Source organism: Macrotis lagotis, chromosome X (genome assembly GCF_037893015.1).
Source record: "Macrotis lagotis isolate mMagLag1 chromosome X, bilby.v1.9.chrom.fasta, whole genome shotgun sequence".
Lineage (NCBI taxonomy): Eukaryota > Metazoa > Chordata > Mammalia > Peramelemorphia > Peramelidae > Macrotis > Macrotis lagotis.
In genome coordinates, this window is record NC_133666.1 from 488,640,230 (window position 1) to 488,784,408 (window position 144,179).

General features: G+C 33.9%; 1 protein-coding gene across 1 annotated transcript; it reads right to left on the reverse strand.

The window, feature by feature from the left end:
* Window positions 1–20,107: 20,107 nt before the first annotated feature.
* LOC141499298 (large ribosomal subunit protein eL6-like) lies at window positions 20,108–20,641 on the reverse strand. Its single transcript, XM_074202088.1, has one exon. It carries the CDS (start codon window positions 20,639–20,641, stop codon window positions 20,108–20,110), a length of 534 nt encoding a protein of 177 aa, XP_074058189.1.
* Between the last annotated feature and the right edge of the window lie 123,538 nt (window positions 20,642–144,179).

Sequence of the window (144,179 nt, forward strand, 5' to 3'; positions counted from 1 at the left end):
TCACTGAAACTGTCAGGAAAGTATTATATAGATTAATCATTTCTCTTTTGCCACCTAAGGTAAAAATACCATTGTGCAACACTCATTTTCTTTCAACAATGAATATAACAAATATATTGGGCCAAAACAATCCCTCAAACTGTGTGAAAATGAATCAAGATAAATGTTTGACAGATTTAAATATTTTTATCATATATCATAATTTTACAGAAAATATTAATTTCTACTGAAAACCTTTGGTCAAAATCCATATTCTACTTAAAGTTAGAAAACTGTAGATTAGATTACAAATTCATCTTTCTTAGTCCCTTATACCTTTTGAAAATTATTTTATAATTATGCCATATTGGCTTAGCCAAAATGATGACAAATTCCGGAATTCCATAACTTTCAAGCAAAAGTTTCAGAAATTTGTAAATAAAAGAATGTTAAATGCTATTTCAGTAAGAATTATGATTCTTTTTTCCTATTTATTCAAAATTATATCATGTCTTTCTTACTTTACCTTATAGATTCATCTATAAATTTGTTCTTTGCTAGGCATTTTGTTGGTCTTCAGAACTGAGATCATGATTAAGAGATTGATTGGGATCATTAATAATGTGTCAGAAGTGAAGTATTTGGATCATCACGAGATGAATCAGAGAGAAAGAATTTACATAAGTTGTTTTCCTTAATCAAAACTAAAAGTTCTGGGGGGGTGGTGCAGAGACAAGATGGCAACAGAAGAAGAACCTCTCTTAGCTGCTCTCTCTTAAAATTTATAAAATAAGGACTCTAAATTTTCGAGAGACAGAACCCACAGAGGGATCCAGTGAGGCAATTCTCCACCCCAAGGTAACCTGGAAAATAGAGGAAAGGCTTGGCTCACGGGGTTAGAGGGCAGGACCTCCAGAGTGAAGGAACTTCAGCGTATCAGAGGTAGCCCCAGAGTGCCTGGGAAACACAGCTCATGGCAATGGGGGCAGTTTCCTAATCTACACCCCAGGGGAGCATTGGGGACAAATTGGAAGATCAATGGGGGTACCTCTGCCAGTGCAAGCATGTGAAACCTAGGCCTCAGGGCACTCAGCGAACAGCTTGGCCTTGGCAACCCAGATCCAGGAACTGGTAGCAGGTGGAGCTGGTAAGCAAGAGCCCCCAGTCAATGGAGCCTTGAGTACTCAGCCTAGGTAGGGGAGTAGACAGAGACTTCCCGAGGTCTGTCCTCTGAACCTGGAACAGGACCCTAGGCTCTGGCCACATTCAGATCCTGATCACCATGTAGACCCCCCATAGAATAGCAGGACTCTCTCCCCAACTCAGCCCCATGGCAGAGGGGTGTGCTGGTGTTCATTCACACACCAGGAGGGAAGACAGAGCTTCACACACTGAGATACTTGTGGGGGAGGGTGAGCCAATAATACTCAAAAGCTCAGGAAACACCCCCAAACCAGGCACAGACTGGGGAAATGAGTAAACAGAGAAAAAAAGAGGAACACTATTGAGAAATACATTGTCTATGATCCCAACATGTATCAAAATACTCAGTCTGAAGATGAGGGATTCCAAGCTACTGCAACTAAAGCCTCCAAGGGAAATGAAAATTGGGCTCAGAATATGACAGAGATCAAAAAAGACTTTGAAAATCAAGTTAGGGAGATAGAAGAAAAATTGAGAAAAGAAATGAGAGAGATTCAGGAAAAACGTGAAAATGAAGTCAGCAGTTTAGTCAAGGAGAGCCAAAAAAATGCTGCTGAAGAAAAAAATGTTAACAAACCAGCATAGACCAAATGGATAAATCAGTTAAAAAAGTTATGGAGGAGAAGAATGCTTTAACAAGCAGAATTCGCTAGATGGAAAAAGAGGTAAGAAAGCTCTCTGAGGAAAACAAATCCTTCAGATCTACAATGGGGCTGCAAAAAGCTGATGGCTTTATGAGAAGTCAGGACATAATACTTCAAAATCATAAGAATGAAAAATTAGAAGAAAATGTGAAACATTTCAGTGAAAAAACAACTGATCTGGAAAACAGATTCAGGAAAGATAATTTAAAAATTATTGGGATACCTGAAAGTCATGATCAGGAAAAGAGCTGTGACATCATTTTTAAAGATCTACTACAGGAAAATTGTCCAGTTATCCCAGAAGCAGAGGGCAAAATAGAAATGGAGAGAATTCACTGATCTCCCCCAAAAAAGAGATAAAAAAACAACCCCCAGGAATATTATAGTCAAGTTCCAGAACTCCCAAGTCAAAGAGAAAATATCACAAGCAGCCAGAAGGACACAATTCAAATATCATGGAGCTGCAGTCAGAATCACACAGGACTTAACAGAAACTACATTAAAGGCTCGTAGAGATTGGAATATCATAATCTGGAAGACAAAAGAGCTTGGAATGCACCCTAGAATCAAGTACCCAGCAAAACTGAACATCATTTTCCAGGGAAAAAGATGAACTTTCAATGAACCAGAGGACTTAAAAATGGCCAGAGCTGAACAAAATGTTTAATCTTCAAATACAGGATTCAGGTGAAACAGACAGTGGAGAAGGGTAAAATATAAGGGACTTAATGATGATGAACTATATGTATTCCTGCATAGAAAATGATACTGATATTACTCATATAAACCTTCTCATTTAATAGAGCAGGTAGAAGGAGCTTTTATAGATGAAGAACAGGAGAAACCTGAATTTGAAGATATAATATATTGTAAAAATGGAGTCAATGGCTAAAAGGGAAATGTAATGGGGCTAAGAGACAGGAGAGTTGGAATAGGTTAAGATATTTCATATAATATGATTTTTTTATTACAATGAGCTATTGCAATGATATGGAAGGGGAAGGTTAGGTTGAATGGGGGAACTTGCACTCTCATCAGAGGTTACTTGGAGGGGAAACAGTATATATATACATATATATATATATATATATATATATATATATATGTATATATATACTCAAAAGGGTATAGATACCTAGAGTAAGAAGGAAAGAAGGTGGACAGGGGGCAGGAGGGGGGATTGGAGTGATGGAGGAGAGGGTGGTTGGGGAGAGAGGTCAGATATAAAACATTTTCTTTTTTACTTCTTGCCAGGGGCTGGGATTGGATGGCTTGTCTGGGGCCACAGGGCTGGGTGGTTTCTCGGCCTTAGGGGTGGTATGTGGACTTGGGGCCCCTTGGCCCCAGGGCCAGTAATCAGCCTGCTGTGCCACTCAGCTATGCTACAGCACATTTAAGAAGAGGGACAGAGTGAAAGGAGAGAGAAAATATATTGTATGGTAGTGGGAAAGTATGAATGGAGGGAGTTCTGATCAGCAGTGGCAACAGTGAAAAATTATGGAAGTGGCTTTTGTGATGGACTTATCCTAAAGAATGTGATCCACCCACAACAGAGCTGGGGGTTTTGGGACACTGACTGAATCACATTTATTATTATTATTATTTTTTCGGGTGTTGGTGTTGGGTGGCATACCCAGTGCTGCACAGGTGGGTGATTGTTGGATGTCTGATGCTGGATTTGGACCTAGGAGCTCTTGACTCTAGGGCTGGTGCTTTGTCCACTGCACTACCTGGCTGCCCCTCTTATTGTTGTTATTATCATTATTTCATTTTATTTATTTATTTATTTTTTTGGTTTTTGCAGGGTAGTGGGTTTGGGGTGGCTGGTCCAGGGTTACACAGCTGATTCCAGGGCCAGTGCTCTGTCTACTGCGCCACCTAAATTCCCCTATTATTATTATTTTTTATTTTAATTTTAATTTTTTCCTTTTTCCTTTACTTTATTGCTCATGAGGGTCTATATTTTTTGGGGGATGGGATATTATGTTACTATTAAACAAGAATATTTTAGTAATGTATAAAATACATAATTTGAACAAAAAGAAAATAAATATAATTAACAAAATAATAAAAAGTCCTAAATTCAAAGATGATCAGAAACCATCATATCTCTGTCCATGAATGATGCCGACTAGTGGATTTGATGAGATCATTCCTATGAAACCATAGAGAGCTTCTGGGAAATTCATTCTTTCTGTCTAAGGGGAAAATGGTCTCAATGCAGAATAAAATATACCATTGCAAAACACATTAGAATAATTTTCCACAAATTGAATGTACCTATTGACAAAGGCTCCCAGTTGTATATTTGTGACAGAATGTTATTAAGTTCAAACTGCTAAGCCTAATAATAGCATAATGTCATGATACCTTGGTCATATGGGAAAGAGCCAAGATCTCCTACATTATTCAGAGCAATACCAGAAGTCCTGTTTTCTATTTAATCAGGGCACTGTTTAATGATGCTTCTGGAAGCAATCATGATAAAGGAGTCTATACTACATTACCTCATTTCAAACAAGATAAATTGCATGTTACATCATTATTCACTTGATGTCATCATTTTATTTGATTATAAAGAACAACAATCACTCAATCAAAGGACAGCATTGAATCTCATGGAAACTCTTTTGTTTTTCCTAGGGAAATTATTTTATTTTTAAATAATATATTAGACTTATTTTTATCATTCTTCATATGCCATTTATTAAGGAGCACTAGAATGAAAGTAAAAAAAGACAGTTAATTCTTTTTTATTTTTTTTGTTAGGTAGGTAATGGGATTAAGTAACTTCTCACACAGCTGGCTAATTATTAAATGTCTGAACTCATCTCCTCCTCTCACTCAAGACTGGTGCTCTATCCACTACACTACTTAGCTGCCACAAGATAACTTAGCAGATTGATCATTTCATATTCCTGGCACTCACTTTATAAGTGGTAAATTGAAGTCCTTGGACATTAGATGACATCTTTCATTATTAAGAGGTTATAATAAAGGAAAAAGAAAAAAGATATTAGGTGAAAATTTGTACTCCATCACACTCTCCCCACATATCCCTCCAAACATTTCTCAAATTGACTTCTGGTGTGACAAAGTCAACAAAAGTTCAGGATGATACATTTTTCTAGCCTGATACAACTGAGTAGTTCAACAGTTTAAGTCTGTGATGGCAGCATGTAGTTGAGCCCAAAGTGCATATTACAGCTACATTTCAAATGGAACTTGAAGGTGGAGGCAATGACAGCAGTAACAATAATTTTAGGACATATCTATCCAGAGTCAATAATGAAATTAGATAATTGATAAGAAAGATATTAAACAGAATCATGAACTGACCCTGAGTACAAGACTGGGTGCTATTTGAAAACTGTATTGAAATATGCTCTTCTTGCTCACAGTGCTAGGTAGAGAGAAACATTGGTGCTTGCAGTTATGACAACAAGATCTTCTCACATTTCTGAGTCTGAGGAATGTTGTTTCTTGTTGGCACATGTGAGTAAGGAGTTTTCCTGGGTAACAATGAGGGAGGCAAACAGCAGAACCTTTACCATATCTCTTCCCAGATCATGCCAACTCAGAAAACTGAAAATATTCAGATCTTTAATACTAGTTTTTGAAAGAATTACAATAAAATATCTGAACTTGAGATAATTTATCTATCCCTTTGTGAGCAGAGCACAACTTTGACAAAACTGTCAAAGTCAAGAAATAGACTGAAAAATGAGTACAAAAACACAAAACAAAATAACAGCAGCCACAATAATTAAAAAAAAAAGATCAAATAAAGTTAAAATAGGAGGTGACAAGATCATGAAAAGAAACTAGTTTGTTACCTGAGTTCTCCCTAGTTTTCTTTGTAAGTAATAGTAAATCAAGTCTACAAAACAATCATTGAGTGGTAGAACTCATAAGGAGACATATTGAAATAATTTTCCTGTCCAGAAGAATTTGAAGGGACTATGGGAAAAAAATCTGTCTCAATGGAGTAAAAGAAGCAATAAAGCTATATATGTTACTTTGGAAAAAAAAAATGAAAACCAAAATAAATAACTAAAGACTATTAGCCACTTGATAAAGTATTAATTAGGGCCCCTAGCTCCTAAGGCAGTAACCCAAAGACACAGCAGGAAATCTTTAAGATGTCCAACCCTGGTACAGCAAACAAGGTGCCAGCTCCAGAACCCTAGGCATAAAAGATGGGACAAGTTCAGTTTCCCTCAACATAATGGGCAAGCCAACAGCACTTCAGATACTAGAGCAGAAAGTCAATAACCAAGTCCCTGGAACCAAGCAAAAGATATTGGTAAAGTATCTTCTGTAACTCAGAAGCATTGTTCAACTCTAAAAATGGAAGAAAAAACATAAAAAATAAATTCCTGACAATAAAATACTACTATGGTGGCAGGGAAGATTTAAAAACAAACTCTGAAGAAGGCAATATCTCAAAAGGTTAACATGTAAAATCTTAAAGGGAAATATGAATTAATCTCGAGCAAAGATAACTTTAAAAATCAATGATTGTAAAAATTCTAATAAGAGAGTCAGTAAAATATTTGGAAAAATAAATGAAAAGAATGCACAAGAAAGGAAAGCCAGGAAAAAGAACATCTACCACAGGATTTGTTTTCCCGGGTCCTGGGTGAGTTTGATGAGCTTGATTAGTGGGTAGGTTGGAGGCCGGAGAGCCTGAGGTTCTGGGAACCTGAGGGTCTGAGGGCTGGACCTCCTTGATCACTGGTGCAGCTAGAGCCTGGTGGACCACAGGGCTTGGGTCAGTTAGGGTGCAGAGGTATTGGTGTTGACGCTGACCTTTGGGAGCTTGTTGAAAATGCTGGGGCGGGGGTATTTGGTGCAGGAGAGCTGTGGATATCATCCCTGGGTCCCTCTTGTCTGAGGAACTCTGAGTAGACACTAGCATTGTGGCTGAGGCCTCTTCCCAGACCGAGCACAATTACAGACTACTTCTGCCCCATGCAGGTGTATGAGCAGAAGATCCACCTCAGCTGACAATAGGGAGGGCAAAGGGATGATCTCATATCAGGGATCAGAGACAAAATTATATAACAGCTTCAATCACTCCCTCCAGGATAAGGAAGAAGGCCTCAAGCAAGGTCATAGACACTCCAAAGAAATCAACTGGCACCTCCTACTGGCCATCCAGGGAAATTACACACAGTGAGCTTATCCTCTAGCACCCCATACTGGCCAGCTGGAGATATTGTACTCAGTGAATAAGGCTTCTAGGGATCCCAACACCAAACCACTGTGAACCAGCCCCTCCCTAAAACAAAGCCTTAGCAAAACAAAGAAAGGTCAGTGGAAATGTGGATCCATAGAAAATTTCCATGGAAAGAAAAGATCCTAACTCAGAGAGACCTAAAACTCTGAGGAGAATATGATCTAGTTTCCAACACAGAAAGATTTCCTTGAAGAATAAGGAAGGAGTTAAAAATCAATTTGAAAATTTGGGAGAGTAAATTAACACTTGCAACTAGAAAAAAATCATTGGAAAATACAATTGGAGAAATATAGAATGAGAATAATTCTCTCAAATCATCAATTGGACAAAATGCAAAATGAGAATAAGTCTCTCAGATGATCAATTGGGAAAATGGAAAGCTCTTTCAAAAATAGAATTGACCAACTGAAAAAAGGAGTTGCAAAAGGTAAATGAAGAAAACTCCTCTCTAAAAAAAAATGAATGGAGTCTGTGGAAACTAATGACTTTATGATACAGCAAGAGTCTGTTAAACAAAATTAAAAAATAGAAAAAAATAGATGAAAATGTAAAATACCTCATCAGCAAAAATACTGACCTTGAGAATATATTGAGGATGGGCAAACTGCAAATTATTGGACTTCCTGAAAACATTGAAGAGAAAAAAGTATGGACTTAATATTACAGGATCTACTGAAGGAAAATTGCCGTGATATCATGGAACCAGAAGACAAAGTAGTTATTGAAAGAATAAATTGATACCCTTTGGAAAGAGATCCTAAAATGAAAATACCAAGGAATGTCGTGGCCATATTTCTGAACTATCAGATAAAAGAGAAAATCCTGCAAGCAGCCAGAAAGAAACAATTTAAATACCAAGGAGCCACAGTAAGGATTATGCAGGACTTGGCTGTATCAACTCTAAGGGATCAAAGGTTCTGGAACTAGACATTCTGAAGAGCAAGGAAAATTGGAATGGAGACAGGAATCCACTATCTGAGAAAGCAGAGTCTTATTTTCACCAGAAAAGATGGACATTTTAGGAAATGAAACATTTCCAAAAATTCTTGATGAAAAGACCAGAGCTAAATAGAATATTTGGACATCAAACAGGATGGTCAAAGAACACATGAAAAGGTGAAAAAAAGGGGGGGGGTTAAAAATAAAAAGAAACACAAACAAATAATTTAAAACTGACTATATCCCAGCATGGAGAAAATGATTCTCATAACTCTTGAGGATTGTAAATCTAACAGAGAAAATATACCTAGCCAGAAGTGATATACACTCATTATTTATCCATGAGATGGCTCTTCAATGGGATGAAACTGGCCATAACCCTACTTGGGAGAAAGACTCCAATAACTCTCAAGAATTGTAACTATTAGATAGAATGTACTATGCTAGAAGTGATGGATACTCAGAATTTTCTATGACTCAGAATGATTTAAAAATACCTCTTCATTAAAAAGGGGGACAGGAAGGAGACAGGAAGAGGGAGGGGATTGAATGGGGTAAATTATATTAAATTAAGAGGTACAAAAGACCTATGGTAATAGAGGGGAAGAAGGGAGGAGATGAGAAACAACTGAATCTTCTTCTCATCAGATTTTGCTTAAAGTTAATTTATACACATCCTCAGTTAACTTAAAAAAACTTCTAACCTTTCAAGTATTAAAAGGGGAAAAGGGGAGGGAAGATGGAGAAAGGGAAGGGGAGAAAAATGGAAAACTAACAGAATGAAGGGAAGGGAAAAGGGGCAAAGGGAAAGGGGTAATAAAGCAGAGGGAGGTGTATATAGGAGGGCAAATATACCGAAGGGAGTGGTATTAAGAAACAAAATACTGGGGAATACACATAAGCGGGGGAAGGGAAAATACAAATAGAAGGAAGATACTATGGAGGGCAATAAAGAGTTAGTAATTTTAACTTTTAATGTGAATGGGATGAACTCTCCCTTAAAATGTAAGTTAATACCAGAGTGGATTAAAACCAGTATCCTGCAATATGCTGCTTACAAGAAACTCATTTGAAGCAGAGAGATATATATAGAGTAAATGTAAAAGCTTGGAGCCAAATATATTTTGCTTTAATTGAAGTGAAAATAAAACAGGGGTTGCAATCCATATCTCACACAAAGCAGCTGCAAAAATAGAGTTAAAAGAGATAAGGAAAGAAAGTATATGCATCTAAAAGGGACCATAGCCAATAAATTGATTTCAATACTGAATATTTATCCACCCAATGGCATAGCATCCAAACTTGTAGAGGAGAAGCTGGAAGAACTACAGGAAGACATAGACTGCAAAACTCTTCTAGTGGCAGACCTCAACAGCCTGGTCTCAGCTCTAGATAAATTAAATCATAAAATAAGCTAGAAAGCAGTTAAGGAGGGTAATAGATTTCTAGAAAAACTAGATATGATAGAATTATGGAGGACATTGAATGGGGATGGAAAGAACTATGCCTTTTTCTATGCAGTGCATGGCAGTAACACAAAAACTGACCATGTACTAGGAAATAAAATCCTAATGAACAACTGGAGAAAGGAAGAAATAGCAAACACATCTATCTCAGATCACAATGCAATAAAAGTCTTATGCAATATTGGGCCATGGATATATAGACTCAGAACTAATTGGAAACTGAATAACCCCATTTTAAAGAATGAATGGATCAAACAACAAATTAGAGAAAGAATTAATTATTTTATCCTAGATGACAATAATGAAAGAACATACCAAAAACTATGGGATTCACTCAAAGCAGCTGTCAGGGGATATATTATATTTTTATATACTTAAATGAATAAGTTAAAGAAAGAGGAAATAAATGAACTTAATATGGAACTAAAAAAATTAGAGAAAGAACAAATTAAAAATCCCCAATTAAATACCAAATTAGAAATTGTAAAAATTAAAGGAGAAATTAATAGAATTGAAGGCAAATAAACATTGAAATAATAAATTAAACCAAAGTTGGTTTTATGTTAAAAACCAATAAAATTTGAAAAACTTCTGGTCAATTTGATTAAAAAAAGAAGCAAACCAAATTGCTAGTATCATAAATGAAAAAGGTGAACTCACCACCATTGAGGAGGAAATTAAAGTAATGAATCAGAATTATTTTGATCAACTTTACATCAATAAATTTGGCAATCTAAGTGAAATGAATAAATATTTCAAAATATTTGGTGCCCAGGTTAAATGAAGAGGATATTAAATGCCTCAATAAATCTATCTCAGAAAAAAGAAATTCAAAAAGCCATCATTGAAATCCCTAAGGAAAAAATTTCTAGGCCTGATGGATTCACAAGTGAATTCTAACAACATTTAAGGGACAATTGGCTCCAGTTCTAAATAGACTCTTTGGAAAAATAAGGGAAGTTGGAACTCTGCCTAAGTCTTTTTTATGAAACCAATATGGTGCTGATACCTAAACCAGGAAGAGCTAAAACAGAGAAAGAAAAATTATAGACTCATTATCACCACTACTATTCAGTATCATATTAGCAATTTTTGATTCAGCAATTAGAGAAGAAAAAGAAATGGAAGAACTTAGCATTGGGAAGGAAGAAACAAGAATCTCACTCTTTGCAGATGACATGATGTTATACTGACAGAATTCCAAGAAATCATTCCAAGAACTACTGGAAACAATTAGCAACTTCAGCAAAGTTGCAGGATATATAAGAAACCTTCAAAAATCTTAATCATATACATATATACATATATATATATATATGTATATATATATATGTATATATATATATGTATATATATATATACATATATATATACACATATATATATATACATATATATATATATATGTATATATATATATATATGACTAGCAAGATACAGCAGGAAGAGCTAGAAAAAGAAATCCCATTAAAGTAACCTCATACAATCTAAAAGATCTGGTACTCTATTTGCCAAAGCAGACTCAGAAACTTTTTGAAAACAATTACAAAACACTTCTCACATGAATTAAATCAGATTTAAATAACTGGGTATACATCAACTGCTCATGGATATGTAGAACAAATATAATAAAAATTACAATTCTAACAAAACTAAACTGCCAATCAAAATTCCAAAAAATTGCTTAAATGAGTTATAATAAGTTTTAAGGAAATTCATATGGAGTAACAAAAAAGTCAAGAATTTCCAGGGTTTTAATGAAAAAAAGTGCAAAAGAAGGGGGCTTAGTGTTATATGATCTAAAATTTAATTATAAAGCAATAGCCAACAAAATTGTCTGGTATTAGCTAAGAAATAGAGTGCTGGATGAGTGGAATAGACTAGGGACAATAGCAGGGAATGATTATAGTAATCTGCTGTTTGATAAATCCAAAGAGTCCAGCTATTCAGATAAAAATTTTCTCTTTGATAGAAACTGCTGGGAAAATTGGAAGTTACCAAGAAAGAAAATGAGATTAGACTAACACCTCAGAAGAGAATATCCAAATGGATACAGGATTTAGATATAATAAACAATACTATAAACAAATTAGAAAATCAAGGACTAATTTAACTGTCAGATCCATAGAAATGGAAGCAGTTTATAACTAAGGAATAGGTGGAGAATATTACTAAAAACAAACTCAATGATTTTGAATACATTGAATTAAAAAGCTTTTGCACAGACAAAACCAGTGTAACCAAGATCAAAAGAAATGTAGTAAACTGGGAAACAATCTTTACAACTAATGTTGCTGACAAAGGACTCATTTCTAAAATATACAGAGAACTGATTTATATTTTAAAACAAAAGTCATCACCCAATTGACAAATGGTCAAAGGATATGCACAGGCAATTTATAGATGAGGAGATCAATACAAAGTCATATGAAAAATTGCTCTAAATCAATACTTATTAGAGAAATTGAAATTAAAGTTCCTCTGAGGTACCATCTCACACCTCTCAGACTGGCCAATATGGCCAGAAAGAATAATGATCATGATTGGAAGGGTTGTGAAAAATCTGGGACAGTATTACATCGTTGCTGGAGCTGTGAACTCATCCAAACTTTCTGCAGAAAAATTTGGAACTATGACCAAAGGGAAACAAAAATGTGCAAACCCTTTGATCCAGCAATACCATTCCTGTGTCTATACCCTGAAGAGATTATGAAAAAGGGTAAAAACATCACTTGTACAAAACTATTGATAGCAGCCCTGTTTGTGGTGGCAATAAAATGGAAATTAAATAAATGTCCTTCAATTGAGGAATGGCTTAGCAAACTGTGGTATATGTATGTCATGGAACACTATTGTTCAATTAGAAGGCATGGGAATTCAGGGAAGCATGGAAGGATTTGCATTTGCATGAACTAATGCTGAGTGAGATAAGCAGAACCAGATAAACACTGTGTACCCTAAAAGCAAAATGGGGGCAAGGATCAACCTTGATGGACTTGCTCATTCCATCAGTGCAACAATCAGGGTCAATTTGAGACCCTCTACAATAGTGAATGCCATCTGTATCCAGAGAAACAGCTGTGGAGTTTGAACAAAGACTAATGTCTATTACCTTAAAGTTAGGAAAAAAACCTAATATCTTATTGTCTGATCTTGCTATCTCTTATACTTTATGTTTGTTCCTTAAGTATATGATTTCTCTCTCATTATACTCAGATTGGATCAATGTATACCATGGAAACAATGTAAAGACTGACAAATTGCCTTTAGCAGGGAGTGGTGGAAGGGAAGTAAAATTAGGAGAAAAATTTTAAAACTCAAAATAAATAAAATCTATAATAAAATTTATTAAAAATATTATTGGGCTTCCTAAAATTTATAATCCCAAAAGGGCCTAGATAGCATCTTTTAAAATGTCATGAGGATAAGATATAAAATGATCATAATTTAATGTCACTCAGAAGTCTTGAGGATGTATTTCTAATGAGACTGAAGAGTGGAGGATACTTAGTGACTTTGAGGCAATGCTGCTTATCAATCAATCTGTCATTGTACTTTGATTGATACAACTTTCAACTTATAAAGAATAAAAGCAGTAAATTAATCTTTAATTGATGATACCTGATTAAAAGTACTTGATTGATAAATAATACCAGAGGAAGATTACAAAGTTATATAGTATGAGAGAGATAGAAGGGAAAGTATGGACACTGAGTAAATATTCTTCAGTAGATTTGTTCCAGAAAGGAAATAAGATACATTGTGACTCAGGTTTAAAATTCTATCTTACTCAACAGGGAAGTGTGGATGGGGAAGGGAAAGAAAAGGGAAGAAGGGAATGAAAAGGGTGCAGATATAAGTGAAAATCAACTGAAAGTTAAAATTTTAAATTTAAAAATTTAAATTTAAAAAAGAAAAGATAAAAGGAAAAAGGGAGCAAAACTTTGGTGAGGAGGAATAAGAAGAAAAAAGTAAAACTAAGAGTTGTTTCATAAAAAAAATAGATCAACACTTGGTTAATCTGATTTTAAAAAAGAAATAAGAAACCTAATTGTTAGTATCAAAAATGAAAAGGGTGAACTAACTATCAATGAGGAGGAAATTAAAATGATAATTTTAAGCTACTTTGCCCCATTGTATATGAGTGAATTTGATAACTTCAGTGAAATGGATGAATATTTACAGAAATAAAAACTGTCCAGATTAACAGAAGAGGAAATAAAATATTTAAACCACCCCCCTTTAATAATGCCCTAAGTAAAAGTCTCCAGGTCCAAATGAACTTTCAAGTGAATTCTACCAAAAATTGAAGGGAAAAATTGATTCCTATTCTACAAAAACTATTTTTAAATCTTGGAGTTCTGCCAATTGCTTTTATGACATAACTTGATGCTGATGCTGGTACCTAAACCAGGAAGTACCAAAACAGACAAAGAAAATTATAGATCAATCTCCCTAATGAACATTGATGGAAAAAATCTTAGATGAATTTTAGAATAGAGATTGCAGCAAATTTTTACTAGGATAATATCCAGTGATTAGGTATGATTTATACCAAGTAGGCAGGGATGGTTCAACACTAGGAAAATACTCAGCATAATTGAAAATATCAATAGAAAATCAAAAGAAACGATATGATTGTCTCGATGGTGGGAAAAACATTTGATAAAATACAACATCCATTACTATTAAAAAGTCTGGAAAGTATAGCAATAAATGAAGTTTTCCTTAAAATAATAAGTAATATCTTTCTAAAACATCAACAAATATTATATGTAATAGGAATAAACTGGGATATTTCCAATAAGATCAGGGTGAAACAAGAATGCTCATTATCAGCATTGAGATTCAATACAGTATTAGAAATGTTAGCTTTAGCAATAAGATAATAAATATTAATTGATGAAAGCAAAGTTTTCATTCTTTGCAGATAATATGCTGATATAATTAGAGAAGCTGAAAAAATCATCTAAAAACTATTTGAAATTTGAATCAATTAACAAATTCAGCAAAGTAGCAGAATATAGAATAAACCCACACAAATCATCAGCATTTGTATATATGAACAACAAAGCCCAAGAGCAAGAGACAGAAAGAATAATACCATTTTAAGTAATTGCATACCACATTACATACTTGGGAATCTATGTCTCAAGACAAAGTAAAAAAAAAAAGCTATGAACAAAATTACACAGCACTTTTCATACAAATATAGACAGATCTAAACAAATGAAGAAAATTCTAATTGCTCATGTTTAGGTAGATCCAATATAATAAAAATGACAATTCTATCCAAATTAAATTATTAATTCAGTGCCAGACCAATCAAACTAGCTAATAATTATTTTAGTGAGCAAGATAAAATAGTAAAAGAATTCACCTGGAGCAACAAAATGTCAAGAATATCAAGGTAACTAATCAGAAAATGTAAATGAAGGTTGCCTAGTTCTACCATATCTAAAACTTTACTAAAAAGTGAGTCATCAAAACTGCCTGATACTGGTTAAGAAATATAGTAATGGATAAGTAAATTAAAATGGATTCAAAAGAAATAGAAGTAAATGACCATAGTAATCTTCATTTTGCCAAAGACATTAGCTTCCTTGAGTAAAAACTCACAATTTGCCAAAAATTGAAGGAAGAACAGGACAATAGCATGGCAAAAAATGAGGAATAGACCCTCATCCCATACCCAATAATAAAATAAAGTCAAAATGTGTATAGGAGTTAGAAATAAATTTAAATAGCATAGAAAAATCAATAGACCAAAATATTCTCTTTCAGATCTAAGGAAAGGGGTGATATTATGGATAAGAAAGAAGTAGAATACATGATAAATTACAAAATAAATGATTTCAACTTCATTAAATTGAAAAGGTTTTGTGCTAATAAAATTAGTGCTGCCAAAATTAGAAGGAAAATAGAAATCTAGGGAACAATTCTTACAACTAGTAGTTCTGATAAAGGATTCATTCTTTTTTTGCACATATTAAAATTTTTATACATTTCTAAAATATTCTTGTTTAAGAGTAAATATAATACCCCTGCCCTCCAAAAGTATAGACCCTCATGAACAATAAAGTAAAAAAAATTAAAGTTAAAAAATAATAATAATAATAAATAATAATGGGGCAGCTAGGTGGTGCAGTGGACAGAGTACCAGCGAGCCAGAAGAACACCACCCCTTAGGCCCAACAACCACCCAGCTCTGTGGTCCCAGACAGACTATCCAATTCCAGACCCTTGCAAGAAGTAAAAAAGAAAATGTGTTATATCTGACCACTCTCCACCACGATCCACCCTCTCTTCCATCACTCACATCCTCACCCTTCCCCCGTCACCTTTCTCTCCTTCTTATTCTAGATGGCTATACCCCATTGAGTATATATGCTGTCTCCTCTCTGAGGCACCTCTGATAAGAGCGAAGTTTTCCTCATTCCCCCGCGCCTTCCCCCCTTTCATATTGCAATAGCCCATTGTAATAAAAGAAAATCTTATATGAAATATTTTAGCCTAACCCACCTCTCCTTTTTCTTACTCCCAGTACATTTCCCTTTTAGCCATTGACTCCATTTTTACAATATATATCTTCAAATTAGTTCTCTCCTGTGCTTCATCTATAAAAGCTCCTTCTACCTGTGCTGTTAAATGAGAAGTTTATTATAAGAATTATCAGTATCATTTTTCTCTATAGGAATATATGTAGTTCATCATCATTAAGTCCCTCATATTTTACCCTTCTCTTTCACTCTCTATGCTTCAATTGAGTCCTGTATTTGAAGATCAAACTTTCTGTTCAGCTCTAGCCATTTTAACAGAATGTTTGAAATTCCCCTGGGTCATTGAAAGTCCATCTTTTTCCCTGGAAGAGGACATTCAGTTTTGCTGGGTAGTTGATTCTCGGTTGCATTCCAAGCTCTTTTGCCTTCCAGAATATTATATTCCCAGTCCTACGAGCCTCTAATGTAGTTGCTGATAAGACCTGTGTGATACTTACTGCAGCTCCATGATATTTGAATTGAGTCCTTCTGGCTGTTTGTAATATTTCCTCATTTACTTGGGAGTTCTGGAACTTGGCTATTTCTGGGGGTTGGTTTTTTTTATTTCTTTCTGGGGAGATCAGTGGATTCTTTCAATTTCTATTTTGCCCTCTGCTCCCAGGATATCTAGGCAATTTTCCTGTAGGAATTCTTTAAAAATGATGTCAAAGCTCCTTTCCCCAATCATTATTTTCAGGTATCCCAATAACTTTAAATTATCTTTTCTCAATCTGTATTCCAGATCATTTGATTTTCAAATGAGATGTTTCACATTTTCTTCTAATTTTTCATTCTTTTGGTTTTGAAGTATTGTGTCTTGACTTCTTATAAAGTCAGCAGATTCCTTTAGTTCTATTCTACTTTTGTAGGATTTGTTTTCCTCAGAGAGCTTTCTTATTTCTTTTTCCATCTGGCTAATGCTCCTTTTTAAAGCAATCTTCTCCTCAATAACTTTTTCTAACTGTTTTATACATTTGACCTATACTGGTTTTTAACATGTTATTTTCTTCAGCATTTTTTGAATCTCCTTGACTAAGCTGCTAATTTCCTTTCCCAATTTTTCTTCTATCTCCCTCACTTGATTTTCAAAATCTTTTTTGAGCTCTGTCATAGCCTGAGCCCAATTTCCATTTTTCTTGCAGTCTTTAGATGCAAGAGCTTGGACTTCCTCATCTTCAGATTGAGTATTTTGATCCTTCTTGGGATCATAGGCAATACATTTCTCAATGATGTTCTTCTTTTTTCTCAGTTTACTCATTTCACTAGCTAGTGCCTAGTTTTGGAGTGCTTCCTGAACTTTTGAGTATTATTGGGGTCCTGTTGTTCTATAGGGGGGTCTAGACTGTGGTCAGGATCTGAAGGTGGTCATAGCCCCAGAATCCTGTTCTAGAAACAGAGGACAGATATAGGAAATCTCTCTCCACTCCCCTACCTTTGGTAGACTGAGCAGTCAATGCTCAGTTGACTGGGGGCTCCTGTTTACCAGCTCTGCCTGCTTCCATTTCCTGGATCTGGGCTGCTGTAGCCAACACTGCTCTCTGAGTGCCCTGAGGACTTGGTTTCACACTCTCACTCTGACAGGCACCCCCCCCCCCCCAGCCCAGTTGATCTTCCAATTTGTGCCTGGTGCTCCCTGGGGTCTAGGTCAGGAAACTGACCCTGCTGCCATATGTTGTGGCTCCCAGGTGCTCTGGGGCTGCCTCAGGGATGCTGAAGTTTCTTCACTCTAGCCAGCTGCTCCTCTAACCCTGTGGAGTGCAGCCATTCCACTATTTTCCAGGTTAACTTAGGCTGGAGAATTGCCTCGCTGGATCCCTCTGTGGGTTCTGTCTCTCAAAAATTAGCTATTTTATGAGTTTTGAGAGAGAGCACCTAAAAGAGGCTCTTCTCTTGTCAACATCTTGACTCTGTCCCCTTCATTTTTTAAAAATGTAGAGAATTGCATGAAATTTATAAGTTTACAAAAAAATTCCTTAATTGTTAAATTCTCAAAGGATATTAATGAAGAGATTTCAAATGAAATTAAAGTTAGAAAAACCATATAACAACCATATAAAAATGCTCCAAATCATTTTTTATATTTGATATTTGTTTATTTATTCTCATTTTGTACAAATGTTTTTTATACATTAATAAAATATTCTTGTTTAAGAGTAAACAAAATACCCCATCCCCACCAAAAAATATAGACTCACTTGAGGGATAAAGTAAAGGGGAGAGAAAAAAATTAAAAAATTAAAAATTTAAAAAATTAATTAAATTAATTAAAAAATTAAATTAATTTAAAAAATTAAAATTAAAAGAATAATAGCAATAATTATAGGTATGGCCAGGTGGCTCAATGGATAGAGCAGCAGCCCTGGAGCCAGGGACACTCGAGCCCATATCCAGCCCCATACACCCAAAAAATCACCCAGCCATGTGACATGCAAGCCACCCCAACCCCACTGCCCTGCAAAAACCAAAAAAAGAAAAATAGACCCCCCCAAAATAGAATAGTAATAATACTAGGGGTGGGTGGGTGACTGACAGAGCATTGGCCTTTGAGCCAGGAGCTCCCGGGTCCAAATTTGGCTTCAGACATCCAACGGTCACCCTGCTATGTGGCCCCAGGCAGGCCACCCAGCCCCATTTGCCCTGCACCCCCCAAATAATAATAATAATAAATATGCTTGAGTCTTTGTTCCAACACCAACAACTCTGTCCTGGGTGGATCACAAAAGTTACTTCCATATTTTTCCAACTTTGCCATTGCTGATAGCAACTCCCTCCTTTTGTATTTCTCCACTACCATGTACTATTTTTTCTCTCCTTTCACTCTGACTCTGCTGTAGGGTAGCTGAGTGGCACAGCAGACAAATCCATGGCCCTGGGGCCAAGAGGCCCTGAGGCGCCTTACCACCCCTTAGGCCCAGCATCCACCTGGCCCTATGGTCCCTGAGAGGCCATCCAATCCCAGCCCCTTGCAAGAAATAAAAAAGAAAATGTGTCATATCTGACCACTCTCCACCCATGCTCCATCCTCTCCTCCATCATTCACATCCCCACCCCTTCCCCCTGTCCACCACTTTTACCTTCTTACTGCAGATGTCTATACCCCATTGAGTATATATGTGCTGTTTACTCTCCTAGCCACCTCTGATGAGAGTGAAGATTCCCTCATTCCCCCTTGCCTTCCTCCCTTCCATATCATTGCAATAGCTCATTGTATTTAAGAAAAATTTTATTATATGAAATATCTTGGCCTATTCCCCCTCTCCTTTTTATTTCTCCCATTACATTTCCCTTTTTTCTATTGACTCCATTTTTTACACCATATTTTATCTTCAAATTCAGCTTTTTCCTATGCTTCAACTAAAAGCTCCCTATACCTGCTCTATCAACTGAGACGGTTCATATGAGTTTTATCAGTGTCATTTTTCTATGCAAGAATACATGCAGTTCATCATCATTAAGTCCCTCATATTTCCCCCTTCTCCTCCAATCTCTATGCTTCACCTGAGTCCTGTATTTGAAGAGCAAACCTTGTGTTCAGCTCTGGCCATTCAAAGAGTAACATTTGAAATACCCCTGGTTCATTAAAAGTTCATCTTTTTTCCCAGGAAGAGGACATTCAGTTTTTCTGGGTAGTCAATTCTTGCTTGCATTCTAAGCTCTTTTGCCTTCTGGTTTAATATATTCCAAGGCCTACAAGCTTTTAATGTAGTTAATGCTAAGTCCTGTGTGATCCTGACTGCTGCTCCATGATATTTGAATTGTGACCTTCTGGCTGCTTGTAATATTTTCTCTTTGACTTGGGAGTTCTGGATCTTGGCTATAATATTCCTAGGAGTTTGTTTTTTGGGATCTCTTTCTCAAGGGGATAGGTGGATTCTCTCCATTTCTATTTTTCCCTCTACTTCTAGGATATCAGGGCAATTTTCCTATATTAATTCTTTGAAAATGATATCAAGGGTCTTTTCCTGATTATGACTTTCAGGTATTCCAATAATTTTTAAATTATCTTTCCTAAATCTGTTTTCCATATCAGTTGTTTTTTCTTTTTCTTTTTTTTCACTATTCCAAATATTTTAATAAGAGTTCTCTGCAAGGCTTTTAAAACACCAATTTGTGAGGATAAACTCCATTGGAGAGAGGGAATACAGAAGGCAGGTAATCGCGTAGCTGAGGAATTTTCTTGACTTTGGGCAGGAGCTGAGAGTTCACTGCTTTCTGATCAGCCTTGTGTTGCGCTGTAATCTCATATTTCTCTTTCTCTGTGTGAAAAATCTCTCCTTCTTGGTGTCTGGGTTTACAGACCCTCTTGTTCTTAAAGTGAGCATCAATAAGATGTTTTGGAATTTTTACACCAGAAAGGTTAACCCTAGTAGAGGTGGCAATGACAAATTTCTGATGGGTCCTTCTTAGCGGAACCCAGTTGATGGTCAGAGGTCCAGTCACCAGTATCAAACCACTAGCCAGCTGCTTCAGGAAAACCACACACTTGCCCCGGTGGTGGCCAGTGAGCATAATCAGAACTGAGCCTGGGGTGATGCTAGAGAGAAGTTTCCTCACATGCTGGCTGAAGGGTTTTTTGCCATGACTTAGGAGTTTTCTCGGCACATCTTCAGTAGGGTAACACCTGGGCATTTTGTGAATCTTTACCACTCAGTTTCCTCCATTTTTATCAACACCAATTGGATTTGAGGTAGTAGCAGGCACCCTGTCTTTCTTTTTCCTTTCAATCTGGGTTTTTGGTGCAGCATATTTTCGCTTGTACTTGGTTCTGTGGGAATACATTACAGATCTGGAGTATTTGCCGATGCCTCGGGCCAAGACTGAGTTTCGACTGCAATGCTTTCTATGTTTTTTCACCACCTTTTCAGCCCCATCTTCCTTTTTGGGCTTCCTTTCCTTTCTGACCTTGTTTTCATTTTTGGAGGCTTTGGGGGGGGGTTGTCCATCATCTTGAGAGAAGGGGAAAGATCAGTTGTTTTTTCAATGAGATGTTTCACATTTTCTTCTAATTTTTCATTTTTTGGGTTTTGAAGTATTGAGTCCTGATTTTTAGTAAATTCATCAATCTCCCTGAGTTCTATACTTTGTCTGAAGGATTTTTTTTCCTCAGAGAGAGCTTTCTTATCTCTTTTTCCATCTGGCCCATTCTGCTTTTTAAAGCATTCTTCTCCTCAATAACTTTTTGAACTGTTTTATCCATTTGATCTAAGCTGATTTTTAACATGCTATTTTCTTCAGCATTTTTTGGATTTCCTTGAATAAGCTGCTGACTTCATTTTCATGTTTTTCCTGCATCTCTCTCCTTTCTTTTCCCAGTTTTTCTTCTAACTCCCTCACTTGATTTTCAAAGTCTCTTTTGAGCTCTGTAATACCCTGAGCCCAATTTCTGTTTTTCTTGGAGTCTTTGGATGCAGGAGCTTATGCTTCCTCATCATGAGACTGAGTATTTTGATCCTTCTTGAGATCATAGATAATGCATTTCTTAATGGTATTCCTCCTTTTTCTCTGCTTGCTCATTTTCCCAGCCTAAGCCGGCTTTTGGGGTGCTCCCTTAGCTTTTGGGACACTCCCACAAGGGTCCCAGTGTGTGAGGCTCTGTACTCCCTCCTGGTCTGTGAATGACCATATGCCCCCCAACCATGGGGCTGAGGTGGGGGGCCCCTGCTCTTCTATGGAGGAGCCTAGGCTGCGATCAGGATCTGAATGTGTTCAGAGCCCCAGAGCCCTGTTCCAGGGACAGAGCTCTGCAGTATCCCTCTTCACTCCCCTCACTAGGTTCAACAGGCTCATGCCCTGGGGGCTCCTGCTTAATGGCTCCACCTGCTTCTGAATCTGGGCTTCAGTGGCCATGTTGCTTGCTGCATGCCCTGAGGGCTGGGCTTCACCTGCTCACTCTGGCAGAGGTCCCACCCTTTCCCCCAATTTGTGCCTGGTGCTCCTTGGGGCATAGCTTAGGAAACTCCCCTGCTGCTGTGAGCCATGGCTCCCATCACCCTGGGGCTGCCTCTGGGAGGCTGAAGTTCTTTTGCTCTGGCTGGTCACCCCTCTGGTGAGCGGCCCTTCCAACCTCTGGGAGCAGAGCCTTTCTGATCTTTTCAAAGTTACCTTGAGTAGGAGAACTGCCTCACTGTGTCCCTCTGTGGGTTCTGTCTCTCAAAAATTTAGTTAGTTAGTTTCGAAGATTTATGATAGAGTGGCTAAGACATGATCCACTTTTGTTATCATCTTGCTCTGGCTCCCCTCCAAATCATTTTTGAGTAGAGAACTGCAAATTAAAACAATTAGGTGGAATTATCTCATCCCATAAGAATGCTTAAAACAACAAACAGGGAAAAGAATCAATATTTGGGACTTTGTGCTATGATTGAGATATTATAACATTTTTGGTGGAGTTGTGAACTAAGCCAGTCATTCTGGAGAGCATTATGGAACTAACCCAAAAGAATAATGAAACTGATCATATCCTTTGACATAGCAATTTCAACAAAAAGCCTATACCTATAAGAAGCTATAAAAAATGGGCAAAGTCCCAAATGTTCCAAAATATTCATATTAGCTCTTTTAAGTGGCAAAAATTGTAAATTGAGTGGATGCTCATCAATTGGGGAATCTTTTAGCAATTTATAGTATATGAATGCTATGGAATCTATTGTTCTACCAGAAACCTTAAATGGTTGGACTCTGGGAAGCATGGCATGAATATCATGATCTAATATTGAGTATTTGACCAATTTGACTGACTAAAGACAATGCTATCCCTATCTATAGGTAGAAAAAGAAAAGAAAAACAAACAAAATTAAAAAAAAAACCTTCAGAATCTGATGAACAGTACATTCACTTTAAAAAATCCTTATAAAAATCACTATCTCATGATTTCTTCTCTTTACCCTTAATCCTAATTCCTCATACTGAAAATGATTAGCTTAAAAACATGTTCAACACAAATGTATATGTACAATATTCACCTGACTGTTTGCCACTGAAGAGAAGTGGATGGGAATGGTGTGTGGAAGGAAATTATTTAACTTTAAAACATGCATTTGCATGTGAAAGAATACTGGAAAACTTTCATAACATCTAGTTAAAAATATAAAATCTTGGGGCAGCCAGGTGGCACAGTGGATAGAGCAACGGCCCTGGAGCCAGGAGTGCCTGTGTTCAAATCTGGGTGCAGACACTTAATAATTACCTAGCTGTGTGGTCTTGGGCAAGCTACTTAACCCCATTTGCCTTGTATAAAAATATAACAATTATAAAGAAGATTTCAGAAAATAGGAATAGTCAGTATTGGAAAGACTGGGATGATAGGCACATGCACACTAATGCACTGTTTGAGGAGTTGTGAATTAGTTTAACTTTTAGATAGTAATTTGGAAGTATGTGAGCAAAATGATTACACTATCATTATTCTTTGATCCATTTATCACATTACTGGACACATCCTCAAAAGAAAACAAATAGAGAAACAAAGGTTCTTTTATAGCAAAATATTCACACTAGTCTACATAATGATAGCAAAGAAATGTAAACAGAGCTCATTAAATGGATATTGGCTGAAAAAATTATGGTACTTGAATGTAAGGGAATATATGCAATGAGACATGGTATAAGCACAGCACGGCATGATACAAGTGATATAGGAAGAACCCAAAGATCAGCATGTACCCTAATAATGACATTATAAATGTAAGATTAACTAACATAAATAGACTTTCAGTAACTGAAAAACCAATGAAGGACCCGAGGTTCAGAAAACTAAGATGACTATCTCTTAAACAGTAGAGAGAAGAATTAAATAGAATTTTGTATGTCTGTATTGTTGTAATTACAATTTGATTTTTTTTTTGCTTAATTTTTTTTCTTTTGTCATAAGAGAAATTTCAAGCAGGAAGAGAAGAAAAATTTAAAAAATGGTAAATGGGATGGAAAAATAACTACCTATACAAGTAAACAAATTTTGGTGTTGGGATATGGATCAGGCAAATTTGGTCATGGGGAGAAGAGGGTTGATCAGAGAAAGACTAGATAAAAAACTAGACATGTTGACATAGAAAATAAACCTTAGTCTCTAGGAGATTTCCTAGCTCCAGTATGAAATAATGGATTGTAGGATATATCTTTGATAGTTTGTATGAGATTAATATGGACTTCAGGATTTTTGGAAAGGACTATACTGACTTAAGTGTTATTGATGATTGTTACAAAGTCAATAAAACTTTAACTTTTCAATGTCTTTCATTAAAAATGAAACAACTAAAAAAAGATGTTAGCATAGGAACAAATGGAGTTTTCTTTAAATGAAAAGCTGTATTAAAAACCCCAAAAGCATAATATGTAATAGATACAAGCTAGAAATATTACCAGAGGGCTTAGAGATGAAATAAAGATGCTAATTACCATAATTATTATTCAAAATTGTACTAGAAATTATTAACTTTATCAATAAGAGAAGAAAAAGAGATTGAAGGAATTCGACTAAGCATGGAGGAAATTAAACTATCATTTGTTGCAATATGGTAGACATCAAAGAATCAACTGAAAAATTATGTAAAGCAAATAACAACTTTAGCAAATTGCAATATATAAAAATGAAACCATATAAATCATCAGGACTTTAATATGTTTCCATGAAAATCTATCATGGGAACCAAAAGAGCACTTCTATTTAAAATAATTATATACAATATGAGTTATTTGAGGGTCTTCTTTCCAAGACAAACCTTGTCATTACATAAAAAATCACAAAACAACTTCCACACTAATAAAAATAGAGATAAATAATTAAAAATATCAATTTCCCCTGGGTAGACTGCAATATATAAAGACATTAGCAATTCTAAGTGATGTCATATATTTGTTCACTGCCATAAAAATCAAACTCTCAAAATATTAATAGAAGTTTAAAAATAATAATAAAATATATCTGGGATGCCTAAAAGATAAAGAATATCAAGATTATTACTGAAAAAAAATCAAAAGGAAAATGACCAATCAAACCAGAAATAAAATTATGTTACAAAGTGACAGTCATCAAAACAGTTTCATTTTAAGAAATAAGAGTGGTAGATCAGTCAAATAGAGTAATTGAACAAGACTCAATAGTAAATAACTATAGTAACCTACTAGTTGATAAATAACAAGACTCCAATTTTTGTATTAAGATTTCCCTGCTAGAAAAAGAAGAAAATAATAAGGCAGTAACTAAGCATAGACACTATCTCACAATATATACAAAGATAAAGTTGAAATGCTTACATGATTTAGAATAAAAGGGTGATAGCATTTTCCAAATAGAAAAAAATGGAATGATTTTCCTGTGAGATATATTGAGACTAAATGAATTCAACACCAAAGAAGAAATAGGGAACATTTATGATATTTAAAATGGATTATTTCAATTATATAAAATTTTAAAAAAATTTCTGCACATAAAGAACTAAGAAAGCAGAAAGGAAGGTTGTTTTTTCTTCTTTTTTTTTGCAATCAGTGATTCTGCTAAAAATCCTCACTTCCCAGCTTGATAGAATACTGAGTCAATTTTATAAGCATACAATGCATCCTTCAATTGATAAATGAACAAAGATTAAGAACAGGCAGTCTTTAGATGGAGAAATTTAAATTACATATAGTGATATGAAAAAAATACTCTCCAAAAAAAGATCAAGAATTGCAAGTGAAGTGATGGAAAAATATAAAGGAAAGTGACCTAGCTCCATCGGATCTATACAATAAAGCAGCATTCATCAAAACTGCCAGGTATGGGTTAAGAAATAGAATAATGGATCAGTGGATTAGGAGAGGATCAAAAGAAACTTTAGCAAATGACTACAACAATCTACTATTTGACAAATCCAAAACCATTGGTTTCTGGGATAAAAACTCATTATTTGACAAAACTTTTGGGAAACCTGGAAAATAGAATGGCAAAGATTACGCATAGATCTACATCTCACACCCAATACCAAAATAATGTCAAAATGGTACAAGATATAGACATAAAGGGCATAACCATAGATACATTAATAGACCAAGAAATACTCAGATATATGGAAAGGGGATAAATTTATGACCAAACAAGAATTATAGTAAATTGCAAAATGAATGATTTTGGTTAAATAAAATTAAAAATATTTTGCACTAATAAAATTAATGCTGCCCAAATTAGAAGGAAAGCAGAAGGCTGAGAAACACTCTTCACAACTAGGAGTTCTGATAAAAGTCTCATTTCTAAAATTTATAGAGAATTGTATCAAATTCATAAGGTTGCAAGTTATTATCCAAAGATAAATGGTTAAAGGGTATGAATAGAGAAATTTCAAATGAAGAAATGAAAGCTATATGTAATCATGTGAAAAAATGCTCCAAATTATTATTGATTAGGGAAATGTAAATTAAAACAAGAGTGAGGTTTTTACCTCATACTTATCAGATTGGTCAAGATGAGAAAAAAGGGAAAATTACTAATGTTGGAGAGATTTGCGAGAATTGGGACATTGATGCATTGCTGGTGGTGTTATAGACAGATTCAACCATTCTGTACAACAATATGGAACTAAGTCCAAAGAGCAATAAAACTGTCGTGACCTTTGGACCAGTAATTCCAAATCTAGGTCTAAATCCAGAAGAATTTAAAAAATTATTAAAAATCCTATATGTTCCATTATTTTCACAGCAACTTTTTGTAATGGCAAATAATTTGAAATTGAGGGGCTGCCCATCTTTTGCGTAATGGTTAAATGAGTTATGGTACATGAATACTCTGGAGTATTATTTTTCTATAAAAAACCATAAATGGTCGAACTCTAGAGAACCATGGAATGATGAATCTCCTCTCAGCAGTTCTGAAAGTTAGGAAAACTGTATTAGACTGGATATGGACAACATTATCCCCATCGAGAGGAAGAAAACCAAAATAAAGCAAACCAAAAACTAAAAAAAAGTCCAAGTGTTTGGAATCTGATGAACACTTTCTAAAAATTATCTCTTATGTATCTCCTTATCCTAATTCTTATTCCTTTTATTGAAAATGACTAATATGTGGACATGTTTATCAAAGAAATGTATGTACAATGCTAAACTGCCTGTTTGCCACTGAAAGGAGTGGTGTGAGAATTGAGGGTGGAAGGAAATTTTGTAAATTAAAAATATTCATGTGCATATAGATGAAAACAAATTAATAAAGAAATAAAAGAAACATACTCCCAATCACCATTGATTAGTGAAATACAATTATTAAATGCAAATTACAACCCTAAAATATCACCTCACACCTCTCAGATAGACTAGTATTATAGAAAAGTGAAATAATAAATATTGAAAGGGATATGCAAAAATTGAAACACATGAAATATTTTTTAAAGTTGTGCAGTGATTTTTGAGTTCTGGGGACGAATTTGCAACTATGTCCAAATGGTCAATATAGTGTGCATAAATTTTAGTTCAGCAATTCCACTTTTAGTTCTGTATCATGGGTAGGTAATAGAAAAGGGGAAAACATAAGTATTTCAAAAAATATTTAAAGGGGCTCTTTCTGTTTGTAAAGAGTTGAAATTCGAAGGCATGTTTAATACTTGGGAAATGAATGTAATTTCATAATATGCAGGCATGTTTTAGGAAAGTCTGGAAAGACTTAGATGAACTAATTCTCATTTAAGTAGAGAGAACCAGAAGAACATTCCATTCTGTAACAGCAATTCTGTATGATAACCAAATTATGATAGACTTAGCTCTTGAATCCTAATGGAAAATTTCATTCACACCAAAAGAAAGAACTAGGAAGTCTCACTTATTTTTCCATTACTTTTTTCCATTGTGATTCTTTTCATCACATGCCTTCTATGAAAAGTTTACATTTAATACTTTTGCATTGTTTCTGTATTTAGATGTAAAAGTTATATTGCCTAGTGCATACCTGATTTTAATTTAGTTGCAATGTACAGCTATGTGAAAAAGTCATACTCCTTTTTATTCCCATTCTGTTTTCTACAGTGATCTATCATATATAATTTTCTAAAAAACAACTCATCTTCTTAACTACTTCATTATATTCTAATGAGATTTATCTAAGTGAGAGGCATAAGTTGAAGTCCCCCACAAGTGCAGGTTTACTATTTTCTTATATAATTGAGTTTTCCTTTAAAAATCTGGATGCCTGACATTTGGCACATATACATTTGATTTTTACATTATTTAACTGCCTTTAATTTACTTTAACATGATAAATTTTTCCCTTATCTTTTTAAATTATAATTTTTTTTTCTGAGAACATGATTCCTTTGTTGTTTTTTTTTTTTAATATCAACGCACATATACAAGATTCTCCAATAATCTTAACATTCTGGTTGTTTTTCCATTCCATTCCATTTCATTTCAGGTGTGTTTTTCTGAACAACAAATTTTTGGATTCTTGCTTCTAATCTGTTTTTCTAAATACTTCTTTGGGAGTGAGTTCATTTTATTCACATTTTACAGTTATGTTGCACACTACATTTCCCTCCATCCTATTTTCTTTTGTTCAATTTTCTCTTGAGTTTAATCTGATCCTCCTCTAAGGTCATTTATTGCTGCTTCATTTGCACCCAATCTGATGAACCTACTCTATTTCTTACTTAAAGTGAAACAGTTTTGATACTTTTTAATATAATTTTATATCTGGTAGGGCTAGGTAAGCTTCCTTTGCATTTTTCCATTAATTCCTTTGATATTCTTGACATTTTTTATTCCTTCATATGAATTTAGTTGCTTTTTTCTAAATTATTGAAGAAAGTTTTGGGGAGTTTGGTATGGCATTGAATAAGTAATTTAATTTAGGTAGAATTATCATTTTTATGACATTTTCACACTTATTTAGATCTGATTTTATTTGTGTGAAAAGTGTTTTATAGTTGTTTTCATACAGTTTCTGAGTCTGCCTTTGCCACATATACTCCTGAGTATTTTGTGATGTCTACAGTTATTTTGATTGGGATTTCTCTTTTTATCTCTTACTGCTGTATAATGTGAGTAATATATAGAAGTTCTGAGAATTTAATGTGGATTTATTTTATATCATCAGACTTTGCAGGTTCTTAGACGATTTTCTAGAATTCTCTCTGCATCATCTCCATCTTATCAACTCCAAAGAGTGAGAACTTGTTTCTTTGGAAGTGATTCTAATTCCCTCAATTTCTTTTTCTTCTCTTATTGCTAAAGCAAATATTTCTAATACAATATTGTATAATAGTGGCGATAATGTGCAATCTTGTTTCATTCCTGTTCATGGTGATAATACTTCTAGCTTATCCCCTTTACATATAATTCTGATGATTTCAGATAGTGGCTGCTTATTATTTAAGGAAAATTTCCTTTATTCCTGTAACCTCTGGTGTTTTTTCAGAGGACTGGGGGTAGTTGGGTGGTACAGTGGATAGTTCACTGGCTCTAATGTCAGGACGACCTGAGTTCAAGTCCAACCTCAGACATTTAGCAATTACCTACCAAGTCAGTCTTCACCCCATTGGCTTAAATAAAGATATTTTTTAAAAAGAGTAATGAATGGTTTATTTTGTGTATAGTTGTTTCAGCATCTGTTGAAAGTATTATATGATGCTGATTAGGACTGATATTGATAGGAGCAAATATGCTAATAGTTTTCCTATTATTGAACCAACCCTGTATTCCTGATAGGAACCCTGCTTGATCACAGTGTATTATCCTAGTGACAACTTTCTGTAATCACTTTGCTAACATTTCATTTAAAATTTTCGCAACTGTATTCTTTAGAGAAATTGTTCTATAATACTCTTTCTCTGTTTATTTCCTGGCTTTGATATTAGTACTTATTGGTGTCATAGAATTTGGAAGAACTCCTTCTTACCTATTTTTTCAAATAGTTTAATTTAAGTTGGACTTCATTTTTCCTTCAGTGTTTGGTAGAATTTACTTGTGAATACATTTGGTCCTGGAGAATTTTTCTTAGGGAGTTCATTGATGGCTTGTTCAATTTATTTTTCTGAAGTGAGCTTCTTTAAGTATTTAATTTTCTCTACTTCTTTTCTAAATGTTCAATGATTTCACTTAAATAGCCAAATTTATTGGCATATGGTTGGACAAAATAACTCCAAATTATTACTTTAATTTCTTCTTCATTGGTGGTGAATTCACCATTCTCATTTTTGTTATTTGTAATTTGGTTTTCTTTTTTTTAATAAAACTACCAAATTAACCAAAAAGTTATCTATTGCATTGTTCTTTTTCATAAAATCAACACTTGTAAAATATTTTATTAGTCTTCCAATTATATACAGTAGTAGTTTCTAGCTATCAACTTTGTAAGATTTTGAATTTTACAATTTTATCCCACCCTCCCTTCCCTCCCCCCACAGAAGGCAGTCTGATAATAAGTACATTGTTTCTCTGATATACATTGATCAAAGTTGAGAAAGAAATTATATCCTTGAGGAGAAAATAAAATATTAGAGATAACAAAATTATGTTGTAAATAAGATGCTTTAAAAAAAATTGAAGGTAATAGACTTTGGACTTTTTTTAAACTCCACAGTTCTTTTTATGGAAACAGGTGGTTTTCTCCATAACAGGTACACTAAAATTGTCCCTTATTAATGCATTGATGGAATGAGCAATACCATTAAGATTAATCATCATCCCCATGTTGCTGTTAGGCTGTACAATGCTATTCTGATTCTGCTCATCTCACTTGGCACCAGTTCATGCAGTTCTTCCCAGACTTCTCTGAAATCCCATCCCTTTTGGTTTCTTTTTTTCTTTAGGTTTTTTCAAGGTAAATGGGGTTAAGTGGCTTGCCCAAGGACACATAGCTAGATAATTATTAAGTGTCTGAGATCGGATTTGAACCTGGGTACTCCTGACTCCAGGGCCGATGCTTTATCCACTGTACCACCTAGCCGCCCCCATCTTGGTTTCTAACAGAACAATAGTTTTCCATAACATAGATATAGCACAATTTGTTCAGCCATTCCCAAAGGATGGAAATTCATTCAATTTGCAATTCTTTGCTACCACAAACAGGGCTGCTATGAATATTTTTGGTGGAACAAAATGCATGCACATTTTTATTGCTCTTTAGGCGTAATTTCAGATTAATCTCCAGAAATGTTGGATGAATTCACAGCTCCACCAATAACATATTAGTGTCCCAGATTTCCAACATCTCTTTCAGCATTGAACATTGTCCTTTTTGATTATATTAGCCAATCTTCAGGTCTGAGATGGTACAGAGCTACTTTAATTTGCATTTCTCTAATCAGTAAAGATTAATACAATTTTTCGAAAAACTATGGATCACTTTGATTTACTAATGTATATATTGCCTTCAAATACCCTTTCACTATTTGTCAGTTGTGGAATTATTTTTTTTATAAATTTGACTCAGTTCTCTATATATTTTAGAAATGAGTCTTTTGTCAGAAATATTAGTTGTAAAAATTGTGTCTCAATTTACGATATTTCTTTTGATCTTGGTTAGAGTGGTTTTGTTTGTGCAAAAGCTTTTTAATTTAATGTGATCAAAATTATCTAATTTGTCTTTAATAATGTTCTCCATCTCTTCCTTGGTCATAAACTACTTCCCATTCCATAGATCTGACAGATAAACTATTCCTTCTTCTCCTAGTTTGCTTATAGTATTGTCTTTTATGTCGAAATCCTGCGGCCATTTTGAAATTATCTTGATATCAGGTGTGAGATGTTGTTCCAATCCAAGTTTCTGCCATATTAACTTACAGTTTTTCCTAATAATTTTTAATGAAGAGAGACTTCTTATCCCAGAAGTTGGATTCTATGGGTTTATCAAACAGCAGATTACCATAATCATTTTCTGCTCTCTCATTTGCATTTAATCTATTCCACTGCTCCATCACTCTTTTTCTTAGTAATCCCAGGCAGTTTTGATGACTGATATTTTATAATTTTACATCTTTTAAAGCAAAGCTACCTTTTTCACAATTACTTCATTAAATCCCTGAATATTCTTAACTTTTTATTTCTCCATATGAATTTAGTTACACTTTTTTAAAGCTCATTAAAGTAATTTCTTATTGATTCTGAGGCATTAAATAGTTTAATTTAGGTAGAAATGGCATTTATATTAGTTCAGTTTGTCCATGAGAAGTTGATATTTGCCCAGTTATATAAATCTGATTTTACTTGTGTAAAAAAGTGTTTTATAGTTGATTTCATAGAGTTTCTTAGTGTGACTTTGCAGCTAGACTCCCAAGTCTTTTTTCCTGTCTGAAGTTACTTTAAACAGAATTTCTCTTTCTGACTCTTGTTGTTATATCTTTCTAGCAATGTATAGAAATGCTGAGGATTTATGTGGGTTTATTTTATATCCTGCAACTTTGCTAATTTTTTAAATTGTTTCTAGTTGGTTTTTACATGATTTTATAGCATCCTGTAAGTATACCATCATGTCATAGGCAAAGAATGAGAGTTTGGTTTCTTCCTTCCCATTTTTTTTAATTCCTTCAATTACATTTTCGTCTCTTATAGATGAATCTAACTTTTTTTTTGCAAGGCAGTGGGGTTAAGTGGCTTGCCCAAGTCCACACAGCTAGGTAATTATTAAGTGTCTTAGACTGGATTTGAACTCATGTACTCCTGACTCCAGAGCCAGTGCTCTATCCACTGCATCACCAAGCTGCCAGGAAGCTAACATTTCTAGTATGATATTTAATAGTAGATGATAATGGGCATACTTGTTTCAGCCCTGATCTTACTGGGGAAGTTGCCAGTTAATCCACATATTGCATATAATGCTTGCTGATGGTTTCAGATAGATACTGATAGTCATTCTCAGGAGTGATACATTTATTCATGTGCATTCTAAAGTTTTTTGTAGGAATGGATGCTGTACTTGGTCAAAGCCTTTTCCACATCTACTGAGATAATCATATGATTTCTGATAGGTTTGTTATTAATGAAGTCAATATTGCTATTAGTTTTCTTAATACTGAACCAACTCTGCATTCCTTGGATAAATCCTACTTGGTCATAGTGTATTATCCTAGTGATAGCTTGCTGGAAATGCTTTGTTAAAATTTTATTTTTAATATTTTTACATCCATATTCATTAGGAAATTGGTCTATAATTTTATTTATCTGTTTTGACTTTTCCTGGGTTAAAGTATTAGAACCATAATGGTGTTTTAGAATAGAAGGATTTAGGCAGAATTCCATCTTTACCTATTTTACCAAAGAGTTTATATAGAATAGGAATTAATTGTTCCTTAAATGCTTGATAGAATTAAATGGGGAATTGCTCTGTCCTTGGAGAGTTTTCCTTATGGAGTTCAATGATGACTTGTTGAATTTATTTTCTGAGATAAGGTCAATTAGGCATTTAATTTCTTTCACTTATGTTATTATAATTTATTGGCATACAATAGGGCAAAATAATTCTGAATTATGATTTGAATTTCCTTGTTATTGGTGGTAAGTTCACCTTTTGTCAGTTATGATGCTATTAATTTCATTTTCTTCTCCCTTTTTTAAAAAATCAAATTTTCCAGTGATTTTTCAATTTTACTTTTTTTATAAAACCAACTATTACTTTTATTTATTTCTCCATTGATTTTTAGAATTTCTAATTTGGTGTTTAATTGGGTTTTTTATTTGTTTTTTCTCTATTATTTTATTTGCATGCTTAGTTCATTGATTTCCTACTTATTTTATTCATACAAGCAGTTAATGATATAATATATCCCCTAATAACTGTCTTGACTGTATCCCATAAGTTTTGGTATGCTATTTCATTATTGTCATTGTCTAGGATGAAATCATTAATTCTATCAATAATTTCTTGTCTGATTCATTCATTCTTTAAAAAGAGGTTATTAAATTTCCATTAAGTTTTAGGTCTTTCCATGGCCCATTATTGCACATGATTTTTAGTGCATTGTGATCTGAGAAGGAGGAATTCATTATTTCAGCCTTTATGCATTTGATTATAAGGATTTTTTATGCCCTGGTACATGGTCAATTGTTGTGTATATGCCATGCATTGCAGAATAAAAGAAGTATATTCTTTTCTATTTCCATTCAATTTTCATCAAAGGTCTATCAAATCTAGATTTTCTAAAATTCTGTTTACCTCCTCAAATTCCTTCTTTTTTATTCTATGGTTAGATTTATTTAAATCTGAGAGAGGGAGTTTGAGATCTCCCAACAGTAGAATTTTGCTCTTTATGTCTTCCCGTAACTCATTCAGATTCTCCTTGGATGTAATACCACTTAGTACATACATATTTGGTATTGAAATTTCTTCATTATCAATGGTACATTTTAAGAGAATATAGTTTCCTTTCTTATCTCTTTTTTATGTTATTTGGGGGGGGCAGGGCAATGGAGTTAAGTGACTTGCACAAGGTCACACATCTAGGCAACCACTAAGTGTCTGAATGCAGATTTGAACTCAGGTCCTCCTGACTCCAGGGCTGGTGCTCTATCCATTGTGCCACCTTGATGCCCATCTTGTCTATTTTAATGAGATCTCTGTTTTTTTAATAAAAGATTTTATTTATTTTAAGTATCCAGTTTTTCCCTAATCTTGCTTCTCTTCCCCCCCACCCCACAGAAGGCAGTCTTTACATTTTAGTAAATGTCTTTACATTTTAGTAAATGTCTTTATATTTTAGTAAATGTAGTAAATTGGGAACTACAATGATCTAAGTTAAATGTGATGAGAGAGAAATCATATCCTTAAGGAGGATATGCCTTGGCAGGCAGACTCCCAAGTATTTTATATTGTCAGTGGTTACTTTGAATGGGATTTCCCTTTCTAGCTCTTTATGCTGTATCATGCTAGTCATATATATATAAATATTGAGGAAATATGAGGGTTTATTTAATATCCTGTGACTTTCCTTAATTTGCTAATTATTTCAGTAGCTTTTTAGATAATTTTTTGGAATTCTCTAGGTATACAATCATGTCATCTGCAAAGAGTCAGAGTTTTGTCTCTTCCTTCCCAATTCAAATTTATTCATTTCCTTTTTCTTCTCTCATTGCTGAAGCTGACATTTCTAATATAATATTGAATAGTAGTAGTTATAATGGGCATCCTTGTTTCACCCCTAATCTTACTGGGAATGCATTTAGCCTATCTCCCCTGAATATGATGCTTGTTGATGATTTCAGACAAATTATTATTCTAAAGAACAATACATTTATTCCTATACTCTCTAATGTTTTTATTAGCATTAGGTGCTGTATTTGGTCTAAAGCTTTTTCAGCATCTATTGAAATAATCATATGATTTCTAATAGGATTGCTATTTATATAATTAATTATACAAAGTTTTCCTAATATTGAACCAACCCTGCATTCCTGAGATAAATCCTATTTGGTCATAGTATATCATCCTATTGATAACTTGCTGTAATCCATTTGCAAAAAATAATTTAAGCTTTTGGAATCTATATTCATCAGGGAGATAAGTATATAATTTTCTTTCTCTGCTTTGACTGTTCCTGGTTTAGGTATCAGCATCATATTGGTGTCATAGAAAGAGTTAGGCATTATGTTCTATCTTCACCTTTTTTTCTAAAGAGTTTTTATACAATTGGAGCCAATTGTTCCCTAAATGTCTGATAGAATTCACTTGTGAATCCATCTGGCCCTGGAGATTTTTCATTAGGGAATTCAATAATAGCTTGTTGAATTTATTTTTCTGAGATAGGGTTATTTAAGTTTTTCGTTTCCTCTTAGTTTAATCTGGGCAACTCATATTTTTGCAAATATTCATCCTTTTCACTTAGCTTGTCAAATTTATTGGCATAGAGTTGACAAAATAATTATGTATTATTACTTTAATTTTCTCCTCATTGATGGTAAGTTCACCTTTTTCATTTATGATGCTAATAATTTGGTTTTCTTCTTTCATTTTTAATCACATTGACCAGAGGTTTATCAATTTTATTGTTTTTTAATAAAACCAGCTGTTAGTTGAATTTATCATTCCAATAGTTTTCTTGCTTTCAATTTTATTAATTTCTCCCTTTACTTTTAGAATTTGTAAATTAGTATTTAATTTTAGATTTTTAATTTGTTCTTTCTCTAATTTTTTGTTGCATATATAGTTCATTGATTTCCTCTTTCTCTAATCTATTCATGTAAGCATTTTAATATATACTATATTCTGTGATAGCTGCTTTGAGTGTATTACATATGTTTTGGAATGTTGTTTCATTATTGAAATTATTTGGATGAAACAATTAATTCCTTCTCTAATTTGTTGCTTGATCCACTCATTCTTTAAAAACTGATTATTTATTTTCCAACTAGTTCAGAGCCTATATCTCCCTGGCCCAATATTGCATTCTATTTTTATTTAATTATGATCTGAAAAAGATATATGCATTCTTTCTTAAAGATGTATGCACTATTTCTATCTTTCTGCAATTGATCATTAGGTTTTTAAGCCTCAGTGCAGGATCAAATTTTGTGTAAGTGCCATGTACTGCAGAAATAAAAGTATGTTCCTTTCTATCTCTATTCAATTTCCTCTATAAATCTATCATATCTAGATTTTCTAACAATCTATTTACCTCCCTATCTTCCTTCTTGTTTGTTTTATGATTAAATTTATCTAAATCTGAGAGAGGAGGTTGAGGTCTCCCAGTAGTAGAGTTGTGCTGTCTATATCTTCCTGTAACTCCTTCAACTTCTCCTCTAAGAATTTGTATGCTATACCATTTTATGCATACATATTTTGTATTGAAATTGCTTTATTATCTATGGTACCTTTTAGGACAATATAGTTTCCTTCCTCTTCTCTTTTAATACTATCTATTTTTGCAATTGCTTTGTCTGAGATAAGGATGACTACCCTGCTTTTTTCACTTCAGCTGGAGCAAAATATATTTTCTCCAACCTTTTCTCTTTACTCTACATGTACTCTACATGCTTCAGATGCATTTCTTATATGCAGCATTTAGTAAGTTTCTGGTTATTAATCTGGTTTGCTGTCACATATGTTTTAAGGAGCAGTTCGTCCCATTGATATTCAATGTTATATTTACTATTTCTTTATTGCCCTCCATGCTATCTTACCTCTGTATGTATTTTCCCCAATTTCATTTTATGCATATTCCCCAATATTTTGTTGCTGAATACTGCCACCTTCAGTGTTTTTGCCCTCCTCTATCAACCCCTCCCTGTTCTTCCCCCTTTCCCTTTTCCCCTTCTTCCTTCCCTTCTTTTTGTTGGTTTCCCTTTTCCTCACCCTTCCCCTGTTCCCCTTTTAATACATGAAAGGTAAGATGTTCCTTTACTTAACTAATTATATGTATGTTAACTTTAAGTCAAATCCCATTCACATTCAAAGTCGTAATTACTAACTCTTTATTGCCCTCCATACTATCTTCCCTCTGTTTGTGGTTTTTCCCATTTCCACCCCTTTATCCATATTCCCCAGTATTTTGTTTCTGAATACAGATATCTTCAGTGTGTTTGCCCTCCTATATCACCCCTCCCCTTTCTTTACCCATTCCCTTTTTTGCCTTCCTTCTTCCTTTCCTTCTATTATTTCTTTTTCTCCTCCTTCCCATCCTTACTCTACTTTTCACCTTTCAATACTTTAAAGGCAAGATAAGTTTCTTAACTAACTGTGTGTAAGTTAACTTTAAGCCAAGTCTAATGAGAAGAAGATTCAGGTGGTTCTCACCTCCTCCCTTCTTCCCCTCTATTGCAATAGGCAATTTGTACTTCTTAATGTAATAAGATTTACCCCTTTCAATCTCCTTACTCCTCCCATCTTCTTACTGTTCCCCTTTTTTAAGGAGAGTTTCTCTTTAAATCATTCTATCAGTCACAGAAAAGTCATAAGTGTCCTTCACTTCTGGTTAAGTATATTCTCTCTAATAGAGTTGCAATTCTCAAGAGTTATTAGAATCTTTCTCCCAAGTAGGGAATATAGCCAGTCTCATCTTATAAGATAGCAGTTTCATGGATAAGTCATGAATTTCTGTCACTTCTGGCTAAGTATATTCTCTCTAACAGAGTAACAATTCTCAAGAGTTATGAGAATCTTTCCCCCAGGTGAGGATATAACCAGTTTCATCTTATATAAGTTTTTTTTTTCCTTTATCTTTTTTTTAGCATTTTCATGTGTCCCTTGAGCTTGATGTTCAAATTTTCTATTTAGCTCTGGTCTTTTCATCAGAAAATGTTGGAAGTCTCCCATTTCATTAAATATCCATCGTTTCCCCAGAAAGAGAAGGCTCTGTTTACCCCTGATAGTGGATTTTTGGCTGCATTCCAAGCTCTCTTGCTCTTTGGAATTTCTTATTCCAGGCCCTTTGATCCCTTAATATTAATGCAGCCAGGTCCTATATGATCCTTACTCAGGTTTCTTGGTATTTAAATTGTTTCTCTATAGCTGCTTGCAGGATTTTCTCTTTTATCCAATAGTTCTGGAATTTGGTCACAACATTACTTGGTCATTTCACTTAGTATCTCTTTCTGGAAGGGATCATTTCATTCTTTCAATAGCTATTTTGCCTTCTGGTACCATATCAGTGAAGTTTTTCAACACTATATCCTTTAATATTAAATCCATGCTTTTTTTTCTCTTCAATGTTTTCAGGAAGACCAATAATTCTTAGATTACCTCTCCTTCATTGATTCTCAAAGTTAGTGGTTTTAATGATGAGGTAGTTTACATTTTCTTCTAATTTTTCAATCTTTTTGGTTTGTTTAATAGGATGTTGTTGTCTCATGAAATCATTAGTTTCCACAGATTCCATTCTTTTTTAGAGAAGAATTTTCTTCATTTACCTTTAGCAATTTGTTTTCCAATTGCTCAATTCTGTTTTTGAAGGAGTTTTCAATTTGCCCAGGTGTAGTTTTAAAAAAAAAATATTTTCTTTTGCATTTGCCTAATTGAGGATTAGAGAGAATAATTCTCATTTTGTAATTGTCCAATTGTATTTTGCAAGGATCTATTTTCTTGTTGCAAGATGTTAATTTTCTTATACTAGGTGTTATATTTCTTTTGAGTTTCTTTTACCAATTTTTCCAATTGATTTTTAAAGTCCTTCTTGATTTCTTCAAGGAAGTCCTTTTGATTTGGGGACCAATTCATATTGTCCTTATAAGTTCTAGAAATCCCTTGATTATGATCTATTTTTTCCTAAATATTTCTCTATGCACCCTCCTTTCTACAGTCTTTTCTTCTTTTTTCCTAGGAACTTTTGTTGGAGGAGGGACTGGCTCTCAGAGGGTTGCTTTTGAAAATCCGAAAGGATTTGTTCACTTGACTTAGTAACTCCAGGGACAGGCCAGTAGGAGGCGCTCTTGTTTCTTTGGAGTGTTTGAGGCCTCTCTGTAGGCCCAGAGGGACTAAGGGGCTAAATTGTCTGTGAATTATGGACTGTGCCCTGGGGGATGTAGTTAATCTCCTTTTTAGCTGAGGGAGCTATGTTGCCCATATCTGAGCCTGAGGAGGTGGAAGACCAGTTACTGCTTGTTCTGGGACTTCTGAGGAGAGGGCTCTGCTAAAAGTATGGAGTTCAGACCCCCACCTGCAGGTCCATGTCCAGCCATGCTCTGCAACTCTCTGTGCTGCAATTCATCCTCCACCCTGTGTGGGGCTCACCAGACCTCCCTTTTCCCAGCCAAAAGTTCCTTGGCTAAAGCTGGTTGTCATACCTGACACTCACAAAAGACTTAGACTTTAAGGCTACTCCTTTGCCTTCCCTCCACCCTCTCCTGCTCTCTGCTCTCCACTCTGAGTTTGCACAAAGTTCCTTGAGCAGACCTTGAGGTAAATGTTCTTTTCCTAGCTTCTTTTTCTGGGTTTTGTCAATCAAATTTCTATTAAGAGGTTTCTTTCATGTTAGTTTTAAGGGTAAATGAGATCTTAGCATAGTGCCTCTCTTCACTCTACCATCTTGGCCAGAAGTCTCAATAAGAACTATTTTAGAAACAGTTTCATCTGAGATAAGGATTGCTATATCTGCCTTTTTCACTTATATTCTGCATCAACCTCTTCCTTTACTCTACTGTATCTCTCTGCTTCAAATTAGTTTCTCATAAGTAGCATTTTAAATTATTCTGGTTTTTAATCCCTATCTGCTATTCACTTATATTTTATGGTTCAGTTCAACCCATTCACATTTAAAGTCTTAATTCCTAACTCTTTATTGTCCTCCATGATATATTTCCTTTTTATTATGTTTCCCCCTTTTCACTTTATCCATATTCCCCAATATTTTCTTTCTGAATATCTCCTCCTTCAATGTGTTTACACCCTTAAGCCCACCCCTTCCTCTAATATTTCACCTTTACTTTTTCCCCTTCTTCCTTCCCATCCTCCTGTTAGTTTCCCTTTCCCTCCCCCATCCCCATTTCCCCTTTTAATATTTGAAAAGTAACATGATATTCTTAAGTTAATAGACTGGGTGTATGTTAATCCTTTTGTGAGCCAAATCTGAGGAGAGTAATATTCAGGTGATTCTCACCTTCTCTCTTCTTCCCCTCCATTTCAATAGGTCATTTTACTTCTTTATGTAATGTGATTTACCCCATTCAATCTCCTCCATCCTCTTGTCTCTTCACTGTCTCCACCATTTTAAGGAGATATATTTTTTTTAAATCATTTTATCCCAGTCACCGACAAGTAATAAATGTCCATTATTTCTAGCTAAGTATATTCTCTCAAACAGAGTTACAATTCTCAAGAGTTATGAGAATCTTTCTCCCAGGTGGGCATATAGCCAGTTTTGTCTCATTAGCTAGCGATTTTTTTTCATGTCCCTTTTTTCATCTTTTCATTTGTCTCTTGAGTCTCCTATTTGATGTCCAAGTTTTATATTGAGATCTGGTATTTCCTTCAGGACAAGTTGGAGGTATCCTATTTCATTAAATTTCCATATTTTCCCCTAGAAGACAAGGCTCAGTTTTGCAGGATAGTGAATCCTTGGCTGCATTCCAAGCTCCTTTGCTCTTTGCAATATTGTTTTCTAGGCCCTTTGATACCTTAATGTTGATGCAGCCAGGTCTTGTGTAATATTTACTGTGGCTCCATGGTAATTATTTTTTTTTCTTTCTGGCTGCTTGCAGGATTTTCTCTTTTACCTGTTAGTTCTGAAATTTGGCCATAATATTCCTTGTTTTTTTTTTTTTTTCAATTTGGGATTCCTTTTAGGAATGAATTTATGTTTTTTTTTTCCCCCCATAACTATTTTACCCTCTTGTTTCATGATATCAGGGCAATATTCTTTGAAGTGTTCCTGAAATATCATATTGGCTCAACCTATCCATGAACAGTTGATGTTTGACCAGTTATTTAAATCTGATCTTATTTGTATGAGAAGTGTTTTGTAATTGCTTTGAAAAAGTTTTTGAGTCTGCCTTGGGAGGTAGACTCCCAGGTATTTTATCTTGTCTGAGGTTACTTTGAATGGAATTTCTTTCTGTAGCTCTTTCTGCTGTATCATGCTAGTCATATATAGAAATGTTGAGACTTTATGGGACTTTATTTTATATCCTGCGACTTTACAAAGTTGCTAATTATTTCAAGTAGTTTTTAGATGATTTATAGTATACTACCACCCTGATAGCGCTGGTGTGGGTCTGGACATTAACCTACAAGGGTCAGGTTGAGTAGAGATGTACTCACACATGCAAAGTTGTGATGCAAGAATCTACTAAATTTATTTTTGGAACCTCAGACTTTTTATAACAAAAATTATCTTAGGAATGACCAGTTAAAGGAGATCCAGTTTCACAATTTGCTGGGTAAATTTAAAATATTTGTTCTTAGAAATCTGCATAATTTTCTATCAGAAAATACTTTTTTAACCACCTCCAAAGCCATACATTATTCCAGGTCAGGGTTCACTTGAAAAGTAATAAATCCATATAATGAGCAATAATACACACATAAATCTGATAGAAAAGGTTAACAAGGCTATACTCCTAGGACGTGGTCCTGTACAGATTTCCACTTCTTAGTTTCTCAAGCTTTACATGGTGTGTTAGGACATCTATATTTTGTCCCAGTGACAAAAGACATTTAACCTAAATGGGAATAATAGACAATATCAATAATAATGCAAAGATACTTGGAAGCATGCTCACTGCTTACTAATAGGTTCATAAAATGAAAAGGATGAAATTTATTAACAAAGTTAAAAAAATTAACAATATCTGAGTCCATTTCGATTCTAGGTGCCAATGCAATGTCATTAACAATTTTATGCAATTGATTCATATCCATAGTTATAGAGTTATATCATATTCCAATCAAATAACCTTTAATATTATGCCATGGAATAAGTGAAATATTATATTTAAAGGCGTAATGCAAATAGCAGAAAATCATTAATCGAATTGCAATTGTAATCTCATTTCAATTACATCTATGTGATCACCTATATTCATTACAGAGGATTGTAATGCATTAATCAAATGATGAAGATCTTCATTAATTCTCTCCTGAGTCTTCATTGTTCTAGTTAACATTTTCAAATAGTTCTTGAACATATTTAGCATCTATTTTTTCCTTATTCCATACTTTTACAGAACTAGTGACTGAATTGGCTGCTACAATGGCTGATATGATACTTAATATTCCAAATACAATGCAACTAACACATCTCTTCTGCCTAATTCTCTTTAATGTTTTTTTTTCTAAGAACTCATCAGCAGGAGACATATAACAATCTTCTACCTTGGTGGGTAATATAGCAAATTTTGGTTGTCTTATCATGAAAACAGCATCACCTTCCATCACTTTCTTATTTATAAATGCTCAAATAGTGCAATCATAACAGGTAACATTATACTCCCCCTTTGCTCTGATAATATTGACATATTTGAAAGATCCTATCATGAAGGCAATATTTGGTCCTGTGAATGCAGCCACAGACAATTAATTTTCTGCATAAGATATTTTGTCCAACATCTTATTCCATTGTATATACGTTATCTCATCTATAGCTGCCACAGCCTTCCATATCTCTTAATTAGCTACCCCTATTTCTGGGTATAGAATTGATTTAATATAGCATGGAATACCCCATGGAGTGACTATCAGGAGAATTCCAAACTTGCAGTAAAATAGCATAATCATAAATTCTTCTATTTGGGGTATGACAGGCAATCCAGTGTGGACAACTTTCATTTTTGAAATCCCAAGTTCATAAATTTAAACAAGGAGGTTCTGTAGGAAATACCTTTCCTCCTTCAATACTTTCTATAAATGGAATTCCTGATATTTCTAAAATCCTAAATGCTCCCATGTTATAAATATTTGGATGAGTTGAAAGAATAGTTTTATTTAATTTAACACATGGTTCAACAGTACAAGTTTTACAAAAAACATATAGGTGTCACACTATTTTGACCAGAAAAATTATGCCTAACATTTCTTCTCAGCATCTCCTCTTTGTCTCCTCAGTGTAGAGTAGTGACCCTTGGAGAGTTTTGAATATAAGTCCAATATTCAATTACTTTTACAGTTTCAAAATTGTTCATGAGTCATAAACTCTTATATAAATCCATGATGTATTCTTCTCTCATTTTTTCCTTTTTGATTTCTTAAAAGCAAGGTTTTAATTTTCTGTATTACTTGATTCATCTGGACTTCGTGGTCTGATGTGTCATTCTGGCAACCAGACAGTTTCTCTATCTGTGGACAAAAGAGAAGCATATCCTCGATCCCAGATTAAAAATTGATATAGTCATTTTCATTGTTGATACCTTAAGATCCTTCCATGTGACTATACCCTTCTCTTCATGTTGCATATACTTATTAAAAATCTTTCTGCAGATGTTAATTGTTTATTATTCAATGTTAAAAAATTCATGGTATATAAGGTAAGATTTATTTTCCTCCCTTGTTTCCCCTTTATCCCTATATATTCCCCTTTCTTTTGCATTTCCAGAAAACTCTTAAGATCTTTATGTTTTCTTTTTACTAAGGCTTGACCAGTGGGGTTATATGGAATACCTGTATTATGTATTTTATATTGTAATATAGGCAGAATAGTTTAAATGCCATTGAAGTATATCCAGGGATATTATCTGTTTTTAATGAATCTTGGTGTCCCTGAAATGGAATAAATGATTAAATAAAACAATGGAAAAAATGATTAATCACACCTTGTGTGACCTCTGAACTTTTCAACTGTTTCTCTCATATATGATCTAAATATATTGACATTAACATGAATGAATTACATTTTCCCAAAAAATACATAATGAGTCACATCCATCTTCAACAATTCTAGTATTCCTAGAAAAATTTGAAGGGTTAGGTAAAAATGGAATGCATTATTGACAGGATTTTGTTATGTTCCTTGCTTGCTCTCTCGTGACTTTAAATTCTTTCCTTACTAAAAAGGCATTCTGGTGAAATTTTTTTGTGACACTACTTAGTTTGCTCTTCCACTAAGCTTATAAGAAGTAGAAGGGTTAATTGATCATCCCTATGATTGACTTCATATATGGGTCCAGGTAATCCAGTGTGGGAATGTGTGTATTCAATAAAAAATATAGTTTCTTGTAACTTTTTAAAGATTTGATATAATTGTTCATTAGTGCCATGTTTAATAAAAGCTGTTTCTATGTATCTGACCACATGATGACTATATTTACTATCTGTAAAAAATGGGAACAGTTTGTGGCTGTTCTATTAATACCACTAATTAGGCATATAATTCATTCTTTTGGTTTGATTAAAATGGAGATTATAATTATTTTATTATTGAATTTATGCTTGAATCTACAGGTTTAGAATACGGTCCATCACATTGTTTAAAAATTTCAGGAAAACCTGAGTGTCATGACTTCAGATATTTCCCCTCATTACCTCTACAGAACAATCAATCACAAACTCCTGGATTTGATATCATTACAGTAAAATAGCTTGTTTTGATAAAACTAGATCATATAATTTTTCAACATCTTGCTCATCAGTAAATTACCTAACCATGGGTTGCATGATTTTTAATCTCCCACTCATTTTTCAAAGCCTCTCACATTTAGTCAGTATCAATGGAAATGATTGCATTTAAGCAATATACTTTCCAATCTCTTATACAACCTTCTTCTAATATTACCATTTTTGTTAGTTTAAATTTAAACATTAAATGCTTAACCGACTTAAAACATAATGTTTCCATGCTGACATCTCATTCTCTTAGAGATAACCTTATAACTAAATATCTGTTACACATAAATTTCTTTCCCATGCCTGTTTTATAAACTTATTTCCCTCTTGTTCAAATACACTCCTATTTTCAAAAATAAAATATGATTCTATGAATTTAGTTATATATATTTATATACACATACATATATAAATATATATGTATATAATATATATTATATTTTCAAAAAATCCAATGTAAAACTTTTACCAATGTCAGGGTTACAGGATATATATATATATATATATATATATATATATATATATATATATATATATATATATATATATATTATATGGGATATATATATATATATATATATATATATATAATTCTTCTCAAATAACATATATCAAATAAATTACTTTGATATTACATAAAAATATTCCATTTAAGAAATACTAGGAGGAAGAGCACAGCTTTTCATAATCTTTCTGAGCCAGAAGACCTTGAGAAATATAACCTTGTTGGCAAAATATTCTTCAATTTCCTTATAGCAAATCTCTACAAAGGTGATGGATGATACTTCAAGTCATTCATTGTTTATTATTGTAACACAATCTTAAAGTTGGAAAAAAATTTCTGAATCTGTTCTTGTTCAAAGTTTATGAATTATACATAACACATTTCAATTTACTCCCTAAAACTGTGTAATACATAAAAATTTCATGAGATCAGATGTTTCTAAAATCCCTTTTTATGATTACAAAATTTTCTTTATAGTTCTCTTAATAATCTTATAAATTCCAAACTCATATTCAAAATTACCTTAAATTAGTTTCCTTTTCAAAATATAAACGTTTGCAAATCCTTCTTATCTGTGTTAGTGCTATTCTAAAAATGATGATCTAGGAATTGGAGATTCCTCACATTTTGAGATAACAAGGTAGTATGCACTAATTATTTGCCTTTACTGTTTTTCATTCCTTGCTCACCCCTATATATATATATATATATATATATATATATATATATATATACATATATATATATATGTATGCATGTATTTAATTAATATATAAACATGCTAATTAAGACCAGTCCAAAAAATAACTTTAGGGACAATTTCAATTATTTCTAGGTACCTTATAAGTAAAATTTTCCTACTCAATACATAAAATTCTATTTGTCTATCAGACCAGAAAAGAGACAATAGAAAATAAGAGAAAATAATCGAAACCCTTTTCCTCCCAAAGCAACATGATTCTCAGGAAAATCTCCTTTTTTTGGCCCCAATCATGAGTTTTGGGAAAAACGATCTAAGTTTGAAAAGAGAGAATGGAAAGAAGGTTGGTCAATTAGAACACAGCTAACAGCAGGCCTGAGAGACAGCTGAGAGTTTCTCTCTACCTGTATTTTTAAAGGAAACACATATAGACACATCAGTGGAGTCAGAGCATTTAGAACCAGAGAGTGCCTTTAAACATCACACAAAGACAAAAAAACAACAGGATACCGGATAAACACATGCACTTTGGTAGAAAAACAAAACAAACACCACCAAAGGTGTCAAATCTTCCAGGAAACCAGAGGAAAAATGCCGAGAATGTTCTATTTTTCACAATACATTTTTTCTATTCAAAGGTTTTGATATCTAACACTTCTTGATTTTAACTATAAAGAACTACAACTTTTGAGAAGGCAAACAGTCACTCAAAAATCCCTCAGCCTAATTGGAATATTCCCTGTTCTGTTTCAGTTTAGAGTAAACCAAACACCTACTTTTTAAAGGAATGGTCTTAAATCTTTTCTGGGAGGGGAATCTTCTATTTTTAAATCATCAGTTGTCCTATTATTTTCTGTAATCATCAAATTACACATTTTAAAATGAACCTGATTATCTTGTCTTTTTGAAATTCAATAGCATTTTTAAAATTTTATTTAATTTTGTTTTATTCTATTTTTATTCAATTCTTCATGAAACAATTTTCCTTCTCTTATCTAATGCTTTTTCTTAATTCTTTTCTCAGTTAACTTCTGAGATCTAGATAAGCAATCCATGAGAAAACAAGCTGTCTGATCTCTCACATCCCTTTGAACTGCCTGTTTCAGCCTAGCAAGAAATTGTGTAAAATCTTCATTAGCTCCTTGATTTATTTTTGTAAATGAAATATTGACTCCTTCCTTTTCAGGCAATTTTAGACATGCCTGTTTGTGTGCCTATAAACTATACTCAGTTTGATTATCTATTCCTGCCCATGGACCAAGGTTAGAAAGCATTCAATTGTTACTTTTAACCCTGATGCTTCATTTATCTTATACTGACTAGTACAATTCTCAAAACATTCAGTTTTCCATATTAAGTCTCCTATTATAAGAACAGATTTTGCTTTCATGGTCCAGTCTTCTGGGGTTGATTTTTGTCTAGCTAATATTTCTATCATAGTGAAAACATATGGGCTATTATTTGTTTCTGCTTTAAATTCTTTCAATGTTTTCAAATTTAAATTATTGTATTCTTTCATAGCAATCCCTGGAATCTCTGGATAAAGTCTCTCAAGCACAGGGAAAAGAGAACAATAACTCTCTCATGTCCCATAGAATCTCCTCTCTTATAACCATTGCTTTTTGAGTAGCATTGATATGCACCTTATCTCTGTTACTGTTTTCTTCGTTAGAACTTAAAGGAGCAGGGCAGCTAGCTGGCACAGTGGATAGAGCACCTGCCTTGGAGTCAGGAGTACCTGAGTTCAAATCTGGTCTCAGGCACTTAATAATTACCTAGCTATGTGGCCTTGGGAAAGCCACTTAACCCCATTTGCCTTGCAAATACCTAAAAAAAAAGTGGAACAAAAGAACTTAAAGGAGCAGGTGGGTTATTAGAGTTAGGAGGAGCTGGAGCTGACTGGGCAGGCATTGCTGCCAGAAGGCCAGGAGAAGCAGCCAAGGTGGCAGCCTGAGGGGCTGGGCCCAGCATCCTGAGACTTTCTGGTACAAATTCCTAAAGCAGGAGCCAAGTAAAAGATTCTCCTGGGAAGGTACGGCCCCTCAACCTTGGGCTCCACTCCCCTTCTCCCACCCCAAGGCAGGCGTAGGTCTGGAGGGGGTGCTGGAGATGAAAGCCATCACTTTTTTCTGCTCTTATCTTTCTGCTGAATAGTTTGAACATCTACATCAACTTTTAATATGCTCTGAGCCAAAGGAACATCTCTGAGTGGAATCAGACAGATTTTTAAAATGTTCCATAATGAAGAGACTTCTATAAGAATTGCCTCCTGCCCATCATGTTTAAAATGTTCCCTCATCTGTTTCCCCACAGGTTCCCATTTTTCAATACTTAATACTCCTTCTTCTGGAAACCAAGAACATTTTATATACATTCAACAAATTTTTCAAATTGTTTTGTTGTTATTAACAAGCCTCTTTCTTTTAACTATATTCTCTAGCACTTTTAAATAATGTCCACTGTCTTTAGACTGTCCCTGTCCCAATTTAATGCTCTCTGTTTTAGACCTGATAAAAAAATGAAAAAAATATTATTTACCTTAATTACCTACTGTCTCTTTAAGAGAACTCTTTTGACCAACAGATGTCCAGACTTATCTTTCCTTTATTCCCCTCTAGGTCCACCTCCTTTTTTCCATCTGTCCATTTTTCAGTTCCTGTTCAGGCACCAAATGACACAGGTGATAACTCTGGTGTGGGTCTAGACATAAACTTACCAGAATCAGGATGAATAGAGACACATTCACACATGCAAGAATCTACTAAATTGAATTTTGGAAACTCAGAATTTTTGTAACAAAAAGTATCTCAGGAATGATTGGTTAAAGGAGACCCAGTTTCACCATTTCCTGGGTAAATTTGCAATACTTGTTCTTAGAAATCTGCATACTTCTCTATCAGAAAAGCCTTTTACAACCACCTCTGGAACCAAAGATTATCCCAGGTCAGTGTTCACTGGAGAGCCAACAAATCCATACAATGAACAAGAATACATATATATCTCTGATTGAAAAGATCACCAAAGATATGTGAAAATCACTCCCAGGAGCTGGCCCTCTACTGTATACAATCATGTCATCTACAAAGAGTGAGAGTTTTGTCTGTTTCTTCTCAATTTGTTTCTTTCAATTTCTTTTTTCTTCTCATTGCTGAAGCCACCATTTCTAATACAATATTGCATAGTAGTGGTGATAATTGGACTCCTTGTTTCACCTCGATTTTATTGGGAATGCCTCTAGCTTATCTCGATTGCATTTAATGATTATTGATGGTTTCAGATGGATATTGCTTATGATTCTGAAGAACAAACCATTTATTCCTACACTCTCTACTGTTTTTAGTATGAATTTGTGCTGTGTTTTGTCAAAAGGTTTTTTAGCTTTTTTGTATAATAAAATGGCAATTATACAAAAAGTAAACTACTTGTTTACTGCTCTACCAATCCAAATTCCAAAAAGCTACTTTATTGAATTAGAAAAAAATTGTAAGTAAATTTATATGGAGTTATAAAAAGTCAAGAACTTCTAAGGATTCAATGAAAAAACTGCAAAAGAAGGTAACTTAGCCTTACCAGATCTAAAATTATATTACAAAGCATCAGTCATCAAAACTTTCAGGTATTGGCTAAGAAATAGAATGCTTGATCAGTGGAATAGAATAGGTACAATAGCAGGAAGTTATTATAGTAATCTGCTGTTTGATAAATTCAAAGAATTCATCTGTTGGGTTAAAACTCTCTCTCCATAGAGACTGTTGAGAAAATTGGAAGTTAGTATGGCAGAAACTTAGATTAGACCAACACCTCACACCCTATACCAAGATAAGATGAAAAAGGATATGGGATTTAGACATGAAAACAATATTATTAGCAAAATAGAAGAGCAAGGCCTAGTTTAGCTGTCAGATCTATGGAAAGGGAAGCAGTTTATGATGAAGAAGGAGATGGAGAACATCATTAAAAACAAACTACATAATTTTGATTACATTAAATCAAATGGCTTTTGCACAGACAAAACCACTGTAACCAAGATCAAAAGAAATGTAGTAAGATGGGAAACAATTTTTACAACTACTATTTCTGACAAATGACTCATTTCTAAAATATACAGAGAACTGAATCAAATATTCCTAAAAACAAGCCATTACCCAATTGACAAATGGTCAAAGTATATTCAAAGGCAATTTAGAGCTAAGGAAATCAAATAAATCCATAGTCATGTGAAAAATTGTTCAAAATCATTACTTATTAGAGAAATGCAAATTAAAGCATCTCTGAGATACCACTTCACACCTCTCAGACTGGACAATATGACCAGAAAGGACAAGGATAAATGTTGGAAGGGATGTGGTAAATATGGGGCACTAATGCATTGTTAGTGCAGTTATGAACTCAACCCACCTTTCCGGAGAGCAATTTGGAATTATGCCCAAAGGGGAACAAAAATGTGCATACCCTTTGATTCAGCAATACCACTACTGGGTATATACCCTGGAGAGATTATGGAAAAGGGTCAAAAAACATCACTTGTACAAAAATATCCATAGCAATCCTGTTTGTGATGACAAAGAATTGGAAATTAAGTGAATGTCCTTCAATTGGAGAATGGTTTAATAAACTGTGGTATATGTATGTCATCGAACACTATTGTTCTATTAGAAACCAGGAGGGATGGACAATCAGGGAAGCTGTGAAGGATTTGCATGAATTGATGCTGAGCAAGATGAGTAGAACCAGAAACACATTTTACAGCCTAACAGTAACATGGGGCTAATGATCAAACTTGATGGACTTGCTCATTCCATCAATGCAGCAACTATGGACAATTTTGGGCTATCTGCAATGGAGAATACCATCTCTATCCAGATAAAGAATTGTGGAGTTTGAACAAAGACCAAAGACTATTATCTTCAATTTAGAAAAAAAAGTTATCTTATATAATTTTGCTATCTATTATACTTTATTTTTCTTCCTTAAGGATATGATTTCTCTCGCATCACATTCAACTGAGATCAATGGAAACAATGGAAACAATGTAAAGTCTAACAGAAAGCCTTCTGGGGTGATGGGGGTAAGCAAGAATGGGGGAACAATTGTAAAATTCAAATTAAAAAGTTTCTTAAATATTGATCCAGTCTATTTTTTAAACCTCAATATGTTCAGGAAGCCCAGTGATTCTTAGGTTTTCTCTACTGGAGCTATTGTCTAAGTCAATAGTTTTTGTCAGTAAAGTAATTTATGTTTTCTTCTATTTTTTTCACTTTTTCAGTTAGGTTAATAAATTCTTGTTTTCTCATGAATTAGTGTCTTCAGATTACATTCTTTTTTTAGAAAAGAATATTCATCATTTATCTTTTGCAACTCTTTTTCCAACTTGTCATTTCTATTTTTGAACAAATTTGCCATTTGCCTAATTGTGGTTTTGATATAATTATTTTCTTTTTGTCCTTCTCCATCTGCATTTTCCAAGGATTTTTTTCTTCTTGCAAGGTGTAAATTTGTCTTGAATTCCTTTTCCTAGTTTTTCCAATTCATTTTTAAACTCCTTGATCTCTTATAAGATGACTTTCTGAGATGGTGGCCAATTCAAATTCTTCTTAGAAGTTATACCTCTCTCTCAGTTAGGGTATTTGTGTTCAAGGTAGCTTTTAAGGAATTTGCTTTTCCATTGCCTTTCTTCATTTTCCAAGGATCTGTGTTGGGGGAGGGGCTAGTTTACAGACCTTTGGTGATGAAATCCCTAAAGGCTTTGCACACTGGGTTAGTAACTCCAAATGAGCCAACCAATAGGGGGTGCTAGAGGCTTTCTCTGGTGTGCCTGTGACCTTGATTTGTGGCTCCCTCCCTAGTCGTGAGGAGTTGGAGGGGGGGGCTGCATTGTCTGAATTTTTCTTGAAAAATGTGTGTTGGGCCCTTGGACTATATAGTTAATCTCATTATTCTCTCAGTACTTAGAGAGTTCAGTTGGCCACACCTTAACCTGAGCCTAGGGTGTGTGTGGAGGAGTTTTTACTGTGTTTGTTCTGGAAGGAGGCCCTATCTCTCATAAAAATGGGGAGGATTCAACTGGAAACATGGGGACAACACAGAAAATATGGGGCAAATTGCCCTGTTTGTCCAGACCAGCAAAGCTAACTGTTTTGATGTCTAGCCACTGTGGTGGAGCTCTCTTGCCTGCCTACAAAACCACAAACATTCACAGTTGTTCTGTGGGTAGTCCAGGATCTCACCTCACTGCCCCTGCACTGATTCTCTGCTCTCTACCCTTGGATCATCCACATTACCCTCAGACAGACCTTGTTGGCAGATATTCTTCTCCTTTTCATTGTCTGGATTTTTTGGATTTGAATTCTGTTAAGAGTCTTGATTCACATTATTTCTGAGGGAAAGTCAGGAGTCCTTAGGATAGTGCCTGACTGCTCTCCACCCTCTTGGCTGGAAGTCTCCATAAAATCTCCTCTTAATTTTAGTAATGAGTTTTAGATTTGTTGCTTTCAATTTTATTAAATTCACCTTCAATTTTCAAAATTATAATTTGGTTTTTAATCAGGAATGATTAATTGGGTTTTTTTATCTAGCTTTTATTTTTGTTTTAGTTCATTGATCTACTCTTTATTTTATTATGGTGAGAATTGAGAGATACAATATTACCCTAAATAACTGTTTTTTTTTTGTATAAAACACATGTTGGTATGTTTTTTCCTTTTGTCATTGTCTTGGATGAAACTGTTAATTATTTCTGTGAGTTTTAGCTTGATGTACTCAATCTGCCTCCTCCTTCTGTCAGTCTTCTTCCTCTTTCTTCACTATTTCTCTTTACCACTTCTTTTTTCCCTCCTTTCTATCAGACCTTTCTTCCCTCTACCACTTTTATACTCCTAATCCTTGAAAGATTAAATAAATTCACAAGCCTAACTGAATGATTTTTATTATTCCCTTCTTGCACCAAATCTTATGAGAGAATGATTTAAGCAATCTCACTCACTGACTACTTTCCCTCTGCTGCAATAGATCCTTACTGCCTCCTCATGCAATCAATTTAACCTATACTGTCTTCCCCTTCCACCAATCTTGAGTTTTCAATATTTTCTTCCAAAAAAGGAATTCAACCAGATTAATCTTATTGAATAACATTCTTTATTTTTTGCACATATATCTTTCCATGTATCTCTTAAGTCTCCTGTATGAATGTCATATTTTCTGTCCAACATTGTTTTTTCATCAGAAAAAATGGAAAGTTATTTACTTAATTCAATATCCATCTTTTCCCCTGAAAGAGTGTACTCAATTTTGGTGGGAAGTTGATTCATGCTTGTAGTCCAAGCTTCCTTTCTCTTTGGAATATTATATTTGAGGTCTTTCTATACTTTAATATTGACACATTCTTGTATTCTGTAATCCTGACTGAAGGATTTACTATTTGATTTCATGATTATGAAGTTTGGCTACAATATTCATTGTTTTTAGTATTTTAAGAAGTTGATTATTTGATTATTTCAATGACTAGTTTTAGTATGTCTAGGTGTTCTTCTGGATAATTTCCTAAAGAATGGAATCCAGGTCATTCTTTTGATCATGGCTTTCAGGTTGTTGAATTATTCTTAAATTATCTATCCTGTATCTATTTTCCAGGTCAATTGTTTTATAATTGGGAATTTTATATTTTATTCTATTTTTTTATTTTGTTTAAATTGTTCTTGTTTCCTCATGAAATCATTAGCTCTCATTAATTGCATTCTATTTATCAGGGAGGTACTGTCTTCATTTAGCTTTTTGTATCTCATTTTCTATTTTATTTAACATTTCCAAATTTCCCCAATATTATTTTTATAGGATTTTTGTTAATCTGTCACATTTTGTTGCAACATTTTAATTTTTGCTATCATTTCTTTTCCCAGTTTTTTTTCCATTTGCTTTACAAAATTATTTATCAACTCTTCTAAGAAATCTTTCTGGGCTAGAGACCAACTAATATTCTCCTCCATAGTAACATGTAGCACCCCTTCTTCTCTCCTTTTTTGAGCTTGTATTTTGTCAATTCTTATCTCCAAGGTAACCTTCAGTGGATCCTGACTTTCTCTGTCCTTTCTTTTTTCTAGGACTCTTTTACCTATTCCAAGGTTCTTGTGGTAGGGGAAAAGCTTATTCACATACCTTTTGAGTAGAAACCCTTAGAGCTTTGCTAGCTGCTTTGGACTGTTGCTGTATGGAACTCCTATGTGTTATTCAGTGGACTAACTTGTAAGGGATTTCAAAGGCTGATGACTTCTGGGATGGAGCCAAGATGGCAGCATGAAGCTAACATGCTTCTGGAGCTTTTCTCAACCAAATAAAAATGAAAGCTTTACACTGACATTCACACTACAGATCTCACCAAGCAAAAGAGAAGATTCAAAGAAGTTTTCAACTGTAGACATCATGGATGATCTTCAGTGAAGATCTGTGTCTTTGGGGGGAAAGGGTAAGTAAAGTCCAGGATGCAGGAGAGCAGGGAAAGTCAGCAGGATGCTTTTAGCCACAGTTCAATCTATTTCCTGACAGTTTAATAATAACAGAGGTCCTGGTAACTAGATAGTAAGCAGCAGGGAGGATCCCAAACCCAAACAAAGTCTGAACCCTGAGAGCACTAGGGTAAAAGACAGGACTTTGCTGGGAACAATTCTTTAAATCAGAACCTGTACATAAAGGATGATACAAACCTCTGTAAAGGCAAGGCCTGGACTGAATAGGCAATATCTTGGTCAATGACAAGCCTCAACCCTGGCAAAAAAATAGAAAAAATAAAGCATAGATCTATATTCCCTGTCCCTCGGGAACAGAGCTAAAACAACAAAGATGAGCAAAAAGCTAGAAGAGTGACCATTGTAGAAAACTATTTTACAGACAAAGGTGATAATATCTGAGGTTCTCAATCTCTGGGATGACTTTGCTAGGAATATCAGTTATTCACTCCCTACTGTGCAAACACCTGGGCCTTTCTTCCATAGACAGTCAAGTCACTGGGTAAGATGTCCAGCCTGAAAATGCTAGAGGCTCTCTCATGGTTGGTAACTTAGTTGGCTTCTCCCTATTAAGGGGAATTGGGAACATTTGGGGATATGTTTGAACTGTTTATTCAGGAATGCTAGGGTCTCTCTCTTTGGAGGTATTGTCAGCACTTGTAATTGTCAGATGCTTCCTACTGGTGGGAAAGGTTGGAACACCTGGGACCCTCTTGGGACTGTTTACAGCAGAACACAAGGAACTCCTCTCAGCTGGGAATGCCAGAGGCTCACCATGAGGGGTAGTTGTCAAGATTAGTGATATGCTAGGTGAATGTGGGTAATGGGCTCCTCCACTAGAACTTTGTTCAAGAACTGGATGTAGGCACCAAGAAGCCAAGTCCTAACTCCAAAGCCTCCACTCCCAAAGTCGAGCATCTAAGTTTTACCCTCCCTCATGTGCATTGGATTTCTGTTACCTTCCTTATATTTACCCATGGTCTCTCCCTGCCTCCCCCACACAACAGAACTTAAAACGATCTTTCAATCTGATTGTTGATGTAGTCTGTTTCTCCAGAATCTGTTAAGAGGCTGATTAATGTTGGTTCTGAGGAAAACTCAGTAGAGTTTAACAGAAATGTTGGTTTCTCTTGGCGATCTTGACCAGAATCTCCTAAATGAGTCCATTCTTATAAACTAGCTGTGAAAGTTATTTCTGAGCATTATTACTTCTAACCTTGGCTACAATGGTTTTATTATTGGAAAACCCTTTTTGATTTAATAAAGTCAACATCTTCTGTTTTGCAATTTATAATATTCGTTATTTCTTGTATGATCATAAAATTTGCCCCTCTCCATAGAATCAACATATAGAGTATTTCTTGTTGTATTAATTAGTTTATGACATTCCCCCTTATCCCTAAATTCCATAACCATTTTGAAATTATTATGGCATAAGATTGATATTTTGTTTTTTTTATTAAATTTTGACTATTATTTTCTAGTTTTCCCAGCAATTTTTATCAAATAGTGAGTTCTTATCCCAGTATCTAGGATTTTTGAGTTTGTATAACAGTAGTTTAACCATTTACTACTATATGTTTTATATTTAATGTAATCTAGTGATCTATCACTATCTTTCTAAAACAGTATGAGGCAGTTTTTCTGACTTACTTTATAACATAGTTTTAGCTCTAGAATGGCTAGGGCACCTTCTTTGGAAAATTTTTTCTATCATTTCCTTTGAGATTCTTGATCCTTTGTTGTTCCAGATGAATTTTGTTATTTTATTTTTCTAGCTCTGTAAAATAGTTTGTTGGTAATATTACTGGTACAATACTGAACAAGTAATGAAATTATTTATATTTATGTGACCTACTATGAATAATTTATATTTTCCCAATTATTTAAATCTGACTTTATTAGTGTGAAAAATATTTTGTAGCTATGTTTATAAGAGTTACACAGTGTTAATCTTAGGATTCATATTTTCAAGTATTGTATATTGTCTATAATTATATTAATGGAATTTCTCTATACCGAATTTTATTCTTCTTATAGAGAACTGTCATTGACTTGTGCAAGTTTATTTTATATCCTGCTATTCTGCTGAAGTTGTTAATTGTTTCATGTAATTTTTTTAGATTATTTTCTAAGATTCTCTAAGTATACTATGTAAGGAAAGAGGGTAAGTTTTGACTTCTCATTGCCAATTTTAACTTTGTCGATTTCTTTTTCTCCTTTTGTTGCTACAGCTTAAATTTCTTTTACAATATTGAATAGTGGTGACATTGGGCATACATGACTCACCCCTGATCTTTCTGGAAATGCTCCTACATTATCCACTATTCTCCCTAGTGTATTTAATAGCAATTGAAGGTTGTATTTTGACAAAGTCTTTTTCTACATAATGGTATGTCCACTTATAAAAAGCAAATATTTCATTATGAAGAGGTGATTTTAAAGAGGTTCTATATCTTTTCAGGACAACAAATAATCTAAATTATTTTCACCATACTTTAAGGCTATGAAAAATGTAAATATTTCACTTTTTTGTGCTTTAAATTTCAATTTTTGTGAATATTGTTATACAACTATATAGAAGTAATTTGAAATGATCCTTTTAAATCATTACAAGTGCTTACATTTTAAAATGGTGAAGAAAAAGACAGTTCATAATTAGGCATCTTAAGTCCCACTGCTTCGAGTTCTGTTCAAGTTCCTATAGATATGATTTTTTGTCTTACCCCAAAGAGATATTTATTTTAATAAAAAAAATCCACACAATTTCCTTCTTTTTTCCTCTCTATATCCTATATTGAAATAAAATATTTAGACTTAAAAACAAACAGATAAAAAGGAGAACTTCTGACGATCAATTACAAAATATGTTCATTCCTGCTATTGGTTTTCTATCTCATCCAAAAAAAGGGATTATTAAACCTAATGAGAATTATGCAAGTCACAAACATGAAGAAATAGTCTATCTCCAATTTTTTTTATTTGTACATGAAAATTAATTATTTTGAAACAGAAAAAAAATAAGTACTGAGGATTCTTTATCTTCTGATGTATTATTTAAATATCCCCTTCTTGGCTTGACTCTTCACATTAATTATGTGCAAAAACTCATAATCCACCAGATAAAACCTATAAGATAATCAGCCCATCAGATGGGAAAATTATAAATCAACATGATAATTGTATTTCTAAAGACATGTAATATATTTGTGTAAATTCAAAAGATAATTGAAACTCATTATATTAATATAACATTAATCTATTTATTTCCTTAATGCCTTATTCATTTTTCTAACTATATTATTCATTATTAAAGATTATAATAGTTTTGTGATATAACCATAATTTAAATTTCATAAGTAACAATTTTTATTAGAAATATTTTTGTATATGGAATATTTGCAATTTTTGACATTCAAATGATAGTTCTTGTCCTCAAGAGATATAACAATTTTGTCACGAGATAAAAGAAAAAGAAAAAAATTTGCACATGGAACAGAGGCCAGTATGATACGTGCTTAAATACTTATTTTAATATAGTCAAAAAGCAACATGTGAGATTTAAATCTGTTTGACAGTACCAGAAAAGTTTTACATGAAGGAACATATGGAAATGAACCATAGCCAACTGATAGTTTTTGAATGGAAAGGGGAAATGCACATGAGTAGAAATGCATGCTCAAAGGTAGAAAGATGGGAATTTTGGTGATGATAAATAATAAGGAAGATGCATTTAATTGGACAGAAACAGCAATGAGATGTGAGTTGTCATCTTGAATATAGAAATGAAGAATCTCAATCTGATTTAGTAATAAGAATGATATAGAAAAAATAATCTTGAAATAGCTCAAAATTCTTGATTTAATCACCATAGATATTTATTCTACTTCTGATGCAAATCATAGCCTTTCCAAACCCTTCCAAGAATTATTGGACAGATTTTTAAAATTATTTCTATGGGGTTATAGCATACGTGCATTAGAGAATTGAATTTGAAGTCAAAGATTTGGATTCAAATTCTATCTTTGACATGTAGAATTAGGCAAATTATTTTACCTGTCCATACTTTAGCTTTAAAAAAAAAGAAGTAATAAGGGACAGCTACATGGTGCAGTGGATAGAGGAGAACCTGAGTTTAAATCCAGCCTCAGACAATTAACACGTACCCAGTTGTGTGACCTTGTGCAAGTAATTTAATCTCATTGCCTTGAAAAAACCAAAAATCATAACAAAACAAAACAAAACAAAAGAAGTAAGTATAAAAACTATTTCACAGGATCGTTGGAAGAAAAATGTTTCATAAAGTTGATACTACAATGTCAAAAAAATAATCATTACTACCACAAATACCATAATTCCTCCTTTTCCTTCTTCCTCCTCCTTTTCTTTTTCATCTTCCTCATCTAAATCAAATTTATAGGTAGTGATTTAGAGATTTAGATAGATAGATGTTTCTATCTATCTGTATGTCTATCTATATCTGTATTATTTTGCGGCAAAGCATCTGGTGAAAAATTTTCTCCTAATTTATTAGATCATTAGATGGTAAACATAAAACCAAAGTCACTCAAACTAGATAGGACATAAATAAAACACTTGACTTTTGGTTTGTGAAATTTGTTTTGTCCTTTTTAATAGTCATTTCTGATTCACAATGTGATCTTTGAGGGATCTTTCAGATAAATAAAAATAATTATATGACCTAAAATTTTCATAATATATTTATGTTACAGCACTTTAATATTCATGATCTCATTTGTCCATCCCAAGTCATGTGAGACAGATTATGAACATAGCAATATTGAAGAGAAAAGAAAGCAATAACTATTGTCTCTGAAAGCATAAGCAATTTGTCCAAGCAAACTCAGTTATTCCAAACACATAATCTCATTTGAAATCCCTAATTTTTGTTTAACCCAAATTAATCTATCTTCATGAAATAATAGAAAGCTATTATATACAATTTAAAATTGAATTTGACATATCCATCTGCCCTTTCATTCATACATTTAACACTACATTACAGAAAATCTATGAATTTTAAAACAAGAATACAAAGTGAAGTATAGATATTGTCCATGGCACATTCAAATGGAATATCATCAGGAAAATTATGGATTTTTAATGGAAATAACATTAAACTCAATGCAATGTATAATCATTGTGTTAAACACTAAGTAGCTAAGTAGAAAATTGAGTCAATTTCTGAATTCAAGAAACTCAGATTGTTGTAGGAGCGACTAAATATACACCTAGTTTCAAAAACAAATCAGAAGGATCATATGTGCACATACAAAGACATATTCTTACTTACAAAAGAGGGTTCACATTACTGTTGTTAATACATCATCAGTAGCTAAGAGTAAATTTCAAGATAAGAACGTTGCTGTTTTGTAGTACAGATTGTTTGGCATTTTAAGACTTCTGTGTAAAGTCTTAAGTAGATGTGAATTGCTTCCCTATTAAAATAGAACAGTGAATTAAATATTTAAAAGTTACATTAAAAGGATGGTAAGGAAAGAATTACTTTTATCAGTCTCATGAATTCCACTAATAGGGTAATTCTAAGGTTGACATTCTATCTTTGTTAGTTCATAATGACAATGCATTTTGATATTTATGAACATATAGATAAAGAAAATTTTAGGGGACAGAGCCAGGATGGTGAACTGAAGGCAGGAAATCACAGATGCTCTCTCCCAGACCATTCAAAATGCCTTCAAATGCTTTTAAATAATGAATCTAACCAAATTTTAGAATGGTGGAAGCTACAGAAAGACTGAGTAAAACAATTTTCTATCCCAAGACAACTAGGAAGATCAGCCACAAAGGTCTGTTACATCAGGTTTAGAAAGGGGCCTTAGTGTAGTCTGGGACACACCTGCAGCTCTGGAGCACGTAGGCTCCAGTTGTTCAGGAACAGCTTGCAGGGAGCTTGGGTACTTGGATCTATGGCAGTAAAGTGATTTCCAGACCTCTCATTCCAGGAATTGCTCAAGGACAATTTGGAAGGTCAGCAGGAAATCTTTTCTGCACAAGAATGAATGTGGAGTCCAGCCTCAGTACAGCTTTGGCTATGGGAACCAGAAGCCGGCCAGCTGAGTCACCCAGCAGCTGTTTCCAGAGTGTTTACAGTTGGGAGACTGAGGTCTCTGGTAACTCTGAGGCAGTAATCTGTTGCTCTGTCAATATTCAGATCCAAATCTCACATAGGGGAACTTTGTCATAGAAGAACAGGGACCCTCCTCACAATGGGGAGTGCTTCTGGCCATTCATAAAGTAGAACAAAAGCCAGGAGTGTGGTCAGACCCTCAGATAATGTATGAGTGTGAGTGTGAGTGTGTGTATGTGTGGTGGTGAGGTTGTTCCTGAAAATAGCTGCCAAAGCACTCAAAAGTTTGGGACAGTGTGGTGTCCACTCTGGAAGAAGTGTCTTATCAAAGAGTTAAAATCAAGTCATAAACTGGGGAAATGAACAAATAATAGAAAAACCAAAGAATTTGATCATACAAAATTACTTTGGTCCCATGAAAGACCAAAATACACATTCAGAAGATGAAAAAATCAAAGCTTCTTTATCCAGAATCTCCAAGAACAATATGAATTTGGCTCTTGTTTTAGAAGGACTCAAAAAAGTGATTTTGAAAATCAAGTAAGGGATGTAGAGGGAAATAAATTGGGAAGGGAAATGAGAGCATTGCAAGAAATTCATGAAGATCAAGTCAGAAGCTTGGAGAAGGAGACACAAAAATAAGAAGAAAATACTGAAGAAAATAACAACTTAAAAATGAAATTAGGTGAAATGGATAAAGGAGTCCAAAAGGTCAATGAGAAGAAGAGTGTCTTAAAAAGCAGAACTGGCCAGCTGGAAAAGGAGATAAAAATTTTCTCTGAAGAAAATAATTTATTCAAATTTAGAATGGAGTTCAGTAAAACTAATGACTTTGTGAGAAATTAAAAAAAATCCAATAAAACTAAAGCAAAGGAATGGAAAACTAGAAGAAAATGTGACATCTCACTGGAAAAAAACAACTGACCTGGAAAACAAATTCAGGACAGATTATTTAAAAATTGTTGGGCTAACTGATAGTTATGATCAGGAAAAGAGCTTAGACTTCATTTTTAGGGAAATTCTCTAGGGAAATTGCCTGATATCCTTGAAGCAGATGGTTAAATAGAAATTGAGGGAATCCAGATTACCTTCTGAAAAATCCCCCCAATAAACGTCCCAAACTGCCAGCAATAATATAGCCAAATCCCGGAACTAAAAAGTCAAGCAGAAAATATTCCATGAAGCCAGAAAGAAACAATTCAAATATTATGGAGTTATAAACACACTATTTCACAGCATCTACATTCAGAGCTTGGTGAAACAAGAAAGGAATAATCATGAGAGAAGGTAATCAGATAAAACACAGCTTTGATGAATGTAAGGGTGAAAGAAGAGAGAGAACAGAATAAATGGGTGTGGGGAGGAATAGGATGGAGGGAAATAGTGCTGGCAATTACAACTGTGGGAAAACTATAGAAACCATTTCCCTAATGGGCTTATAATAAAGAATGTGAGCCATTCCAAATACAGAGCTGATGGTATCTGAACCACAGTTTTTTTCCCCCTTTCTCTTTCTATTTCTTGAGGTCTCTTTTATCTTTGTGAGGGAAGGGGGGTGATTACATTTATAACAAGACTATTGCACAAAGAAAAAAAGCAAACACATTTCCAAAAATTTAAGAGAATAAACAACCCTAGATATCTTATATTTTGAAATAAAAAGGAAAACAATATATTTCTATAGAGGATCACAATCATAGCTATTGAGAATTCTAGAGGACCATCACTTGAGATATTTGATCAGGCCATATTCTAAACTAAGGTGAAAGCTTAGTACTCAAGAAGGCATTTGAACAATGACTGACTGAGACAGGAAGGTTTCAATTCTGTTTTGTACTAAATTAACATTATTAGATTATAGATTTAGAACTAGAAGAAATTTGAGAGATCATTTATTGTAATTGCCTCATTTAATAAGGTAATAGAAAAATCAAACTAAGCTATAAACAAAACTGTCTGATGGTCAGTAGCTTGTGCCTAATCATACAGTTATGATCTGAATCATTAAAGTTAACAAATCCAGATTACAAGTAAAATGCTTGCTAATATTGTCAGTGGATTCCCTCAATTTCTATTGTGAAGCAAAAATTTTACTCATAAAAAATTAATGTTTAATATTCAACTAATAGGTATTATATTTGGGAACTATTGTCAAACCGCATATTTTGTAATAATAATTTTGAAATGAAAGATCTAACTATGTTCAAATCTGAACTATACAACTTATAAGTAGGGTGATATATACAACCAGTCAGCGAAAAGAAAGTTAAAAAAAATAGAGCCTTAGTTTCTTATTCATAAAATGACAGAGGATGAAATAACTATATTTTTACTTCTTACATCACAGAGTTACTGGGAAGTTATGTGATAGAATTCATTAAAATTTTGTGACAAAAATTGCTCTCTCCATATATTCATATATATGCGCATGTGTGTATCATATATATTTTCCATATATATTTATTTCATCTGTATTTAAACGATCATTTTTATGATTCTCCTTTGTCTTATAATATATTCCTTATTCCCTTTCCTCTTGATTTAGTAATGTCAGATATATGGAAGTAATGATATCAGTGGTTTCATATTTTAGTGTTAGAACAATGTAAATGCAGTCTTCTTATGCTACTTTTGAACTTAGTAAATGTTGAGTTTATTATTGTGGCTTAGATATATTCCAATAGAATTATCTTAAGTGATATAGATTATCTTCTAATGTTTCTTTTTTGGGGGTGTTGCAAGGCAGTGGGGTTAAGTGACTTGCACAAGGTCACAAAGATAGGTAATTAATAAGTGTCTGAGGCTGGATTTGAACTCAGGTGCTCCTGATTCCAGGACCCATGCTCTATTCACTGAGCCACTTAGCTGCCTCTTTAATCTTTCTTTCTTTTTTTTAAGGGTTTTTCTTTTCAATACAGTGTGGTTAAGTGGCTTGACCAAGGCCACAGAGATAAGTAATTATTAATTGTCTGAGGCTGAATTTGAACTCAGGTACTCCTGACTCCAGGGCCAGTGCTCTATATACTGTGCCACCTAGCCACCCCTTTAATGTTTCTTTTAAAAGATAACAATTTAACTTTTTAAGCAGATAAATTAGAAGGAAACCTGAGATTCAACTTTTCAATCCATCATGCTTCTATATTCAGAAGTTAAAGTGAGACCAATATTTCAATATATACATTCAAACTTTGCATTTCAACATTTAAAAGATCTTAATTCTAATGAACACAATTTCTATGCATTTAATTTCTCTATTTAGTAGGTCGAATTTGCCTTGCTTCATGAACTAGAAATTCCAAATGATTAATAACCTCATGGAGATTTTTTTTGGTAGAACTATTTAATAATTCTATCATTGTGAATATTGACTGTAATATAATGGAACTCTCTACCTCTTCCTGTCATAAACCTCCCAATATTCTGCAAGTTGCTAAGTGAAGGGGAAATAAAGCCTTATCTTTTTTTTCCCTCCAAGCATCAAAGCTATATGACTTTGAAAAAGGAAGATAAAGACCTATTTTGAAGCCTATAATTTTTTGCATGGTAATAGGGGTTAAGTGAGTTGCCCAGGAAAACAAACTAGTAAGTCTCTAAAATCTGAGGCCAGATTTGATATGACTGCATTTTCTGTCCATTCTATTTGCTATAATTTTATAATCATAATAAATATCATAATTAATGTTTTGAAACATAAGAAACTTCAGAGAGACTTAGAATGCCATTATTGTATTAGATATTTATTTTAGCAACGCATAAAGTGAAAAGTATTTCTTCGTTGAATTTCATACTGACATAACTATCTGTATGATTATGCTAAAAAAATGGCAATTCTTTGGACAAAAAATAGCTTTGTCTTTAATCCATAATTCTAAATCTAGTGGTTTGTTTTTTACCTGAGGTAATTTACACATCTAATTCTATTATTGTTATATGTAGTATGTGGATAATGATAATTAAATTAGGAGCATTTTAATTTTTTTAAAGTTTTTGTTACAAGGTAACAGGGTTAAGTGACTTGCCTAATGTCACATAGTTAAGTAAGTATAAATTTTCGGAGGCCAGATTTGAACAAAGGTCTTATTTTCCCTAGGAGCATGTTTTTATATGCAATAGTGGTTGCAATATTTTTTTTTTATTTCTGAGATTCATATAAGATTCTGATAAATCTCATTAGAACAAGAATTTTGCTGCACATTGACACTTTGTTATACCTATTTTATTTAGAAATAGTATAATAAGATAACTAAATTAAGTGGAAGCATTTCATTTTCTTAAATTCTTGGTATATAAAGTGAAGATTTACAGCCAGTTTAACTTGATTCACTGAGCTGATAATTCTTAAATTTACCTATCTTGTTTTAACCATACCAATAATCTTCCATTTCTCACCTCCATCTATCTTTTAGATGAATGTCCAATAGAGATCTTATAATAACATGTTAAAAATGGAATTAATTTATTTCATCTCCCTCAACCTCACCCCACTCTGAGTCTTTCCACTGACTCCCATGTGCATATAGTAAAAGCACTATCCCATTCTCTATACTAACAGTCTATGAATTGACTTACCTTCTCACTACATCTCATGTAGCATCTCTAATAAATTACCAATAACCTTTGCAAAATCTCTCAAATAATGGGAATAATGACTGGAAAAAATCTTTTAGTTTCATAGATTCAGGTAATATTGTGAATTACCATTGAGAGGTACTCAATATCTTAGAAAACGTAGTTTATTTTACACTAAGTATTGTACCTTATTATTTTTAGGAACATTCTAATAAAATAATTAACTAAGTTGAAACATTTCATTTTCTTAAGTTCTTGGTATGTTAATTTAATATGTAGCTCCAATGCTACTGAATTTATAGTCTGATAAGCTCATTATTCATCAATCTACTAATGCTTCTCTAAACAAACTACCTATCCCCATTTTCTCACTTCCATTTTTTTTTTTGTCTGTTATTGATTCTGGTACAGCTTCAAACCAGATAATATATCTTGACTGCTGTAATAATCTGCTGGAGTAGCTTCTTACCTCAAAACACTACACATTCTGGTCCAACCTCTATTCATAAACTAAAGTGATTTTGTAAAATATACCCTGGGATGTGATAGATGTGCTCAATGGAAACAAACCAACAAAATCAACAATAAAATATCGAGATTCCTTATCATCACCAGGATCAAATCCAATTGCTCTTTGGTATTCAGAACCTTCTTATAACCAAATCCATTTCTCAGTTTTCTGCCTTATAATTTAGTCTCTTCCATTTAGTACTAACACTAATCTCTTTCTTATACCATGAAGAAGAAAATCAATCTCTTGTCTCAGTCCTATTGATATTTCATTCATGGAATGCACTTTCCTATTAACTCCCAGTTAAATTCCTACTTCTTATAAAAGGCTTTCCTGTCTCTTCTTAAATCGAATGTTTTCATTTTGCTAATTTCATATTCTATCTTGTAGAAAAATTAGTTGAGTTATACTTGTTAGTTTTCTTGTCTGCTACATTAGACTATGAGCTCCTTAATACTAGAGAATTTCCAGTGTCTATCCCACAGTAAGTACCTAATAAATGTTTATTGATTGAACAAGTTGATAGAGTTGTGTTCCATCTTCACTCTTTTATTTGCAAATTTAAAAATAGGATTTTGATTTCTGAATCTTTAAGGGTGCTCATTTCTTGGCTTGAATTGTTTTTATAAAATGTTTTATAACTTTCATGAATAAATTCATAATTATATTCATTCTCATTTCTATCCTGTTATATTACCTAAGAAGAGTGTTTAATTGCTTTCCCAAATCAAAATCAAAGTGGTTTGTAACCTAAAGTTTATTTTTATTTATTTATATACCATATTTCTCCCAAAATAAGCCTTAGCATAATTATTTTCACTATGCTAATAAATCCAATCCCAAATATAAATCTCAGTTAAAATCTTCATTCAGATACATGCATTTAGTACATCCATTGCAACATATGATATATTGGATTATAAAATAATAAAAAATTAAATATAAATAAATATTACTGACATTAATACTTATAATAAATGATAATATAAATTATAGTTAAATACTTTCAAATACCCAACCAGACTCCTTTGTACAAGAGTTAAATAAAGGCCTATGTAAAGAAATGGACTGGAAACTTATTGTCAAATGACCAACCAAAATACAGAAATAAAGCACTAATAATTTGTGTACTTGATAACATCTGGATGGAAAGAAAGCCCCACCTTTAATGATAGCTATGGGCAAGAAAGGTAACAATTAATGTGCTTCAGGAATTAATGTTCTTGAAACTGAAAAAGCCTGGTACACACAACTAGCTATAAGCAAATGGATCAATTTAATGTAGCCACTTATTTTAAGGTGACCAAAGAGGTCTGCTAGGCTGGGATTCAGCCAGTACTCAATGAGCTAAAGACATAAAGAACTTCCTTGCAGAGAACAGAATAGATCAAATAATGATTCCCCCAGGAATGACTGACTATCTCTAGATTCTTTAAATTGCAATAAACAAACCATTTGCACATGAAAATCAATGACAACATAGAAAATTGAAAGGAGAGAAATCAACCTGAAAACTTTCCAAAGTCTAACCAGTAAGAGCTTGAGACTTGGATTAAAATTTCATGGGTTAGAATCACTCATAACAGTTTTACTGGTGCTCTAGGAGCAAGCTACATGGACAAGAAGTACTCATTTAAGCAGACCTCTGTGGCTACACATGCCAGATTGTGGCAAATGATTCTACAGGAAATCTACAGAAAATTCAAGAAATTCATGACAGACTTCAGGATTGGGAAAGTTATTATGATGTTCCAGATGAAGAAGAAATGACTGTATTTTAATAAATATAGATTTTTTGTACATGATTGAAGTTAAATTTTTGCATATGAATAAAAAATTGCTGTACATGAAAAAAAGATATACTCTGAAAATAAGCCCAAAAGTGTTTTTTGGAGCAAAAATTAATATGACAGGATATTATTTTCTGGAAAGTATGGTAAATATTGCCTGAATGAGAATATATCTTAATACTTTCTTGAATTCATATTATTAGTTACTTTTGCCCAATTCATTAGTTTTGAAATCTTAGAATGCAATAAATATATTTTTGTTTCAATAAATACGAAACCCTTAACATTTTTCTGACTACATATTTGTATTATATCTATATATGCATGTTCTTTTCTTTTCTTTTTTCCAATATGTTGCAAAGGTAGTCTTCAATATTCATTCATTTGCAAGCTTTTGAATTCCATGTTTTTCTCCCACCCTCCCTTCTCTTTCCCCTACCCATAGAAGAGAACAATCTGTTATAAGTTGTACAATTACAATTGTATTTAGCATATTGCCATATTTGTCATGAAAGTGGAATTAGAAGTAAGGGGAAGATATGAGAAAAAAAAATAAATTTTTAAAAAGTGAACATCGTATTCTTTGCTCTGCATTCAGACTTCATGGTATATTTGTTCTTAGTTACTTTTTCCTAGGTATGGATGTAATTTCCTATAACAGGTCTCTCAGGATTGTTCTTGATCACTGAACTGTTGAAAGGGGTTGTGGCCATAAGAGCTGATAATCTCACAATGTTGCTGTTAATGGTTTTTTAGAATTTTTAAAAATTTTTTTTACAAGACAATGGGGTTAAGTGGCTTGCCCAAGGCCACACAGCTAGGTAATTATTAAGTGTCTGAGACTGGATTTGATTTGAACTCAGGTACTCCTGACTCCAGGGCCAGTGTTCTATCCACTGTGCCACCTAGTCGCCCCTGCTGTTAATGTTTAAAAGGTTTCTTAGTTTCTGCTCACTTCACTCAGTATCAGTTCATGCAAGTCTTTCCAGGCTTTTCTAAATTCCAGCCACCCATGATTTCTTAGAGAATTATCATTCTCCAAAACATTCATATGCCACAATTTTTTCAAGCATTCTCCAATTTATGGGCCTTCCTTCAGTTCCAAATTCTTGACCACTTCAAAAAGCTGCTACATTTTTTTTCAATGTGGATTTTCTCTCTTTTTTGTGATCCATTTGGGATATAAACATAGAAGTAGCATTGCTGGAAGAAAGGATCAACAGCTTTATGACTCTTTCCACATAGATGCAAATTTTGTGCTTATATCTTCACAACATGTACAAATTGGAAGATGAATTATATATTGATATATTTGACTCAGTTCTTTATGTAATTAAGAAGTTAATCTGTTGTTATAAATACAAGCTGTGAAAACGGTTTCCCAAATTTTTGCATTCCTTCTAATCTTGGCTGCATTACTTTTGAGTGTGCAAAAATCCTTTAATTTAATGCAATTGACCAAATCTATTTTACATTTTATAATGTTTTCTATTATTAGTTAATAATCTCCCAATTCCACAGATCTAGCAGATAGATTAATCTTTAATCTCCTAATTGGTATACAATAATATATGTCTAAATTCTGTATTTCTTTTTATCTAATCTTGTGAGATATGGATCTATACTTAGTTTTTGTCAGGCTATTTTCCAGTTATAATAGCAGTTTTTCTCAAATAGTGAGTTTTTATCCTAGAAGCTCATCTTTGTGTTTATCAAGATGTAGATAATTATAGTCATTTACTATTGTTTCTTTTCTACCTAGTCTTTCACTTTGATCTACTTCTTCATTTCTTAGCCAATACGAGGCAAATTTGAGGCCAGTCATTTTAAAATAAAAATTTTAGATTGAATATAGGTAAACTATTTTCTCTGTACCTTTATATTATAGGTTGAGAACTTTATTCACTCTAAATTTTTTGTGAGTTCTCTCACTTTTGAATCTGCCTAGACCAATTTCATTTGAAATTGCTTCAGGAAAAGCTCTGGTAGAATTCTAGCTTTGCACTACCTTCTTGATTCTCCCTCAAAAATCTCCCTTACATATAATTTTGATGAAGTCATTTTTGAAAGTTATATGTTACCATTTGCAATTTACTTCAGTCCTTCTAAATGTATTTTTCCATTAGATTTATGTTGAAAACTCATCATGCCTATCATGTAACTCTTTGTTATACTTTGAGTAATGCTCAACTTCAATTGTTAAAAGATTGTAGCATTCTATTATTTATATCTACAAAGAATTTCTGGAATAACATTTACAAAATGCCCTTGTTCAAGGCAGATATTTGGACATATGATAACTTCAAGTATGGAAAGGAAATTCATTACTTGCTTTCTTCTTTAATTTTGGAATTTGTCAATTGTCCATCTGAATTGTCTACCAAGTCAAAGATATGAATTACTGGATGAAGTTTACCTCAAAGATTTTATTTCTCTGTGGGGGGATTAGTCTCATAATTTTTATAGAAATTGGAGAGTAAACATGCATTGTTATTCATATTTTTCAATATTTTTTGAAACTCAATGATTTCCCCTCCATCTTCAAGAAATTCAGTTATCCTGACAAATCCAAAAACGTTATGCTGAAACTAACATACTTACCCTCTCATATAGTTTGTTGAATTTAATTATTCTTCTCTTATATATTTTTTACTTTTTATGCCATAAAAATTTGATGGCTCCATTGTCATTAACAGAGGCAAGTATCATCTTTATGGATTTATTTTGAAAACCTTATAGTTTTTGTGTACAGCATTTTTTCTCTTTTTGATTTTCTCCATCCATCCATATTCCTAACTTGGTAATGGTAAATTATGATTATTTAAATTCAATTAAGATGATGTGAATTTAATTCACATACAATCTGAGATCAACAGAGTATTGTATCATATACCCGTGACCATTATTTCTGCCCAATTTATAGCCTTTTTAGTCCTCCATAATCTTTCTTTCATATTCAGTAACCTGATAAAAGTTAACTATTAATTGAAAGTGATTTTAGTTCAGAAGTGTATAAGAACAAGTAGTGTTGTAACAAATTGAAAATTTGAATTTAAGAGTGAGCTGCTCAGAGCACAAATTCTTTTTACTTGATTTTTTTAACTTGCCTTTTTAATCACCTCCTTGATTTTTTTAATTCCTGTTTCTGATTTTCCTAATGTGTGTAATGAGACCAAAATCACCTATAAATTATGATCTAGGATGTGGCTTAAGTTCTACGGAAGTAGGGGTGGGTAGGTGGCATAGTGGATAAAGCATCAGCCTTGGAGTCAGGAGTACCTGGGTTCAAATCCTGTATCAGACACTTAATAATTATGTAGCTGTGTGGCCTTGGCCAAGCCACTTAACCCCATTTGCCTTGAAAAAAAAAACAAACCTAAAAAAAGTTATATGGAAGTAAAGGACCTTTTCAAGGTAAATTGGCAAAATAGACAAATTAAAGCAAGGGTTCATATTTCCCTTATAATTTTCAATTAAGAAAATAATGGATTTTACCAAAGTTTATAAAATTTTAGCTAATTTTATATAATACTGTTATTTGAATTTAAGAAAAAAGGAAGCAAATGTAATCTTAACTTTGAATTTACTAGTTTTTAATGAATTATTTTCACTTTTTCAATGATTTAATGAAGCATTTTCAGAGGCAATTTTTTTTAAAAAGCAAAACATTTTGAAAATTAAAAGTGAGTTTTTGGTTATTCTTATTTCTCAGATTCTTTCCCTTTCTGCCCTTAATACTGCTTTTACAAAATGCATAACAAAATCCATTATTCTGAAATATGCTTGAAATTTATATATTACAGAGTAGAAAATATAGAAAAATATAGAAAAAATTCCTTAATTTCATAGAAAAATGATCAAATTATTCAGCTTACTTAGTTGATGAATATATTGAAATTTAGATTAAGATCATTAAAAAAGGTTTTTTCATGCATTTGTACTTTTAATGTAAGGTACAAATATCATTTCAGTTTTTTTCTTTCTTCATTGGCTGGACTGTTTAATTGAAAACAGAAAAATTAAACCATAAATTATGAAAACTTTATTAAAAACAAAGAAAGTTAGCTATTTAAATGTATAAATCTAACACATCTGGCATCTGCAATGTCATTTTATTTGTGACATCAGGCAGGTCTGCTTGGAATTTCATATTCCTAAACAGAGAGGAATGTAATAGTTCTAATTCAAAGCATCAATCAACAGGAATGAATATAACCTAATGTCAGTGCTGAATCAGGCCATCAATTTATTGCTTTGCAGAAGCAATCAGCAAGCTATCAAGCAATAAAGTATATGAGTTAAGTGCATCTTTTGAGACAGCCCTTCAACTGACAATGATAAACCGATGGAGAATAGCAACTATTTTCCAGCATTGTGTGCCTATTACTTGTTAAAAGCCTATACTGTGCAACAGATGTGAAATATGCTTCTTATTATTATGGACCAATCTCATTTGTTTAATAGCTATGTAAGCTACTTAGAGTTGCTGTCTTATTTATTGAGATTATAACTACACCCTTTTGCTTTCTTATCCAGTAAATTACAGACCCAAACTGTTTTTCACTCATTTTTTAATAGAAAGTGTCCAAACTGGGCCTGGTTGTGATTTGTCTAATTACAAAAATATTTATTTATTTTCTCAAATTGTGGAGCCATTAAAATATGTCATTTCTTAGGGAAAAAAAGTGAATATTATTCATTAGATTAACAAGATATAAAGTCATTTAATAGGAACCTATGAAACTGTGGGCTTATCCTTCTCTACCTAGATCTGTTTATATTTGGGGAAAAGGAGATAAGAAAGAACACAGTAGAGTAATGCTTATTCAGTTGAAGTGATCTGCACATATGAATTGGATTAAGATTGTTTGCACAACATAAAACCCTGATATGCACATTTCAGAGGGTCTAAAACTATCAACATTTTCAAATTGTTTAATCCATGAAAGTAGAAGTGACCTTAGGGAATGGTAAGATGATAATGATATATTTTAATATAAAGTTTTGACTTTCTTAGTAAAAGCAAGAATATTTTTAAGGAATTGAGGGATACAACAACCCCCCACAAGGTATTGAGTACATGGTCCAAAATTTTAAAGAAAACAAAAAATAAACTCAAAACAGAAGAAAACTGTGATGCAGTTGAGATCATTTTCTTTACAATTAAAATAAGAAGCAATCTATTTAAAATTTGTGTGAAGCTTTTCTTTACATTTCAAACTTTTCTTTGAAAAAAAGTGTTTTTATTGATATACATTTTAATTGATATCTTATTTTATTTATATCATGATATGATATATATATGATAAGATAATATGATATTTTATTTTATTTATATTATGAAAGTTTTTGAGCATTCATTAACATGCATGTGACTATTTTAAGTTATCTATTTTCTTTCCACATTCCCTTCCCAATATCTTTCCATCAGTAACAAGCAGTCTAGTTAACATTGAACATACACATTTCTGTTGAACATGTTTATAGTTAAGTCATTTTCTATATGAGGAATTAGGATTAAGGAAAAAGACTGAAAACCATACAAAAATTTTAAACAGTTCATGCAGTGTTAATTAAGATTTTGTAGGGGATTTTTGTTTAGGTTTTCTTTGGGTTTTTTGTTTTGTTTAGTTTTGATTTCCTTTGCTTTTCTTCCTCTGGAAGTGGATAGCATTGTCCATAGTTGGTTGCCTTAGAAAAGCTTGTATCCATCAAGGGTGAACAATTCACAATGATGTTGTTAAGTTGTGGAATATTCTCCTGATTTTCTTACCATTGCTCAGAATCAGCTCCTGTAGTTCTTCCCATAATTTCTACAGTCCAACCAATCATGGTTTCTAATCAGTACCATAACATTCATATACTATAAGTTGTGCAACTATTTCCGAATTGAAGGTCATATCCTCAATTACCAATTCTTGGACACTGTAAAAAGAGTTATTACTAATATGGAAAATGTGGAACTTTATTTCCATTTTTTGTGATTTCTTCTGAACATATTCATAATACTGGTATTGTTAGATCAAAACATATGATAAGTTTTATTCATCTTTGGGTATGGTTTCATAGAATGGTTACATTATCAATCTTTATGTGGAAATCCTGTACCGATTATATGTATGTTTATTTTAAAGTTACAAAATTTACTTTTACTCACCCTTTCCACTCCCCTCCTCTTAGTGGTGAACAGTCAGATTAGCATTGTACATACATATTTTTGATAAACATGTTTACAAATTATCCATTTTCAGTATGAGGAATTAGAATTAAGAGAAAGAAATACAAAGAGATAATTTTTATAAAGGTTTCATCAGATTCTAAAGGGTTGTTTATTTATTTTTATTTTCTTTTGTTTTTCTTCCTCTGGATGGGCATAACAGTGTCCATAGTTGGAGTAATACAGCTGTCCTAGGTCTCTGAACCGCTGAGAGGAGCTGCTTCCATCAAGGATGATCTTCTTATAATGTTGTTGTTAATGTATACATTGTTTTCTTGGTTCTTCTCCTTTCTCTCAGCATCATATCCTGTAACTCACCCCATACTTCTCTAGAGTCAGGCAACTCATGGTTTCTTATGGAACAATAATATTCCATAGTATTTATGTACTATAATTTGTTTAGCCATTCCTCAAAGGATGTGAATCCCCTCAGTTTCCAATTCTTTGCCACTACAAAAAGAGCAGTTATGAATATTTTGGAAACTTTAGGACTTTTCACATTTTTTATAATTTCTTCTGGATATAGACCTAGAATTGGCATTTCTGGGTCAAAGGGTATCAATAGTTTTGTTGCTCTTTGGGGATAGTTCCATATTGCTCTCCAGAATGGTTGGATCCATTCACAACTCCACCAGCAAAGTATCAATGTCCCAATCCTCCCAAAATCTCTCCAGTGTTGTTCATTTTTTCCATTTACTTATCTTGACCAATCTGATAGTTGTGATGTGATATCTCATTGTTGTTTTAATTTGCATTTCTCTAATCAATATGAGTTTGAGCATGTTATCATTTGATTATATAATAGCTTTAATTTCTTCATTTGAATACTATTCATATCCTTAGACCATTTATCATGGTTTCAATTTCATATAGATTGAGATATGGTTTTATGCCTAGTTTTTGTCATAGTATTTTCCAATTTTCCCAAAATTTTTTCTCAAGTAGTGAGTTCTTACCCAAGAAACTAATGTCTTTGAGTTTGACAAACCATAGATTACTGTAGTCATTTTCTATTTTTCTTTGTGAACCTATCCCAATCCACTGATTTATTACTCTGTTTCTTTACCAGTTTGAGTCAGTTTTGATAACTGCCACTTTATGGTTTAGTTTTAGATATGGTAGGGCTAGGCTATCTTCCTTTACATTTTTTCATCAGTTCCCATGCTATTTTTGACCTTTTGTTGCTACAGATAAATTTTGTTACTATTTTTTTCTAATTCAGGAAGAAAGTTATTTGATAGTTTGATTGATATGACCCTGAATAAGTAATTTAATTTGAGTAGAGTTATCATTTTTAATATATTAATTTGATTTTATAGTGAACAATTGTCATTTTTCCAGTTGTTTAGATCTCACTTCATTTGACTAAGAAGTGCTTTGTAATTGTGTTCATAAAATTCTTGAATTCATTTTGGGAGGTAGATTTCCAAGTAATTAATGTTCTCTACAGTTACTTTAAATGTCATTTCACTTTTAATCTTTTACACCTGGGTTTTGTTGCTTTTAGATACAAATGATAATGCTTTATATGGGTTTATTTTATATCCTGCCACTTTTCTTGTTTATGATTCGCTTTATCTAGATCTGATACCGGGAGGTTGAGGTCTCCCACTAGTAGAATTTTGCTGTCTATGTCTTCCTGTAGTTCTTTCAGCTTCTCCTCTAAGAATTTGGGTGCTGTCCAACTGGGTGCATATATATTCAATATTGAAATGACTTTATTGTCTATTGTACCTTTTAGAAGGATAAAGTTTCCTTCCTTATCTCTTTTAACACTATCTATTTTTGCTGCTGCTTTGTCTGAGATAAGGAATACTACCACTTCTTTTTTTACTTCAGCTGAAGTAAAATATATTTTGCTCCAACCTTTTACCTTTACTCTATATGTATCTCTCTGCTTCAAATGAACTTCTTGTAAGCAGCATATTGTCTGATTCTGGTTTTTAATTCACTCTATTTGCTTACATTTTAAGGGAGAGTTCATCCCATTCACATTCAAGGTTATGATTACTAATTTTTTATTGCCCTCTGTGCTATCTTCCCTCCATTTGTATTTTCCCCCTTTCTCCTGTCTTTATCCATATTCCCTAGTATTTTGTTTCTGAATACCACCCCCTTCAATGTGTTTGCCCTCCTATATCACACCCTCCCCTTTCTTTCCCTTTTCCCCTTTCCCTTCCCTTCCTTTTGTTATTTCACCCTTTTCCCCCCACTCCCCTTCCCTTTCTCTGCCCCCCTCCCCTTTTCCCCTTTTAATACTTGAAAGGTTAGATATGGGTATGTGTAGGTTGACTTTAAGACAAGTATGATGAGAAGAAGATTCAGGTGTTTCTCATCTTCTCCCTTCTTCCCCTCTATTACTGTATGTTTTTCTGTACCTCTCAGTGTAATGAGGTTTTCTCCATTCACTCCCCTCCCTCCTCCAGTCTCTTTCCTGTCGCCCTTTTTAAGGAGTTAGTGTTTTTAAGATCATTCTATCTAAGTCATAGAAAATTCTGAGTGTCTGTCCCTTCTAATTCAGTATATTGTATCAAATAGAGTGAAAATTCCTGAGAGTTTTTAGGGGCTTTCTCCCAAGTGGGGTTGATGCCAGTTAAATCTCTTTAGATAGCAGTCTCATGGATAGGTCATGAATGTCCATCATTTCTGGCTAGGTATATTCTCTCTGTTAGAGTTACGATTCTCAAGATTTATGAGAATCTTCCCCCCCCCCCCATTCTAGGATACAGCCAATTTCAACTTACTGGATGGCATTTCTTTTTCTTTTTGCTGCCACCATTTTTTTTACCTTTTCATATGTCTCTTGAACCTCCTGTTTGATGTCCAAAATTTCTGTTTAGCTCTGGTCTTTTCATCATAAGTTTTTGGAATTTTTCCATTTCATGAAATATCCATCTTTTTCCCTGGAAGAGAAGGCTCAGCTTTGCAGGAAAGTAGATTCTTGGCTACATTCCAAGGTCCCTTGCTCTTCGAAATATCTCATTCCAGGCCCTTTGGTCCCTTAATTTTGATGCACCCAGGTCCTGCATGTTCCTTACTGTGGCTCCTTGATATTTAAATTGTTTCTTTCTGGCTGCTTGCAGGTTTTTCTCTTTTGTCTTTTAGTTCTGGAGTTTGGCCACAACATTCCTTGGTGTTTTCATTTTAGGATCTTTTTTCTGTTGTGGATCGATGTACTCTTTCAATAACTACTTTGCCCTCCGATTCCATGATATCAGGGCAGTTTTCCATAACTAAATCCTGTAATATTAATTCCAGGCTTTTTTTTCTCTTCAGTGTTTTCAGGAATTCCTATAATTTTCAGGTTGCCCTCCTTGATCTATTCTCATGGTCAGTGTTTTGTTGATGAGGTATTTTACATTTGCTTATATTTTTTCGATTTTTTGATTTTGTTTAACTGACTCTTGCTGTCTCATGGAGTCATTAGTTTCTGTAGACTCCATTCTTTTTTGGGGGGGAGGAATTTTCTTCATTAACCTTTTGCAACTCCTTTTCCAATTGGTCAATTCTGCTTTTGAAAGAGCTTTCCATTTGACCAATTGAGGTTTTGAGAGAATTAATTTCTTTTGGCATTTGCCCATTTGAAGAACTGAGAGATTTATTCTCATTTTGTATTTGTCCAATTGTACTTTCTAAGGTTTTGTTTTCTTGTTGCAAGGTATTAATTGTCTCTCCTAAATTTGTAAACTCTTTTCGTATTTCTTCAAGGAATTCTTTCTGTGCTGAAGACTAGATTGCATTCTCCTCAGAGGTTCCAGGTCTCTCTGAGTTAGGGTCTTTGCCTTCCAAGAATTTTTCTATAGATCCACCTTTCTGCTGACCCTTCTTCATTTTGCTAAGACTTGAGTTGGGGAGGGGCTGGTTCACAGGGGCTTGGGATTGCTAAAGGTTTTACTCATTGAGTGCAGTTTCTCTGGCTGGCCAGTAGGAGGTGCTGGTTGCTTTCTCTAGAATGTCTGTGACCTTGGTAGAGGCCTTCTCCCTTTCCTTGAAGGCAGAAGTTGGAGCTATTGAATTCTTTTGCCTTCAATCAATGGTGGGCTTTACCCTGGCCTGAGGTCATTCCTCAGCTGGGCTGGTTCTTCTGCTCACACACCTGGGCCTGAGGCAGAAGTAGTTTGCATTTATTTGTTAGGGAAGAAGTCTGAGTTGTAATGGGACTCAGAACAGAGGAGCCCAGGGATTGTGTCCAAATCTTCCTGCTCCAGAACTCTCCCCCCAGCCCCGTCTGGGATCTCCCGTGGGACAGCTCCAATACCAGTGCCTCTGCTCCCCCACAAACTCACGCCTCAGTGGTCCAGCCCCACCTCTGATCCAGCAGGTCTGGCTCTTGGGCCCTCAGACACCAGGTTCCAATTTAGCTGTTATTTTGGTTGATCCGGGGCTGATCCTCCCTCTGAGCCTAAACTCACCAACCTGAATTCTGCCAAAGCTGCTGCCAAAGACAAATCCTGAGGTAGATGTTCTTTCTTCTGGCTTTTATTTCTGTGTTTTGTGGGTCGGATTTCTTTTAAGAGATTTGTTTCATGTGATTGATGGGGAAGAGATCAGGAGACTTTAGAACTGTTCCTGTCTTCTCTCCGCCATCTTGACCAAAAGTCCCAAAAGAAAATAGTAATAAAAAAAATTAACCAATACATATTTTATATTAGGTAGTCAGAGCTAAATGCAATTTGTAAGATGCAGTCAGAAACAACCAGAGTAGAAAATTATCTAATTCTGTTATTTTGAGCATTTTATTTTTTAATGAGATTTAATTCACAATAACCTATTCTGGCATTTACATGACAATATTAGTATGTATAGGTACTCTTCTACCTGAGTTTAAATCTGATTTCTGGGCCTGGAGATTTGACTTGGGGAAAGTTATGTAACTTTGATTGAGTCAGTTCCCTCATTTTCAAAATGAGTTGCAGAAGGTAATGTCAAGCCTCTTTAGTATCTTTGCCTCAAAAACTCTAAATGAAGTCATGAGGAGTGAAATATTACGGACATGCTTAAATATCAGCCATGTACATCAGTGGATTCAATTCCTTTTCTTTCCATCTCACCAAATTCCCCTCATCTCCTATGGTAAAGGAAGCAAAAATATTAGAGTTTTCCCATCACTTTTACATTCTATATTATGTATCTTCTGAGTTTCCATATTTTTGTAGTCCCCATCCCTTTGTTCTTGCTCTCTCAATATAAGAAGAGGGGATGGAAATTATGGAAGAATAATGGAAAACATTAAAATTTAATGGAAAGACATTTGGGAAAAGGAAGAAGGAAGAGTGATATCACAAAATACATCAATCTCACTATTTTTATTAGCAGCACTATAGTATCTATGAAACAGAGTTGTCATCATTCTGTTTTATGTGTGTTTGTGTGTGTGTGTGTATATATATATATGAATATATTTATGTACTTATTATTATTTGTATCTACCTAACTCTTTATACAATTGATTATCATGTGTGTTTATATATGCATTTGTATGAACATGTGCATGTATGCACAAAAATGGATTTATGTATTGAGATTTATCTATTGATATCAATATTGATAGATATCTAGATTAGATAGATATCTCTAGACAAATAAATAAGCACTTATGCAAAACCAGTTATATGCCAAGCCCAAGATTTCTGCATACAAATGTATACATATCCAAATATATACACATATGTACACCAATATATAAATGAATCCATTCATATACACATATATGTAAAACTCTTTGAATAATTTAAGCCTTTAATAACATTATTTAAGGTAAAAATGTCTACAATGATATAATATTCATATATAATAAATAATCTTATAATTTTATATTCTTTAATATAACTGATTCATTTTCGTCTATGTTTTATATTTACTAAAGGGAATCTTTGTCCACTCCAGTGATAATCATCATTCATGAGCAAGTATTTGATACTGAAAAAGATTTATTGGCAGGAATTATATGATTCTCAATACATGCTTGATACATATACTGAATTCTTATTTCCTTAAATAATACTGGGATTTGAACTTAATTCTTCAAATTCCAAGACTACATCATTACTATTTTTTTTAGGTTTTCTTGCAAAGCAATGGGGCTAAGTGGCTTCCCCAAGGCTACAAGGCTAGGTAATTATTAAGTGTCTGAGGCCGGATTTGAACTCAGTTACTCCCAACTCCAGGGCCAGTACTCTATCCACTGTTCAACTTAGCTGCCCTACATCATTGCTATCACTCTGGCCCATAGCATCACTTAAAATGATACCATAAATTAAAAGTGCATCTGTAAGATGATTTCACTGATGATGGTTAAGTACCTAGTCCCCGGTAATACATTGCAAGTATGTATGACTAATTGGGATTGATCCTTACCAATATTCTTGTCTTGATAATAAAATTTTTAATAAACTACAATTTATCAGGTCCTAATTAGTGGAATTATATTTATTGCATAATATAGATCCAAATACTTTTACTGAAATTTTAACAGTTAACTCTCCCCTTGACATTAATATGTACATAATAAATAAGTGATTAATCTTTCTTTTTTGATTTTGCTGATTTCAATATTCATCTCTTTATAAATTTGCAATTTACCCTCCCACCAAGTTTTTCATCTGATTTACTAATAAAGAACTTCAACATCTCTAATGCTCAAGACAGTTTTGTTACTTAATCACCTTGATATTTTAGATTATTTCTGAATTCTTTCTTCAAAAGCAAATAAACTAAATATTCTGCAAGCTCTATGGAGTTGTGTTTCACAATTATTTCCCTTCTTTTTTTAATAAATATATTTCTTATTCCCAAAGCATATAACTATAACTTTTAACATTCAATTTTTGTAAGACTTTGAGTTATACATTGTTCTCCCTCCCTCCCCTCCTTGTTCCCTCCCCTTTCTTGATATTGAATAAGTAAACAATCTGGTGATGTTAAATAGGTATGAATATGTTAACTATATCTCATTTTGTGCCATCTTGTGAAATAAAAATCAGAATATAAGGGAACAAAAATACATGAGATTTTTTTTCATCAATTCCCTTGATATTTTTGATTGTTTTTTGTTCCAGATGAATATTGTTACTCTTTTTTCTAGCCCTGTAAATATTTTTGGTACCTTGAATGTTATGGCAGTGAGTAATTTAATTTGAATAGAATTGACACATTTATTGTACTTACTCAATCTAACCATGAACACTTGACATTTGTCCAGTTATTTGTATCTGATTTTATTTATGTGAAAAAGTGTTTTGCAGTTGTTGGAAGGTTTCTGAATGTACCTTGACAAGTAGACTCCCAAGAATGTTATATTGTCTGAAGTTATTTAAAGTGGAATTTCTCTTTATATCTCTTGCTTTTCTAGATTATTAGTTATGTATAGAAATGACAAGGATTTATGTGGTTTTATTTTAGATCTTTCAAAGAGTTTTAGTTGATTTTCTAGTGTTCTCTAAGAATACCATCAAATGCTCTATAAGAGTGAAAATTTTGTTTCCTCATTGTCTATTCTACTTACTTCAAATATTTATTGATAAATCTAATATTCTATACACAATATTGAATTGTTATGATGATAATAATTTTCCTTATTTTACCACATGATCTCTACCTGTACCTTTTTTCTTAATTTCAACTGGATTTATATATTTTGTTCTAGTCTTTTATCTTTACACTTTCTTTAACTTTCTACTTCAAATATGTTTTTTGTAAACAATGTTTTAAGCTCCTGATTTTTATTCCATTCTGCTATATTCTTCCTTTTATGAGAACAATTCACATTCACTGTTGTCATTAAAAATGTTGCATTTCCTACATTCTATTTTTCTGCATTTATATTTTGTCTTATCCTTTCTTTATATCGCTCCTCACCAGTATTTGGTTTTATGGTGTGAGAAGTATGCATTTATTATTTCTGCCTTTCTGTATTTGATTATAAGGTTTTTTATTCCCTAGTACATGGTCAGTTGTGGTATAGGTGCAATGTTCTGCTAACAAAAAAAAAAAAAGGTATATTCTTTTCTATCCCCATTATCATTTTTTTTCCAGAATTCAAGCATGTCAAAGTTTTCTCAGATTTCATTTATCGTAACTTCTTTCTTATTTATTTTGTGGTTATATTTATTTGCTTCTGAGGGAGGGCAGTTGAGGTGCCCAATATTAAAGTTTTGTTGTCTGTTCCTCCTTGTAATTTATTAACAGGTACAAACAAATTTAGTAATGATATAGTTTCATTTCCAATGGTGCCTTCTAGGAAGATGTAGTTTCATTCCTTGTCACTTTTATTTTTAATATCTATCTATCTATCTATCTATCTATCTATCTATCTATCTATCTATATCTATCTATCTCTATCTCTATCTCTATCTCTATCTCTATCTCTTTCTCTATATCTATATCTATATAAAATTTAGTTAAGGCAATGGTGCTAAGCAACTTGCCTAAGCTAGGTAAATTTTAAGTGTCTGAGGCTATATTTGAATTCTGGTCCTCCTGTCTCCAGGGCCAGTGCTCTATCCACTAAGCCACCTAGCTGTCCCTCCTTATCCCATTTAATAAGTTCAATTTTTGATTTTACTTTATCTAAGATCCAGATTGATACCCTTGATTTTCTTTATGCTTCAGCTCAAACATAATATATTTTCTTCCATCCTTCATATTTTACCCTGTGTGTAGGCAATTCTGCTTCAGAATTGCTTCTTGTAAACAACATATTATAAGATTCTGACTTTAATACATTCTGCTATCCACTTGCATTTTATGAGACAATTCATCCCATTCACATTTTCTGTTAAAATTACTAATTTTGTTTTTCCTTCCATGCTTTCTTCCTCCATTTATATTTTTCTCTTTCCTTTCTTTTTATTTCACCTCAGCAATATTTTATTTCCTTTCCTCTTTGACTTTTATTTTAAAATTTAACTTTGAGTTTATATTAAATTATTCCTTAAACTTCCCTTTTATCAGAGCCCAGTCCCAGAAAAAAAAAATCTTGCATCTATATTCCCTATACCAAAGGAGTAGAACTAAACCAACAAAGAAGAACAAAAAAGATAAAAGAGCACTCACTAATGAAAACTACTTTACAGATGAAGATGATACCAATGCCATGTCTGAAGGAAAAAGCAGTGAAAAATTTGCAGGGGAAGTATCATAAAAGTCTATAAATTAGAATCAAATACAAAAGCTCATTGAAGAGCATAAAAATAATTAAAAAAACAAAGAACAGAGGAAGAAGAAAAATGGAGAAAAAAGAAATCAAAGTAATGTAGAAAATTAAGAATAATTGACCAAAGAAATCAACTCTATTAAAAGTAAAAATAATCAACTGTGAAAGAAAACAGAGAAGCTAATTGAAGAAAATAAAACCCTAAAAATTGGAATTGACCAAATAGAAACCAATGAGTCTACATAACTACAAGATTTCAGCAAACAAAATGAAAATGTTGAAAAAAATTGAAGAAAATATAAAGTACCTTCTAGGGAAAATGCATGATCTGGAAAATAGATCCAGGAGAGACAATCTGAATCATCAGACTAACAGAAAGGCTGGATTAAGAAAAGAACCTGGAAAACATCATACAGGAAATTATGAGGGAAAGCTGTCTAAATCTACTAGAACAAGATATCAATATAACTATTGAAAGAATCCACAGAAGGGGCGGCTAGGTGGCTCAGTGGATAGAGCACTGGCCCTGGAGTCAGGAGTACCTGAGTTCAAATGTGACCTCAGACACTTAATAATTACCTAGCTTTGTGGCCTTGGGCAAGCCACTTAACCCCATTTGCCTTGCAAAAACCTAAAAAAGAAATAAGGAAAGAAAAACCATGGCAATGCTTTAAACTAATCCTTTGTTTAAAGACAAATTGAGGGAATATAACCAGTAATGGAAGATTTAGAGAAAAAAAGGAGTTATAAAAAAGGAAGTTCCATTGTAATAGAATCCACAGAACTCCTCTGGAAAGAGCCCTCAGGAAAAAAAAAAAAACTCAGAGGGCTTTAATAGTCAAATTCTATATCTCTCAGTTAAAGGAGAGAAAATTGCAAGCAGAAAACAGAAAGAAATTCAAATATAAAGAAAACATAATCAGACTCACATAGGACCTATCACCCTCAACATTCACTGATAAGAAGACTTGAAATAACATACTTCAGTGAGCAAAGGACCTGGGATTACAGCCCAGAATCTACTACCCTGCAAAATTCAGCATATACTGTCAGATGAAAAGATGGATATTCAGTGAAACAGAGAGTTTCCAGAACTTCCTGACACAAAGACCAGAACTAAACAGAGAATTCAATCTCCCAATACTCAACTCAAGAATTACATAAAGAAAGAAAGACATAGGAAAATAAACAACAGAAAAAAGAAACCAACTTGGTAAAGACCTTCAAATTATATACAACCATAAAAGGCAAGATATAATACTTCTAATTCTTTAGAACTTTACTTGTTTTAGGAAAATCAAAGGTTACAATATAATTGAAGGGAAAGAACCTAAAGGATAGGGCTATAAATTGGATCTTATCTCTCAAGTGAAGAGGTCCAAGATGACATCACTACATTTGAGAGAAAAATCCCCTGAAGAAATGCAGGTGATTTAACTTTAAATTTAACTGTCTCATTATTCTTTGAGTCACTTTAATTCCACTGTGCTTATCACCTTGTCTAATAAGGGCATCATAAACTGTGAAGACCTGAGTCAGTGTCTGTGCAACTTACAATCATAAGTAAAGTTTTCAGGTGAAACCTCCAGCAGCTCCATTACTTAGAGATCTTTAAGATTGTTTCAGTTAATTCCAACAATGTCTGACTTAACCTCTGCTTCACTTAACAAGGGGTTAAATGCCCAGGGTGGAGGATGCAAAGTGTGAGATAAAATAGACTTTGCTTTACATAACAAGATATTAATTAAACTGGGTGGGGAGGGGAGGGGTAAAGTATGAAAGAAAATCCATGATGCTTCATTTAAGGTGTAAAGAACACTGATATTGGGTGAGTGGGGACAAATAAAATGTAAGAGAAAATAGACCTGGGGAGAGGGTCACAAATAGTTCAAGAAGTGATATGGCTTTGCATGGTACTTTGACTCACAGAGGAGGACTGTGTTTACCTGAAAGATACTTGAAAAGGGAATAAGGTAAAAAAAAATTATAATTAAAATTTAATGCAATTTGAATCAATGCTATTCATCAAGCAATCAAATAAATGATCTCTAATCATATCTTGATAATAATATCAACTTTTCAAAGAATCAAATAATGAAACTGTGAGTGATGATACCTGATTAATTGTATTAGAGTGATAAATAACCCCAAGGAAAAATACACAAAGATTTTTAATTTTGGAGGGAAAGAAGGGAGTATGTGAATGCTGACCAAATTCTATTTAATAGATTTAGCCCATAGAGGGAATAAGACACCTTCCCATTTGCTTTAAAAATCTAACTTATACTATAGGGGAAAAGGGAAACTGGGAAAGGGAAATATAAGGGCAGAATAGACTAATAAAAGGGAAGGGAAGGGAAGGTGTAAGTGAAAATAAATTGAAATGTAAATTTTTAAAAGAAAAGTCAAAGGGGAAAGGTAGTAAAATTTTGGTGAGGAAGAATAAGAGAAAAGGAAAGAGGTAAATATAAGTGGAAAATACTAGCATGGAGGGAAACACAGAATTTATAATCCTAACTTTAAATGTGAACGGGGTGAACTGTCCCATAAAATGGAAGCAGACAGCAGAATGGATTAAAAACCAGAACTCTAAAGTATGTTGCTTACAAGAAAAACAATTGAAGCATTGAGATATCCACAGGGTAAAAGTACAAGATTGGAGCAAAATATATTATGCCTCAGTTGAAGTAAAAAAAAAAAATCTGTGGTAGTGATCATAATCTTAGATAAATAAAAGCAAAAATCAATCACACAAAAAAGGATAAAGGAGGAACCAAAATCTTCTTAAAAATACCATTGGTAATGTAACTATATTGCTACTAAACATTTAAACACCTAGTGGCAAGCATCTAAATTCTGAGAGAAAAAGCTGAAGGATTTACAAATAGAATTAGACAGCAAAACTTCAATAATGGGAAACCTCAATCTCCCTCTCTCAGAAATAGATAACTCTAAGAACAAAATAAACAAGAAGGCAATTAAGAAAGTGAATAAAATCTTAGAAAACTTAGATATGATAGATCTCTGGAGAAAAATTAATGGACATAGAAAAGATTATACCTTTTCCTCAGCAGGACATGGCACCTATACCAAAATTGATCATGTGCTAGGGCACAAACACTTATAATTAAATACAGAAAGGCAGAAATAATAACTACACACTTCTCATGAAGCAAGAAAAATTACATGTAATAAAGGGTCAAGGAAAGATAATCCAAGAACTGATTGGAAATTAAATAACTTTATCTTAGATAATGTGTTGATCAAACAGCAAATAATAAAATAATAATTATATCCAAGAAAATAATAATAAGTCATATCATACCAAAATTTATAGGATGCAGACAAGGCAGTTTTGAGGGGAAAGATAGAGAAGATATATCAAAAAAAGAGAAGATAGATCAATGAATTGGGTATTCAGTTAAAAAGCTACAAGAGAACAAATTAAAGATCCCCAATTAAATACCAAATTTAAAATTCTGAAAATCAAGGGATAGGTTAATAAAATTGAAAGGACGAAAAACATTGACTTCAAAAATAAAACCAAGTTGTACTTTTGAAAATATGTACAAAACATTAGTTAATCTGATTTAAAAAAAAAGAAAGGAGGTAACCACATACCATGTATCAAAAATGAAAAGGGTGACCTAACCAACAATGATGAGAAAATTGAAGCGATAATTTGGAGCTACTTTGCCAAAATGTGTGCCAATCAACTGAATGAATTGAATGAAATAGATGAATATTTACCAAAAATACAAACATCCAAGATTAACAGAAGAGGAAACAAATAACTTAAATCATCCAATTTCAGGAAAAAAAATTGAAGTAGCAATAAACCCCCTAAGAAAAAGTCTCCAGGTCCAAATGGATTTACAAGTGAATTCTACCAAATATTTAAGGCAAAAGGAAAGAGACAAATATTAATGGAGAATGATAGCATGGAGGGGAATTTTCTACCTAAATTATTTAAAAATAGGAGAGAAAGTTCTGACAAAATTCTTTAAGGACACCAACATGGTGCTGATCTCTAAACCATGAAGAGTCAAATCAGAGAAAGAAAATTATAGATGAAACTCCAAAATGAAGATTAATACAAAAATCTTGAATAAAATTTTAGCAATGAGACTAAGGAAAGTTATTAGTAGGATAATACACTATGATCAGGTAAGATTTATACCAGCAAGGCAAGAATTGTTCAACATTAAGAAAACACTCAACCTTATTAAACACATCAATAGCAAAATTAACAGAAATCATATGATTATTTTAAGAGATGTTGAAAAAGTCTTTAATAAAATAAAATATCCATTACTATCAAAAACATTAGAAGGTTTAGAAATAACTGTATTTTCCTTAAAATAATAAATAGCATCTATCTAAAACCCTCAACAAACATTTTCTGTAATGGGAATAAAATTGGAGTATTTCCAATAAATTCAGGGGTGAAACAAGGATGCCAATTATTACATTACTATTCAATATACTTCTGGAAACACTACCAATATCAATAAGAGAAAAAAAAAGAAATTGAAGGAATCAGAAATGACAGCAAGAAAGCAAAACTTTCAATCTTTGCAGATTATATGATGATATCCCTAGAGAACCCAATAAAATCATCTTAAAAACTCCTTGAAACAATTAACAACTTCAGCAAAGTAGCAGGATGTAAAATATATCATCAGCATTTCTATATATGTACAAGAAAACACATGAGCAAGAGATAGAGAGAGAGAGAGAGAAATTCCATTTAAAATAACTATAGATAATATTAAATACTTGGGAATCTACCTCCCAAGACAAACCTAGAAACTGTATGAGCACAATTATAAAGCACTACTCACACAAATAGGGTCTGATCTAAATAATTGGGAAAATGTGAAATATTCATGGATAGGTCGAGCTAATATAATAAAAATGGCAATTCTACCCAAATTAAATTACTTATTCAGTGTGGTATCAATAAAACTACCAAATAACTACTTTACCAAGCTAGAAAAAAAATAGTAACAAAATTCATCTGCTACAACAAAAGGATAAAAATAGCAAGGGAACTGATGAAAAAAATGTAAAGGAAGGAGGTCTAGCTCTAGGAGATCTAAAAAAGCAGTCATCAAAACTGCCTGATTCTGGTTAAAAATAGAATAATTAATCAGTGGATTAGGATATGTTCAAAAGAAACTTCAGTAAATGCCTACAGCAATCTACTGTATTTAAAAACGAAAGATATCAGCTTGTGCGATAAAAACTCACTTTTTGACAAAAATTTGTAGGAAAATTGGACACTTGTATGGCAAAAATTAGGCATAGATCCACATCTCACATCCTATATAAATATATGATAAAAATGGGCATAGTATTTAGACATAAAGTTTGATACTTTAAACAAATTAAAAGACCAAAAAATTCTCTGTCTGATCCGTGGAAAGGGGATTTAATTTATGATAAGGGAAGAATTAAGGCATATTATAAACTGCAAAATGAATTATTTTTTCTATTTTAAACCAAAAAGTTTTTACACTTGCAAAATCAATGCTGTCAAAATTTGAAGGAAAGCAGATAGCTGGGAAAGAACCTTCACAATTAGGAATTTTGATCACAGTCTCATTTCTAAAATATATAGAGAATTAAATGAAATTTAAAAGATCACCAGTCATTTCCCTAATTGTTAAATGGTCAAAGGATATGAAGAGAGTTTTCAAATGTAGAAATTAAAGTAATATAAAAGCTCTATACATATGAAAAATGCACCAAATAATTATTGATTAGAGAAATGCAAATTAAAACAAGAATTAGCCATAATGTCATACTTATTAACTCATTAGATTAATTAAGATGAGAAAAAGGAAAGATGATCAATGTTGGAGAGATTGTGGGTGGGTTGAGATATTACTGGTGGAGTTGTCAATGAATCCAACCTTTCTGCAGAGAATTAAGGAACTCTGCCTAAAGAACAATGAAACTTTTCAGACCATTTGACCCAGTAATTCCAAGTCTATGTCAATATCCAGAAGAAATTATAAAAATTGGGAAAAGTCCTATATGTTCCAAAATATTCATAGGAGCTCTTTTTTTCCAGTGGCAAAGAATTGGAAATTGAGGGGATGCCCATCAATTGGGGAATGGCTAAACAAGTTATGGAACATGAAGACTACAGAATACTATTGTTCTATAAAAAAAAAAAACATTAATGGTTGGACTCTAGAGAAGCATGTAATGACTTATGGGATCTGACACTGAGTGATGGAAGTAGAAATAAGAGAATGATACACATATCAATAACATTTTGAGATGGACAACTTTGAGTGAAGCAATTCCTCTTAGTAGTCCAAAGAGCTACTATAACTGTATTGGACTGGTTATCCCCATCAAGAGGAAGAAAACAAAACAAAACAAAATACATAGAAAACAAACATTCCTAATCTGATGAACTCTTTATAAAAATTATCTCTTTTGTATTTTTCTCTTATTCCTAATTCCTCATGCCAAAAATTACTAATTTGTAAGCATATTTATCAAAATATGTATATAAAATGCTAACCTCAGTGTTCCCTAATGAGGGGAGGGAGGGAGGGAAAGGACAGTTGAGGGAAATTTTGTAACTTGGAAATATGCATATACATCTAAATTAAAATAAATAACTAAGAAGTACAGTTATTAAGAATCTTGGATTATGTCAAATTGCAAACTTTTTTTTTTCTCTTACCCCCTTTTCAAGTACCCTCCAATCACACACAATCCCTTTGAGCCAAAGTGCTATCCAATTCACTTCATTTCATGATTCGTTTGTACTCCTCTCCCCAAGTCTATTTTCTTGCACATTTACCCACCCAGGATACTTAACCACTTGATAAAAATAATAAGAATTAAGTCCAACCTTGATTTAATTAAGTATAATAATCTATGTACTGGGTGGCTCTGAAGGTCTCATTTAAGTATTGTACAAATGATTTGGTATTATGGGATACATGAACTCAGGAACACACATTTTAGTAAACCCTCATCAGAGAAACTGCTAAAGCTTTGTCTGGACAGCCAAATATGGAAACATTTAAATTTAGAATTAACACCCCTAGTGGAGAGACAAGATCCAATTATAACCATCCCCTCTGAATCCAATCTTTTCAATTATATTTGACACTATAATTATCCTAAAAGAAGAAAACATCTCAAGAGTTAGAAGTTTTATATCTTCCCTTTTGATGGTCCTGACTAGCATTTATTTTGTTCTGCTTTTTTTTCTTTCCCTTTTCATTCATCTTTTTATACATCTCTTGAATCATTTATTTGGTGATTGAATTCTCTGTTCAGTTATTGTCTTCATGTTGGAAAGTTCTGGAAGTCCTCTATTTCACTGAACATCCTTCCTTTCCCCTGACAGTGTATATTAAATTTTGCAGGGTCATAAATTCTTGATTGTAATTCCTTGCCCATTGCCCTCAGTATATGGGTATTCCAGATCCTCTGCTCCTTCATTGTTGAGTGTGAGAAGTCCTCTGTTAGTCTGATTGTGCTTCCTTTGTATTTAAATTGTTTCGTTTTTGTAGCTTGCATTATTTTCTCCCTTATTTGAGCATTCTGGCATTTGGCTATAAGAGCCCTTGGATTTTTTATCCTGGGATCTGTTTCTGGAATGTTTCTCTGTATTTTTTCTTTCTTTCTTTCTTTTGGAAATAAAAAAAAATATTAAAATGTCTGCAAGACATAAGAAAGGCAAGAGAGAGAGAGAGAGAGAGAGAGAGAGAGACAGCCAAGCAGTAGCCTTGACTGGTTCATGGTCAGAGAAGACTGAATCTTCCCTGAGCTGAACTCCAACCCAGATTTTTATGTCTTGCCTCTCATCCAAAGGGCAAAAGATGAACTCCCTTTCCCTATACTGGACCCAGAATTAGGTAGAGTGTAAAGCCTAAGGAGATCAGCATACACATTTTACATGAAACAATAAATCAATGATACATTAATAATGGGGAGATGTCTCCACCCCAAGCAGCTTTTAAGATTGCAATTGTTTCATTTACAATCATAAGTCTCTACTTCAAGTCAATTTACATCTCAAGAGTCAATTTACATCTCCACTCAAATTCTTTCAATTATATTCACACTTCTCTTCATCTTTCCCCTGCATCATCCCCCCCTCACATTATTATTTATGACCAGATTCTTCTGGGCCTTTCACTGATCTTTTGGAGATGAATGTATTATAGTGAGGGCTTCCATTGAGGCAGGGTCCAGGACTGGCACAGCTGTTTGGGATCCTGCAGAGGCTGGGCTTGGAGCTATACAACTAAAAGAAACAGAACTCAAGGGAAAAATGAACAAGCAAATAACAGAGATATTGTAACAGAAAAGGATATTTAACAGAGGTTTAAAAATTTAGACAAAAAACTAGGTTTATAAGGGACAAGAATTATACTATATAATCCTAAGTCAGTATCAAAATCTCTTTCATAAGAACAAAGGTTGCAATATAACAGATTTGTTGATGGATATCACATAAGTTGAAAACGAAAGCTCAAATTACATAAACAAATGTACTGACAAAATATTTTGAAAACTGAACATGTCCTAAAAGTAATTTGCAGCAAAATTTTCTATTTTGCTTTGACCATGATTAGAATGAACAATAATTCTAGTTGAAGAATGGATCTCTCCTTTAAACCTGTTAAATATGCCAGTAGACACTGGCCCACTTTGATACCTGATTACGATGCACCTGGGAAGATAATGGCAATTTGCTATTACAGATGAGAGAGGAACATGAAGACATGTTCCCTTATGAAATCATACAGACAATATTCTTCAATGGGTCAGGTGAGGGAACTTTTAAAAGAATCCTATGCTAGTTGAGGATAGGGTTGTTCTTTCATAAGTCACTTACTCCATTTTTAGCATTTAACATCAAACCCCATAAAGTTAAATAGCTTCAATGGCATAGTTTCTTTCTATTTGATCATACCTGATATCAGGAAGATCAATATGTTGTAATATAGAAATTATTTAGAACCAGAGATTCAAGTGGCTTTAGCACTAAGGAGAAGCAAGTGTGTGCCAGGTTGTATTTTGGTATAAGATATCTAGGGAAAAAAATCATAATTCAATTGTTGCTCATGTAGCTGAGGACAGTGCTGTAAATGAAATACAATAAACAGATTTAAAGACATAAAAACAATAATCCTAATTCATATATGTATATATAAATATAAAATAAAATCAACTTTTTGCAATGTATGCATTTATATTTAAAAGAACTAAACATCTCCTTCAGTTTAGGAGGTTGCCCATCATCTCCATACTTCTCACATAACAAATGACTCAAGATTGTCACAGAGAAAATCTCAAATCATTATCATTATTTTATCTTCCTCATGTTACATAGGTGCTTTTCCCTCAAAGCAAATAACCACAGTTTAGTCCCTGTTTATTTAGAGAGAGAGACAGGAATAAAGAAATAAAAGAATAGCCAAGCAGTCTTGGCTGGTCCATGGTCAGAGAAGACTGAGCCAACATCTCTGTATTCTTTCAATGGTTATGTTGTCTTCTTATTCTAGCAGATTTGGACAGTTTTCCTTAATGATTTCCTGCATGATGTTTTCTAGTTTTTTTGGGTTTTTTTGAACTAGGGTTTCTGGTTATTTGATGATTCTTACATAATCTCTCCTGGTATTTTCCAGGTCATTTGCTTTTCCTAAAAGGTACTTTATTTTATCTGCAATTTTAGAATACTTTTATTTTCTTCCATGGAGTCTTGTAGATTCATAAATGCATTGATTTCTATTTGTTCAGTTCTAATTTGGGGGGTTTTATTTTCTTCAATTACTTTTTGTGTTTCCTTTTTAAAGTTGTTGAGTTCTCTGGTCAAATTTTCATAGTTTTGTTTCATGGCTCTCATTTCTTTTCTTGCATTTTTCTCCATCCTCTCTTATTTGGTTTTTAAATTTTTTTAAGCTCATCTATGAGTTTTTGGATTTGAGTCCTATTAGTAGACACTTTTGAGACTTTCCCGTGAGTGATTTTTCACTGATTTCTTCTTCTTACCTGGTGTAGTTTTTCATCTTATCTACAAAGTAGTTTTCTATAGTGAGCTTTCTTTTAGCTTTTTTGCTCCTCATTATTTTAGCTATTTGCCTGGGGTGTAGGAAATATAGATTCAAGTGTTTTATGCTTGACCTGTGGACTGCTCCCCAGCAAGTTGTCTATGCATCTAGCCCTTGCCTTTGCAGAGGTTTATTGCCTCGTTTTTTCTAGTCTCTGACTTAGTGGTGATTTGTCCCCAACCCAATTTTATCTTTTGCTCCAGTGTACCCAGTGTTCAGATTTTGTTTGTGTTTGTGTTCAGATTTTGTTTGGGGTTATGACCCTCCTTGATGCCTTACTATCGAGCTGCTGGGACCTTTGCTGTTCTCAAGCTACCAGGACCTGGACTGCACTGTGGCTAAAAGCCTTCCACTGTATTTTTTGTTCTTTTGCCTCCTGGTCTTTACTTCCAATTTTCCCCAAAAAAAGATCCTCCAGGAGGTTTACAGTTGAAAACTTCTTTGGATTTTCTGTTTTTCCTGGTGGGATCTGTGGTTTGCATGTCAGTGCAGAGGTTTCATTTAGTAGGCAAAGCTACAGGAGCATATTAGTTTCACACTTCCATCTTGGCTCTGTCCTGAAGTCTTAGTGGCTTCAATTCTATTTTTAGAGGAGCTATTATCTTCTTTTTCCCATTCACCCATTCATATTTTTGAAGGAAAGATTTTCTTTTTGCATTTGTCATATTGTAATTTTAAAAGATTTGCTTTCTTCTGTCACTTTTTTGCTGCAAAATATTAGTTTGCTCAAGCATTGCTTTTTCTATTTGATCTTTAATATACTTTTTAAGCTCTTTAAAGAGTTCTTTCTGGGCTGGAGAACAATTCATTTTCTCCTCTATGGTTTCATATCTAGCATCTCTCCTGTAGAACTAGTGTGTTTTACATACTTATTTCCAAAGTAACATTCAAAAGATACTGAATGAATAGGGGCAATGTCTTGGGTCATCTCCATGCAGTCTACCCTGGTAGTCCAGTCACTGGTCTAAACTGTTGAGGATAGGAACAGAAGGTCTCTCTCTCTCTCTCTCTCTCTCTCTCTCTCTCTCTCTCTCTCTCTCATTCTCTCTCTTGACCATCAGTGCTGAGGGGAGTCAACCAGCACCTTCCTGGAATGCCAGACTTTCCAAGCTGGGAAATCCAGGGGCTTTGACTTAGGAATATTAGGGGATAGCCCTTCGGGTCAGGTCAGTCAGAGAAGCAAACTTGACTGAATACGAGTCCTGGTTGCCTACACTGAAGCTTTCTCAATGCACTGGAGCTCTACCAGTCCACCCATTGAACATCCAAAAGAAACCTCCACTCCCACAGCTGAGTTCCTTAGTTTGGCTCTCTTCTTATCATGCCATCCTGCACTAGGTAGCTGTTCTCTGCCCTGAACTCCCCCATAATACCATAGTGACTGACCTTCACTGTTATTTTCATTGAGAAGACAACCTAATTTCCTTGCCTACCTGTGTGCAGGATTATGACAGCATCTTTCAGTAAATTCACACTTGATACTTCATACATTTCCTGTCATCAGAGGACTTGGGAATAGGTAAAAATGGTAAAATGGTATGGTTGATAACTTTTTATAAGTACACGTGTTCAATATAAGTGAGACAGATGCATGTATAACCAAGCTATAAGTCTACTTCAGCTACTTACATGGCCATTAGAATTGTTCTCATTGCCAATTTCACCAGGGAAAATCCTCACTTTTTCAAACTCAGCAGTAGATTTTTGACTCCTTGTTAACCTCAATCTGGTTCATCCCATCTGCCAAAGCAATTTTCCAGGTTTGGTCATTGTGAAATCTACAGTTTCTTGAACAGAGAACTGAGAATTAGGAGGGTCAGATGGAAATCAAAGGTAGAAAGCAACCATGAAAAGGAATTGGCATCCTTTACAGCAGAGCTATTAACTTTCCCTGAAAGAACACTAAAACCCTAGCTGATCATCTTCAATCTGTATGCATTAATTTAGCATCCAAATGGAATAAAGGACTTAAAAGTAAATACAGTTTTTCAGACAGTGAATTACAATTGAAAAGTGAGCCCAATTCAAAATAATTCCATATATATTTACTCTGTCTCATAAACATCTATTAGCATTACATGTTAGTTATCATTCGGTTATTAAATCTGTCACATAGTTGATAGATTAATTAAATTAGAAATCATGGTACAATCAAGTTTTTACAGCTGTCAGTCATTCATAAAGTGGTAAAGATTGAGTTATATGGAAATTTTTTTTATGCAATCTCCAATCAGACTTGTCATAAAACTTCTCCATATAGCCTACAGCACAAGAGAATAGAATAATATGTGCTGTTTGCTATTTTAATACATTTGAATGTGCCCAAATATAATAAAATCCTTTTCTAAGCTATAAAGAACATATATAGAAATTTACATTAATAAGTCACATTTTATAATTTGAAAATTGAGAACACTGGCAAGTTAAAATTAATTCCAATTTCATATTTTATAGGGATAAAAATCTATAGCTTAAATTTCATGTCTATTTGATTAAAAAATAAGACAATCTTCTTCATTTAAACCTTATTCTACATTCTATTCTTGAATTCACAAAATGAAAATTGTAGCTATTTTTATATTTTAACTGCCATGGAGATTATATATATATATATATATATATATATATATATATATATATATATAATATTTAGTGAAGAGATGCATATACCCATATGCAAAATGGCATAAACTACATGGGAGTGTGCTAATATGAAGTAAATCTATAATCCCCTCTTGATGACAAAAATATAAGAAGGGATATTATCCTTCTCTAGATTAAATTTGAAAAAGATAAAATTTCAAATATGAAATATAAAATAAAGACAACCAATTTTTTCCTCAGCAGTATGGACAATTTTGTTAAAAAGAGTAGTCATTTAATTTGTTATATTATTACAATATCATTACAATACCAAGGTGTTGATGCCTTGACTGATAAGCAATCAATTTTATAGTTCACAATGCATAGAAAATCAATGCATAAGATGAAAGCGATCTATGATATACTGGTTGCCAGAATGTATACATAGAAGACTTTAACAATTCCTATTGAAATTATTCCAACATTTAGGAAAAAAATTAAAGCATTAAACCAATCTCTCTAGTTTCATTTGACTTCAGTTTATTCATGTTGTGGGACATTCTAGGATAAAGGTCTCACTTCCAAATAGTTATGCATTAGCCAAAGTGACACATGAAGAAGATTAATATAAGAGAGTTAGGGTGAAGACAGATAGGCTATTATACTTTTCATGAGACTATTATTTAGTTTAGTAAATCTGGGAATAAAATTTGAAAAATGCTAAGGAAGTGACTAAAATATCTTTACTCATGTACCCAGAAATATATTATCATTTCAGACGTCATGGATAAAATAGATAAAATAAAAGGACGTATCTCCAAACACACACACACACACACACAAACACACACATAGACACACTCTCATTCACAATCACAATCACAAAGGTTTATAGCAACATTTTTATAACTACAAAATGAAAACCCTGAAAGGAAAAAAAATGTGCTAAATTATTGTGATTGTATATTACTGAATTATATATATATATATATATATATATATATATATATATATGAAAGAAATAATAATGTATTTTAATGAAAAGTTATGGAATAAAATGTATAACACTGGAATCTAATTTCTATAAGAAGTGGCAAATAAAATATTTAGATCAATTTAGAAGAAATGTATTTCACTGAAAAAAGAAATGAAGAAAGAAGGGAGAGCAGAAGGAAGATAAGAGAGAAGAGACTGAAGGAAATGGAAATGCTGATATACTATTGCATATTGAGAGTAGGATTTTTCAAAGGAAAGAAAGAAATCTTAATGAAGAATGATTAGGCTCCAGATGAGCAAAAGCAAATATAAGACAAAAATAATTACATTAAGGATAGGGAATGTTGATTATATTCATTATTGTCTTCATTTTGTCCAATATATGATATAAAAAATTTTCTAAAACATTGTAGAATATAAAATATAATTGCACAATAAAATGAAAGTCTACCACGCAAAATGTACTTTTTATTTGCAATACAACAACATTATCATTTTCACTTTTTTTCCCATCATTTCCTCTCTCCCTGGAGATGGCTATCATTTGACACAAATTACATATACATATACATACATATGTATATGTATGTATATGTATATGTATATGTATATGTAATACATATACATAATATATGTATATGTAATATATATAATATATGTATGTATATGTAATACATATATATATATATATATTTAACATTCTACACATGCTTCTAATTATGAGTTCTTTCCTGATTCTAACTCATTAACAATAGTTTGCAAAATAATATTACTGTTACTGTATATAATATTCTCTTGGTTTCGTTTAATTTGGTCATTATTATTCCTTGAAAGTCTATCCATGCTAAAAATCATTGAACTCATAATTTCTTCTATCACAGTAGTATTTCTTTCTTTTTTGTTTTAGTTCTTTTTTTTTGTGAGGCAAATGGGGTTAAGTGGCTTGCCCAAGGCCACACAGCTAGGTAATTATTAAGTGTCTAAGACCAGAGTTGAACCCAGGTACTCCTGACTCCAAGGCCAGTGCTTTACCCACTACTTCAACCAGCTGCCCCCACAGTAGTATTCCATCACAATCTATTGCACAATTTATTCAACTATTACAATTTAATGGACAACTTTGTAATTATCAGTTCTTTTCTACCAAAAGGAGAATTATAAACATCTTTAAATATATAGGTTCTTTTATTTAAACTGATATATTACTGCTTCAAAGAGTAAAGGTAGTTTAATAACTCTTTGAGCACAAATTCAGATTATTTTTCAAAATGTTGGAAAATTTCACAATTTCATTGGATTCAACATACAATGAAATAGTGAGATTTTCCCAGATCTTCCCCCACATTTATCATTGCTCTCTTCTATCATTTTTGGCAAAATAATACACATGAAAGGATATCATAAGTTTCTTGAAATGTGCAGTTTTCTAGCAATGATTTAGAACATTTTTCATATGTCTAAATATGCCTATTTATGTCATATGTAACTGTATTTCCTTCATTTCTATTTTCCATCTAATATGAATACTAATTGTTTCATTTCAACAAAAATATTAGACTGATATACTCAAAATGATCAATTTTATAACTAATAATGTTCCATTTCTCTTGTTTATTAATAATTTAGACTTATCCTTAAGTCTTATAAGTAATATATTTATGTTCTATTTTTCTCAGAAAAATCTCCTTTAATCCTGGCCACATATACATTTTAGTTTATCTTGATAAATTGTATGACATTTTGGGCCATGCTCAGTTACTGCTATACCAGTTTTAAATTTTCCTATCAATGTTTGTAGGATTATGCAGGATTATTGCAGGATTATTATGTTTACATGCTACTGTAATTTTTTATCTATTTGATTCCATTGATCTCTTTTCTTATCTAGTAACCTAATTTTGATAATTATTTCCTGATAAAAGAATTAATATTTGTTACTACTAAACATCCATCCATTATACCTTTTAATTATTTTATTTGTTGATTTTGCAGCTTTTTAAAATTTTTTGTTCTATTTAAGTAAAATAATTTTTGGTAATTTAATTAGGATTACATTGAATATAGGAAAACTACTTTTAGTAGAATTGTCATTTTTGTTATATTGGTCCTGCCTGTCTGAGAACAATTAATATCTTTCAATTTATTTAAATTGAATTCTATTAGCATAAAAAGTTTTATATAGATAGACAGATACATAATCACAAATAATTGCTAATAATTTATGTGATTGTACTTAAAACCTTCCAATTTGCTAAGATTATTTTTCAACTAACTTTGGAGTTGAGTCTTTGGGGTTTACAAAGAATATCATGTTATCATCAGAAAATAATAGAATATAGTTTTATCATCTCATTCTTTCAATTAATGTTTTTTTCTTATGACTATTGCTAAGATTTCCAGTTCAATATCATTTGCACCCATCCCTTCACAGAAAGTAATTTCTTGCAATTGTACATAATGATAATTGAAAGTTTTAGAAAAAATTTTTTTGTTTTATTCAATTTAACAAAATCCATTTATACAAGCATTTTCATGTGCATTTATTGGATATGAGAGCTTAAATTCTTTAATTTTTTTCTGCAACATTTGCAGTAATCATGATTTTTAAAAATTTTAGCATTAATAAAATAAATTATATGGATAACTTTCTTTAGATTAAATTATAACTATATTCATGGTATAAATCTCATTTGATCATAATTCATTCTCTTTTTAATGTACTGCAATCTTTAAGCTATTAGTTTACTTATTTTCCATGCATGAACTTGATCTATAATTTCTTTTCTTTTTTTTTATTTTTCCTAGTTTAGGGATTGTTATTAAATTTATTGCACCAAAAAGGATTTTGGGAGAAATCCTTCCTTACCTCTTATTCCAAATAATGTATTAAATATATTAATTATTTGATCTTTAAATGTTTGATAGAATTCACTTCAAAATCCATCTGATTTTCAGGCTTTTCTCTTAAGAAACTCATTTATGGCATCAGATTCAAGATGGTGGAATGAAGTTGAGGACTCACCAGAGCTCTCCCTAAACCACTAAAATCATTAAACAATGAGTCTAGGGACTTCTAACAAAGATGTTGGAGAGAATCTAGGCATGGTCTTAAGGTCTCTTGGATTTCTTTGAAAACTAATATGAATGAAACCACTTAACAGAATTTGGATCTACAGAAGTTAGAGAAGAACCTAGGAGAACATCATTCAGCAAATTCTTTCCAGGGGAGCAGGGACAAGCTGGTAGAGAGGGTGCAGAGAGTCAGCATAGCAACACACATTGAGATCCAAGAACTACCCTGAGAACAGCAGTGAAAGAGCTGTCTGTGTGTGTGTGTGGTAACAGAGACAGCTACAGCATGGTGGCTAGTCATCAATCCAGTTGATTTGTCTGGTCTGGAAGACCAGAGCCCTTCATGTTTTCAGCAAAGCCCTCTTATTTCCAGTTGAGTCCCCTCCCCCAGAGTCCTGTGGGAGAAAGTGACTCTTCCCAGAACACAGTAATAGTTCCCTCAGAACCCAACCTCAGGTAGGGCAGCAGATTTTCTCCAGCACTGACTGAGGATTAAGTAAATTAGCTTTACAGCCCAAAGGCCAAGCTCACATTGTTTGAGGATAACCTGCCTCCCCCACCAGGTCTACAGAGTGGGCCACAAATCAAAGTCACTGACATGCCAGAGAATGTATCTATCATGCCCTACTGGCTAACACATTTAAAGTTATTAAACCCAGTGAGTAAAACCCCTAGGGATGTCATAACCAAAAGACTGTGAATCAGCTCCTCCCCCAACACAAGATCCTAGGAAATTGAAGGAAGGTCAGGAGAAAGCAGGATCCATTGAATGTTAACTTTAAGTCAAGGATCCTACCTCAGAGAGAACTAGAACTTCAGTGGAGAAAATGAATTGTTTTTATAACAGATCAGCAAAGAGTTTAAGCATCAATTGGAAAAATTGTGAGAAGAAATGAACAAGAGAAAATTAGGATTTTGCAAGAGAAAATATTCATCTTGCAACAAGAAAAAATACATTTGGTGTTGTGCAAAAAGAAAATAATGCTCTCAAAGTCACAATTTATCAAATGGAAAAATCCTTCAAAAATAGAATTGGCCAAGTGGAAGAGGAGTTGCAAAAGTTAAATGAAGAAAATTCTCTAAAATAAAAGAAACAACTTAAGAATCCTTCTGCATCCTGAAAACAATGAGGAGAACAAAAGCCTGGATTCATACTAGAGGATTTAGTGAAGGAGAATTGCCCTGATGTCATGGAACCAAAGGGAAAAATAATTACTGATCACCTCCTTAAAGGGATCCCAAAATGAACAGCAAGGAATATTGTGGCTAAATTCCAGAACTATCAGATAAAAGGAAAACAACCAAGCAGCCATAGTAAGACTTATACAGCACCTGGCCACATCAACATTAAGGGACTGAGAGACTTGGAATATGATATTCTGAAGAGCAAGAGAGATTGGATGCAGCCAAGATTTCACTATCTAGCATAACAGAGCCTTCTCTTTTAGGGGAAAAAGACTGGTATTTAACAAATAGAAGACTTTTAACTTTTCTTTACAAAAAAGATGAGAGTTAAATAGCAAATTTGGACTTCAAAAAGAAAACTCAAAAAAAAATACATGAAACTCTTAAAAAGGAAAAAAAAATACTGTTATCCAATAAGATGAAACTGGCTATATCCCAAAATGGGAGAATGATTCTCATAACTCTTAAGAATATTACTGTATTAAAGACAATATATTTAGGTATAAGAAATGGACACTCAAGACTTCTCTGTACCTCTGATAGAATGAATTAAAATAATATCTCCTTAAAAAGGGGGGAATGAAAGAGATGGAAGGATGAAGATATTGAATGGGACAAATTATGTTACATGAAGAGATACAAAGACTCTATTGCAATAGATACAAAGAAAGGAGGAAGTGAGAACTACCTGAATCTTACTCTCAGCAGATTTGGCTCAAAGAAGGGGCTAATATGCACACACACATACACACACACACACACAGATGCTGTTAATTTTACAAACTTATCTTCCCTTTCTTGTCTTAAAATGAAAAAGAGGATTGTGGAAAGAGAAAATGAGAGAAGGAAGGGAAGGAAGAAGGGGGAAAAGGGAAAGGGGAAAGAAAAAGAAAGGGGATTTGAAAATAAGGGCTTAAACATGGAGACAGAAGTGGTATTCAGAAGTAAAATCCTGGGAAATAGGGATAAGGTAAAATATGGGAAATACAAACAGATGGAAGATGGCATGGAGGGCAATAAAAAGTAAGTAATTTTAAATTTGAATGTGAATGGGATGAACTCTCCCTTAAAAAGTGAGCAGAGAAAATTAAAAAACAGAGTCTTTCAATAGGCTTAAAAGAAACATTTGTAGCTGGGAGATAAATATGGAGTAGAGGTAAAAGGTTGAAGCTGAATATATTATTCTTCACTTGAAGTGAAAAAGGCAGGAGTAGCAATCCTTATCCCAAACAATACAACTGAAAAAAATAAATCTCATTAAAAGGGATAAGGAAGGAAACTATGCTCCTGAAAAGTGACATAGACAATGAAGCAATTTCAATTCTAAATATAAGTAATAAGAGGTAAAGCAATGAAATTCTTAGAGGAAAGCTGAACAAGTTACAGGAAAATATAGGAAGCAAAGTTCTACCAGTGGGAGACCTTAACCTATCTCTCTCTGAATTAGATAAATCTAACCATAAAACAAACAAGAAGGGAGTTGAGGTGGTAAACAGAATGGTAGAAAACCTAGACATGATAGATTGTTGGAGAAACGTGGACTGGATAAAAAAGTTTATATCTTTTATCTCTAATACATGGCAGCTACACAAAAATTCACCTTGTATTAGGCTATAAAACCCTGATAATTAAATACAGAAAAGCAGAAATAGTGAATACTGCCTTTTCAAACCATAGTGTTATAAAAATAATGTTCAATAATGGACTATGAAGAGATAGACCTAAAATTAATTGGAAAACAAATAACCTTTTTTTAAAATGATTTTTGGTTGAAACAACAAATTATAGAAAGAAATAATGATTTCATCCTAGATGATGACAATAACAAGAAAACATAGCAAAACTTATGGGTACAGCCAAAACATATTTTAGTGGATATATTATATCTCTAAATGCTTACATGAATAAGATAAAGGAGGAGGATATCAATGAACTAAGCATGCAACTAAAAAGATTAAAGAACAAATTAACCCCCCAAGTAAATAAAAAATAGAAATTCTAAAAACTAAATAAGAAATTAATAAAATTGAAAGCAAGAAAATTATTGACCTAATAAAGACAAGAGTTGGTTTTATGAAAAAAATACATAGAAATTTTGTAATTTGATTTAAAAAATGAAAGAAAAAATGAGATTTCTAAGATCAAAAAGGAAAAAAGGAAAACACCACCAATGAGGATGAAATTAAAGTAATAATGTGGAGCTATTTTGCCCTACTCAATGGCAGTAAATTTGGTAATCTAAGTGACATAAATGATTGTTTACAAAAGTATAAGTTGTACAACTTTAATGGAGAAGAAATTAAATACATAAATAAATCTATCACAGAAAAAAAAGAAATTCAACAAGCCATCAGTGAATCCTAAGGAAAAAAAAATCTCGAGGCTTAAATGTATTCACAAGTGAATTCTGCCAAACATTTAAAGAACAATTGGTTTCAGTTTGATGTAAACATTTGAAAAAAATAGGTGCAGATGGAACTCTGCCTAATTCCTTCTATGATACCATTATGGTGCTGATACTAAATCAGGAAGAGTCAAAACAGAGAAAGAAAATTAGAGACCAATTTCCTTTATGAATTTGGATGAAAAAATCTTAAATAAAATCTTAGTAAAGCTAAGTGATCACTAGCATAAAACATTATGACCAAGCAAGATTTATTCCAGGAATACAAGAATAGATTAATATTAGGGAAACTGTCAGTATAATTTACTATCAATAGGAAACCTAACAGAAAACACATGATTACCTCAATAGGTGTTGAAAAAGCTTTCCACAAAATAGAGCACCCATTTCTACAAGATAACCCTAGATAGAGTAGGAATAAATGGATTGTTCTTTTGAATGAAAAGCAGCATCTATCTTAAACAATCAAAAAGCTTTATATGTAATGGGGTTAAGCTAGAGTTAATCCTATTATGATTGGAGAAGAAATAAGAATGCTAATTATCATCACTGCTTTTCAAAATCGTTTTGGAAATATCAGCTCAGCAATAAAAGAAGAAAAAGAAATCTAAGGAATTAGAATTAAGAAGTAAGAAATAACTCTCACTCTTTGCAGATGACATGATGGTATACCTAGAGAACCCTAAAAAAATCATATAAGAACTACTGGAATCAATTAGAAACTTTAGCAAAGTCACAAGATATAAAATAAACCCACATAATGGTTCACCATTTCTAAATATTAGTAGCAAGATACAGCCGAAAGAGCTAGAAAGAGAAATCCCATTTTAAATAAATTAGAAATAAAAAATCCTTGGGAAGTCTACCTTCCAAGGCAGTCTCAGAAATTCTATGAAAAGAACTATAAAACACTTGTCACACATAGATCTAATTAACAGGGCAACATAAAGAGCAAAATCATAGATGACTTAATATACCAAGAAATACTCTATTTACGCAATCTATGGACAGTGATAAATTTATGACCAAACCAGGACTAGAGAACATTTTTAACTGCAGAATGGAAGATTTTGGCTATGCCAAGAAAAGGGAGGAGAACCAAAAGAACAATTTACAAATAAATAATAACATTGTGAGATAAACAACCTCTATGGATGCAACTCCTCTCAGCTGTTCAGAGAACTAGCACAATTATATTAGTGGTTAGGGACTATGAACAAGGAAAAGATAGAGAATATCATACAAAACATAATGGATAATTTTGATTACATTAAGTTAATATGTTTTGTGCACAAATAAAACCACTGTAACTAAAATAAAAAGAAATGTAGTAAACTGGGAAGGAATTTTCACAACTAGTTTTTTTTCCTGATGAAGTACTCATTTCTAAAATATATAGAGGATTAGGTCAAATTTATAAAAAAAAAACCAAGGCATTCCCCATTTGACAAATGGTCGAAGGATATGCAAAAGCAATTTGCAGCTAAGGAAATCAAAACTATCTATAATCATATGATAAATTGCTCTAATTCATTACTGTTCAGAGAAATGAAAATTAAAACATCTCTGAAGTACCACGTGACATCTCTCAGACTGGCCAATATGACCAGGATAATATGAAAGCACAATGATCAATGTTGGATGGGATGTGGGGCATCTGGGACACTAATTAATTGTTGGTTGAGCTGGGAACTGATCCAAACTTTCTGGAGAACAATTTGGAATTATGCTCAAAGGTCAATAAAAATGTACACATTTTCAGCCAGCAATCATACTACTGAATCTAAACACTGAAGCGATTATGACAAAGGGTAAAAACATCACTTGTACAAAAAGATTTATAGGAGCTCTCCTTATGGTGCCAAAGAATTAAAAATTGGGGGGATGGGATTTCAGAGAATCAAGGAAAAACTTGCATGAATTGATGTTGAATGAGATGAGCAAAATATTATGCACCCTAATAGCAACGTAATGGTGATGATTAAACTTAATGGACTTGCCTATTCCATCAGTGGAATAATCCTGAACAATTTTGGGGGATCTGTGTTGGAGAATATAATCTGTATCCAGGGAAAGAACTATAAAGTCTCAACAAAGACCTAAGATTATAATCTTTATTTTTTTTAAAAAAGGTGTCTTATCTACAATAAAATTTTGCTATGTCTAATATTTTATTTCCTCATTAATTATATGGTTTTTATCTCAACACATTTAATTTTGAGTGATGCAAGGCATGGAAGCAATGTAAATGCTAACAGATTGCCTTTTGTAGTTGGGAGAAGGGAGGGAACGGTGGCTATGGGAAAAAATTGTAATATTTCAAACCTGACAAAAATAATAGGTAGAGGGCAGCTAGGTTGCACAGTGGATAGAACACCGGCCTTCCAGTCAGGAGTACCTGGGTTCAAATCCGGTCTCAGACACTTAATAATTGCCTAGCTGTGTGGCCTTGGGCAAGCCACTTAACCCCAATTGCCTTGCAAAAACCTAAAAAAGTAATAGGTAGAAACTTTTGTAGTATATAATTGGTAAACAAATAAATTTTTCATATAACAAACACATATTTTCTTACCAAATTTGGTGGCAGAATCCACAAAAACACTGAGTGAAACAATTTTGCATGCCCAAGAAAACTTGTAAGATCTAACGTTATATTCTGTTAAAGAGGGGAAAGAAAAAGTCTGCAGCCCAGTCCAAGTGTCAGGAGCAAATTGGCTCCATCCATCTAGGAACAGGGCAGCTGGATTTTTGTTAGCAGTGATGGTTTCCAGGCATTGTCAAGGATAAATGGGAAGGTCAACAGGAAAACTCCACTGCACCAGAGTGAGAGTGGAGCCTAGATCAGGGCAGGCTTCAGTTCAGGCCCATTCCCAGATGAGCAGAGGCAGGCCTGGGGAGTCACTGAATAGGGAGCTACCCAGAAACTTCTTCCACACTGTTTAGCCCACAGATGGTAAGTGGGTCAGGGGAGATGACTGAGATCTGTTTGCTATCCCCAAGACAGGAAACTGTTGCTTTGCCCATACTCAGACTTGATTGCTTTCAGGGACTCCAGTCTCAGAAAATCTTTCAGAAACATAACAGAGATTGTCACTTTCAGAAGATTAGTCTCTGATTGTTTCCAGGGATGAAATGAATGCTTGTGATTGCCCTAGTCTTACGAAGAGGAGCAGACACAAAATAGAATTTTCAGCCAGCAACAGAGCAAAAACTATTCTCATGATTCCAGGGCAGAAAGCATTGCTTGTGATGATCCACAGAACAGAGGTAAGACCAGAAGAACAGTCAAGACCACTTACTATAATTTAGAGGAAGTGAAAACTTGCAAGTTCCTTGGTAGTGTTTCTGAAAACAGCACAAAAACCCACAAAAGCTTGGGACACTGTGTACTCCAACCTGGAAGCTGAACTCCACCTTAACAAATAATATCTAAAATCAAGCCATAGTGTGGGAAAATGAGCAAATAAAAGAAGAAGTCCAACCATAGACAATTATTTTAGTCATGTGTTGGTTCAAAATATACACTCGGGAGATAACAAATCAAAACTCCTTTATTCAAAATTTCCAAGAAAAATATTATTTGGTTTCAGGCTATGGAAGAGCTCAAAAAAGATTTTGAAGGTCAAGTAAGGGAAGTTGATGAAAAAGTGGGAATAGAAATGAGAGTGATGCAGAAAAATTTTTAAAAAGCAGTCAATAGATTGGTGAAGGAGATACAGCAATATTCTGAAGATAATAGCATCTTAAAAACCAATTTGTGTCAAATGGAAAAAGCGGTCCAAAAGGCCAATGAGGAGAAGATAACCTAAAAAGCAGAACTGGCCAGATGAATAAAAGGATTTACCAGTGCTCTTTGAAGAAAATAATTCTTCCCAATGTAGAATGAAAGTCATAGGGGAAGCATATGACTCTTTGTGAAATCAAGAAACAATAAAAACAATACCCCAAGAATGAAAAAAAAAACTTGCAGAAAATGTAAAACATCTTAGAGGGAAAATAATTGCTCTGAAATTAGATCCAGGAGAAAGAATTTAAAACTTATTGAAAGACCTGAATTTTATAAAATAAAAACAGCCTATTGTTCTGATCTATGCAAACTGTGACCATTTATGACCAATGAAGAGATAGAGAACAATATAAAAGACAAACTGAATAATTTTGATTCCATTGAATTAGAGAGCAAAAGGTCTGCAGTTATTTGGTTACTGGAATGTAGTAGGTTGGGAAACAGTTTTTACAGAAAGCTTTTCTGACAATAGACTCATTTCTAAAATATTTATAGATCTGATTCAAATTTTTAAAAAATTATCAATTCAACTAATTGTTTTTTTAAATGAAGAAAATTTAGCATGTTATATAAAATGAAAGACTGAAAAAAATGTTAATAACTTGGATTAACAGAATAGAAAATAGTTATCTAAATAGATCTTCATTAGAAAAAAAGGATTAAAATCTCCATAAATGAGTTTCATTTTTTAATATTAAAATTTCTACTTTATTTTTAAATTTTCACCCAGTTACCTGCAAAAAGAAGTTTTGACAATTAGTTCCAAAACCTGGAGCTCCAAATTCTCTCTCTTAATCCCATCTCACTCTCATCAATTGAGAAAGCAAGTTACTAGTTATAGGTTAAGTATTTGTAGCCATGATAAATATTGCTACAATAGTCAGTTCATAAAAGTAAACATAACTCTCTCCCCCCTCACACAAAGAAAGAGAAATATGAAGAAAATAAAGTGAAATAAATAAGAATTTTGATTTTGTATTCAGGCATCATCAGCTTTTTCTTTGGTATAAATAGCATTCCTTATCATAAAATCATCATAAAATCACTTCAATATATTTTTCTCACAAAATCTATTTCTAGCTCTTTTTCCCTCATTCTTATTCCCCACATCTCCATTTATTCTATTTTCTCCCTCCTGAAAACATTTTTTCCCAATGGATATGGTCCCAGCTGAAGCAGCTGCTGTGCAGCATTTAGAGCTTGGTTAGACATCAAAATTGCTAAGGTCATCCACTGCAACTAAAGCCATTATCGGTTGTTTTGCCTCTGTCTTGCTATGCTGGATCATGATGATTTTGGAAGACAGAAGGAGGCAGTTGATTTTGTGTAGCTCTTCCTTACTTAAATCCAATTTATGCACACAACAAAAGATATCACACACAACCATTCCTCAAAGTCCACTGGCAACAGAAAAGTAAAGAAGCAGACTTTGCTGATAGACTGAGAGCTATAGTCACAACCCTGCATACAGGTAGCCCAGGCCTTTGGATCATTTCTCCACTTAATGCAGCAGTGGGATTCAGCAGTTCCTTGGGTGACTGAGAAGCCCTTTTAAGGATAGCACTGCTCAACTCCTGATGCTAGCAGGGAGCAGGGAATGGTGCCCAAAAATCTCTCTGCTTACCCAAAACTGACCTGATTACTGTGGCAGGAATGGAATCCTACAGTGTCGTTGAGACACAAAAAAGAATCTCCAATACCTTTTTTGAAAGAAGATCTGCTTAAATTTAAAAAACTCTCCCCAGGTGTTTGCATGCACTATATGTGCCCAAGGTGTGGTAGAAGATTTCAAGCTCCTACTGGTCTGATCAGTCAAAGTAGGATACATTGTAATCTGTCTCAAACATAGCTGTCATTTTGTTCTTCTTTGATAATGAAGGACAAGAAGGAAGAAACAATTGGTTTATAATATTACCTTTTATGTCTAAATTCTGGACCCATTTTAATCTTATTTTGCTATAATGTGTGAAAGTTGCTATATGTTTAGTTTCTGCCATACTATCTTTCAGATTTCCCAGCAGTTTTAAATCAAAGAGTGAGTTCTTATTCTAGGAGGTGGAATCTTTGGGTTTATCAAACAGCAGATCACTATAGCCCTTCACAACTTTCTTTTGCAACTAATATATTCCATTGATATGCCACTCAATTTCTTAGCTGGTACAAGACAGTTTTGCTGACTGATAAGAAGTTTTGGTGATTGATAAATCCTGTCATTTTTTACAAATGAAGTGAATAAAACTCAGAAAAGTGAAGTGGGTCTATATTTTGTTAAACACAAAGAATTAGCTTGTGGGCTAAGAACTCACTTGACAAAAGCTGACAGGAAATTTGGAAAATAATATGAAAAAACTAAGCATAGGCACTACATTTCACATCCTATACTCAAAATAATATCAAAATGTGTATAGGATTTAGATACAAAAGGAGGTATCATATACAATTTAATGGAACTACTTGCCAGATGTAAGGAAAGGAGAGGTATTTAGGACTGAACAAGAATAGCATACAACATAAAAAGCAAATGGATGATTTTTGCTATTTCAAATTAAAAAGGTTTTGCAGTAAAAAAAGACAATTTTTTTAAGATTAAAAGGAAAACAGAATTTTGGAAAACATTTTTAACAGCTTAGGGCTCTGATAAAAATGTCATTTCTAAAATGTGCATAGAATTGAATCAATTTCACAAGATTAATTGATAAATGGTAAAAGTATATGAACAGGCATTTGTCAAAGGAAAAAATTAAAAGATATATAGTGATGTGAAAAAATGCACCAAAACTTTACTGATTAAGGAAATACAAATTTAAAAAAAGCACAAATTACCATGACAAGCATCAGAATAACTAAGGTGATTAAAGAGAAAATGATCATTGTTTCAGTGGTTGTGGGGAACATTGGGACATTGATGTATGGTCAGTAGAGATGTGAACTAATCCAACCATTCTGAAGGAAAAATATGGAAATATGCCCAAAGAGAACATCAACCAAACAAATAAACAAAACTTATCAAACCTTTTGACTTGACATTTCCAATACTATGCCTATATAAAAATGAAACCAAAAAAATTGAGAAAAGTCTCAGATGTTCCAAAGTATTTGCAGCAGTTCTTTTGGTAGTAGTAAAGAATTGAGGGGATGCCCATCAATCGGGGATGCCCATCAATTGGGAAAAGGTAGAACAAGTCATGAAACATGAATGTTATGGAGTATTGTTTTTCCGTAAGAAAGCATGAATGGATGGACTCTAGAGAAGACTGGAAAAAAAATGCATGGAAAGAATTGCCACTAAATGGAGGTAGTAGAAAAAAGAGGCAGTTGTACACATTAGCAACAACAATTGAAGTTGATTATTTATGATGGGTGCAGGTGCTCTCATTGTTCAGAAAGATATGAGAACCCTATTATAAACAACCCATTCACATCAAGGTGAAAAACAAAATTAAAAACAAAACACAGAAGCTGAAGTGTTTACTAGTATAATAAAAGTGACAATTCTACCCAAAGTAAATGATGAAACTAGGGTGACACAATCAAACTACCAAATATTTCTTTTATTGAACTAGAAAAATAGCAACAAACTTCATTTAGAGCAGCAAAAGGTCAAGAATATCAAGGGAACTGATGAAAAAAAACCTAAAGGAAGGTGACCTTGCTCTACTAGTTCTAAAACTATGCCCTAAAGCAACAGTCATAAAAATTTTATTATTTAAGAAAAAGAATAATTATCATTGGATTATGAAAGGTTTAAAAGAAACAGAAAGAAATAACAACAGGAATCTACTGTTTGAGAAACCCAAAGTCATTAGTTTGGGGACTAATAACTTACTATTTGACAAAAATTGTTCAGACAATTGGAAAATAGTATGATAAAACTAGACATAGATCAACATCTCACAAACAGTACCAAAATAAGGTAAAAATGTGTTCAGGATTTAGATACAAAATGTGATACCAGAGATTAATTAATGACTGTCAGATCTATGGAAAACCTGAGAAATTTTTAACCAAGCAAGTAATATCACATTATAAATTGCAAAGTAGATGATTTTGACTATATTAAATAAAATTTTTCTGCACTAATAATATAAATGTCAAAATTAGAAGGAAAACCAAAAGCTGTGAAAAAATTTTCATGGCTTGTGCTTCTGATAAAGGTATCATTTCTTCAATATATAGGAAAATGAATCAAATTTATAAGATTATAAGTAATTTCCCATTTGATATATGTTGAAAGGATATGAACAGATGGTTTTCAAAGGAAGAAATTAAGGTTATAGCTAATCATATGATAAAAAGTTCCAAATCATTATTGATTAGAGAAATGCAAATTAAAACAATAATGAGATATCACTTCATATCTCTCAGGTTGGAGAGGTTGTGGGAGGATTGGACAATACTGTGTACTGAACCAACTATTCTGTAGAATATGGTACGATGCCCTAAGAGTGAGAAAACTGATCATACCCTTTGGTCCATAATTCTATATCCAAAATAAATTATTGAAAATGTGAAAAGTCTCATATTTTGCAAAATATTTATAGCAATTCCTTTTGTAGTGACAAAGAATTGGAACTATCAATTGGGGAATGGTAGGACAAGTTATGCTACATCAATATTATGAAATATTATTGTTCTAAAAGAAACCATAAATGGTCAGACTCTAGAGAAACATAGAATGAGTTATAGAACCTGATGGTGAGGAAAAGGAGCATAACAAGGAGGTGCATTCTACACATTAACCACAACATTGTGAGTTGATCAGTCTTGATGGATGCAACTCCTCCCAGAAGTCCAGAGAGTTGGGAAAACCCTATCAGATTGGCAATGAACAATGATATTCTCTTCCAAAGTATGAGAAACAAAGCAAAGCAAAACTAAAATAACAACAACTAAAACCCATTCAGAATCTGATGAATAATATATTCACTTAAAAAAACTTCTCTTATGTATCTTTCCCTTAATCCTAATTCCTCATACCAATGACTAATCTATAAATATGTTTAACACTAATGTGTCTGTGCAATGTTCACCTGACTGTTTGCCACTGAAGGGAAGAAGGTTGGAAGGGAGGGTGGAAGGAAAATATGCAACTTCAAAATATGCATATGCATATGAATGAATGTTGAAAATATATTGGAACATGTATGTGGAAAAAATAAAAATCAATAAAATAACATAAACAAAAAAATCCAAGGATTCTTGAAAACTTTGATCAAACAAAAAAGATCCTTGAATCCATTGATCAGGATACAGTTAAGGGGAACTCCCCTGATGTCCTTTCACCAAAGAGCAAAATAGCCATTGAAAGAACGCATCGGTCACCTCCTGAAAATAATTCCAAATTGAAAACACAAAGGAATATTGCGGTCAAACTTTAGAATCATCAGCGCAAATAAAAAAATCCTGCAATCAGACAGAAAGAAACAATTCAAAAACCAAGTTTCCACAGTCAGTATTATATAGGACCTGACTGCTGCAACATTAAAGTATCAGAAGTGGTGCAATATGATAATTGTGAGAGCAAAGGCTCTTGGGCTATAGCCAAAAATCTATTATTCAGCAAAGCAGAGCCTTCTCTTTTTGGGAAAAAAGATGGACATTTAGTAAAACAGGTGACTTTCAAACATTTCTAATGAAAAGCCCAGAAATGAACAGAAAGTTTGATTTTCATAAAGAAAATTCAAGAGATATATAAAAATATAGATAGAGGAAAAGCAAAAGACTGCTATCCAATAAATTTAAACTAATTACATTCCTTTCAGGGAGGAAAATTTTTTATAACTCTTGAGAATTGTAACCCTATTGAGGATATATACTTAGGCTGAAGGTAGGGACATGCATGCTAATATACATGACTTTGATGAAATGATTAAACAAACATTTAGGACTTTATAAAAGTAAAGACTGTAAAGAAATGGGAGGAAGGGGCAAGTAGAATGGGGAAAATTATATCATATGAAGATGTACAAAGAACCTATTGTAATAGAGGGAGAGAAGGGAGGAGTTGAGTTACACCTTAATCTTACTCTCATTGAATTAGTCTCAAAGAGGTATTAGCAAATGCAATCAGTTGAATTTAGAAATTTATCTTTCCTATCAAATAATAGGAGGAGATTGTGTTCATGGGATGGATGGAATAACCAACAGAAGTGAGGGAAGTAAAGAAGGGGAAAGGGGAAAGGCAAATGAAAAGGGTGAATAGTAGATAGAATAGGGGGAAACAGTGAAGGAGGTGGTATTCAGAAGTAAATAATGGGTTGGAGGGATAGGACAGAGGAATGGGAAAATAAAAAGTAGCAATAGTATTGAGGTTAATAAAGATTTAATAATTCCAACTGTGAATTTAAAGGGTAAACTCTTCCTTATGACAGAAATGAATATCAGAGTGGGCTCTAAAACTAGTATCCTACAATATACTGCTTAGAAAAAAAAACATAAAAGAAGCAAAGGGATATTCAGAGTATAAGAGGAGAAGGCTGAAGCAGAATACAGTTTGCCATTTCTGAAGTGAAAAATGCATGGGTAGCAATCCTTATCTCAGACAAATCAGTTACCAAAACAGATCTCATTAAAAGAGATAAGGAAGGAACCTGCATCCTCCAAAATGGTGCTACAGATAAAAATATTATTTCAATGATAAACATATATATATGTATATATATCAAGAGGTATAGCAACAAATTTCTCAGAGGAGAAGGTAAATAACTTACAATAAGATATAGGAATAAAAACTCTCAGAATTGGATAATTCTCACCATAAAATAAACAAGAAGTAATTTAAGGAGGTGAAAAGAATATTAGAAAATTCTTATATAATATAATTTTGGAGAAAATTTAATAGGGACAGAAAGGAATATGCTTTTTTCCTGCTTCATGGCATGGAAACAAAAATTGTCCATATATTAAGGTGTAAAATCTCACCACTAAATGTTGGTAAACAGGAATATTGAATGCATTCTTTTTCAGCTTATGATGTAATAAAAATCACAAGCAATGAAGGACCATGGAAAGATAGATCCAAAACTAATTGGAAACTACATAACCTACTTTAAAAAAAAAGAATGGATCATCAACAAATCCTAGAAAAAAATTAATATTGTCATCCATGAGAATGAAAATAAGGAAACAAAATGCCAAAATTTATGGGAAATAGTCAAAGCAATTATTAGGGCAAATATATCTCTAAATGCTTGCATTAATTAAAAAAGAAAGCAATCAATGAATAGAAAATGCAACTAAAAATGCTAGAGAAATAAGAAATTTAAATACCCATTTAAATGTCAAATTAAATTCTCTGAAAATAAAATTGAAATTAATAAAATTGAAAGCAAGAAAACTAATAACTTGATAAATAAAACCAAAATATAGTTTTATGAAAAAATATTACATAATTGAAAAACTTCTGGCTCATTTGATTAAAAATAGAAAATAGAAAATCAAATTTCCAGTAGCAAAATTGAAAAAAAGGTGAATTCCCCTCTAATGAGCAGGAAATTAATGTAATAATTTATTTTTTTTGCCCAACTGTAAGGCAAGAGATTTTATAATTTATGTCAAATGAATGAATATTTACCCAAATATAAACTACTGAGCTTCATCATGTGATTATCTCAATAATAGCCAAAAGAACCTTTGACAAAATACAGCACCCTTTCCTATTAAAAACACTAGCAAACATAAGAAGGAATGGAATGTCCGCTAAAACACTAAACATTATCTATCTAAAACCGTCAACAAGTATTATATATACTGGAGAGGAGCAAGAAGTAATCCAAGTAAGAACAGGGGAGAAACAATGATGTCCATTATGACCACTATTAGTCAGTATTGTATTAGAAATTTTAGTTTTGGCAATATGAGAAGAAAAGGAAATTGATGAAACTAAGATAGGTAATGAAGAAATAAGCTCTCCCATTCTGCAGATGATATGATGGTTTACTTAGGAAAATCTAGAAATTAATCTTAAAAAGAAACTATTGGAAACAAATAGAAAAATTAGAAAAGGCACAAGATAAAATAGAAACCCACATAAATCCTCAGCATATATATATATTACTAACAAGATACAGCATGAAAGAATTAGAAAGAAAAATCCCTTTAAAAATAAGTGCACACAACATAAAATACTTAAGAATATAGCTATGAAGGTAAACTCAGAAACCATATAAAACAACTATAAAATACTTTTCATCCTATTAAAATTAGAACTAAATAACTGGACAAATGTCTATTACTCATGGGTATGCAGAGATAATATAGTAAAAAAATGACAATTCTACCTAAATTAAAAAACTTAGTGTCATATCACTCAAACTTCCAGATTAATTTAATGAACTTTAAAACTTAGTAACTAAATTTATTTGGACTAACAAAATGTCAAGAATATCAAAGGTATTCCTGGAAAAAAATACAAAAGAAGACAGCCTAGTCATACCAGATCAAAAATAATAATGCAAAGCTTCAGTCATTTGATACTGGCTAAGAAATAGAGTGGTAGATCAGTTGAAGAGGTGCAAATGATGCAGGAGTAAATGACTATAGTAATCTACTGTTTCATAAATTCAAATGTTCTAACTTCTGTGATAGAAATGTATTATTTGACAAAATCTGCTGGAAAACTGAAAGAAAGTATGGCAGAACTAGATATAGACTAACATCTCATACCATATGACAAGATAAAGTTTAAATGGGTGCAGGATTCAGACGTAAATTTAATTATAAATCAATTAGGAGGACAAAGAATAGTTTACCTTTCAGATCTATGGAAAGAGAAAATTATGAGCAAAGAAAAGAAAGAGAATATTATAATAGCAAACTAGTTTCATTTCAATGCATTAAATTTAAAAGTTTTTAAACAAACGAAATCACTGCAACCAAGAATAAAAGGAATGTAGCAAAGTGCAAAACAATTTTTACAAATAATGTTTCTAATAAAGTACTCATTTTTAAAATATATAGAGAACTGAATTAAATATATAAAAAAGTCATTTGACAATTGGTTATTAGATATGGAAAGGCAAACCTCAGAAAAGGAAATGAAAGTTTTCTATAGTCACCAGAAAAATTGTTCTAATTATTATCAGTTAGAGAAACGAAATTAAAACATTTCTGAAGTACCACTTCATCCCTATCGGTTTGGCAAATATGATTAAAATGCAAAATGTTATTTCTTGTAGAGTGTGTGGAATACTGGGCATTAATGGAGTGCTAGTGGAGTTGTGTACTGACCAGCCTTTCTGGAGACTTTGTAATTATGTCCAAAAGACCATAAAACTGTATACCCTTTGATCCAACAATGACTGGATCTGTATCCTGAAGAGATTATGAAAAAGAATAAAAATCCCACACGTTCAAAAATATACAAGAGATCTCATTTTTGTAGAGGCAAAACATTGAAAATTGAGGGAATGCCCATCAATTGGGGAATATTTGAAAAAATGTGGTAGATGTTTGTGATGGAACACTATTGTTGTCTGAGGAAACATGAACAATGAAATTTTAGAAATGCCTGGAAAGACTTGCATTATTGATGCATAGTGAAATTAGCAGAATGAAAATAACATTATGCACACTAACCACAATATGGAGTGAAGACCAACTATGATAGAATTGTTCATTTCAGCAGTACAATAATCAGACATTTTTGAAAGACTTGGGATGGAAAATACCACCATTACCAAAGAAAGAATTGAAGAATTTAAATGAAGATCAAATTTAATTAACTTCAATTTATAATGATGTCTTATGAATTATATATTTTTCCCTCTTTAGCATTTTCCTTTTTTATATGGATTTGATGCTTCTCTCTATATATGATCAATATGGACCTAAGTTTTGTGTGGTTATAAAATGTAGAGTCTATATATCACCTTTGTTTTCCAAGGGGAGGAGGGAGAAAAGGGAGGGAGAAAAATTTTAAATTCAAAATCTTGCAAAAAATGATTGGTAAAACATCACCATTGTATGTAGTAGGAAAAAGTAAATAAAATGTTTAAAAATAAAAATATGTTCATAACTGATTTAGATACATTCAGAGATTTCAGTATTTGTAGCACATGGCCATAATCAAATGTGTAGAAGAATAAGAGAATATTATACAATTTCAATACAGAAGAAAAAGAACAAATTAACAGTATGATCAATTCAATTTAAATTATGTTGTCAAATTTAAAAAAAAATAAATCCCATTATTTTGACTACATAATATATATATACCAAATAGCATCCCAGAATTTTATCAGCAAGAACAACACTCTATGTTATTTTAAAATTTTCTTTACATTTCAGTATGAAAAACACAATAAAGGATGGACGCAAATTATTCTCTGCAATCTTATATATAAGTTTATTTCTATCTTTATTATTTTTCTCCTGGAATTTCCTGTCACTCTCTCTCTATCTTTCTGGCTCCATCTCTGGCTCTCTGGCTCTCTGTTTCTGTTTCTCTTTGTCTTTCTCTATCTCTGTCTCTGTCTCTGTCTATTTGTCTCTCTGTCTCTGTCTCCCCCCCCCCTCTCTTTCTCTCTCTGACTCCCCCCCTTCATTGTTAAACTGATGTGATAAGCTTAGATGCATTTACAAACAGAACAAGTTGGCATAATGGATCTTTTCAATGACAATACATCATCCTGAAAACTTCATAAAGATGAGACGTCAGTTTACTGGGCTCTGCAGCATAATTTTTTTCCTAGCTTAGCATGAGAGTATGTTTTCTTTTCAGAAATTTATTACAAAAATATCTTTCACTGAACTTAGACTGTTTAATTTAAAATCTTGAAACAAAACTGTTATTAAGATGAAAAGTGGAGCATGGTGAGTTGTTTCATTTTTCCAATGATTAGAATTATGCCTGAAACATTGAGAAAACTAATAAATATTTTTTTTAATTGATTCTGCTCCTTAAGTGGATTAACCTATGAAGTTTATAGAGTATCATCTGTCAGCTTCATTAAAATGTTGATAACAACATTGGCTTATTTTTCCATATTTTCATAAAGAAATCTAAGGAGTTATTTGAAAGCATGCCTCAGTATCAGGCAAGTGAATTTAGAACTTAGTTTTTGTATGGCGCACATGAAAGAACTCAACAAGCTAAATATCTATCAATCATTAAAACAACAACCCAATTACATGTGAAAGATCTAAGCTGAAGATCATTATCAGGCTATTTATTTCCAGATCCCTTGAATTATAAGAAATACAAATAAACAAAGAAAGTTGTGTAAAATGTGTGATCCCATAAATTAATTTTCGGTTGAGTACAATGATTTAAAAGGTAACCTCTATGTTTTAATAGTTTTAATAGTTTATCTTAAGTTTTGAACAAGAAAGAAAAAAAGGGTATTGTATCTGATCAAATGAATTGATAACATTTTGAAAGTATTACAGTTGAAGTGGCATAATTCATAATAAAATAGAAAAATGAAAGGAAGAGTTGTAGAAAGAGCAGAGTAAGACAAGGCTAGAAAAGAAGACTGAAACAATGAAATGAAATCCCCAGGCAGCAAGATGTATCACAATCTAGTATAATGATCTGACTTCTCTTGGAAGAAAAGGTTATAATGTCACTTCTTTCATTCCAAGTGGTATATTGTTTTCAGAAACTTACTTAGAGCAGGGTGTGCATATGCACACAAGAAGAAAATGAAAACACCTTTGATTCTCCCTGCACCCCTCTCCCCATGTTATATTCACAGACCTCCAAATAAAAGATGTCGTTCAAGAAGTCTTATATCATTTTTTTACTACTATGCAATACCTGTCTTCAAGACATCTTGTGGACAGCCAAAACAGTCTATTAATGATATGGAGAATGGAGGCCCACTTTGAGGTAATGGAAAGTTATTTGATAGAGAGCAGAAGAAACTAATTTCATTCAACATAAAATGTTCTTTTTTACATATAATTGGGGTAACAAGTACCTTAAAACAATGTATGGGAAGCAAAAAAATTGGAAAAACAATGTGGTTTTTGCAAACAGGAAGTGACAAGGGTTGTTGTTTGTTGATTAAATTTTGTTTATATTTTCCTATTTAACTATGTGAAAATACAAATGTCCATAAATGAATTTTATATTATTTTGAAAGTTTCTTTTAAATAATTTATTATTTTTCAAATTGAAAGCAAAATAATTTAAATATTAATTTTTTATTATGCTAATACATACTATTCTGTTCCCCAGTCAAGTAATAGTGTATAGCTTATATATATGCAATCATATTTCACAGGTTTCCATATTTTCATGTGGTGAAAGAAGAATCAGAGCCAAAGGAAAAAAGAATAAAACAAAACATAAAACAAAAGAAAAAAACAAGATGAAAATAGTTTCCTTTGATTTGCATTGATATTTCAAAGTACTTCCTCTGGGTTCAGATGACATTTTCAATGACAAAACTTTTAGAATTGTCAGTGATCATTCCATTGCTGAGAAGAGCTAATTCTATCATAACTGATCATAAGACAGTGTTCCTTTTTAAAGTATAAAATATTCTCCTGGTTATGCTTACCCTACTTAACATCAGTTTATGTTAGGTCTTTACAGATTTTTATTCTGAAATATGCCTGCTCAGATATAGAGTGATAAATATGTATATACATATATATGTGTATGTATATGTATATATACATTTACATATTAGCATAATTCCACATGATGACTTTTTGAAAGGGAATATGTTCATCTCAACATAATAGCATTTCATACTAGTATTTCACTGATTTAATAGAAATGTAAAGATTTTTTTAAATTATAGTCTTCCTCAAAGCAGTACAAGTATGAAATTAGTAGTTTCTCCTAATTACAAGTATCTCTTTAATTAACAATGTTTTTTGGGGAAAATTTGGTATTTTTAAAAGCAATATTCCAATATCATTGAAATATATACAGGTATGGTTTTTTAAAATATTTCTTACTTCTCAATAAATTGTAGTTTCTTCTTTGTCTTCATTTTCAGGGAAAAAAAAAGACTTTCCACTACTCATTTACCCATTTAGATGATAATTTATAAATTCTAATAATGTACTGTTTGATATTTTACAAATAAAGCTATACAATAGGAATGTTCTTAATAAATTAATTTCAATAATCAAAAAGGTCATGATAATAGATTGTGTTATCTTTATGACATAGATAAGATTTTTAGCTGCACTTGTCAATGTTTTCCAAATGGTATTTATAGCATATATTTTCAAATGCTTTGAAATTAATGCAGTAAGTTTTTTTGTAAAAGAGTCTTCTGTAATACATTATTTTATTTTAATGCCTGCAATTTAAAAATGATTGAATTAAGACTTAAAGAAGACAAAAGACTTGTACCATAGAATGAATACCAAAATTGTATTCTTTCAAAGCTATGTAGAATAGTCTATTACAAAAAAAAGTATCAATCATTATATTTAATAGGTATTAATGATTTAAGGTTATTTCAACTCCATAGGACCATTTTATCTTCAATGAATTGAATGTATAGTGAACCTATATTTGAGAATCTTGCCTGTAATTTTCACCATTAGAAGTCATATCTAATAATGTGGCTAGAATCAAGGAAGGATTTTCCAATTCTTAAAAGAAATCGAGGAAAACAATATAATTACTCTTTTAAGCAAATATCAGCATGAAAAGAGAATAATGAAAAATATTCTGCAATTGAATTCTTTTCACTTTGTTAAATTGATTTCTGATAGCAGAAATAAAACCCATAGAGATAAGATGGGAAACATCACATGCTCCATCAGATAGTACCAGAAAGATAGTTATATAACTAGAAATTCATTTATGGTTAAATCTTGGAGTTTTATTTGTGGTTGAAATATATCAGTTAAAGAGTTAGCAAAGTATATATAAAGCTGCAATTGATATAATCTTCAGTGTACATTAAATTGAATTCCTTAGGATTATATTTTATTTGCAATTTGTGAATGAGGAAAAATAGAATGAAAAAATCTAGTCTTAAGTGGTAAAACAAAAATACAGTATTTCTATTACAGCTTTAAAGCAAAGGTAAATATTGATATTAATTATGGCATATGTAAAAACAAAACAAAAATGCACATCTATTGGTCATATTTAGCACTCATTTTGTAGGCAGCATTCTGCAGTGAAAGATAGTGGGAAGATAGAACTCAAACTCCAGCTGTTACTTTTATGTATGACTTTAGTAAACTTTCTCAGCTTATAGGGCAAAATAAAAATTGAGGAAAATCATATTTTATAAAATGTTTCAATCTATATTCAGACAGAAAGAGTATTTTCTCTGGATATGGCTAACATTTTTTTTTATCAAAAACTCTTCAGAGTATTTTGGAGCTTTGCTTTGCTGAGAACATTTAAGTCATACACATTAAATCATTTTACAATACCCTTGTTTCACTGTGGAATGTTCTCCTGGTTCTTCTCATTTCACTTTGCATCATACTTTGCTTTTCCCCCTAATTTTTCTGAGACCATCTAGCTCATTATTTGTTATTGTGCAATACTGTTTCATCAAAATAATATGCAAAACTTATTCAACCTTTCCACAATTGAGAATATCTCTTCAATTTCGAATTCCTTAACACCAGAAAAGGAAAAAAAATAATTGTCACGAATATTTTTGCTCATTGATGTTCCTTTCCATATTTTTCCATCTCCTCTGTATACCTAATAATTGTTTCTAAGACAAAGGGTATACTCTTTTGTCATAATTCCAAAATTCTCTACCAAATGGTTGAATCAATTTGTAACTTAAGCACCATTTTATTAGTGTTCCGGTTTTCCAAACTTTCCTCTTTTCAGAATTATAAGTCAATATAATATGTGTGAGGTAGAATATATCAGAATTTCTCCAATCAACAGTGATTTAATATTTTTATGATAATAGTTAATTTCAATTATTTCTTCATTTTAAAACTGCATGTTCATTGTTTTTTTACCATTTGTCATTTGGGAAAGGACACCTAACTGTATAAATTTGAATCAATCCTCTATATATTTTAGGGATGTGTCTTATTAGAAACTTTTCAAAATTTTTCACTTTATGGTTGCTATTTTTGCAACTGTCATATTGCCCCCTTTTCCCCCTATTCTCTCTCATTTCTTTATTTTTCTTCTCAAAAAGTTGTTTTTTTCCTCCTCACTCCTACCCTTCCTTTTATGAGTATTACCTCTCTCTCTTCTTATACCCTTCTTCTGATAAATTCTTGTAAGGGAAGAAAAATTTATGTGCCCAATTGAATACTTACTCTATTCTCTCTTTAACCCAAATGTTTTTTTGAAATTTTCTTTTTGTTTATTTTTAATTATTTTAATTTATATTTTTTCTTTATATATTACTAAAATAGTCTTGTTGTAAGAGTAAACATAGCCCCTCCCACAAATATATAAAAAAAATCTTGAGAAATGAAGTGAACGAAAGAGAAAAAAAAAGTGCTTCAGTCTGTGTTCTGATACCATCAGCACTGTGGCTGGGGAGGGTGTCATATTCTTTAACATAAGTCCATCAATTATTTCCATATTTTTCCACACTTGCTGTTATTGATTGTAATTCCCTCAATCTATTCCTCTTCACTACCATTTATTGTATTTTCTCTCTTCTTTCATTCTGTCCCTCTTCAAAAGTATACTGTTGGACAGCTGGAATGGTGCAGGGGACAGAGCAGTTGCTTTGGGACCAAGAAACCCCAAACCTGCATTCCAACCCAGAGAGCAAGCAACCACTCATCCCCTTGGTCCTGAACATGCCACCCACTCCCACCACCTTGCAAAAAGGGGGAAAAAAAGAAAATGTGTTTATTTTAAATTAATTTTTATTAAAGATATTATTTGAGTTTTACAATTTTCCCCCGAATCCTGCTTCCCTCCCCCCACCCCATGGAAAACACTCTGTCAGTCTTTCTTTATTTCCATGTTGTACCTTGATCAAAATTGGGTGTGATGAGAGAGAAATCATATCCTTAAAGAAGAGAAGTCTAAGAGGGTAACAAGATCAGACAATATGATATCTGTTTTTTTTTTTTTATAAATTAAATGGAATACTCCTTGAACTTTGGTCAAACTCCACAGCTTCTTATCTGGATACAGCTGGCACTCTCCTTTGCAAGAAAGCCCAAAATGGTTTCTGATTGTTGCACTGATGGAATGAGTGAGTCCTTCAAGATTGAACATCACTCCCATGTTGCTGTTAGGGTTATACAGTGTTTTTCTGGTACTGCTCATTTCACTCAGCATCAGGTCATGGAATCCCTCCAGGTTTCCCTGAAATCCCATCCCTCCTCATTTCTAATAGAACAATAGTGTTCCATGGCATACATATACCACAGTTTGGGAAGCCATTCCCCAGTTGAAGGACATTTACTTGATTTCCAATTCTTTGCCACCACAAACAGGGCTGCTATAAATATATTTGTAAAAGTAATATTTTTATCCTTTTTCATCATCTCTTCAGGATATAGAGCCAGTAGTGGTATTTCTGGGACAAAGGGTGTGCACATTTTTGTTGCCCTTTGGGCATAGTTCCAAATAGCTTTCCAGAAGGGTTGGATGAGTTCACAGCTCCAACAACAGTGTAATAGTGTCCCAGATTTCCCACAATCCTTCCAACAATGATCATTATCCTTCCTGATCATATTGGGCAATCTGAAAGGTGTGAGGTGGTACCTCAGAGAAGCTTTAATTTGAATTTCTCTAATAATTAATGATTAAGAGCATTTTTTCATATGGCTATGGATTGCCTTGATCTCATCTGTAAATTGCCTTTGCATATCCTTTGATCATTTGTCAATTGGGAAATGGCTTTTTGTTTTAAAAATATGACTCAGTTCTCTGTATATTTTAGAAATGAGTTCTTTGTCAGAATCATTAGTTGTAAAGATTGTTTCACAATTTACTACATTTCTTTTGATCTTGGTTACATTGGTTTTATCTGTGCAAAAGCTTTCTAATTTAATGTAATCGAAATCATCTAATTGGTTTTTACTGATGTTCTCCAACACTTCTTTAGTCATAAACTGCTCACCTTTCCATAGATCTTACAGGTAAACTAGTCCTTGAACTTCTAATTTGCTTATAGTATTGTTTTTTATGTCTAAGTCCTGTAACCATTTGGATCTTATCTTGGTAAAGGGTGTTAGGTGTTGGTCTAAACTAAGTTTCTTCCATACTAACTTCCAATTATCCCAGCATTTTTTATCAAAGAGGGAGTTTTTTATCCCAATGGCTGGACTCTTTGGGTTTATCAAAAAGCAGATTACTATAATCATCTCCTGATTTTACACCTAGTCTATTCCACTGGTCCACCACTCTATTTCTTAGCCAATACCAAACAGCTTTGATGATTGATGCTTTATAATATTAATTTTAGATCAGGTAGGGCTAAGCCACCTTCTTTTGCACTTTTTTCATTAAGCTCCTGGAAATTCTTGACTTTTTATTTCTCCATAATAATTTACTTACAATTTTTTCTAACTCATTAAAGTAATTTTTTGGAATTTTGATTGGTAGGGCACAAAAAGAATTGTTTAGTTTTGGTAGAATTGTCATGTTTATTATATTAGCTCTACCTATCCATGAGCAGTTGATATTTATCCAGTTATTTAAATCTGATTTAATTTGTGTGAGAAGTGTTTTGTAATTGTTTTCAAAAAGATTCTGTGTCTGTCTTGGCAAATAGACTCCCAAGTATTTCATGTTGTCTGAGGTTACTTTGAATGGGATTTCTTCTTCTAGCTCTTCCTGCTGTACCTTGCTAGACATACATAGAAAATTTGAGGATTCATGAGGGTTTATTTTATAATCTGAAACTTGCTAAAATTGCTAATTGTTTCCAGTAGTATTTTTGGATGATTTCTTGGGATTCTCTAGGTAGACCATCATGTCATCTGCAAAGAGTGAGAGTTTTGTCTCTTCCTTCCCAATTTTAAATCCTTCAATTTCTTTTTCTTCTCTAATTGCTGATGCTAACATTTCTAATACATTATTGAATAGTAGTGGTGATAATGGGCACCCTTGTTTCACCCCTGATCTTATTGGGAATGCCTCTAGCCTCTCCCCATTTAATATAATGCTCGTTGATGGTTTCAGATAGATACTGCTAATTATTTTAAGGAACAGTCCATTTATTCCTACATTCTCTAGTGTTTTTAACAGGAATGGATACTGTATTTAGTCAAAAGCTTTTTCAGCATCTATTGATAGGATGATATGTTTTTCTGATGGATTTGTTTTTGATATAATTGAGTATATTAACAGTTTTCCTAATATTAAACCGAACCTGCATTCCTGGAATAAATCCTATTTGACCATAATATATTATCCTTTCCCTTTTTCCCTTTTCCCTTCCCTTCCTTTTGTTATTTTCCCCTTTTTCTGCCCACTCCCCTTCCCTTTCTCCACCCCCCTTGCCCTTTTCCCCTTTTAATACTTGAAAGGTTAGATGTTTTATAAGTTAACTGAGTATGTGTAGGTTGACTTTAAGCCAAGTCTGATTAGAAGAAGTTTCAGAAGAAGTTGTAATTATTTTGCTAAGATTTTATTTAGGATTTTTGCATCAGGGAAATAGGTCTATAATTTTCTTTCTCTGTATAACTCTTCCTTTTTTAGGTAACATCACCATATTGGTTTCATAGAAAGAGCCAGAGTTCCATCTTTCCCTATTTTTCCAAAGAGTTTATATAGAATTGGAACCAATTGTTCCTTAAAAGTTTGGTAGAATTCCCTTGTGAATCCATCAGTCCCTGGAGATTTTTTTCGGGGGGAGTTCAATAATGGATTGTTGAATTTCTTTTCTGAGATAGGGTTGTTTAGGTATTTAAACTCTTATTCATTTAACCTGGGCAACTTATATTTTTGTAAATATTCATTAATTTCACTTAGATTATCAAATTTATTGGCATAGAGTTGGGAAAATAATTTCAAATTATTACTTCAATTTCCTCCTCATTGGTGGTGAATTCACCTTTTTAATTTATGATATTAGCAATTTGGTTTTCTTCTTTCTTTTTTAAATCAAATTGACCAGAGGTTTATCATTTTTTTTAGCTTTTGCATAATACCAACTTTTGGTTTTATTTATTAATTCACTAGTTTTTTTTTTGCTTTCGATTTTGTTAATTTCTCCTTTAATTTTTAGAATTTCTAATTTAGTATTTAACTGGGGATTTTTGATTTGTTCTTTCTCTAAGGTTTTTAGTTGCATGTTTAGTTCATTGATTTCCTCTTTCTCCAATTTATTCATGTAAGCATTTAGAGCTATAATATATCCCCTGAGAGTTGCTTTGAATGAATCCCATAGGTTTTGGTATGTTGTTTCATTATTATCAATATGTAGGATAAAATGGTTAATTCTTCTATAATTTATTTTTGGTCCACTCATTTTATAAATGAGGTTATTCAGTTTCCCATCTGTTCTGGGTCTATATCTCCTTGGCCCAGTATTGCATATGACTTTTAATGCATTGTGATCTGAGAAAGATATATTCACTATTTCTGCCTTTCTGCAGTTGATCATTAGGTTTCTATGTCCTAGTAAATGGTCAATTTTTGTATAAGTTCCACTTACTGCAGAGAAAAGGTATATTCTGTCCGGGGTCTTCTTCCCCGGACCCCCGAGTGAGCTCCTCAGTGGGCACTGCTTCAGGCGTCCCTGGTTTTTCCCTCCCCCAGGGATCAGCGAGGAGGGACTCAGGCAGTCACGTCTTCAGGAGGCATATGTTTTATTAGGTGCAGAGGGATCCCCCGAATAGCTCAGGGTGATGGCTAATATAGGGAGTTAGTTCTGGGCTGCCACCCCGATCCTCCCCGAGGGCGGAACCTACCACCCGATTGGAGCAAGCAACACAGGCCAACCAGGCGAAGCCACTGCTCCCCTTAAGGAGCCGTGTCTTCTTTGGATTGGCCTGACCTCACTCTCGGGGAGGTCCTATCCACTCAGGCGGTCAGGGCCGACCCCCCAACAACTCCCCCTTTTTGTTTAACATGGGTGTTGTTTAACATGAGTATGTCTGCCTTGAGTTGTTCAAGGGCCCAATGCCCCAATTTTATAAACAGAGAAAAAAGAAGGGGAAACAGGCAACATAGTAATAAGGCCATTAAACACCAGGCACCAAGAATCAGCAAATAATGCATCCAATGATTAAGGTCTATCTTATTTATCCAATCAGGGAATAGACTGTGATTATCCTCCATATCTTTCTTGTACTGATCTGTAATATTCCTAATGGTGGTAATTATTCTGTCTAATTCATCTAGATAAGTAGGTAGGCTAGTATGGTCATTTAGGGTTTGTATAGCCCTGTCAAGTTGTTCACTAGCATTTTTGACTGCGGCTGTCATGCATGCCAGTCGGCGGAGGACATGATGGCAGGGCAGTCCTTCTAACAACATCTGTGTTCTTACCAAAGTGGATAGGGCTTGCACTGCAGAGGTTAAGGCACTCAATTCTATTTGCACCTCTCTATTGATCTGCTGTTGCACAGTCCATGCCTGAGCAGTGGCCTGCATGAATCTTTGGAGATCCTCTGCCAAGATATGCATTTGATTGGCTAATGCTGAGATTTCAAGCTGCTCTAAGACTGATACGACTAATTCAATTACGTCTAAGACTGGAAATTCAACGCTTCTTTTTTCCCTATCTAATATGGCTCGGAGGAAATCAGAGTCTGCAAAAGGCGTAGAAGTGCTCACAGGAAGGAAGGTTACGGGGGGGATCTGCAATAGGAATACCAGGGTCTCGCTAGACCTTATATAGGCAGATTTAAGGGTGTCAGTCATAGTCCCATTTTTACAAGCAAGATTGTAGCGTCCATCTGCCCAAGTGAAAGTGGTATTGGTGCAGACAAGGAACATATCTGAACCTCGAGTAGTTCTGGCCTGCGTGTCAAAGGTGTTGCAGACATAGGTGGAGTACCGCCCTTCAGTGCAAACATAAGAGCGGTCCCACAACAGTCCAGCCCAAAGGTCTTTTATGGTTGTATTTGCTTCAACAGGTACGGTATTGTCTGTGGCATGGGTCACATCTCCGAAGGAGGCTGCAGCTTTCCAAAGATGCTTTTGTACTTGGGTGTTGTTGTCCACTTCAACATGTGGTACAGGTGCAACAAAATAGGGGCCTGGGCCCCCGTCCATGAAGTACACCTGTGTGCCGTTCAGGTCAGGACCGAGTACCGGAATCCTTAGCCATTTATTTGCCATCTTCGCTCTCTGCGTCCTGTTGAGGCGCTTCTTCCTGTTTCTCTGGCGGTTTCTCTTTGTCTTCTGTACAGGTCCTGGTCCACCTGATGGGCACCCAGCGTGTCCCTTCACCTGTATGGAGACACAAGAATCCCTTTCCCCATACCATCACCCGGGCGGGACCATGCCACTGTCCTTCCTCATCTCTCCACCATACTGTCGTGGGTTTATTTTTTGTTAGGTTTTTTGTCTGTGTGTGTGTTTCTTGTGTTAGTGGAGTTTGTGGAGGTAGTATTTGTTTCATAGCAGGGGTAATGCCCTGATCATCACCGATCAAGTAATTCCTGGTGAAGACTGCAGTTGCTACCTGAGCTGCAGTGAGTCTACCACGCACTCCCCCTTTTTGTTTAATGAGAGTGCGCTTCAAGGACTGATTGGCACGCTCCACGATCGCTTGACCGGTGGGGTTGTAAGGGATACTGGTAACATGAGTGACACCGAATTGGTGGCAGAAGCGAGCAAAAGCAGAGGAGGTATAGGCCGGGCCGTTGTCGGTTTTTAACAACCGGGGTATCCCGTGGGTGGCAAAGCAGTGAAGACAATGAGCAATCACATGGCGTACAGCCTCACCAGGCTGCAGAGTGGCCATAATAAAGTTAGAAAAAGTGTCCACAGTGACATGAATCAGGCTGGCCTGAAAGTGGGTGACATCCATCTGCCAAATGTCATTAGGGGCCAGGCCCCGGGGGGTTGGTGGCATGTACAAGCGGGGCAGGGCGGAAAGGGACACAATGCCTGCATTGTCGGACAATGCGACGTGCCTCTTCCTTAGGAAGACCATAAAGCCGTGCAAGTGTTTTTGCTGGGAGATGAAATGTGTCATGGACAATAGAAGGATCTGCATACATGACTATCTCACTTTTGACATCAGGGTCAAGGAGAGCCGAGTCAGCTATGGCATTCCCTGAGTAGATTGGGCCAGAAGTGGACACATGAGATCTGACATGTAAGACATAGAGGGGGTCAGAGCGGTGTAGGAGAGACCGTTGTGCTTGGTGTAAAAGATCTATGACTGCAGAGTTGGACAAAGAAAGATCTGCTAGAGCTAGCTGTTGCAATAAGACAAAGCAGTAATAGCTATCAGTGATTAAGTTAAAGGGCTCATAAGCACACAGTTCTAAGGCTATCACAATGGCCTGCAATTAATTCTTTTGAGCTGAGGTATATGGGGTTTGTAGCACCTTCAATATCTTCCTGTCTGGAATATAAATAGATGCTCTATGGTGTTTGGTAGCATCCGTAAAAACATTGACTCCCTGTACTGGTTGAGGAACTACAGGGTTGGAGGGATACTTCAAAGGGAGTTGCAACCATCCTCGTAATGAGGGAGGTGGATGACCCTGAGAAGTGGGATAAGTAGACAATAACATGGCCCACTCCTCGGAGTTCTGTGCTAGATGAGTAAGTATTGCAGGATCCTCCTGGAGCAGTAACATAGGAATGGTACCAAAAATAGTGATTGCAGCTTCCGCTGCTTTCAAAAGGAGTTGTGCATCCACTTCAAACCTAGAGGGTATAGACTTAATGGGTTTTGATGAATGTACCCATTGTAAAGGACCTGTAACTTGGAACACTACTCTGGCCTTACCCAATGAAGGATGACACACCAAAGTTACATAAACCGGAGCGGTTGGATCTAATCAGGCAACAGTTGATGTGGATGCCAAGTCCTGTATCTGGGTAACAGCTTCCATGGCTGCAGGGGTCCATGTACGGGGCGAGTTCAAATCAGATGAGCCTTTTAAGATATCATACAATGGATACATCATATCATTAGAAATAGGAACTACATTCCTTAGCCATTGGATTGAACCAATTAATTTCTGAAAGTCATTTAATGTAGAAACTTGAGCTGTATCAATCTTAGGAGATTTCTTCACTAAATCCTTGTATACCTGATGTCCTAAATATGTGTAGGGAGGTTCTGTTTGTATCTTTTCAGGGGCAACTTGTAATCCATATGCTGCTAGGGCTGAGGTGATCTTTTGTAAAATAAGTGAGACAACAGTCCGGTGGGATGCAGAAATTAATATGTCATCCATATAATGAATAATAATGGCTCCCGAGTGTTCTCGCCTAATGGGCATCAAAATCTGTGCAACATAAACCTGACATAGAGTGGGACTGTTTGCCATGCCTTGGGGAAGGACTTTAAACTGAAAATGCTGAGCAGGTTCTTGATAATTTACAGCAGGTACACTAAAGGCGAAGCGTTGCCTATCTACAGGGTTAAGGGGTATACTATAAAAACAATCCTTTATATCTATAACAGTTATGGGCCAAGTCTTTGGAATGGCAACTGGAGAAGGCAACCCAGGCTGGGTGGTACCCATAGGTTGCAGAGTGGCATTTACCTTTCTTAGATCTACTAACATTCTCCATTTCCCACTTTTCTTTTTGATTACAAAAACTGGGGAATTCCATGGGCTGCTGGATGGCTCTACTTGTCCAGCCGATAAAAGTCCTTGTACTATGTTAGCAAGGGCCTGTAATTTCTCTTTTGTGAGGGGCCACTGATCTACCCAAACCAGTTTGTCGGATCTCCACGTCAGTGGTATGGGTTGCGGCCCTCCAGTGACCCCTAGTGGTTTAAAGCTGTATCTGTAGTTAGAGACAAGCCCAAAGTTTGCAAAACATCCCTCCCCCATAGGGACATAGGAATAGGAAGTACTAAAGGGCGGAAGATCCCTGCCACATCATCACTTCTCCATTTTAGAAATCTTAGGGATTTTTTCGCCAAAGTTCCTCCTGAAACTCCTGTGATGTCTTGGGGAGTTTTTGAAAGTTCCCAACAGTGCTGCCAATCTTTTGTGGATATGACCGAGACATCAGCACCTGTATCAATTAAACCTACAATCTCTCTCCCCTCCACTATAAGTGGTAAAGTGGGACGGTGGGCTGATATAGTCTGTGTCCAGGCCACAAATGTGTCCTCATGGGTACGTTCTCTCCAATCCTTATCTATCCAGGGGAGGGAAATGGCAAGAGCAACAGGCTCACCGCCTTTTAGTTCTATCGGGTAATGGTGGGGATTTGTAACAGTTATAGAAGTCTGGCCTGGGCTTAGGAGCTGTGTGTGGACAATGACCTGGGGAGCGAGAGCAGTTCCAATCACTAAACGGTGGAAGTCCCTAGGGGAGGCTTTAACGGTAGTCGTAGTCCATGGGCTCAATTCTGTGCTCTCTGAGAGGGGAATAGCAATCGAGGGATTTAATAGATCAGCCCTGGGGTCGGGCCCTCGGCTTCTCGACCCCTCTTCCCGTTTCCCTGCGGCCCATCATTGCTATACTTCTGGTTCTTATTTTTCTGTCCACAATGCTTTGCTATATGACCAGGTTTACCACAGACAAAGCACTTCATTGCACTCTTCTGGGAGTTACGGCACTCAGCTTGAAAGTGACCGGCCTTCCCGCAATGGAAACAGTTTCCTTTACCCTTTGATCTAGGCACTAAGCTTGTGGTTTGTAAAGTATTAGCGAGGAGGTTAATAGAGGTTTGGAGAGGGTCTGGGGGGGGGGGGTTCCTGGTCTAGGGCTTTATCAATTATCTCCTCTAAGGAGGGGTCAGCAGGCAGAGTAGCTAGCAAGCCTTTTGAGTGAGTTAGCCCTCCCTTTATCAACTGGATGATTAACGGCTGTGCTGCATTTCCTGTCCCGAATTTTCCTTCCACAGTGGTCTGCACTCTGCTGATAAAATCTACAGCAGACTCCCTAGTTCTTTGTTTCAGCTGTTGCAGGGGAGTGGCAGTTGCTCGAGCCAGTTTGTTCAGGGCATTCAGTCCTGCTATCTGTACTACCCTAACAATGGGTTCTGAAAGTTGTAATTGAGCCTCCACAGTGTTAAATTGGCCACATCCAATGAGTTGATTAGTGACTAAATCAGAATTATTTGGGTCTATGATCTCAGCCTGTAGCCTGGCCTCTCTCCGCCAGTAGGCAGCCCAGGCGGTGTAATGTGATGACTCCAACACCACTTGTAAAGTTTCATCCCAATCCATGGGGAGCCAGGCGGCAGTCTGAGTGTTAGAACTTATGAGCCGTTTTACATAGGCAGATCCTGGCCCATAATTATGGACTGCCTCTCTGAGATCTTTGATAAATTTGTACGGTATTGGGCGGCGAACTCTAACCTGTTGGCCGTTTTCTCTTTGCACAAATACTGGGTAAGCAGCTGCTGAGGAGGTAAGATAGTCTAGGTCTTCTTCCTCTACTTCCTCCCCATCCTCCAAAGCCTTATGAATGGCCTGTTGTAAATGAGTCCGGCGGGGTGTCTGGCTGGGGACGGTTGCCCCAGACCCTTCCTTTCCTGTTATCAGCGCGTGCCTCCAGCCATCTGCACCCTGTCCGCAGATCCCTTGCCATTCTGTATGTTTGCCCTTTTGTTCTAAAATCTTACTTTCACTTTGTACCGGGGCAGGCGGTCGACTCGCGGCAGCCAGTTCTTCCCAAGGGTACTTGGGGGCTGGTTCCTTGGGATCGTCAGTCCCCTCATCAGGGGGCGGGGGCCATTCAGGTTCCCCCAGTAACGAGGGTCCTGTTTGTGTTTCTCCGGACACGGCTCCTTGTGGGGGCTGCGGGTCAAGGGCCGCGGCCACCACGGAGTAGATTACAAAGTCTGTGTCCGTTAGAAAGCCAGGTTTTTCTGTGTTGTAAGAGGACATTTGAGTTCCTACCACTCTCCTCTTCTGAGGGTCAATGCCGGTGTGGGAGACCCAAGGGGAGACAACCAATATTTTTTCCACCCAATCCTTACATTCTTTTATATGGACTCTTATGCCATGAGTCTTTACTAGTGCATGTACTTGACATGCTAATACTCCTGAATCCTCTGGCTGTAAATGCTTAGACATTCCTTTGCCCATGTTTACTCCCTCTAGGTGTCCCGTGGACCTAGGGTGTCTGCCTCTTCTGTTTTTACTTAAACAGGCTTACCTCACTCGGCGGGGTCTTCGGGTGTCCCTGTTCGGGGGCCAGTTCTGTCCGGGGTCTTCTTCCCCGGACCCCCGAGTGAGCTCCTCAGTGGGCACTGCTTCAGGCGTCCCTGGTTTTTCCCTCCCCCGGGGATCAGCGAGGAGGGACTCAGGCAGACACATCTTCAGGAGGCATATGTTTTATTAGGTGCAGAGGGATCCCCCGAATAGCTCAGGGTGATGGCTAATATAGGGAGTTAGTTCTGGGCTGCCACCCCGATCCTCCCCGAGGGCGGAACCTACCACCCGATTGGAGCAAGCGACACAGGCCAACCAGGCGAAGCCACTGCTCCCCTTAAGGAGCCATGTCTTCTTTGGATTGGCCTGACCTCACTCTCGGGGAGGTCCTATCCACTCAGGCGGTCAGGGCCGACCCCCCAACAATATTCCTTTCTATCCCTTTAGTTTCCTCCATAAGTCTATCATATATAATTTTTCTAACAATCTATTTACCTCCCTAATTACTTTCTTGTTTGTTTTATGATTTGATTTATCTAGATCTGAGAGCAGGAGGCTGAAGTCTCCCAATACTAGAGTTTTGCGCTCTATATCTTCCTGTAGTTCTTTCAGCTTTTCCTCTAAGAATTTGGTTGCCATCCCACTGGGTACATATATATTCAATATTGAAATGAATTTATTGTCTATGGTACCTTTTAGGAGGGTAAAGTTTCCTTCCTTATCTCTTTTAACACTATCTATTTTTGCTGCTGCTTTGCCTGAGATAAGGATTGCTACCCCTGCTTTTTTTTCTTCAGCTGAAAGAAAATATATTTTTGCTCCAACCTTTTACCTTTACTCTATATGTATCTCTCTGCTTCAAATGAGTTTCTTGTAAGCAACATATTGTTGGATTCTGGTTTTTAATCCACTCTGCTATTATCTTACATTTTAAAGGAGAGCTCATCCCATTCACATTCAAGGTTATGATTACTAAGTCTTTATTGCCCTCCATGCTATCTCACACTCTTTGTATTTTCCCCCTTCTCCCCCCTTTATCAGTATTCCCCAGTATTTTGTTTCTGAATACCACCCCCTTCAGTGTGTTTGCCCTCCTATATCACACCCTCCCCTTTCTTTCCCCTTTCCCTTTTTCCCTTTTCCCTTCCCTTCCTTTTGTTATTTCCCCCTTTTTCCCCCCAGTCCCCTTAACTTTCTCCATTCCCCCCTCCCCTTTTACCCTTTAAATACTTGAAAGGTTAGATGTTTTATAAGTTAACTGAGTATGTGTAGGTTGACTTTAAGCCAAGTCTGATTAGAAGAAGTTTCATGTGTTTCTCATTGGCTCATTTCTTCCCTTCTATTACCATAGGTTTTTTTGTACCTCTTAGTGTAATGAGATTTACCCCATTCAATCCCCTCCCTCCTCCAGCCTCTTTCATATCTTCCTTTTTAAGGAGGTAGTGTTTTTAGATCATTCTATCTAAGTCATAGAAAATTCTGAGTGTCTGTCCCTTCTAGTTCAGTATAGTCTACTGAATAGAGTTATTAGGGTCTTTCTCCCAAGTGGGGTTAAAGCCAGTTAAATCTCTACAGATATCAGTCTTATGCATAGGTAATGAATGTCCATCATTTCAGGCTAGGTATATTCTCTCTTTTAGAGTTAGAATTCTCTAGATTTATGAGTATCTTTTCCCCATGCTGGGATATAGCCAGTGTAAACTTACTGGATTTCATTTTTTTCCTTTTACCATCACGCTTTTTTTTTTTTAACCTTTTCATGTGTTTCTTGAACCTCCTGTTTGATGTCCAAATTTTCTTTTTAGCTCTGGTCTTTTCATCAGAAATTTTTGGAATTCTTCTATTTCATTTAATATCCATCTTTTTCCCTGGAAGAGAAGGCTCAGCTTTGCAGGAAAGTAGATTCTTGGTTGCATTCCAAGGTCCCTTGCTCTTCTAAATATCTCATTCCAGACCCTTCGATCCCTTAATGTTCATGCAGCCAGGTCCTGCATGATCCTTACTGTGTCTCCTTGATTGTTTCTTTTTATCTACTTGCAGGATTTTCTCTTTTATCTGATAGTTCTGGAGTTTGGCCACAACATTTTCAGGTTGCCACTTCTCGATCTATTCTTGAGGTCAGTGGCTTTGGTGATGAGTTATTTTACAATGGCTTATATTTTTTCTATTTTTTGATTTTGTTTAACTGACTCTTGCTGTCTCATGGAGTCATTAGTTTCTGTAGACTCCATTCTTTTTTGGAGGGAGGAGTTTTCTTCATTAACCTTTTGCAACTCCTTTTCCAATTGGTCAATTCTACTTTTGAAAGAGCTTTTCATTTGACCAATTGAGGTTTTGAGAGAATTAATTTCTTTTGGCATTTGCCCATTTGAAGATCTAGGAAATTTATTCTCATTTTGTATTTGTCCAATTGTGTTTTCTAAGGTTTTGTTTTCTTGTTGCAAGGTATTAATTGTCTCTCCCAAATTTTTAAGCTCCTTCCTTCTTTCTTCAAGGAAGTCTTTCTGTGCTGTAGACCAGATTGTATTCTCCTCAGAGGTTCCAGGTCTCTCTGTGTTAGGGTCTTTCCCTTCCAAGAATTTTTCTATGGATCCACCTTTCCGCTGACACTTCTTCATTTTGTGAAGACCTGAGTTGGGGAGGGGCTGGTTCACAGGGACTTGGGATATCTAAAGGCTTTACTCACTGAGTGCAGCTTCTCTGGCTGGCCAGTAGAAGGTGTTGGCTGCTTTCTCTGGAGTGTCTGTGACCTTGGTAGAGGCCTTCTCCCTTTGCTTGAAGGGAGGAGTTGGAGCTATTGAATTCTTTCGCCTTCAATCAATGGTGGGCTTTACTGTGGCCTGAGGTCATTCCTCAGCTGGGTTGCTTCTTCTGCTCATACACCTGGGCCTGCCCGAATTTGCCCAAAGCTGCTGCCGGAGACAAATCCCAAAGTAGATGCTCTTTCTCCATTTTGTGGGTTAGATTTCTTTTAAGAATTTTGTTTCATGTGATAGATGGGGAAGAGATCAGGAGATTTTAGAACGGTGCCTGTCTTCTCTCTGCCATCTTGGCCAGAAGAAGAAAATGTGTTTTATCTGATTACCCTCTACTTTGATTTACCTGCTCTTCTATCACCTCCATCCCCCCTCCCCTCCACCTGTTTCCTTTCTCCCATCCCCTTACTCTCCTTTGTCCTCTAAATTTTTGTGCTCTATTAAGTATGTAAGGTATTTTCTTTCTGAATCATTACTGATGAGAATGAAGGATCCCTTACTCCCCCTCACGTTCCGTCCTTCTATTCATTGCAAAAAGCTAGTCCTTGACTATTTCGCATAAAGTATCTTAGTCTATTCTACTTCTCCTTTCCTTTTTTTCCAAATACATTTCCTTTTCACCCAGTGGCTCCATTCTAAAAATACATTATGTTTTCAAATTTGGCTTCCTCCTGTGCCTTGTCTATAAAAGCTCCTTCTAACTGCTCTATTAAATGAGAAGGTTCATATGAATATTATCTTTATCTTCTTCCTATGCAGGAATACATGCAGTTCATCACCATTAAGTCCCTCATAATATATCATTCTGCTCTACCCTCTCTAGGCTTCATCTGAGTTAAAACGTTCTGTTCAGAAATTCCCCTGTACCATTGAAAGTCCATCTTTTCCCCTAGAAGATGATGTTCAGTTTTGCTGGATGGTTGATTCTTAATTGTATTTCAAGTTTTTTTGCCTTCCAGAATATCATATTTTAAGCCCTATGACCCTTTAATGTAGAAACTGCTAAGTCTTGTATTATCCTGATTGTAGTTCCATGATGTGTGAATTGCTTCATTCTGGCTCTTCGTAATATTTTCTCTTTGTCTTGTGAGTTCTGGACCTTGGCTACAATATACCTGAAGGTGATATTTTTAGATCTCTTTCAGGAGGAGTCCTGTGGATTCTCTCAATTTATCTTTTGTCCTCTGCTTCTAGAATAAAAGGGCAATTTTCCTGTAGAACTTCTTTAAAAATGAAATCAAGCTTCTTTGCCAGGTCATGTCTCTCCTATTTTAAGATCAGTTTTTTTTCAAAGAGATAGTTCACATTTTCATATGGTTTTTTCATTATTTTGATATTGTTTTATTGGTTCTTGATTCCTCACAAAGTTATCCGCTTCCTTTAGCTCCATTCCACGTTTGAAGGAGTTATTTCCTTCAGAGACCTTTAGTATCTCCTTTTCCATATGACCAATTCTGCTTTTTAATGCATTCTTCCCCCTCATTAACTTTTGGGACTGCTTTTTCCATTTGACCTAAACTGGTTTTTGACTTGTTATATTCTTCAATTTTTTTTGCATCACTTTGATTGAGCTGCTGACTTATTTGTCATGTTTTTCCTGCATCACTCTCATTTCTCTTCACAATTTTTCCTCTGCTTCCTATACTTGATTTTCTAAATCTTTTTTGCTCTCTGTCATAGCCTGAGCCCAACTCTTATGTTTCTTGGAGGATTTAGATACAAAAGCTTGGCCTTTGTAATCTTGTGAATGTGTTTTGACCCTCCTGGGGTAAAATTAATTATCTTTGATCACATTTCTTTTTATTCTGTTTAATCAATTCCCCAGCCTTTACCCTGCTTTTAGGGTGCTTCCCAAGCTTTTGAGTATTATTGGGACATGCCTTCAAGGACATGACTACCCTCCTAGTTGGGGCTTTGGACTGTGGATGACTTTTAGCACTCCCCTCTACCCTGGAGCTCTGAGGATGGTCCCTATTCTATGGCAATTGGGGGAGGCATATTGTGACCATTGTCTGAAGGTGGACTAAGCACCAGAATCCTCTCCCAGGGACAGAGGAGAGACCTCGACAGTCTCTCTCCCCACCCTGTTACCCTTCTTGGACTGAACACTCTGGAAGCAGCTGCCAGGTGGCATCCTGCTGTGTGACTCCATGCACCTTCTTCCATTTCCTAGGTACTGGGCTGTGCCAATGGCCATGGCTGTGCAGAAGGCCACACTGGCTCTCACTGACTCTGGTAGAGGTTTCCCCACTGATATCCCAAGTTGTACTTGGTCTTCCCTGGGTAAGTAGGTCAGGAAACTAATTCTGCTGCCAGGGCTAATGCTCCCAGGGACCCAGGAGACCCATGGATTGTTCCAAAAGCTTGGGGCTCCTTTGCTCTGGCATGATGTTCCAGGCTGCACCACCACCCCTTCCAGTCCCTTGGAACAGAGCCTGCCCACAATCTTCCTGGTTGCCTTTGGCTGGAGAACTTCCTTACTGGATTTTTCTGTTGGTTTTTTCTCTCTAAAATTTAGTTAGAGTCATAATTTTTTTTGATATATTTTGGAGAGACCTCCCAGCAAAGATAGATCTCATGCTGCCATCTTGGCTCTTCTCCCCTCTTTGAGTCAGTTTTAAAGAGAATAAATTTCAAGCATTCCTCACCTCCTCCACCAAGCTCTCTTCCACTTTAAAAAACTTTTTCTTGCCTGTTTTTTTCAGGTAATTTGTCCCTTTTTACCTCCTCATTTCCCTGTTTTCCTTGCTATTTCTTTCTTATTCCTTATTTTTAATCATCCCACCATATTCAAATCACACCTGTTACTCCTTATCTATATATCTATATATATTTATATATGTAAGTATGTATAAGGTACCTGAATAAATAAAGAATGTTTTATGAGTAACAACTATCATCTTCCTATGCAGGAATTTAAACAGTTGAAACTTGTTAAATATTTTATGATTTCCCTTTCCCATTCATCTTTTTTAAGTTTTTTTCCACAATCTTGATTTTGAAAGTCAAATATTCTTTTCAGCTCTTATGTTTTATCAGGAATGGATGAAAGTTCCTTATTTCATTGATTATCTACCTTTTACTAATAATTATTATTGTAAAGTTTGGGGGAAGGTGATCCTTGGTTGAAATCCTAGCAACTTTTGTACCTGATCTCAGTAGTGCTTCATGACTTGTTTTTCATCAAATCTGAAGCTCTGGAGCTTCCTTTGGATATAAAACTAGCACAATAACTGTTTAAAAAATAAGAAAATTATTGAAAATATGTGATGAGAAGATCAGTAAAGACACTCATGTCATGACTAGACTCATCCTACATGGTTTCAGTTATGAAGAATTGTTAAAATATGAAAAAAATCCTACTGTATGTTCGTGCAAGACAAATCTCTTCTAGAGGAGGAATTATCTTGTAATTTAGAATAATGAAATTTAGAAGCTGTCTTTAGACTTATTCTTAAATCTTGAATTGTAAATAGATTAGAATAGTCACAATATTGCTTCATTAAGTTCTATTTATTAATGTGTGTGAATATGAACTCATCCTTTGAGTTATTAAAAAGATTGGGATGGGAGAAAAGTAAGCTGGAACTATTTCCAGATAACTTAATGAAAGACATTTTATAATTATTCAAGAAAATTATAGTCCCAGTTTATTGACAAATATTTGGAAGAACTCACTAAAGAAGGAGAAGAGTGGTAGCAGATCAATGTTGAAGTTAATTGCTCCATTCTGCAAAAATTACATCTAGGACAAAGGTATTTTCATCATTCAGATGTGTCTGAAGCAAGATTCTTTTCCCACTGAAACATGATAGTGGGGAATTAAGGCGAAGAAAGAGAACATTGGACATTTAGAAGTTGAATAAGATTATATGTCATAGAAAAAATAACCTAAGAATAAAAAGGAAGGAAAGAAATGTAAGGGTGCCCCCTTATGTGAAGTTAAAGTGAAAGTGCAAAAAGAAGATTGAAGATAATGGACACAAATGACTTGTCCTTCATTTTTATTATGAAGCAATTGCTGGTAGACTTTTTGACATGACCAGCAGGCAAAGTTCTATTTCCTTGAATAAGAGACATTTATACAAATTGGTCATAAAGTTCTAAAGACCTATTGAAGGCATAATATTCTCTCCAGATGACCTATGTCAGCATAAAAAGAGAAAATGAACAGGAATAAATTCCAGAAAAAGAAAAGAAAAAAAAGACTCTTTAGTCAAAATCTAAATTGCAAAAAGATAATAGGAAAATAAATGCAAAGAAGAATAGCAATGCAACTTTAAACAAAATCTCTACACAGACTCTAAAGTGAAAGAACACTTACAAAAGAGATTTAAAAAATCTTTTCAGCTCAAAATATCTTGGAGGAACTTAATCTTAGAAGAAGTTGGGTCAGGGAGTTAAGAAACCATCAAGAGGCTCATAGGTAAAAATGCAGTGCAGGTCCCAGTTTAGCAGGCCTGCAGAAGAGCAGTTCAAAAGGGACTGTCTTAAACCCAACTCAGAAGGCAAAGTTCGAATCTAGGAATGTTGGTTCAGCAGATGGGACCAGGTTGCATTATCCTAAAACAGGAAACAAAATGACAGAATGTGAGATACCAAAATAGAAAGTTCGGCAAAATATCTCTAGTCCCCAGTACAATAAGCTTGGGACTATAATCTCTGTGGTAGAGGAGTATAGCTGAACTATTGAAATGAGCATAAATCAAAAATATAAGTAACTACAGAAAGCTACTATTCTGATAGAAATGATTAAAGGTCCATCTCAAAAGAAAGAAGATATGATAATATGCCTACTTGTGACACATCAAAGGGCTTTATGAATTGGTCCCAAATCCAAAGATGTCTTGGAAGGCATTAAAAAGAATTTTCAAATGCAAAGATGAAGGAAGAAAGCAATTGAGAACAGAAATGAGAGAAAAGCAGAATAATTATGAAAACTTGACTAGAGAAGGCAAAATCATTAAAAGAAAAATTGGCCTAATGGAAAAAGAAAATATTTCTTTAGAAGTAAAATTGACTAATAAGAAAGGAATATAACTGGTCAAAAAAGTAAATTTAAACATTTGATAAAGAAAACATGAAAGGCTAATTGAAGAAAATAAAGACTTTGAAATTAAACTTAGACAAAAAGTAATTGAAAACCAGTAAGATACAAAGATTCCATCAAACAAAACCAAAAGAATGAAAAAAGGAGAATATATAAAGTGCCACTTAGGAAAAATGATCAAGTTGGAATATAGATCCAGGTGAGAAAATTTAAGAATTTGGCATACCAGAAAGCATTGAGCAAAAAAGAGCCAGGGAAATATCTTGGAGGAAATTATCATGGGTAACTGTCCAATGTACCTAGAACAAAAAAAAATATCCTTGAAATAATGCATCAATGATTCTTATACAGATAACTCAAAATAACTTACAAGGAATATTATAGGCAAATATCAGAATTTTCGGGTAAACAGGAAAACACTGTAAGTAGCCAAAAAAGAAGCAATTTCAATACCACAGTCAGGATTATGGTGGATTTCATCTTCTATATTAAATGATTAGAAGGCCTGGAAAATAAGGGTAAAGGTCCTTAGAATACAACCAAGAATTAGCTACATTGAAAAATTCAGCATATTCTTTCTGGGGAAAAAGATGGATTTTCAGTGAAATGGAGGACTTTCACACTTATCTGACAAAAGACCAGATGTGAACAGAAAATTTGATCTTCAAATACAAGAGGGAAGAGTTATGTAAAAAGGTCAATAGAAAGAAAAACAATGTTAGTCAATAAGACTAAATTGTTTCCATCCCTAAGCAGGAAGACTATTCTTGTAAGTCTTGAAAATTGAACTTTTCTTAGTAAAGTTGTACAGAGCACAAATGGACAGAGGTATGGGTTTAAGGTAATTATGATGCTATGATACCTTAGTTCCTGAGATTTTATTTTCTACTGGAAAAGTTGGAGGGACTGTGGTTCATAAAGGGTGTGGGTATAAATTTATTATGATGTGATGATATGTACGACTTTGAATATTGTATTTCAAATGAGGGGATATTATTTGAAGAGAGGGTGTTGGTATGAAGTGATTATTATTTGCTAACACTTATAAATAAATCATTCCACAATAATTGTACTTCTATCAGGGCAGGTTGGTACATCTGTACAGTGGATATGGGCACAATATAGTTATAAACCTATTAATATTTGAAAAATGATTATGCTGTGAGAAGAGAATGGAGACATTATAGAGTAAATAATATTACATGAAGAGACATAAAGAAGCTTTTATAATAGTGAGAAAGATGGCAGGGTGTGAATATGAAGTAAATCTTACTGTTAACAGATTTGGTTCAAAGAGGGAATAGCATACCTTTCCAATTGAGCTTAGAATTGTATTCTACCTTTCAGGAAATTATTCTACCTTTCAGGGGTAGGGAAAGGTAGGGGAAGAAAGTACTTATAAAAATGTAGGAGAAAAATCAATGTAAAAATAAATTAAAAAGTGAGAAAACAGACAGAAAAAGAGATCAATAAAAGGGAGGGGGAATGTAAAGATAAAGTAAAAGCTCAATTAAAAGTAATACAATAAAAGGGGAAAGGGAGAATAAAATAAATGAGCACTGAAAAAAGAGAGGGCAGATTGAGGGAGGAAGATGTCAAAATCTAAACCTTATGAGGAAGGATGAGGGAATAGGAGAGAGAAAACTAAAAATAAGGAGAAGATGGGATGTAGGGATCTATAGAAGGGATATAGGGAACTGGACTTAATAATTATTATAAATGTGAATGAGGTGAACTCTCACATAAAAAGGAAATGAATATCAGAGCCAATTAAAAACTAATATCCTAAAATATGCAGGTTGCAAGTAAAGCATGTGAAGCAGGGAGATATACAGAGGGTAAATTAAAGGTTGGAGACAAAAATATTATAATTCAGTCAAAATTAAAAAAAAAAAAACAAAGAAAAAGAAGCCGGTTTAGCAGTCCTGATTTCAGACAAAGCTAAAGAAAAAATTAATCTAATTAAAAGGGATTAGTAATAATACTACATGGCAGAGAATTAGAAACTGGGGGAATGCCCATCAATTGGGGAATGGTTTATTAAGTTCTGTTATATACTTTTTATATAGTACTATTGTTCTATTAGAAACCAGGTGCGGTCTGACTTTAGAGAAACATGCAAACAATTACAAGAAGTGATTCTGGTTGAAGGAGGCAGCACCAAGATATCACTGTATAATTACCAAAAATACTGAGTTGGTCAACTAAGATGAATGCTGCTCCTCTCAGCAGTTAAGAGCAACAACCTTAGGAGACGTATTATAGACAATGCCATCCACATCCAGAGTGGTAAAAAGTAAAAAACAAGCAAACAAACAATGAAATAGAATTTGAATGTACACTATATTCACTTTTTAAAAGCTTCTCTTATATTTTTCTTTATTGCCTCAAGATTTTCTTTCTTTTCTTTTAGTCATAATTCTATTACACAAAAATGTTTTGTGAAAATATGTTAAATAGAAATGCACATGCACAACTTATACCAGCTTGCTCACTACTAAGAAGAGGGGAGAGGGAAGCAAGAGAGATAAAAAATGTATAACTCATAAATATGTAAATGGATGATTGTTGAAGAACTACCAAGATAAGTAAATAGAAAATATAAAATGAAGTATATTTTAAAAATATAAGGCAACATAAGCAATGAAGCAATATCAATATTAAACATTTATAAAACAAATTGCATAACATCCTCATCCTTAATGGAAAAGTTAAATAAGATGCAGGTAGACGTAGAGCACAAAATTATGCTAGCTGCTGACCTTAACCATCTCTAAGAATTAGATATATCAGACTCCAAAATAAGCAAGAAGGGGCTTAAGAAAATTAATAGGATTTTATAAAAGTTAGGTAAAATCTATACCTGAGGAAAATTGATAGGAATAAAAATGAATATACATTATTTTCTCTATTATATGACATCTATATAAAATTCTGACAATCAAATGCAGAAAAAAGAGAAATTTTAAATGCATTGTTTCAAATCATAAAGCATCAAAACTTCCATGTAATAAAGGGACTTAGAAAGATAAAATAAAAATTAATTAGAAATTACAGAAACTAATTTGAAAAGATGAGTGGATCAAATCACAAATCACATAAATATTTAACAATTTCATCCATGACAATGACAATGAGAAGA

Coding starts and splice junctions, on each gene's coding strand:
- LOC141499298 (XM_074202088.1), bottom strand. CDS start 20,641: ATGCCCAGGTGTTACCCTACTGAAGATGTGCCGAGAAAACTCCTAAGT.